Source organism: Anguilla rostrata, chromosome 14 (assembly GCF_018555375.3).
Source record: "Anguilla rostrata isolate EN2019 chromosome 14, ASM1855537v3, whole genome shotgun sequence".
NCBI lineage: Eukaryota > Metazoa > Chordata > Actinopteri > Anguilliformes > Anguillidae > Anguilla > Anguilla rostrata.
The window spans coordinates 8,258,446-8,399,607 of record NC_057946.1 but is presented as its reverse complement, the minus strand read 5'-3'; the positions used below and the strand labels follow the sequence as shown (position 1 = coordinate 8,399,607).

The following is a 141,162-nucleotide window of genomic DNA, read 5'->3' as shown; positions in this document are numbered from 1 at the left end:
AATAATGTATTAGCCTATTACATCAAATTTGAAAATTGGCGATTGGCGTTTTGAACTGTATCCAATATTTTAGAATTAAAACTGTTATTTAGGTTTCCTGGAGAAAACATGTAAATCGACAGAAAAAAAGGACATGGGAGGCATTAACTGTTGTGCATGGCTAGGTCAGCTGTTCCGTAGCTTCACAACCGTCCTCGAGCGAGATGGACAAGAAAACAACTCCCTCCGGGAATCGATGGCCCCTGCACAACCCGAAAAGCGTGGATAATTACATTATCTAAAATTAATAGTTTCTTCGTGTCTGTGTCTGTCCTGAAGGAAAATTGGGATATTGATTGCACCCAGAGCTGGATTTTGCTATTAATACCATGCAACTCGTGTCATGTGACTCATGTCATTGTTTTACACTGCTGTAAGAAATTATTTGTTAGTGACAGAAAGCGAGTTATTGCTTCCTGAAGCGTCTTTACTCGTTCTTCGTCTGCAGTTGTGAAATTACATTGCGAGAAACTGGAAGAGCAGTAGGCCTAACAGAACCCATTTCCGAACTCTGTGTGTGTGTGACCTGGGAATGGGATGGGGTCCATTGTATTCAAGCTTCAAATACTATTCCAATTCAAACTCTCCTGCAAAATATATCAAATTGGACACAAACTGTTGTCAGAAGATAGGCAACCATTAACTTGCTAATAGCGCCACCCAGTGAATTATTTTATATCACATGTATCAGGTAAAGTTGTCAGTTACACAATAGCTCGGCATTGATGTAACTCTAAGCTTCTAAATAAGGCAAGAAAGCATTAAACTATAAGAGGTTCAGATTTGATCTTGGTTATCTACATCACTAAATGTAGCCTAATTACAGCTGAGCTTATGAATGTAGTAATACCTGATTTTATATAAAATATTACAGAATGGATAATGTAGCCTATTCCACATTCAGATAAGCCAAACTAAACATTTGAATAAACACCTTGCATTTCTGACAGTATCAAAATCATTGAACCATTGCACAGTGTTCAGGGAACCATTTCATGTAGTTCATGCAATCAGTTGACTGCATCTTCAAACCACTTTGATTCTGTGGTCAGAGCAGTCGACCAAATGACAGGAGGTTTGGAAAAGAATGTTAAATTCATGCCGCTTTCAGCTGTTACTTTTTGTTTCCACTGAAGCTTGAAGTAATAGAAATGTTGTGTAGTTAATGGAACAACGCTACTAGCCATGAAACCAAAACAGAGTACTCCAGCTCCAGGAGCACAAGTTGAGTAGCCTACTACCTGAAAGAAAAATGTTCCAAGATATTGAATGAAATAACAGTCAATATATCAATAAGTATCTTCACTACTCACCCCCACACTGCCGCAAGAAAAAATTATACATAATAAATGTGCAGTAAAATCTAGAATAATATATGGAATGGAAATTTTAGAAATGTAAAAGTAATCCTATAAACAAGTTACATATTCATCATTTAATATGCTTTGGAATGACTTTTTGAAGTGTACACAACACACAGAAGTGCAGCATGTAGAATGTGCAATTGATTATATAAAAATAAATAAAATAAAACACAAAAACTCAATTAATGTACTTTCTCAAACCTCTTCAACATGAAAATTCCCCCTCCAGACAACTTGAAAGGCGGTGTCTACACAATCAACTAACATTTACAGCTTAACCTGTCTTAACTGACCTAAAGTGACTTTGTGTCAGCTTACTCCTAAAGAGGTTTTCAAAATCAACATCTTTGTCAGTACAACTACTGTACAAGGCTATGGAAGGGAAACAAACTAGGATGACTCATATTTCCCAAGTGTCTTTGTGTTTAGGAGAAATATTCTGAACAGTTTGAACAAATATTCTTGCACATTTCTTTTATTATTGGTATGTTTTCTTTGCTTTGACACAAGCAGAAGATGTGAGGGCTTGTTTCAGGACTTGAAAGTGTTTAAAAATATTTATAATTATGTTGCACAGATAGCTATCTATCGATAAAGGATGTCTTTTCTCTAAAGTAGTTAGCAAACAGATAGGCTATGTGTGTAACTGTTATGCAGATGAAATAATTCTGTGAAAAATGTAATTAAAATTATGCAAATAATTAATTATTTTAATAATAATTAATACAGAGATATTAGGATAAGAAACAGAACATGCTGCAAAAACACAGTATATATCTAACAATAAATATATGACACTTTCATAAAGATGTTTCTAGGAAGTGACCTTACATGTAAATATAAATTATAAAAATGATAGATACACTTCACCTCGTGGAAAAAACAAATGTAGAATATTATGTGCATATACTGCCCCCTGGTGTATAGTCACAGATAAATCAACATCAACATCTCAAAGGCTGGATGGACATGGACAGCATAGTTTATTGATATGAACACCATCTCTGTCTTAGTGTTACATGACAGTATAATAAAGTGAAATGCAACTGGTTGAACATAGTGTAGGCTACATTTTCAGTTGAAATACTCCTAAAATGTACCAGAGAAACCATTAACTGTAAACAAAATAAGAAAAATAGATATGTACTTTAAAACATTCAGCAATCTCAGACTCTGAGGCTCAGAGTTGAATACAATCCTATCTGAATTAAAAATATATATATTTTGAAAACTGAAAACTTCGGAGTAAAGTGTATCGTTGACAAATGACAAGCCTTGCTGCTCATATCCAGTTACGGCACATTGAAACTTACTGAAAAATAAACCATAAAATTATTTATTTATTGCTGGAATATTTGCACCTTGTTTACTGAAAATGTTTAATCACTGCTGCCCTATCTCTCTCATCAGTTGTACCACAAGGTTCAGTCCTTGGCGCTGTGTCATTCTTTCCCTTCTTAAGATCCATGGGCTTCCAAATGACACTGATGTCTTTCACTCTTTTCTACTTTCCAACTTTATTAATGCAGGGAAGATGCATGGTTTTAAAAGCAAAGTGTTCATTGTCATGATCAATATAGTAGCATGGTTCCCTCTTTCAAATTTCTTCTTTTTTTTTAGGATTTGTGAACCCTTAGAATCAATTAAACCTTTTTGTCTGGGATACATATCTTGCTGTTATATTATTCTTGATGAATAAGTACTTTGTTTTCTCCAGATGGCAAATGTTGTGTCCTGGCAAAGGGCAAAAAAATGCTAGGAAAGCATCATGCTATTTCTCCTACACTGGCAAGAACCTGACAACATGCTCCCTTTCTCGCAGGGAATTGTGGCATTGATCTGCCTTAGCGTATTCTCCATCCAAAAACCTCTTGCTCCAAGTGCTACACTTGCACATACAATATATGAAAACTGCAAATATGCCACATGTTAATCTGTGCACTCACATCCTATTTTCATGAAATGCCCCCACAGTGCCCCCTATGGACACGTGAGTCGCCAAACACTATCCAGGGCCTTATGGGCATTGGAGTTAAGAAAGAGCAAAAAGGCAATGTTTTCTTCGTATAACCCTTAATAATCTTTTTTTTTTTTAAATAGAAGAATACATTATCTTAAACTTTAAATGATTCTCAATAACACCTTTCATCTTTACAACACAAACCCAGTAATACAACAAAACGTAGGTCTATTCACAAGAGTTTAATTTGTCCCGGTAAAAAAAACAAAAAAAAAAAAAAAACCGCCCGGCCTGGAATCACGTAATATGAACACGCCTCGTCTTACCCGTGATCCAGGTTTCCGGAGCGCGACTCGTTCATCTTCAGCTCACTTCTCATCAAAAGAGCCTACTTCCTTTCTGGAAACTGATCTTGTGATCAGTCAGCTGACTGTTCAGTTTATAAACGTTCAACAGCGACTTCGCTTCATCCATCATGGTTGCACTACTGGAGATAGGAGCTCTGTTGCTCCTGGTTACTGCTTGCCAGGGGCGATATAAGCAAGAGACGGATCTTCCTAACATTATAAATTCTGAATACGGATCTCTATGGCCTCTTCCACAAAGGGTGCAGATATTCTCCGTGGCATTTAGTCTAAGCAGGAATCGTTTTAAAATAGTCCATTCGCAGGAGTCTTCGGCTGGTCCCAATTGCGACCTTCTGCAAAATGCGTTCCGCAGGTAAGACAAGCGTGCATTTGCGAATTCAGTTTTAATTGTTTATTTAACTGCACGATTGACCTCCACAAAAACTATTGACCAACAAAATGTCTGTTCTACCTAAGATGGTGCAATGCATTAAAAAATAGATTGTATACGATGGCTAACCTTACGACTTGAAATCTAGCCGGCTAGCAGTGGTTAGACTGACATTTTTTCGGAAAACTACTTTACTTGATGTAATTAGCGACACAATGCAATCAGTACAGTAACAATACAATAAAGTAAAATACGGCGTCTAACTGTAAAAGTTTCGTTTCATTTCCGCTTTCTGTGGCTTGTTTACAGTAGCTTGCGAGCCAAAACAAAGACAACGGCTGTTTAGCCTCGTTAGCTGTGTGTTGCAACGGGTATTTTCTCCATGTCTCACAGATATTTTGAGTACATGTTTGGGTTCACTAAGAAACTGGGAGAGTACAGGAGCGGACTGGCATCGGAGGTGACTGAACTACAGGTGTTGATCACATCGGTGGATTCCGAATGTGACACACATCCAAGTGTAACATCTGATGAGTCATGTGAGTTTCTGTATTCAAGCTCGTTCTCATCGTTCTCAGGAGCACCAAGGTCAATATCACCACCACATACAGTTCTGTGGTCACCCCTGATTGCTGACAGCCCAACAGTGAGCAGGAAGTGTAGGAGTGGTTTTCCAGTGGCTGTACATTTATTATGCAATATTAAGTTAGCTGACCCTCACATGGCCCCCTACTTTCAGTACAAACTCTGGTGATTTTGCTTTCACTTAAGAATAGGGTCATTCTGTGTGAATGTGAATGCAAATATACATGATCCTTCAGGATCTTTATATGTGGCACAAAAACTAAAGGGTTGACCTTTTACACTCTGTACAGAATAACGAAATAAATAGATACAAGTTGAATTCGTGATTGTCTTAAGTTGTTATAGAATTGCTGTTGTCATGTCATATTTAACTTCCTTTGCACCAGATGAACTCATGGTAGACCAGCCCACTGCTGTACTGAAGGCCAGAAAGGTGTGGGGAGCCCTCAGAGGTACAAATAACAGCTACATGAATATGTATTACTGTGCAACAAGCCTTCTGAGATATTCTAAGATATATAATAAGAAATATGATAATCAACAATCCCTTTGATTTTCATTACCAGCAATAATGCCCAGTTCAGAACTGTTACTGTCCTGAACAAGGTATTATCTATTTATTTTCTCGTATCTAGGTATTTGTCTAGTTATATTGTTTTTTGTCTCCAACACTTGAATTACATCGTAAACCTCTCTTCTGTAACAAGGACTTGAGACTTTCAGCCAGTTGGTGTATGAAGATGACTATGGAGCTGTAAGTGTTTAGTATCTATGGATAAATTGATGTGTTTAACTAAGCATATGCAGTGTGAATTTGAGGGGCACCAATACTGGCTTTCAGCAATTCATTGCAAACAAGGCAACTGTAAATGTGTAGTCTTCTAGAGCAAGCCTGTTTAAAATTTTGCCCCTCCTAGAAGACAAAAAAGGAAATAGCTAAAATCTGTTTCAGGAAGTATGTAGGTGATTTCCTCTTGTCACCGTCTATTCCACAAAACCGAGCTTATAATAAACAAGTATAGTCATGAAAATTTAGAATTTAATCAGAAATTAAATACTGTTACTTGCACAATATTTTTAGCAATGTATGGTTATTTCCATCAAACTGTTAAGTGAAACTCATGGGGCAAATGTCTGTTGCTACATGTTCTTGGAGGGTTTGCAAAACTTAAAGAAAAACACTCACTCTGCTTTCTGTTTTTTTTTTTAAATACAGAGGAGCATTAACAAGACTGCCATAGTGGACTTCCCCAGGTTTGCCCACAGAGGCATTTTACTGGACACCTCCCGTCACTTTCTGCCCATAAAAGTCATTCTGGCTAATCTGGTGAGTCTGACATGTGTCTGTGAGGGTTCGGGTGCTGGATGGGCACTGGATGTGCGTATAAAGCCTTGACGCAAACGTTTCTAACTAGCACCAAAAGTAAAGCAGTGAAGCTTAATTCATATGAGTTTTTCCTTCGTATCTACTGCTTAAGATGCTTGAAATGTGTGTATAATTTCAAGCACATGCTGTGAACGATCACTTTATTTTACTACAGAGTATTTGTGCTGTTATTTTTCACAACAACACACATACATTTAAACAGTCCTAAATTCACATTGGAAAAATAAAACTTGACATGATTAGGTTTACTTGTATAGATTTCAAATGGCCAAAAGGGAAAATGAAAATGATCATCAGGGAAAATGAGCTTCATGCAAGTAGAATTTTGCTGCAATAAAAAAAGTGAAAGGAGACAGTCAGACAGACTAACCAGGTCTGTACAGTTTTATGTATATGTAACTCTTCTTTCCTTGTAAACTGGTTCCTTATAATTGATTACCCTTGCATCATGTCAACATTATTTTGCTAAGCCCTTAATTATTAATGCATGTGAACTGTAACTTTAACTCCAACTTTTATGTAGATAAATGGAGTACAGTGGAGGCTTTATTTTGAAATAAAAAAAGAAAGTATACATATGACTGTATGCTTTCAGTGCTGTGGCATTTCAGGAAAATGAAATGATGTATTCTATTTAACAGGAAGCCATGGCAATGAACAAGTACAATGTCTTCCATTGGCATATAGTAGATGACCACTCCTTCCCATACCAGAGTCCATCCTTTCCGGACCTCAGTCAAAAGGTAGGAGAAGCTCTATCGGGGACATTTTATTCCTCCGTCAGGACATTTGAGAGCTAGCAGGAGTGACTACATATATAATTATGGAGATCTAAATTTTTTTCTGCTTGCAGCTGTGTGTACTGGAAGGTGCTGCTGTTTGTGAGATAATGGTTTTGCACTACTTATCAAAGGCATATCCACGGCTATGCCTTTGATAAGTAGGAATTCAGCAGGAATATTGCACAAAAAGTACTGGAAAATCATTTTCATCAAATTGTGTCATTTCAGGGGGCCTACCACCCATATACACACATTTACACACCCTCAGATGTGAAGATGGTGATTGAATTTGCGCGGAAAAGAGGGATTCGTGTGGTCTCTGAGTTCGACACTCCCGGGCACACACAGTCATGGGGGAAAGGTGATTGTGATGAAGAGAATGAGTCCAACTTGCCCCAGAGTTTACTTTATAAGAAAAATACTATAGATGTGAATACAGTTAATACAGTTACATCACTGTTTGGCTATAAAGAAATTGTACTAAAGTGGTTCATTGGCACTAGAAATCCCGTAGCATTAGTTATGTTTCCTCCTCAGGCTAAGTCTCATAGAAAGGTCTCAATGTACTGTGTGCACACCAGTGTAATTTTATATGTTTCGTTTTCGTGATGATTCTCTCTTGCCCATGCAGGTCAGATGGGGCTCCTGACTCCATGCTATGCTGGGGACAGTCCCACGGGAACTTTTGGGCCCGTCAACCCCATCCTGAACACGACCTATGAATTCATGAGTCAGTTCTTCAAGGAGGTTAGCGCCGTTTTCCCCGACGCTTATGTTCACTTGGGTGGAGATGAAGTGGACTTCACCTGCTGGTGAGTGGCTTTACGCACAGTGCTGATTTACCAGGAATACAAAGGCCAATGAGATTACATATAATGCATTTCTGCTCTTAACATGTCTTTTCATATGACATAAGGAGTTCTAATGAGAGGTAATAAATGTGAAATACTAAAATGTATATAAACTGTATTTGCATTATTTCATGTAGAGACAGGAGGCAGATATTAATTAATCTGTATAGATTATTGCTTCTTGCCGTTATTACTTTAGAAACAAATTCTGAATGTTTACCAGGAAATCCAACCCTGACATTAAGAAATTCATGGATGAACAAGGGTTTGGTACGGACTACAGCAAGCTTGAATCTTACTACATCCAGAAGTAAGTAGCACTATTGACTGCCATCTTGCATGCATAACGGATATTAACAGCATTATTGAAGTGAACAGTTGCAAGCGTATAAAGTCATTTGTGCACATCATCATCAGTATATATGACTCCATAAAACAACAGAAAATGCAGGGCCACATGTGCCTTATCATTAATACACTGTTTTTCATGGTTTGGGCTGGGCCCTTCGTTCCAGTGTAGGAAAATCTTTATGCAATGACTTTTTGGACAAGTCTGTGCTTCCACCCCTGTGGCAACAGTTTGGGGAAGGCCCTTTCCTGTTTCCAACCCCATGCAACACCTTTGGGTTTCATTGAACAGCCAACTGTGACCCTGCCTAATCGGCCAATCGGTGCCTGACCTCACGAATGCTCTTCTGGCTGAATGGAAGCAAATCCCTGCAGCAGTGATCCAGCATGTAGTATAAAGCCTTTCCAGAAGAGTCTATGTTGTTATAGCAGCAAAGGGTGGACCAAATCTATATCAATGGCATATGCTATATCATCATTTTGGATGTCAGGCGTCCACGTACCTTTGGCCCTGTGGTGTATGAGGCAGACACATGAAATAGGCACAAATGAACTTTTTCCATGTCTGTTTGTGTTTTTGATGTATATGGATGGCATGAAAATGGAATGTGAACATTCTACTTTAATGGTAGGATACTGGATATTGTTGCTGCAACCAGCAAGGGCTACATGGTTTGGCAGGAAGTATTTGACAATAAAGTGAAGGTAAGTGCATTACAGTGGAATAGATCGCATTTTGCTTTACTGCAATCATGGTTGTGATACTCTTGCTGTTTTCTGCCTTGCACACTAACCTGCACCATTTATGCTAAGCATGTAGTTAATATTCTGGCTTGGTTGTGTTCAAGCTTCAAGCTGACATGTATGTATGGAAGGCATGTGCATTTTGGAATGTTATATATAGCATACGCTATGCTTTTGTCCTAATCTTAAATTGAATTTAATATATATAATGGCTCATTAACAAGCTTTTGCCCCGGTGAATGTGAACTCAATGGAATCACACATTTCTGCAGAGGTTTTCTTGCAAATGACTCTATTATGCATGAAATAATCTCCTGTAATTGAGTTTAGGAGGGCTCATTTTTTTACTATTTGCTCACTGCAGCTGAAGCCAGACACAGTAGTGGAGGTATGGATGAGCAATAATGTGGAAGAAGAAATGCAAAAAGTTACCGCGGCTGGGTACACTACCATCCTTTCTTCCCCATGGTACCTAGATTATATTAGCTATGGACAGGACTGGCAGAAGTACTACAAGGTTGAGCCACTCAGCTTCAATGGTTAGTCAAGGTTTTGATTTTATACTTGCCTGAAACCCATTTGTAAAATTATGTTTTATAAAGCTAAAAAAATATACTTTAAGTGAGGAAAAATGACTGAAATATTAGACATTTAGTCTGTGGTGCCAAAACGTGTTTTATTGTTCCTTACCAAGTCGGCGCAAAAGATGGTTGTTATGATTTCCTCAATGGATTTTCTTGGTTTACCTAAAAAAAGAAGGGAAAAAAAAGCAAACATTTGAATACTTGGAACTTCAATTTCAAGCTTCCATTTCAAAATGCAAGTTTAAATAGATGTAAACTTGTTAACTCAAATATTTGGAGTCAGGTGAGAATTAAGTATGGCCTTGCATACATACATTGACAATGCATGCCTCAAACATAATTTAACCACTGTTACAGCAAGGTATACTTCCATTGTTTTAACATGAATCACCTACATAATGGCTGCCCCTTCCCTCTGTTTGGTTGGTTCTGCGCCTGCTAACTTGCTAACCTGCATGGTAAAGTTTCACCAAGCAGAAATCACAAGGACTTTGTCTCGGTGTGATGTTTTCAAGACACAATCTTGTGTCTGCTCTGGATGTAGATCAATCCTGACACACTGGTTCAGGTGTGGAAAGGAAATGCGCAGCAGTACCAGAAGGAGATGGCTGCAGTCACAGCAGCGGGCTTCCAAACCCTACTTTCCAGCCCCTGGTACCTCAACCGCATCTCCTATGGGCAGGACTGGCAGCAGATTTACAAGGCTGACCCCCACAACTTTAATGGTGTGTGAACTTTTGTCACCTCATTAAAATTCACAAAACAATTCAGTCTTCTTATTAAATGAAGGAAAATGGGTTACTATAAAGATTGATTTATTTATATAAAAATATCTTAAATAATCACTCTGGGGTGCTGACAGGCTACCAGTAGTCGTCATTAGGAGACACGCATTCCCTTCATTCAATGCTAGCTCTCCTGTATTACTGTGTAGCCTGCAGTGAGTTAAATTGTCCCTGGCTCTTTTGTAAGGGCATTGGAGGTGTGCACAAAGTTCTGCCTTGTAGAAGTGTTCTTTGTAACTCTACAGGCACAACTAGCAATTCCAAATTAGGGATTGTAAGAAAGCCCTTCAATACAAAAAACAGTGGAAGTACTTGAGCGGCGAAGGAATTTGTGTAGTCTTACCTGATGTTGCTGTTATGGGATTAATTTAGTGATATCTCCAAAATGATGTTTTAACCTTTCCTCTGTGCTAACAGTTATGCAAAGACTGCTTTCCGCCAGCAGTGTGGCTCAATACGGATCGCTGTCTGTCTTGGTAGACATGGACGAGCCTCTGGCTTGTGTACCCTGCATAGATACAATTGTGTATCTATGCAGGTTACACTAGCTACAACACTAGTGTATAGGCGAGTGATTACAGGATGCAGATATCCTGAGTTCTATGTGTGTTAGGACCTTAAAATTGCTAGGTGTGTTGAGGTAAGAGTAAAAGAGGAATGTCAGGTCACACTGAACTTAGTTTATTGTAGTGTGTTGATGGCAATATACAATGGTACAAAATGTGTGCGCAGTTGAACGGCTATACGCATATGACACATTGGAGACCGTGTTGACGAGTCTCCCTGAACCCTTGCACTTATCTCCCTTATGTACCCGAAGGTCAAAGCAAAACCCCAAGTCATGAAATAAAGACACAATCATAACAAAACGGTACATCAGTGATCCTGCTTGTGCTATCTCTGTAAGCATAGCACACCAGGTTAACCTTTGTATCTGGCTGGGCGCTGACCCATAAGTATCGTGATCTTTAGCCAAAGACACCAACTTGTTCCCCATTAACATTGGCTTTCTAACTATACCAAACATGATTACACTATTGTGGAGAACCTAAAGTTTATATAATGCTGATCCAGTAGGATGTTTTGTTACCGAGTCTCTTTATCACACCTGCACACCTGTCAGAACAGTAAACAGTCTGTTTGCCTTTGAGGCACACTTCTGTAAACTGCCCAACAGGATAAAAATGAACAAAATTAAATATTCGGCAGAGCATATGTAAAAACATCAGGTGATTTAAAAAGTTGTTAATGTTCTATCAGTGGCCTACATCGTCTGTTTATTGCCTGTTGTAAAAAGAGTCCTGATTTCTCTGCGTATCTGTATGTGATTCAAACAGCCGTTCGACAGGTCAACTGTATGTGATAGGCCAACACCCCAGCTCAGAATTTACTCTGCAAATAAAGACGTCAGCAGTTCAAAACTATTTTATGCTTTTATGAAATGAAGTGGAAGCTTGTTGATTGAGGTCACCAAATATAGCATCACGTGAAATGAACATCTCAAACATGTGACTTGCTTGTGGCCTCCCAACAATTTATTTTTTTGCTGTGGTAAGAATAATAAATTGATTTGGCACCAAGTATAGTTTCTTCATTCCAACACTTTGTTATAGTTTCTGAATCAGTTGAGATGCAGGTCACTGGACCCTCTCCCCAAATTAACTTGTTTGTTGTGCATTACCCAGGAACCGAGGAACAGAAGAAAAAGGTTGTTGGTGGAGAGGCCTGTTTGTGGGGAGAATTTGTGGATGCCACAAACCTCACACCCAGACTTTGGTATGCAGACAACACCTCTGACAATTAATCTGCAGCCTTCATTATCAGACTGATCTAGTAAATGTGTAGCCTGAATTACTTGAGAAAATGTAACATACATAGGGTAGATTGGCTGGAGTCCATGTAGATTATGGGGAATAAGCACCTCCTTATCTCCGATTGAAAGATAAGCAGTGTAGCGTCCGCGTGACTGACTGTCACTGCGTTGGTCTCCTCCGTGTTCTCGACAGGCCCCGAGCGAGCGCTGTAGCAGAACGGCTGTGGAGTGACCAATCCGTGACCAACATCGGCGACGCCTACAGTCGCCTCATCCAGCACCGCTGCCGGATGGTCCAGTAAGTGCACTGCATCGTCAGAACAGCACACAGGCCTGTAGCGCATTTCTTGGTGTGAATAGAGGTTTAGCCATCTTTACACACCATAAATGAGGTCATATGCATCCTCGTTGTGAGTTCCAGAATATGGGGTCCTTCAGGGTTTGATGAGCACGTGTTAGGATGAATGCAATGGCCTTTTCAGTGATTCTCCAATTTGATCGGCTGAAATAAATGTTGTGCTAGGTTAGGCATAAATAACACTATATTGTATACTGATGTCAAGTGCTATGTAGAATGACTGAAATGGGTGGTATGCATTATTTCCTACCACAACCTGAATCAAAATTGTAATTTTTTTTTTCAATCTTTCCTTTGGTAAAGTTGCAATGAATTTTACTTATTTGCACTCAAAATGCACTGAAACTACCTGCATTGTCAAAAAACCTTTTGTTCACCTGCCATCTGGTTGGTAGGGGAAGTACCAGTAAGTGGGCGAACCGCAAACTAATACATAATGGAGGATTAAGTCAATAGAAGGAATTGCAGCTGTACTTGAGAAACGGTGCTAACAGACGGCCCTCCTCTCCCTTTGTTCCCGTCCTCCAGGCGAGGGATCCCGGCTGAGCCCCTGTACGTAGGGCACTGCGATCACGAGTACAAAGGCCTCTGATGGCCTCTTACCACTGGAGCCCGGGGAACACGGCAGCACTACTGTGAAGACAAAAATCAACTCTGCACTAATGTTTTTAAACCTTTTCTCAACGGGAGATCAGCTGCCTGCATTAAACAAGCTTGCGCATTCGCCGATAAAATGCAAATCATAAAAGGAAATTTTCAGTCATGCGACATACATCCTTCGTGTACACAGATTTATTTTTGAGAAACCTTTTTATAAGCGTTTGATTGATTTTCAAAAAATAAAACTCCTGGAGTGGAATGTATATTCTGTATATCTTTTCTTTATTTGTGTGTTGATACTATTCACTGGTGCAACCCTTTTAAACAGTTCAGGTTGATGGTATGTTTATAGCTTGGAAGTGAGGACAGCAACATGGAAGGTGGCAGTCAGTCCACTATTACAATCAATGTTCTGCACTTGACAAAATGGAAACCATATATGATGCAGCACATTAAAGTATTGCTCCAACCAAACACAATTTAGATTTGAATGATCTACTCATTGTGTTTACAAAGGTAAAACTGGAGGGTCAGAGTCACTGTAAGGTCCTAAGATTCACTGTAAGAATGAGATTGTGTATTTTACTTCAGGTTTATGCACATTTAAGACCTTAAATATGCACTTATCTAAAGCTTTTACTCGCAAACATGCTGAAGCCGATTAGCATGTTTGTAAAGCGCGTCTTCATTGAGAGGTACGTTTTCTGGAATCATCCCTCTCGAGTCAGGTGAAAGGGATCCACACAGAGGATCACGCTTCACCAGTTCCTGTAGTCATGGCATCACCGAATGTTGAGCTCAGGGCTGTCATACCAGTCCTGCCATTTTGTCCAGGAGGACACTCTGGTCCTGGGGGCTCATGGCCTGGTAGCTGGACAGCTGCAGGGAGAAGGTGGCATTCCCTGAGGTCAAAGTGCGTAGGACAGTGGAGTAGCCCTGTGTTGGGAAACAAAACATGTTTTAGCGTAGTACAAATGCAACGCCCTAAAGTCTTCGATTTATGAACCCTTGTTAATATACAAAGAGTTTTTATGATCCACCACCACTATTGTGCTGTTGATGAGTAACTCCAGTGAAAGTGTTTAGCGCATGGAGAGTATGGCTTTGCAGGAGTAGGGTTGTGTAGCTCTGGGTAGAGCATTGTTAGCCACACAGGCTGGCATTATTGCACCCACCATCATTTCGGCCAGTGGCACGGAGGCCAGCACCACCTTGTTGTCATGGCGACTCTGGATGTCGTGGATGGCGCCGCGTCTCTGCGCCAGATCCCCCAGCACGGAGCTCAGGTGCCCCTCCTCCAAGGTGATCTCCAGACTCATCAGGGGCTCCAGGAGCTGCCCACCCGCCTGCCTTAACACCTACGGGCCAGAGAGCACAGTGCCAGTGCCACACCTTAACTGGCACTATACTGAACACAGAACACCCTCACTGGCAATATACTGTACACAGCACACCCTCACAGGTACTATACTGAACACAAAACACCCTCACTGGCATTACACTGTACAGCGCACACCCTCACAGGCAATATACTGTACACAGCACACCCTCACTGGTACTATACTATACACAGCACACCCTCACAGGCAATATACTGTACACAGCACACCCCACACACTGGCTGAATTTGTTGTGATTTTATGATCGTCTAGAAGATTAAAAAAGATAATTCTGACTTTTTATTGTACTTATAACAGTAAAGTAAAATTACTTCAAAACTCATTAGTCTTCAAGTACAATTTACATTCATAAACGTTGCTCGTATCTTGTCCACACACCAGAGCACAGGGGTAATGACACCAGCAGTGCCGGAGCTGGTCCTACCTTGAGCATGCAGCGGGACACACACGCAGACACCATGGCCATGGACGTGCCAGGCTGGATTCTCACAGACTCCACGGTGGTGCTCACTCCCTGCATTGGGTAGCCCAGCAGCGGTCCTGGAGGAGCAGGGGAGGAGATACTGTCCCTGCAGCAGTCTGATCTGTCATATCCAGTACGCTACTTTCCTGTCATATGTGAATGCTAGACAGAAGTGCTTATAAAAAAATGTTGTGTGTTCCAAGACACATATGAAGTATTTATGTATTGTTACATACCTTTGGAACACTGTTGAACACAACGAGGTATGCCACAAAGAAGCATGAAGCATTACGGTATGGGCTGTTTTTTTGTGCAATATTACAAATTAAATGCAGGTGATGCTTAGGTCAACTGTGTTACCTTGGAGATATGAGCTCTGTACCCCGTTCTCCACCGCCATTTTGACATCCGGAGGAAGCTCCACCTTCTCCTTGTAGGTGAGGTCACAGGAAGTGCTGGAAGTGGTTTCCTCCCAGGGCCTCACGGACAGCTCCACCGTCACCACGTGCCTCCTGTCCCCTAGAGTGCGGTCCAGTGTGTCTGCACAGACCCCCCCCCCCGGGTGGGTTAGAGCACTGACTCTACAGACGAACCCCATCAGTCAGGCTGTGCGGTACACATGCGCAGTAAGGTACACACACCTGTGGTAGACGCCGGCTGGAGGATGGTCTCCCTGTAGGCCACCTGCAGAGGGCCCAGGTGAGTCTCGATGCCGTACTCTCTCCGGATTCGATCGTGAATGATCTCAATGTGGAGTTCCCCCATTCCACAAAGAATAGTCTGGGAAAAAGATTTAAACACACTCACGCCTTCCCTTGTAACCATACTCTACTGTAACGATAGTCAGCATAGTTATACCTTTTCTCCAGCATTCACTGTTCTACAACTGAAATGCATTTACATAACCACAACAACCATACTGTCTACATTAGCACCAATCTGCACTTTTTAAATCAAACAGCAATAAAATGTCAAATTAAATCGTGTATGAACTTGCACCTTCTAACTTAGGACCCTATCGCGATTAGACACTTAGACATTCAAAGTTTGCCCGTGGTAAATGATTAAGTACAGCAGAGATTGTGGGTGGATGCTGCAAGATCCTCACCTGTCCTGAGTCTGGGTCTGTTCTTACTTTCAAGCTGGGGTCCTCCCTCTGCAGACACTTCAGAGCGTGCTCCAAGTCTTTACAGTACAGAGGAGAAGATTATTTTACCCAGACCACCCGCCTCTCACTTGCTCATTTATGTGCTCTTCTGAATAGACCTATTAAACTGAAAAGACCTTCACTGATCGTTGGAGTCCTGTTGATACTGAGCACCACTACAGAACTTAGGGGGGTCCCCACCTGTTTGCTTGGCCATGGAGGGGGGCTCAACGGTGCAGAAGAACACGGGTTCGGGGACCTCCACTCCAGCCAGGACCAGACTGCCTGGCCCCTTCTGCGCGCCCCTCCCCCCCTCCCCCTCCTTCAGGGCCCGGCGCTCCGCGGCCGCAGCGGACGCCTTGGAGGAGACAATGGTGTCGCCCGTCACCGTCTGGGACAGAGTTAAAAACGAGGGCCCAGTTTGAGCAAGGGGAGCAGGGAGATGGGTGGAAGCCTAACAGTCCAGGCCCATTGCATGGGTAACATTGGCCACTGATAGAGAAAGGCCTATGTGTTTAGGTCTACTGTAAGGGCTATGCTACGCTCTAGCACAGGGCTGCTCAACCCTGTCCCTGGAGATCTACTGTCAGGTAGGTTTTCACTCCAGCGTTAACAATGGGCATCTCATCGAGCTGCTAATTGGTAGAATCAGGGGTTGAAATGAAAGGCTACATGTTGGTAGGTCTCCAGAAACAGGGTTGGGCAGCCCTGCTCTAGCAGAGAGGACGCACAGACAGGCCTACCTGTTTCAGGCCCACGGTGAGGGCGATGTTGCCCGCGGTCAGAGAGGGAATCTCCACGTGCTGGTCAGCGAAGGGCATGAGCAGGCGGCTCATCCTCTCCCTACAGGGGCCCGGAGACACAGGGCGAGAAGAGCGCAGCCTTGAGACGGGGGTGCTAAGCCGTTAGCATGTTTCTCAGCGGCGTAGCTCACGTACGTGGCGTTCCTGTTTATGTTGTGGACGGCAGACTGGGGCTTCATGGTCCCCGAGTAGATCCGGACGAACACCAGGGGCCCCCGCTGTTTGTCGTGGAGGACTTTGAACGCCAGGGCACACAGGTCATCCTTGTACCATCGCCTGCACGAGACAAAGCACAGAAAAGGTGAGAGCTAGTACCAAGGTGGCACCATAGTGTAGAACTGAGGATGCAGGTTCAAATCCCAGGAGGGGATCTACTTTTGTGTGGATTTGAAAGCTGTGTAAGTAGCTCTGGATAAGGCCATCAGCTAAGGGAATATGTGATGCAGAATAACCTATACACACTATGTGTACATGGCACACGGTGTTGCTGAGCGACCTGCAGTCGACTCACACCAGGTCGAGGTGGCGTTCGTTAGGCGCGGGCAGGTAGGTGGTGACGGCGTCCAGCAAGGGCTGCACCCCTTTGTTCTTCAGAGCGCTCCCACAGAGCACAGGAACGCCTTTCCGGGCCAGAGTCACCCTGCGCACCGCCGCCCGCAGCTGAACACAGAGAGAACACACCGCCCGCTACATTCTGTCCTTCAGCTGAACACAGAGAGAACACACCGCCTGCTACGTTCTGTCCTGGAGCTGAACACAGAGAGAACACACTGCCTGCTACATTCTGTCCTGGAGCTGAACACAGAGAGAACACACCGCCTGCTACGTTCTGTCCTTCAGCTGAACACAGAGAGAACACACCGCCTGCTACATTCTGTCCTGGAGCTGAACACAGAGAGAACACACCGCCTGCTACATTCTGTCCTTCAGCTGAACACAGAAATAACACACTGCCTGCTACATTCTGTCCTTCACCTGAACACAGAGAGGACACACTGCCTGCTACATTCTGTCCTTCAGCTGAACACAGAGAGAACACACTGCCTGCTACATTCTGTCCTTCAGCTGAACACAGAGAGAACACACCGCCCGCTACATTCTGTCCTTCAGCTGAACACAGAGTGAACACACTGCCCGCTACATTCTGTCCTGGAGCTGAACACAGAGAGAACACACCGCCTGCTACATTCTGTCCTTCAGCTGAACACAGAGAGGACACACTGCCTGCTACATTCTGTCCTTCAGCTGAACATAAAGAACACACTGCCTGCTACATTCTGTCCTTCAGCTGAACACAGAGAGAACACACTGCCTGCTACATTCTGTCCTGGAGCTGAACACAGAGAGAGCACACTGCCTGCTACATTCTGTCCAGGAGCTAAACACAGAGAGAACACACTGCCTGCTACATTCTGTCCTTCAGCTGAACATAGAGAACACACCACATGCTACATTCTGTCTTTCAGCTGAACACAGTGTAACAATATAACTATACACAAGACATTTGTGGCCTCTGGCTTCCTGACCATGGGACTGACCGTCTGCTGAGTCACGTTCACCATGAACTTTTTCTGGTCAACTAAGGCATAATTAACTGCCTGTCCCCTTCCTCTTGTGACTCTGAACATGAAAATGTGCAAGACTGTCATTTTCATAACTGAGGTAAAGTCCAGTTAGCACAACCGGAAATGTCTGACGCCACCTTGCTCACCTTCTCAGATGGGACGGCATCAAAATTCTCACTGAACTCTCCGAGCAGCAGTTCTGCAAATTCATCATCCAGATCAGCAACCTGTTAACACATCCATGTGACCAGAACGTCTATCAAACTCCTATCACTCTGTGACACCAACCTAGATCAGGGGCGAGGAATCTTCTAAATCCACACTAAATAGAAACATGGATCCATTTTAGTTTCATTATAATAAAACGCCCTCAATGTAATGCACAGTTCACAGTCCAAAGCACGGAGAATAGAGGTACGAGTCACCTTTCCTTGTGCCAGCATTAAGGAGCAGGAAAGAATACAAATTTTGGATAAACAGTGACAAACCTTAATATGAGAAACATCTAAACTAGAATTGATGCCACAAGACTCGTAATGTCATGGTTGAGTGTTAATAATTATAATTATGAGATATAATATAAAAATAATTGTCAAAATGACCACCAGCTTTGTGACTTTGTACTGTGTACCTGTTCTATCAGGCTACTCCGGGCCTCTTTAGCCTGGCTCAGGAGTTCAGCATTATCAGAGGAGCTGAGGGGAATCTTCTGGAACACTCGACCGTCTTCGCTGGAGGACTTCACATTCCATATCACTTGCTCTTTGGTGATCAAATCGACCAATCCCGTGAAGCCTTTACCGCTGCCAATGGGAATCTGTAGAAGTCATCTCATATTCTTGTATTAAAGCATTTATGAAACAGGTCTTAATAACAAAAATGCTGTTTCATTTATGAAGCACTTTTCATGTGCCCAAAATGCAGAGAAGAGCATTAGGCTGTCACAGTAAGGCTATGACATGTTTGTAAGGATATTTACCTGCAGAAGGACTGGATTTGCTTTCAGTTTCTTCTTTATGCTCTCAATGGAATAATGTAAGCTATGGGACAATGTTAAAAACAGTTAATTGAAATTAAACCACAGGTTTATCACAGCAGATCACTTTGTAATCAGTTTTACTAATGGAAGAGATCCCAAGGTTTAACCTACAAGCTGTCCTACCTGGCTCCAGGTTTGTCCATCTTGTTCAGGAAGCAGACACGAGGCACGCAATGCCTGTCAGCCTGTCGCCAGACTGTCAGAGTCTGAGCCTGCCACCCACAGAACCACGTTACACACACACACACACAAACATGCACACACACGCGCACACACGCACACAAGCACACACACACACACACACATACACACACACACACACAAACAGAGAGAGAGAGAGGAAAAACAGTCATTATTTAGTTCACATGGAGCACTCTAATAACTGCACCTAAGTGGCAGTGACAAAAACCTACATTTTAGCTTGTTGGCTATCTGTGGAATAAGAAGCATCTACCTGGAAAGCTATGAGGGAAAATCAAGTAAATCTGGGGTGTCAGTTATTTATACTACACCACGTTTACTTCCGTCTGAGATTAATTGGAAATGTAGAGCAAATACTAAATATGTTTTTTATGCGTTTCTGAACATGAAGGCCAAACAACTACCCCGGTGAAGTAATTGCAAAAGTCTGAAATATGATTTAAACATTTAGGCAAAACCAGGCATACCTCCACACCAGCTGAAGCATCAAAAACTGCCACAGCCCCATCCAGAACACGTAAGGCCCGCTCCACTTCCACGGTGAAGTCCACATGCCCTGGAAACAAAGCACCTCACAGGAACACAGGAAATACCATACCCCCCATCGCACTGTTCACTCTGCTAAAAACTGCAGGGCCTCAAATCCCCACCAGTGGGCAAAAATTTTTGTTGAGTCAACAGAACACGTTCCTCGTTTATCATTTGAAACATGCATACTTTTCCATCATATAAGAGCACTTATTCTCAAAACAATTACTTGACTATTCCCAAGGGTACCGAGTCCAGAAAAACACTATACTTTTGGATACTTTATATGTTGTAAACATTAAGAGTGGGCAGTTACGTAACAGTTGATCTGCTGTCTGACTTGTATTAAACTGAAACTCCCAATAGTGACCACTTGAGGGCAGCACTATTTCTACTGAGCCGTGAAAGCATGAAACTAACAGTAGATTGGCAATGTTATATAAATTATTATTATAATGAACAATAATGTGATTGTCAGCCACCTAATAGTCAACGTTTTGGAGTTTTCAACAGATAGTATTTCAGTTTTAGTGTATGTTTTCGACTGTTTCAGCCAATTTTGTGTGTGATGAAGGATATTTCAGGTAATTACTGATGATCTGCCAGCTTTAGGATGTGTGATTTAATGCACAAAAATAGGCTTCAGATCAATCCAACATGTGCTTTACAGAAACTAATATAAATATCTAAAATAGTCTTAATCACATTGACAGACTGCCTGGACCAAACACTGAAACTAGAATACTATGAAAACCTACAGAAAATGAGAAATTAGGCCCATACCTGGAGTGTCTATGAGGTTAATTCTGTGCTCCTTCCAATCAAAAGTTACAGCAGCCGATTGTATTGTGATTCCCCTCTCTCTCTCCTGCACCATGAAGTCTGTTACTGTGTCCCCATCATCAACATCTGCAGGAACATGCAAATACTTCAGACTATCAGACAGGTTTGAAAGGATAATTTTGGAATGAAAGGTGTATATTGAGAAGCACTACATTATCTGGATTATTTGATGAATCATTTGTACGGGATAATATAATATATGTCCAGGATAATATAATATAATACATTATTTTACCCGTTGATCTAGATGGCACATTGCTCTAGGGGCAGTGCAACAGGAGTATCTTATAAACATATATGGCACCTTGAAATATACCAGAATTTAGTGTGACTCCCTTAAACTACACTTACAGATTCTGGGTTCAGTTCTGTAGAGATTTATGTGGAATGAAAATCAAATTATTCTGGTCCTTCCGGGTATGAATGTCACTTTCCTGAGGTATGAGACGGACAATAAAAGCAATGACAGCCTCACCCCCCAATGCACGAGTATATCCAGAGTAATACAGCATTCTCTCAGTAGTGGTCGTCTTTCCAGCATCTATGTGGGCCATGATGCCAATGTTACGAATTCTATAACACAAAGCAAGGTCAAAATTCAAAAACATGGCACTACAAAAAATCACCATCAATTCTTGATATATATGGAATAATCTGAGAATATATATATATATATATGTTTTTTTTTTTTTACATGCATAGTATGCTGACAGTCACACAATTGCATTGTTTAAGCCACAGATAATCCAGTGGTGTCTCATGGTTACCTGTAATTTAGCAGTGATATTGATATTACGACATTATACAACTTGCATTGTTCATAAGCCAATTTATGATAACATACATTACTGCGTGATATCAAACAGTATTCAAAAATATTCTTAAACCAAAAAGGAATAGGACAATGAAAACCACAATTCTGTACAGAGCCTTGTATTCATAAAGAAGCATCATATCTATGTTACAAGTACTTACCTAGATATATCTGGATTGACCACTGACCGTACTGATTTGACATCATCTATAAGACATAGAAAAAAACTTAGCACTTAGCTGAAGATATCTCACTCATGGTTTATGTCATTTCACTTCACACAGATTGTGCACCTGGTAGAAACCCGTAGTTCCTTTTCCACTGTAATTTCCACCTGCACCAAGTTTCAGCTCCATTCTTCAAACACTGTGTACACTGGAAAGATATTGAACAGAACGAATGTTATTTCTAACCAAATCCCACGCAAATAGATCTGAGAATATTATGTAGATTTATGTAATGTTCAGTCTTACCCCGACAAGGCTATTGAAACACCCCAAGGTCTTCTCCAATGGCAATCTAGGCAACATCGCTACTTTCTACTCCAACTTCTTGTCTAATAATTAATTATAGCTCACTGTCAAAATAACCTTTAAAATATACCTGGCTGACTATTCTTTACAAAAACGCGGTTTTAACATGATTCGCTGTATAAGAAAGTTAGAAAGGTAACGTAAGAACCTTGCTACTAACCTATGTATGAAAACTGGCTAATTTCCTTGAGTTCTTTTAGTTTTCCCCCCGACGGAGCAAAATACTTCATACACTGATGACGTCATTTTCACACTAATGAATTCCTAAAAAGGCTGTTTCTAAGTTTTAACATCCGAGTCGAAATGTGTTTATTTTAACTGTAAATTAGGACATGAAATGATGGAAGACTGCGGCTACTGCAGATCCACATTTACCGAATGTTTAAATGTCACGTTCAACTATCAGGTGTAACGTCATAATAGATCCTCTGGAAACGGGGGTCCTTGCTTTGCAGTTCTGGTTTCTGACATAGGGCAGAATAATCATAGAGCGAATAATTTGATACAATTACATAATTTATTTATTGTTCCATTATAGATTTACTGTAGTTAAATGATCGCGTTTAAGTGACTACACTTGTATATATACACTTTAATATAGCTCAGTCAGACCCCAGGTGATAGAGATCATAACGCAAGTATTTTGTTGATGACGTTTCTTCCTGTGTCACAGAGTTAACCGGATGATTTTCGTTGTTGTACTTCCTTTCAAGAAGCAGGCTGGGGAAAACAAGATCAAGCAACCCAGGCCCCAAGTTAAAGACCGAAAAACAAGTCTAACGTGAAACGATCATCACTCTGCTGATTACATTTTATTACTGGAACACTTGAACTACAAAAAGAACCATGGTAAGAGTAATACGACAGAATCCACGCGCTGTTGCAAATTAAAACAAACAAGCACGTGGCCGAGAGATTGCTGATCTGCCGTTGCTAGCTAACTAGCATGCCAAAGTTAACCTAGGTTGCAAGTTGTATTAGGTAATAATGGATATTTGCTTACTAGCTGATTAACTTTACATGATTATTAGGCGTGGAATGATACTTGCATGAGCCTGGAGCGGGCGGTCGTATTGTTTGACATAGCTAGCTAACATTAGCTGTTTATGTTATTAGCAATAAAGATTTTGTGAACTCGAGATTGCTTCTTCAGAGAATCCTCAGGGGGCGTGTGCATCACGACTAGATCAACATTACCTGTTGAGTTCGTTATATTGTTGTTAGTAGTTAATTGTTTTTGCTCTCTAGATAATTTCCAAGTGTAGTCTTCTTGCTTGGTACATTCTTGAGAAATAGTTTGTGACGACGCGTGTATGAATGAAATTGCTTGTTGGCGTTACTAGACGAGACAGACGTGATCTTAAGCTTTGATCCCACTTTTCACTCGCAGCCTCAGAACGAACACATTGAGTTGCACCGCAAACGGCACGGTTATCGCCTGGACCACCATGAGAGAAAAAGGAAGAAGGAGAGTCGAGAGGCTCACGAGCGCTCACACAAGGCTAGGAAGATGATCGGATTGAAGGCCAAACTCTACCATAAACAGAGACACTCTGAGAAGATCCAGATGAAGAAGACGTAAGTACTTGCTTCTGCAAATTATCTGCCATCTTCCATGCGAGAGATCTTCGCTGAGATTGATATTGTTCCCTGCAATATGATTGTATGTGTTCAATCTTATTTCAGGCCAGCTAGTGCCAAAACCAGTCAATGTCATGTTGTATTACATACTGTTTAGGGTACTGTGACTTTTAAAGCACTATATATTACTTTGGCCAAAAAATGGTGGAATAAATGCTTGAGGATGGCTTTCTGTTTCCTACTGGAGTCTCACCCTTGAGACTGCATTGAAAATTGTGTACGACAGAACTTTAACTCTCATTCTTCAGTAGATTAGTAGGTATATGTATTAACTTACTGCTAATTATTTGAAATGTCGAATTTCACCACTGTACCTCTCTGTCTTATTGTAGCATTAAAATGCATGAGCAGAGGAAGACAAAGCAGAAGAACGATGAGAAGACCCCACAGGGTGCAGTGCCCGCCTATCTGCTGGACCGTGAGGGCCAGTCCCGGGCCAAAGTCCTCTCTAACATGATCAAGCAGAAGAGGAAGGAGAAAGCTGTGAGTACCCGATAGTGACCAATATGTCATCTCCTGAGTCCATCTAAGGGACTCTCTCTTAGTGCAGCAAAATGACCTTCAATCTGAGTTATTCTGAACCGTAGCATTGCTGGCTGTGGTTGGACACTCATTGACCTCCACATCATTGGCCTCAGCATTGCCCTGGACGGAGGGTTCACTCCCCACCTCATTGTGCAGTAGTTCTGTGGTCGAGTAGGAGTTGCAGTCTGCCCGCACCGAGTGCATGCATGGGGTCGAACTCCGGTACAGTAACTGCGCAGCTCTGCTGATGGATATAGAATGAAGAGAAATGCTGACTGGCTCGCACCTGCCTTGGAGCAGGCTCGTGCTAATGTGTACTCTGCAGAAAGACTCCAAACTAGGGGAGAAAAGAAAAAAAGACATATTACAGAAGAAGAGTAAAACAAGGTTGTTTTTCTCCGCAGGGTAAATGGGAAGTCCCGCTGCCCAAGGTTCGCGCGCAGGGGGAGACGGAGGTCCTCAAAGTCATCCGCACGGGGAAACGACAGAAGAAGGCCTGGAAGAGGATGGTTACCAAGGTCTGCTTCGTTGGCGAAGGATTCACTCGCAAGCCACCCAAATACGAAAGATTCATCAGACCCATGGTAAGACAGCAGCGCCAGACTAATTCGCATTCATTTAGGACAGCGATTTGACTTTTGCAAGCGTTACTTCATAGCTGGGCGTATATGGGAAAATAGTGCACACATCCCAGCTGAGCTGTTGTATATTGGTTTTGTGGGCGCACAACATTTGTGACTTCAGAATAAAATTCTTTGTATCATATTTCACCTTGACTGTGTTTGAAACAACAGTATAAGCATTAAGGCTTATGATGGAAAAAACCTGGGTACTGATGTGCGTTATTTTCTATACACTGAGTGGTGCCGCTCAGCCAAGATGTGTTCTAAAAATTCTTCTCCATGCTAGGAATTGATTTTGAATGGAGCACGTAATGCGATCACTCGATCTGTAAAATAATTGAAAATCACCATCCCTACTTTTAACATAGGAAAGCGTTTATTTTGAGAGTACTTGATTTATCTGGACAACGTATGTTTGCGATTCCAAAATGATTGACGTCTACGTCCTTTGCAGGGTTTGCGTTTCAAGAAGGCTCATGTGACCCACCCGGAGCTGAAGGCTACATTCTGCCTGCCCATCCTGGGGGTGAAGAAGAACCCGTCGTCCCCGCTCTACACCACCCTGGGCGTGATCACGAAGGGCACGGTGCTGGAGGTCAATGTCAGCGAGCTGGGCCTGGTCACACAGGGCGGCAAAGTCATCTGGGGTGAGTTCCTTCATCTGCGGCTGTCACGTGCATTTCCCTCTCTTCATTTATTCCTTGCATTTCTAAGGCTGTGAAATCAACAGAGCCACCAAATTCAGTCCCAGAGAGACAAGCTGCTGCTGATTGTGCAGTGCCGTGAAAAAGTATTTGCCTTTCTGATTTCCTCTGTTGTATATTTGTCTCGCTGAATGGTTTCAGACCTTTAGATAAAATGTAATAATAACAGAGAAAGGGAACCCGAGTAAAGAAAACACAATTTTAAAATTTCATTTATTGAATGGAAAAAAGTTAACTGCCACCTTTAATAACTGGTACATTTTGTCTGAAGGTCTGACACCATTCAGTGTGACAAATATGCAATAATGGCAGAAATCAGGAAGGGGGCAAATACATTTTCATGGCACTGTAGGGACTCCAAAGTGATTTCAGCCCGCAGAATCTGGTGACTTGATCAGTTACAAAATTAAAGAATAAAATAGGAAATAATTAGTAGCGACTGGACAAAAATGACACCTGAAAAAATGCATATTCAAAATAAACATTTTATTAAAGCAATTTCATATGTTTCACATTATATGACTGTCATCCTCAATTAGCAAGGCCCTTTTCTGAAGTTAAAGTATATCAAATTTTGTTTTCTGTTGCAGGTAAATACGCACAAGTGACGAACAACCCAGAAAATGACGGCTGCATTAACGCAGTTTTGCTTGTGTGAAAGGACTCTATGAACTGTGCCAGGAGTGCAGAGACCAGGACTGGGTTTGACAGTGAACAGCAGGACTTCACAATCACAGCCACACTGTGGATCACTGCAGTCAGAACATCTGCAGTTTCACATGCAGAATTTCTGAAGCTTTGCTCCAAACAATAAGGAGTAAATAAAGGGGTTTTTCAAAACATTGTTACTTCATTAAATGTCATACGGTGCATTAAAAGGGCAAAGCCATCTCAGAATTGACAGGTCATTGGGCACTTGTAAATATCCTTCATCACACAAAAACTCAAAAAAAACACTAAAGCTGAATATCAATATACTTCTGAAATTGAGCTATCCACTTCGGGTGGCTACAAGAGGAAATTACTGATCAAAGTATATGTCTTATTTGCTTGTGCTGGCACCCATTTCAGTTCAGATATTACCAGTGACGTGTCAAATGTGCCACCCTTTCCAAGTACATTCTGTAACAAATATGAACACGTTCACACAACGGCCTTACTCGCACACCAGTATGTAATCTCTCTGAATCTCCATTATGTCAAAATGTATTATGGAATACAATGCCTATCATAGTTATGACTGCATACAGTACTTGCACTGTGCATTCTTTTACAAACCATTTGAGGTTCTGCCTCAAAATTCTCCAATTACATAGAGGCACACCATGTACAGACCCGTCAGCGTGAACTGTTAGTTACCTTTTAAAAGGTGGAATCTACTTCGGCCCAAAAATGTTGTCTTTTCTGTTCCAATTAGGAAATCGGTTTAGTAAAAAATATGTATTGCATAAATACATTTGTGGTGTTGAAGAAATGAACACGATATTAAGTTGTTAAACAAGAATGTTTATTCACTGACAGAGAATCACTTGAGAAATGTCCCGTGTTACAGCCTTCACACAGCCAATTGCCTGAAATCTGTCCTTGCGAAAACGTCATAAATTCAAAAATCACTGGTAGCAGACCGTTAAGGCTCAAGTCACTTCTTGACAGATATGTAGCAACACAACATTATGAGGACACCTGCTGAAATAATAATAAAATGGAACACAGCCATATGTACCTTTCGGAATTTTATATTGCATAAATGTGGAAGTCAAATGCAAACCATTTTTTTAAATCAAGAAAGTAAAAGAACAAGTGAATGTGTAAAACCTGAACAGGGGACAGCCTGGTTAAATTTGTGCTTCCACCTACATTTGCATTCCTCTTCAAAATACAAAAAAAAACTTCTATCTTCCATTCTCATGTGACTGTGCTTATGTTATTTATGCAGTCGACTTTTGAAGGCTAGAGCGAAATCGGCACTTTAAAACATGATTAAGTGATGTGATTTATCTTAAATATGTACATTTTCAACTGTCTCTCTGGAGTGAACAAACAGACACAAAGTTATAGGGTTACCAGAGTATAAGAAAACAATGTGAGTCCTTCTATAGAACTAGACAACATTAAATGTGGTATTCTCTTGTATTTTAATAGTACCAAAATATGAGAAAACCTGAACTAACATCACCATACTGTAGATCAATATGGCAGTGTTTTAGTCCATGACCTAAAATCGACAGCTTTGAGTTTCTGGGATGGTGTAATTAACCAGCAACAGGTGATTGGTTACTCTGGGTATCACAGCTTAAGCCTATAGTGAAATATCAGAAGGGTACTTTTCTGAATACTAATATAAGAACTAAAAACATTCATATAAAAAGTTCTACTAAACTTCCAATTATATCAAGATGTAAACACACAAAATGAAAAACAAGGTAGGTAGATAAGCATAATGGCTCAAAAGCTGCTTTGGCTTCACAGACTGAATTAATTTAACTTCCACCAAGGTAATCTTGAGCAGTTTTATAAATCAAATGCTGTATATTTTACAGGGACATATTTTAATGTGTCATTGTGTACTGCACTTAAAAGCTAAAGCAATCACATTATGTAGGATCAACATTTTAAACTGTACTTTTTTAATAAAACCATTAAAAATGTTTAAACTTTGATAGGCAAACAATGACCCCTGACAGCATATTCTTCGGCCATCCAATTTGACAATTTACGTCAATTTTGGAATGCTTCTATTCTTACTTTTGAAGTGCTGACAAACTTGAGCAAGTTTGCAGCACTAAAATAAATTCCTAAGCACAACATTCACTTAAAATCAGTAACGTTCATTTTGAAACACATTTGTGGATAAATTACAATTTCAGAATGTTTTTCAGCTAAGAAATGTGTAAAAAAAAATACTTTTTTTTTATTTTACAGTGAATGTTGCACTGTTTTTTTTCCCCCTTATATTTTTAGAAAATATTTTTGGTATGAATAATAATTTGAGTAACTTTAATAATAGCTTTAAATGTCAAATCTAGCCAAAACATAGGCTTATGTTAATCACTATATTATGACCATGTCATTTTAATAATTTGAATTAATTTACAGAACCCCATAATTTTAATTCTGATTATATTTCCATCTTACTTTTCATTTGAAAACAAGACTGAGAACCCAATCGCCTCTGGCTAGCGTTTTTGTTTCCCCTTTTACAGTCACTAAAACAAGAAAGCCAGTTTCATTCACATATTTATCTAAAGAAAAAGGCAATTACTTATTTTCCAAATACAATTTTCCTCTTACTGTTTAATACCTGTATCCTATTCAATTATGCCCATTCATAAATGTAAATAATTAAAGTGTGTGTGTTAGTCACGTATACAGGTTTTAGCAACTTATGATCTGATAGTTTTCTGAATCAGGCTGTTTTAAGCTTTCCATAGACCATAGTCGCTTGAAAGTTTTATCAAGACATCAGACCTAGTGTGTTTGTGGAATATACATGGAAAACTTAATTCTGAGATTATTTCTTCACTTCTTAACTCCAGCAGCAAAAATATTTAACTCCACACCACCCTCTTTAAATATTCAATACAATGTATTTTTGTGAGTCAAGTAAAAAATTCTAACCAGAATGAAAAGCCTACAATAACTTACAGAAATGTCAATCTACTACAATGTGTATATATAGAGAACATAAAAGGAGGAGACCTGTGAAAATGTTTCAGCACACCTGAAAATGGAAAAAATCAGTCAACAGCAATGCTAAGCAGTATTTAAATGTATTAAAAAAAAGTCTAAAACCTCTCCTTTCTCCCCAAAATTAGCTTTAGAAAAAAAGAAAATGCTTTTTGGTAATCTTACAGCATAAAATCACAACCCTACACCCACAATGAGACCCACCCCCATCCCAAATTTAAAAAGTCATCCTTCTTCCAGCCTGCATACTATGACTTGTTTAGGTCTTACTGCGCCGTTTCCCTCTGGGTTTAGATGGTGACTGAATTACTTTGGTCTTCCGTCTCAGAACTCTCCTGTCCACAACTGGAGGCTCATCTGCCTCATCGGAACTCTTCTCTACTGCTTCTTCCTCTGTTGATGTGGCGTTTTCCTCCTCTTTCTCCATGCTTTCATCTTCTAGCTCCGACACCGCTGTCTGGTCATCCTCCAGCGGTCTCTTGTTGAGCCGTGTGGACTTGCGTTTGGGGGGTGCTTGGATTTCTTTGTTCTTCCTCCTGAGACCTGTCATGTCCACAACTGGAGGCTCACTGTCGTCGTCCGAGCTCAGTTCTAGAGTTTCACCATCATCCACCTCCACCTCCTCCTCCTCCTCAGTAGTTCTGGCTTTCTCTTCCTCAGTCTTTTCCTCCTCAGTGTCCTTCCCTTTTTCTGCTACATCTCCTTTTGGTACCTCCTCCTCCATCTTCTCTACTTCCTGTGCAGTCCGATCATTCTCATTGTCTCCATTTAGGCAATATGTTACCTCCTTCAGACCAACAAGCAGAACAGCATCTTGACTGAGGTTCATTGTGTCCTTGTCTAATGGAGGACTGGGTTCGCTGGGAGAATTTACCCTTTCCAAGGGAGCAGCTTCAGTACTCCGCTTTTCTTCCATCCCTTCCTCCTCATTATCGGGTATTACTTTATCAAGTACAACTATGGCTCCATCAGCTACTTCTGGGGCTGGCTTTTCTAGTTCTGGAGCCTTCTGGTGATCTACAGTATCTTCTACTGGGTCTACTGATGTGTCCTCATTCACTGATGAATCCATTTCTGCTGCCAAGGCTTCCCCTGCTGCTGGCGACTGTTCCTCCACTGCCATGGCTTCTTCTGGAAGATCCTCTTCCTTTGCTGGTTGTGCCTCTTCCTCCTGTTCCACTAGTGGGGTCTCTTCCTTTGTTGGAGCCGCGTGTTCTTCTGATGACAAAGCTTCGTCTGCTGTAGAGGCCTGTTCATCTACATCAACCTCTTCAATGGGGGAGATTTCCCCTTGCTCTGCTGGCAAGGCCTCTTCTCCTAGGGAGGTCTGCTCTTGCTCTGCTGGCAAGGCCTCTTCTACTGGGGATGTCTGCTCCTCCTCTTTTGGCAAGGTCTCTTCTGCTGGGGATGTCTGCTCCTCCTCTGTTGGCAAGGCCTCTTCTACTGGGGATGTCTGCTCCTCCTCTGCTGGCAAGGCCTCTTCTGCTGGGGATGTCTGCTCCTCCTCTGTTGGCAAGGCCTCTTCTACTGGGGATGTCTGCTCCTCCTCAGTTGGCAAGGGCTCTTCTGCAGAAGAAGCCTGCTCAGCATGCAAGGACTCCTCTACTGCTGATGTCTGCTCCTCTGGTCCTTCAGGAACTGCCCCTCCAGTGTCCTGCAAAGCATCAAAGACAATCGTATGTAACAGGAATGACTCAGCCTTACTCAGAGTAAGCAGCAAATATGCAGCTTTCATGATTTTGAAGCCAATTAAATGCATGTACTTTTCATTTTATAACGTTAGTCACACAGTTTCATTATCTGCCATTACATTTTCAGAACAAACTGAAAGTAGTGTGCCAACATCAACATTCCAAAAGCATCCACACCAGACACACCTAGAAGGTGAAGAGTGGAAGCCACCTAATTCAATACCTTATCCTCCACGATATCCTCAATTGCCTCCTCCATGTCCACATCCTTCTGGCCCTCCTCTTCCTCTTGGGTACAGTTCTCTTCCACAGCAGCTGGTTCCTCAGTGATTTCCCCCTCCTCTTTACCAAAGTCTTCTGTCACTTCGCCATTTATTTGCTCCGCCACCACCTTGGCCAACTGCTCCACCTCCTGCAAGATCACCCCGTGCAATGAATGATTTGACTCTCCTCTTGAAACCCCCTTACATTTCTTTTATGTTAAATGAAGCAGGCGTAATGTGTTTAGAATATACAGTATGCTTAGATGCAGGGCATGAAGCATATGTTCACTGTGACCGTACGCTAGGAAAGGACTAATGCTTCATTCTTTGCACAGATGGACATGAACGTTTATGGAGGAAAAAAAAGAGAGTGGGGAAAAATGGTAGAAATTAAGGGGAGTAACTTAAGATCGCAATTCATAATCAAATTTTCATTGAATATTAATCCACCTTTAAGATGGGAAATCCACATGACTAAGTATCTAGGAATTACTATAATTGACCTCTCCAAAACACTGCTCAGAAACTTGGCATTCCTCACCAGGGTCAGATTCTCCTCTTCTTGTGCCGGTGTTTCTTGACCCACAGGCTTCTCCACTTCCTTGTTAACAGGGCTTAGTTCCTCCTTGTCCCCATCTTCCACTTCCTCATCTGGTTGCTCCTCCCCCTCCCCTTCATCATCATCTGGGGCCAGTTGTCCCTCCTCTGCTGGGGTCTCCCCTTCAGAGTTTGCCACCTTTGCTGTTGCAGAATCATCCACCCTGTTCACGCACATTAACACAACATCAGACGAGGATTATGGATTTATCTAAATGGATTCATTCACAAACATGCCCTAACTTTCATTTTTATCCTTATCTAGCATGCACAAGCAGTGGTAAATTTGTTTGCATACAGAAAAAAAAAATTATATACACTACATACATTATAAATGCTCCCTGTGACACTCAATCTATGGAAAAGTTCTGGCTGACTTAAAAAAGTTAAAATATTCATCACCTGGTTATTTTGTCAGGCAGACTTTCTTCAGTAACTTCTACTTCCTCTCTTATCCGTTTGCGTCTATAACCGCTGCCTCTGGTACGAGTTGAGACAGGCATGTCTTCAGTGTCTGAAAAGGGGTGACACGTTTAAGCCAAAACTGAGTATGGTTAAAATGTTACTAAATTCACAAGTGTTTGGCACAAGTTTTTTCTGAGACTCATGCAGCCATGACAATCACCAAGCCATACTTTTCCTAAATAGATAATATTTCTCACACTGACAATTAGATGCCATGTTATTTGGTGCCTTTAAAGGGGAAAACATATTGTGGTAAAGTGAATAGTGAATACTTGCCAGCTCTGAGGTGCTTATTGACCATCGTGACTTCCTAACAATAAAAAACAAAATTTAAGCCAAAGACCTGTAATTTTGTCACTATATCACATACAAAAGTATTTAGCAAATGTATAAAACATTAAAACAGCAGTAAAATGAAAATGACATAATCCTTCCACAAAAACAAAGGCCATATGAAATTACACTGGGAACTGAAAAACAAGTTTAATTGTTTATTTTTTACAGCTTCAGACTGTATTTTGAAGAGAGATAAGATAGAAAGGAAACAGGAGTTAAACTGGCAAAAAATTTAACAAACCGTGACTTCCACAGAGTTTGATAGGGTTTCTTTTTGCACCTCCTCTTCCATGGCTATGTCGTTCTCATGCAAAAGTGCATCTTCCAGACAAAGGCCTTAGGAGAATCAACAGAATGAGAAATCATTTAGAATCATGAGGACAATAAAAAGCTGTTTGTTGTCCACCATGTTGAATTCCATTACCAGGGTAGCCTTACCGCTCACAGCAATTGACTGAAGCTTGCTTGCTATTCTGCATCTCTGGAACGGGCCTCCAACACTTTCCACTTCCCACAGCAACTCCCGGTCGGCTGGATATGTGTTAAGGTATTGTCCACACACTAGGAGAAGACACGGGCAACAAGACTGGCGTCATCTGACTACACTAAATGACAGACATTAATTCAACGTTTGAAACATTACAAAGGACGGTTTTCACAGGTTACACAGAGATTACTGGAGGCAATCTTCTGCACACACTTTTAATTCTATTTTCTCATCCACCACATGTGTCTTTTGCCCATTATCTGCCAATTACCTTTTAACATGGCCTGTGAAAGGGGATACTTCAACCCAAGCGAGTCCTCTTTGAAACAATCCACAAAGTCCTCCAGTATCTGAAGGCCATGCCCATTACCACGGTGAATCTTCCGGACAAATATGGAATCCATGACAGGCAGAAGGTAACGCTGAGTCAAAAAGCTATTGCACAAGCTTCCTGTTAGAGGAATGAAGAAATTAGACACATATGATCAGTAGGGAACAAAACTAGGAGTTTACTGTTTTCAATGTACTGTAGGAGTACTTTGCAGTGGTGGAAGGGCAAGACATCCTTAACTTAAGCAGGCCCTGTTAAAATGATTTTACAGCAACCATCACACATTTCCTTTGATTGTAATTTGCTTTTACTGTTTTCAATGATAAAATATGTTTCTGATTATATACTATTTCATCCATAACATAGAAAAAATACACCATCAGTAAATCTGCATACTGGTATTCAAACTATAGAAACACAGAAATTAAGCTGTTGTAACATTTGTAGTGTGAACAATCTTGAGAGCCATTCCATTTACAGAGATACCGAGGCTTCTTTTCTATGGTACGTTTGATAATTAAAGTCTTCCTTTAAGCCCAACTGAACTTGAGGAGATTTGAAGTAAAACCTTTTCAGGAAAAGAGCTTCTGTCACATTTTTCTGAAGCAGTCAAGAGAGATTTTTTTAAGTGAAGAAGTATACCTAAAATAACATTAAACAAGAAATTGGGGAAGTACCCTCTGGTCTGTAGATTTACCTGTGGGTTTGACCGAGTAGAAGCCAACAGCTTCACCATTTTTCCAGAGAATTTTGGCATAATCACTTGCACTGTGGCAAAGAAAAGGCACTTCATTTTGGCTCATCTCCTTCGATCTGTACACTATGCGGTTGAGCGCGTACAGCGCTATTTTCTCCCCAAGACTCCGCACCTAGAAACAGAACACCAGACTGAGCTCCATTACGGCATCCACAACAGGACATTCCCCCTCTGCCGCGCACGACGTTCAGTTTCTCACAGGATATGAAAGGATATTCTGCTGTTTTCCAGGAAATTAAATGGTATGAAAAGGGCACGAAAACAGGCTTCCAGTCTCCAGATGACAGCTAGTTTTCACCCCAGGGTGAAATGATTTTACTTTTATTTGTCATGAATGAAACCACTGTGAGCATTATATTGGAAGTATTGCTCCTCTACATACTAAAAGAACTTTACTATGTACCAGGTTTGCCAAAGGCTATACTGCAAATAAGTAAAATGGTTTGAAGCTTTATCCAACTGGTACTAGTTTGGGGAAAATATGTATACATTACCGGCATTTACTAGACACTCTTATCCAGAGCGACTTACACAACTTTTGTACAATGCATTTCTTTGACAAGAGAAACTAAATTTGTGTGACTGCCACAGTACAATTCTAGATAACCAACCGCCCATTCTTAAGACTTAAATATACAGAGCACAATGAAAAATGTACTTTATTATGCATGTATATTTCAGAGAAAAATGCAAATGGATATTACCTAAATGTTTTTGCATTCACAACTGCATTCATAACTGCATTACAACGCGTTACATTGCACTGCATTACATTCAGGTGATTGGTTGTTGCATGAACACTACATACATTACAATACATAAGTAATCAGAAAGGCATATTTTCCAAGTGAGTTGACTGGTTGAATGCCAATACTGAAGATGCAAGCAAGTCACAAAAAGAATGCAGTGATTCTTTTCTGCCGTCAGCATGGAGGTGGATTCACAGTAAAGATTGTATCTAATTATAGTGGGATAACAGTGAATGTTCATGTGACATTGACTCAAGGACACATTATTACACATTTGTGCGTGCGCTGTACCTTCAGGAGCCCCTTTCGAGAAGGGTCTGCAGTTTTCAGAATATCCTCCACAGCCCACCATTGATCTCCCAGATACAGAGCCACAGCTGAAAACAAAAAGGCCCAGACAGTGAGGAAAAACAGCAATAAAGCTTCTGTGATACAATGGTGATGTGCAGTGATATGAGAGTGAGGCTTCATGAAACTCTAGCTGGGTGATGCGCTCTTATGCTCATTAACATTAACCAATCATTGTGTTTTACGTGGAGGGAAATTAATTTGATTGGTTCAAGCAAGTCGGTACATTGTAGCTTCGACTGTTATGCCGTTCAGGAAATTGGTAGTGATATGCCTTGAATTAAATGGAATACCTGTGAACTGGTCTTCTGGAGAGAAAAGAGCTAACACTTTGTGTCTGAGGTCAGATCCATAGAGAGGGACAAAGCCTACATTCGAAATGGTCAGAGGGATCTGTTGAAAAGACCAGACAGAGAAATCACATGACAGATTAATCAGATGTGGCTGGTATCAAAGATAGTAACAGCAGATTGTGTTGAAGAGCAGACAAAACCAAAGGACACTGTCACTGCAAAAGGTAAGACAGCACAGAGATACACAGTGAATATTATATATTTACTTACGAGATACCCTCATCCAGGGTGATCCACAGATGTACAGATGTAGTTCAATTATCTAAGGCAAATGTCACGAATAATTTTTCATGGGTAGCTGGCCAGGAATGGCTGAACACATGGTGCAACCTAAGAAGTGTTTTATTTAACCTACAATCTTGCATTATCCAAGCATGCTAAAACTGGTCCATAATTCTGAGAAGTGTCATCCCATTTTGATACCCTTAATAAACGTTCAGGCTAAGACTGTAAACAGAATTAAGAGGACCAGCTACAGTTTCTTTATCCTTGGTGTGAAGCCCCTAAAGATACACGCAGGTTTGTACACTGACACCAGGGAATGCAGATCATAGAGAATAACACTCCTGATAATTAGTTGTCAATCACAAGGACCCTGCAAATTAAGAATCCCTTGAGCACATACTAAATTCCACATTAGTAACTAATTGATTCACTTAGCTTAAGGCAGTCTAAAACAAGAAGCAGGTCAAGGCACACAGGCATGCATGTAGTTATATGTAGGTCCATCTGCTATATGTTGAAGAGTTAGCCTATTTGAAAAGACCTTTACAAAGGTTGAAACAAGAGCCCATTTCTGTGACATTTCATTAATTCACTTTTTCTAAGAAGTATGGATGAGAGATCGGGAAGCCAATCACCAGGCAATGCTGTAGCTAGACTGGCCATTTGTTACTGCACCTAAAAGATCAGTTTAAAAACTTTAATGTGACAATTTGCAAAAATAACCCTTCATGATGACTTCTGGAGAAGATGGTGAGAGAAGACTCAATGTCAGTCTATCCAGAGGTGGCATTTCAGCTTCAGTACCCCACACAGGCAACCAAGGACATCACAAATATAGGCATTATTATGAGTATAACACTACAAACACAAATAAGATGGTCATCACTAATGGGGCTTTCAGTGGAATCCTATGCAGAGCAAAGGAGAGTTGAATTCATCTCTTACCCGTCGGGAGTTTGGAAGTGAGAAGTGCTCAGCGTTGTCAGGGTTACTGTAGAGGAGGTCAGACATATAATCTTCAGCTGAATGCACCAAATCTTCATGGCTCAAGGTGGCCAGGACATCCACAGGGAATTCCATCCCTGAGATTCAAAAGTTACCCAGAGTTAGAACCAAAATATGTTTCTTTAGAAAGATTTACTAAGCACTAAATGAAAATTGTGCACACTGCCACTTGTAAAGGCAAATTCTTTTTCATCTATTCAACCTTATTGAAATTTCACTGGTATTTGTAGCATTTCATTTATTCAAACATGAATACGCTCTGGAAAATGAACTACCAAATTGAACAGAATTCTGTTCTAGGCATTCATTTTTTTATTATAAAAAAAACATCACAGTTCCAATATGCAGTATCTGCACTTGGTCTCTATCAGAGTTTTTTTTTTCCCAACCCTGGTGCAAACTTTAAGGATTTTAAAATCATCTCTGTTGCCTAGTTTTTTATTCTACGGAGGTCAGGCCAATAGGTCATGTAAAACAAAACTAAAGGCATTTTATGAAAGGCTGAAAGGAAATTCAAAAAGGAAATGGGGGGAGGGGACCTTTAAACATTCCAAAGAGGCCATTTTGAAAAAACAGAATATATCCTCGTAAGAACCAAAAGGCAGTGACCATGTATATCAACAGCATGCGGGCACAGGTATTAGCCCTAATGAACACATGCAGCCAATAAACCTCAACTGTGTGAGGCAGTAACTATTACTCTAGTGACAACTGGAAGGATTTATCCACATAAAACCTCTTACACCACTGTGCTAATTAAACCTGCCACTCCCCCTCCTAGTCCCTGTGCAGGTAGCATGGACTTCCCAAAACTAACATAACTAACATTAGACAGACTGTTCTCAACAGCATATCCACGGGAACCTTCTGTATAAATTTTCAAATGGGGGTTAAACGACAAGATGGGAAAAGACTGCATTACTACTAAATAGTGCACCAAAAGTAAACACAGACAACACAGCATGGCCAGTGATGTACATTCGGGGCCACTAAGTACAACTAATTCTGCCAATACAGCCAAAACAAACATTTCAAAATGCTACATCCACAGACCTGAAAACCCACAGCTTCCAAACAGCAACTCTCAGAGTCTACCAAAGAAGACATTGGTTTGGTAGAGAAGAAAGGCATCTATGTGTAAGTGTGTAAGTGGCAAAAGTAATTCAGTTATTCAAACACAAATAAATAAATACGTCATCATTTTTATTCCCATCCCCCCCCCCCCGAACTTTATTCTAGTTGGAACATACACTGAAACATCTGGTATAAAAAGAAAAGTTATCCAGCTTTTCAAACGTTTTGAAACACGTTCACCCATTATGCCCGTGAGCAGATGAGGAATGTGCTGCTAGAGTACAGAACGTACACACACACACACTCCCACAAGACATTAGCCAAGAGAAAGACACAGTGAGCACAAAGTAACAGCAACTAAAGCACTACACGAGATACAATCAGCCAACTATCTTGCATAGCTAGCAAACCAAAGTTTCCCTTCCAAAAAGAAATGAATGACAGCTACAATTGTTGCACTGTGCGTCTCCAGGAGTACATAGCTCAACTGACTTGGGGGGTTGGGCGATCACTCAACAGAAAGTTGCATGGCAAAAGCAGGAAGGAGTAGTGTCAACAGGAGCGACACCAATAAATACCCAGTCAGGAATTCAATTTTATTTTATTTTTTCTTTGCATGAAAAACTTTTCCAATTAGACTGCATAGAGAGGACAACGGATATATTTCACTGGTCTTAGACAAGTAACCCTCTCTATCATGACGCTCATCAAGAGACATACAATATGCTGACTAAAGTTCCTGTGCACATACTGTACTGACATACATGTACCATAATCTCCCTCAGTAGACAACTTTTTTCATCAGTTTGCTCAATTCACCTCAGTATCAGGAAAAAAATGCTCACTGTGTATCCAATTACTGTTAGATCACAAATGTTTGCCTTGTTGAAGACAAACATTTTTAAACCTTTAAATTCTGATTAATAAAAGAGAGTTTAGTTTGAGTCACTACCAAGTAGTTAGCTAGGAGCATTACATTGGAGCAGAAGTACATTTTGCAAGAAAAAACTAGCATGAATAAGCACGTGAGCCTTGAATTTAAGAATGAGATATCAGTAAAGAATGTAGATCTGGGTGCTCTCTTTCTAACAGATGTCTCACGCCTCATTTGACCTGGTTCTCAGTGCTACTCTGGGTGTAATACAGCCCGCAGCCCCCCAACCCCCTCGGACTTCCCTCCCCGCTTCATTCCACATTCCTGTCTGGGGACTCCTGAACATATCAAAAGAAAAGCATTCTGTTAACAGGGTGGGACTTCAACCCCACTGAGCTGAAATACTCTGTTAAGAAGAGTTGTTTGATCCATCCAAGGTAACACTGAGAGCTCTGTATTGTTCAGTCAGTCCGGCCTCTCAGTGCCCCACAGATGTTGAGGCACCAGATGAATATCTTATCTCCTGGGGTTCACTCCCTAGAGCCTGCGTTATGAAATTATGCTAATTACTGATTTTAAGCAAAGCGGGCAATGGGCTGAAATGAATCAACCACAGGAGAGTTCGGACACTGTTTCCCCTTCGCAGGGACAGAGGCCAGACTGAGCTGGAGCAGCCATTTTGTGGAAGCATTATCCAGGGACTCTGGTTTGGTTCAAGGCTAACCTAACCATAGTTGTTGAACCATTGCCCTTTGTATCCTGCAGAGTTGGGGCTCAATCTGAACCCATGTGCATTTTTTTTTTCTTAACCAATTTCCCACTTTTAACTATACAGGACTTGTTATCACCATTCATAAACCTTCGAGCACAATATAACATTTCTGAATCACAAGAAAACAAATAAGGTTCCATCAAGAAATGTGGAATGGTGAGTAAACACCACATACATATAACTTAAAGAACTTTGACCTTCTTTCCATAGTCAAGACCCTGTATAATGCTTTATCTGATGCAATACCTCACAAATCCCTACATTGAACTGCCATCTTGAGGGATGAACCCTCCCCCCTTTACTACTTCTGTTTCCACTACAGATCTGAAACAAGACAAGATGGCAGTGTCACATGAGCTACCAAAGCAGAGAGAGCAGGTCCAAATTCCCTTCCCAATGTTAGTTAAACCCAGTGCAAAGTGCTCTCTCTGCTAAACAATCTAGATACTTCTTAAAGTATCTAGATTGCATTTGTAGGACTGGAATTTTCCACTCCATATCTTGGGTAACTATTTTAAATACCTTGAACACCCGTTCATATGGATCAATGGATTTTCATGTCAACAATTAGTAAATGACTCTATATTTTTAAGCAATTGGACTGTTTGGTCATGTCAGTAAAGTGCATACAATGCACATGTGCAGCTGAACATTCTCTGAAGCACACAGGACACCGCAAGGAGCTGGGCAGGAAACACCCATATAGGGGCCCCTTGTTTGTGCAAGCCGAGTCCATATAGAACTCTGTCAGTGACGTCACTCTGCAGTCAAACAGTGTCCACAGTATGCTGACAAACCCCATTTCCACTGTCACCATTTACATGAGCTTTAACTTTCCCTAAACCAATGTCCCCCACCCCCTGCTAGCTTCCTCAAAACGACACAAAACATGTAGCCCTTGATAACAGAATTATTGCATCCACGCGTTCCTCATAGTCTTACAAAAGCTACGCTGCAGCATGGGCAATAAAAGGAATGCCAACCATACAAAAGAGCTCTTTCACCCCGGAGCCTCGCAAAATGAGCAGGCAAGTCAATTATCTCACATAACACCAGAGTCGCCATGTCATTTCACAGCATGGTAGGAGGGAAAAAACAACAGGCCCAATCATGCTTTAAACTGGCCAGTGATAGAAATGACCACACATACACAAGGCGGACAGAACAGATAGTATCCAAGATGGACAAACCACAGTTTAGGGGTGGGGGGGAAGGTGCAACTATCTTTGGAGGGTTTGGATTATTCCTGTGCCACTCGGGGCTGCTGTTGGTGCTGGTACAGTCCCCTGCCAGGAAAGATTACTGGCCAAGCAGAAACTATGTGCAGTGGAACCAGCTGAACTCCACTCCTTTGTATCTGCCCCTGGGCTGACCGTTTTAAATATTGAAAGGATGTCCTCACATTCCGCCAGTTCAGTGCACATTTAGTGCACAACCTGTACACACCCCCACCCAATACCGCTTTAAAAACCAGGGACTTACAGGCTTTTCACACACATTCTGCACTCTTACAAGCAGCTTAATTCACACAACTTAATTCTTAATACACACACCGAATGGGTATGCATGAGTGTCTTTATCAGTATGGCTATGGGTAATTTCCATATTCCTTTGGTTGATTTGGTTATGCATTTCTCTTCAGATATAGATGAATGTGTTGGTGTTGTATTCTAGATGTTCTGTAAAGAAGTAAGCAATTTTGGGGGGTGGGGGAGGTTCCATATCATCTTCCCCCTACAACATTAAAGCCAGGCATTCTTTACGTTTCCTGTTAAACAGTGACTAATTTCAGTGTGGAGCAGTGGTTACAGCTCTGTGCCTAAGGGTTAAAAGCTAGTGTGCCATTTCTGCAACCTACATCTCAATTTCTAATCAAATGCCTACAATCCAAATATTCACTATATTTGGATTGTAGGCAATATCTCACTTGCCAAAAGAAAAAGTTACACACAGAAATGCAAACTTTACATTAATTTGCAATGCACTGGGTTTGTTTACAGAGCCACACATGATATTCAAGCATTGTTACACACAATGCAAAGTAGACATTGCACAATGCAGGCTTTGTCAAGGCATATTTTGTATTCTATGATCTGATTAGCCAAATTCATAAACTATTTCCTAGGTTTCTAGCATAACCCTACTCAAACGTGTCTTTCGGTGTGGATAAAAAGCTGTGCTGTTTGGTTTTACTTGGTTCTTTTTCCATAAGACAGAAGGACAGAGAAAATGGCGGCAAAATGAAGTCAAATTCAACTAGTTTCAAGTTGTGCCCTTTTCCATTTTTGGTCAGGTCATACATAAATAAAGTCTCAAGCAGAGAAAGGTAATCACAGAAATGTAAAGAAAAGAAAAGAAAAAAAAAAAAACACGAATAAAAGCAGAGGGCCACTAGTGAGTACAAGCGAGGGGGCGTGTTATAGTCTGCAGCCATGATGTAGGAATGGATTCCAAACAGCAGTGGAATGAAAAAGACAAAGAAACAACCCCTGCTGCCCCTCCCCCTCAATTAAAAAAATTAAAAAACATATACAAAATAAAGAAATATTTGCAACTGGGTATTATACATCTTGTATCTCCATACTGTGACCTATGGAATAAATGTTTAAATGTACTTCTGGATATATAAAAAAAAGTTACCACAGTGGGCCCATATAACTATTAACTTAAATTTAAAAGCAAACACTTCGGATTCAATTGAATTTGTGTATCAGCAATTGATAACGCAAGGTGTAATCCTTCAGAAAAAATTTAAGACGGCCCATGCGCTTACTTTATATTTATTTCAGCGGATCACCAGGTGTATTCAAATCCATCCGTACTTCCATCCGTGTATGTTTTACGAAACTGTTCTTCCTACATTTCTGAACATAAACGCCCTCTTTATTGGGGAATACGTACCGGGAAAACTGTATTTAGAAAGCTATCCCTAATCCAATCTGCCATAGATGCTTTCTAAACCAACGCCATAGGGCCATGCCACTGTTCTCAGTTTTGTTGTGCAATATTCACTGATAAATACCCCCATATATTTTAAAATAATGCAACGACCACAACCCCAAGCGATCGAAAACTCACCTCGTATTAATCAGAAGTAGTATTTTGCCTATTATTCTTTTGTAGAACGTATTTCTTTATTTGATTTTTAATTCCGAACGCCTCGGTGATACTAGTGCGTGTCGCCCGTCTGCGCTCTGTGTTTGGCGCACGCTCATTGCGTGGCTCGGGGTAACTTGGAGCAGGGAATGTGCTAAATCATGTTACATAACAAACGCACTCTCTGCTGAAAGTACTTTGAAAATAATTTTCGCCATCAACACATATCGTCAGAAGTGTCTTATTACGCGAAGTAAATATCGTTCTTTCTTATAATCTGGGAGAAGATCATATATATTGTTGGCAATGCCATGCTTTTTCAGGATACTGTTTTGCAATGGTTTGCTCCCATTTAAACCAATCAGCAACTCTGTGACCATTTAAATTGTGACCAGCACATATAGACATATATTTAAGCAGAGGTAGTAGTAGTAATAAGAATAAGACTAATAATAATACTAATAATAAATTATGTTGAAGTTCTGCACAACAATAACTGTCACATTGCAAAAGACCTCAGAAATCTACAGTAAGCCGACTCTTCATCTTTTCATTCTAAATAGCATAGCATTTATCCTATATTCTCTTATGAGTTTTGATTGTATCTCATATTACTTACAAGAACAAGAGAGCTTTCTCTATCAATAGTCAGTATTTCAGAATTATTCTATCATAAACAGTACAGTTCTTTAGCCCACCAGGCCCTTTGTGATTTTTGAGCTGACCAGTGCTCTCTTTCTTCTTGATGATTTTCCAAACAGTTGAGTTTGGTAAGCCTAAGGTTTGGTCTATGTGTCTGACTGTTTTTTTTTCTTCATATTTCTCAGCCTCATAATGGCTTCCTTGACTTTCATTGGCTCAACTCTGGTCCTTATACTGACAAATGCAATAACAAACTCTGAAGGCAATTAAAAGCCTAGAATTAAGACGAGATACTGAAAGCTTTCGAATACTTGCAGTAAAGAAATCCATTATCTAACCCGCTTATTACTTGTCAGGGTCTTGGAGGGTGCTGGAGCCTATCCCAAAATGCATTGGGGAAAAAGGCAGGAATAGACCCTGGATGGGTCACCAGACCTTTCCATACACACACCATTCCCTCACCCACTCACACCTATGGGCAATTTACACTCTCCAGTTAACCTAACCTGCATGTCTTTCAACTGTGAGAGGAAACCCACGTGAACACAAGGAGAACATGCAAACGTCATGCTGTGAGTCAACAATGCAACCCACTGCACCACCATGCTGCCACCCAGTTTCATTGTTTAACTGAAAATCTAAAATTGTGGAGTACAGAGCCAAATTTGTCCCAAACATTATGGAGCTCATTATACATATTTAATTTGTTTTTCGTTAAATTATCTGAGTGGCAACACTGCATAAGGTTTTTAAACAATTAGTTTATAATTCATCCACATCTTACACATTTTTCCATTTTTATTGTGGCAGTAGAGTTTAGGTCTTCAGTGCATTACAAAGGCAGGGACAGTCTGTGTTTACTTACTGGTCCAAACCATTGACAGTTGATAATCGTATGGCTGCTTTGGTATGCAGTGTATAGAAGAGAAAGCTATGCTTGGCATCCCTGGCTAGAAATAGACACACGTGTTTCTACATATACCATTTACTGAACGTGAATATGGCACAGTAGTACAGCACAATCAGTTCAACACTACCTTCAACAAACATTTCCCACAATTCTTGTTATAATATTGGTATATTTTCAGGTTTCTAGATAGCATTCGAACAAGCAGAATGTTCTCATTGCAATCATATAGGTTTTTAACTTAAATGTATGTGTACTTTAAACAATATCCATTGTTTGTTAAAAAATATGTTTTCATCAGCCTACATTAATATTTCTGATTTGAGCTTAAAGATTTAAACTTGATTTTCATCTATTTTATTTTCACAGTGAAGCACTAATAACATATTGCTCAGCAGACTAGATTCTAGCTTTTTTACACTGTTAATGCATCTGTGATAGATCTGCAGTTTCGTATTCATTTTTAAATGGCTAAGAAAGATTCCCTTTATATGAGGATAAACTCTCCAGTCATCTATCAACATGTTTTTTTATTGATTGCTGCTTAAAACATGGCAATGTTAAACTTTTCAAAATGCATAGTCAAACACAGCCACAGCCTGTGTTCTGTACATGAAAGCATTTTTTCTTCACAGATCCCTGGAATGGGCATTCATTTATGTTATGTGCTTTGTTTTTTTTTCCCCTCTTCTTCATTTTTCAGTACTTGTCAGGCCTTGATGATGTCCACAGAGCTGTGTGATATATACTGCCCACCACTGACCCCAAGCTGTTAGGGCTAAGAAAACAGCAGCAGAGTCCCGTGGGAAGAATCCCACATTGCATTGACAGTTGGCTCATTTGTGCAATTTGTATGCTATTTTTCATAAATCCAGTGCATAGAAAGTATGATGAGAAGCATTCAATTTTGTGTAATATACCTGGCTCATGAGGATGAGTTGACTACCAGGGCATTATGGTTTATTTGGATAAATCTATCACTGTAAAAGAAAAAAGAAAAACATTCAGTTGGGGAGTAAGGTACACACATCCATTTTACTGAGCATATTTGTCTTGCAACTCTTGTGTTTAACAATATTGTTTGTGCTGGTTTTTGGTTATGCACACTTCAAACCATCAAACAGGATGGCTGAAGATATCATTCGGTAACATGACAATGCCGTTTCATCGGGCTCCCAGCATAGTGCAATTCCTGTCATAGCCAGCAGGGGATGCACTTTGATAACATTGTGATTTTCTTTCTTGTGACTTAAAAGAACAGTGTCTGCTTTCTTCAATTAAATGACAAACATACAAAAATACCTCCAAAAAGGGTGGAAGACCAAATTTACTTTAAACAAAAAAAAAAACACTATCAAGACTACTGCGTGTCTTCTGCATTTGCGACACACGTCTGGTATTATGTATTATATTCTTACTGATTACTCAAGCTTCCTAGTCCTAAATCTAGGCTGTCAGAAATAAAATAAGTAAATAGTAAAAAAAAGATTCTTAGGCCAGTATGTCTTCACCTTTCCCAAGGTAGCTGATAAAGGATGGCAGTACAACAATATCATGCAGCTGCGTATCACTCATCAGAACAGGGTTCTTGAATAATAAAACTATCGCCTGCCAAACTGCTACTGAATTTTTGCTGCTATTAGATATACAAGAACTAATTCCTAATGCGCGATTATCCTGTAGTATGGGCATGTTTGGCAGGGTGAAATAAGGGGATCACTGTTAAATTGGGGTTGCTGTGTTTGTGACTGGGAGACTGTGATGTGGGAGAGCCACAGGTCAAACTGAACCAGATTGTGCTTTTGAATTTGGGCAAGAAAGGATTGAGTCAGCAAGGGAGGGGTAAAATAAATAAACTGGGATTATGTTGCATTATGCTCTGCTCACTGTATCTATACAGTCTAATGAAAGAAAGTTTTGTTCATTGATTCATACCTGGCAAGTCTGGAAGGTCTGTGTGGAGAGGTAGGGGCCTTTTTTCAGTAACAGTTAGGACAATTTAAATATGTGCTGCCTGCTGACAAAAAAGGAAAAAGTGTAAGGGGTAGCAAGTGAATTAAACTGAAGTTCACAAGCTTTCAGGATGTGCATTTTTCACTGTATCAATCTCCTCCGCAATATAGCTCAGCGACATAGCTCAGGAGGTAAGAGCGGTTGTCTGGCAGTCACAGGGTTGCCGGTTTGAACCCTGGCCAGGGCGTGTCGAAATGTCCCTGAGCAAGACACCTAACCCCTAACTGTTCTGGTGAATGAGAGGCATCAATTGTAAAGCGCTTTGGATAAAAGCGCTATATAAATGCAGTCCATTCCCTTTTTTTTAGCAATAAAAGCTCAGATCTATACCATAGACAACTGCAGTGAGAATCACTACACACATTTCTCTTTATCTCACGTGTATTCAAATTTATTCATCAGGATAATTCATAAACTGACCAGTAGGTGACAGCAACAATCAAATGCATGCCATGGTCAGATTGAAAATGTTGGCCTGTTCTATACTGGGTGTCATGTTTGTACTCATTAATATTTCAGAATCTCAATATAATCTCGGTCTCAAGGGCTAGAAAAAGGGAAAAGTTTTGTCATGCAAAGGGATTTTTGGTTTTCTTGAATATTTTTATTATAATTAAATTAAGTTAATTCCCAATTTTCTCTAAAATACAATTGTCCATGGGGTACTTCATGTGTCACTACAATGTTATTTAAAGAACAGGAAATTTCTGAGTTTTGGTTTACAAATATGGCTTTTATGGTTTTGTTTGATTGTAAAATGTTCCCTATACCTTTCTGCTGCTTAATTTGTCAGCTGTTTTGTATGTTCCATATATGTACCATATTTAATGGTACATTATGTCAGCTTACTGGAAACAAAACTATTAATAGGAATGACTAAGGAATCTATATAGGTTATGCTACAGTATCTAGTCAACATCCAGTCCAATAATGTTAACACTCTCCCTAGTTGTTGCATGGCAACTGTTTGTTTGTCTTTCTGCATAGATGCGTATCATATTGTATTTAGTTTATAATTATTGATCTATTTAGCTTGTAATTATTGAACTATTGCATTTTACAATTTTGCTTTTATGAATGGAGGCTAAACATTTAATGGGTGTAGAATGGATATTCCTCCAACACCCTCTGTGAAATAGTTAAAGGCAACTCTAAAATGATCTACCAAACAGACTAATTCTGTTGTAGTATTTATTCCTTAAAGTTCAGAACAAAATTGCTATCAAAAATCTTATTGAATCGCCTGAAAAATGAAAACAAATTCATTTTAATTTGGTATGAAGTCCTGAAACATACATAACAAACGTCAAGGAAATAATGGAGGTCACTTGTTATGAACATTACACAAAATGCCTATGCAATGGAACATTTTCATTTATGACAAGAAGCCCAGATAATGGACACTGCATAATGTTGTTTTCAGTGTATTTTCTCATAGCATAGTTCAAAACAATGACTGTTGTAAAACAGCAAATATAAATCACAGACTGACACCACACGCACATCATGCCCTCATCTATAGACTAGCAAGAAGGGGCAATTCCTGGATGCATCCCACATGCAGAGAGTCAGGGAGAACAAACTTATCAGGAAGCGGTAAAGCTGCACATTCTGGCTAAAAAAGTTTTTGTCACAAATGTTCCATGTCTCACAAGGTGCTAGGGGTTTGAGGCATAATTGACCCCAGCCTCACTCAGAAAGGGAGGGTTTTAAATTGTACGTTTTTTCTGTGAATTCCCCCTCTTGGCACACTGTAGCGACTCCCGTTGATTGGCTGGCAAAGGCAGTCTAGCTGTGCAAATGTCGCGGCTCAGCTGGTGGATTGCAGAGTCAAAGCTGACTAAAAATAATTTGGAGAACATGTGAACGAGAGTGGGCCCTCTTGATTCAGGACTACATTGGAGCAATGGGACAGGCAAACAATTATGGGTGTGCATTTCAAATTAGGGACAGATATAGGGTGATATCTCTTAGCTGGTGTCAAATTGAACTCCATTAAAGTAACTTCAGCAGTGGTGTTTTTGCTGTGTAAATGTCTTTTTATGTGTAACTTATCCAATAAAACACATTTCCATCAGTTCATTTTCAAGTACTTGCTCACCGTCCCAGAAAACAGTGATTTAATTTTGATCTCCTATTAGATATGTATCTTTACTGTTTATTGAATGCTGAAACTCTGATCTCTTCCCAGAGTGAAGACCTTGAGGTCACTTGAATGTAATTGCAATGCACTGCATGTGTCCTTTCTCTTGCCTAGTGGCTTTTTTAGGGGCCATGTTGCTGGAGGGGAGATGGTGAGATGACCCGACATTTCGCGTCAGCCCAACCCTTCCACTTCCTCTTGAGATTTGGGTCTGTGCACGCTGGCCCCCGCAGAGCACGCCAGGCACACGGGGATCTCTCCCATCAATTATTAAGTGAAACCCTATCTCACCAGGGTGATTCATTAATGAGCCCCACATGCAATGTGCCTTAATTACTTCAACCGCTTACAAGTCCGAGTGGAGAGAAGAGTCACAATAAAAAAACACAGAGCGTTAACAGAGTGGCAGTGTGCGGCTAAGGGGCAGGCAGGATATTGTGTTCCCTCAGAGGGGTCTGGTGGTAACGTAGAGGTTTACTGCTAGCAAGTAATACATTAGAATTATAGCTCCTTCCGCCAGGCTAAAGCATTCTCAGACATGCAGGGGGATTAGATTATAACTGAGTGCTGGTGATGTCAGCTGCTTAATGGCAGCTCTTTCTGTGGTGTAGAAGAGACTTGTATGTGTTTACAGAGAAGTTTAGTGTGTGTGTGAGTGTTTGTGTGTGTGTACGTGTGAGGGTGTGTACGCATGAGGGTGGGTATGTGTATGTGTTTATGTGCATTCAAAACAGGAACTGCAAGGTGTGATTAAATGATTAAACTTGATTAAATCTTCCACAACTACCCCCTATGAATAGACATGCTGCATGCTTGTGCTGCAGTCATGGCTACAAGGGTACAATTATCTGGGATTTTTGGAAAAATGACATTGAAGCAGATGTTTCCATCATTGCAACATTCATCTTGGATTGCCAACTGATTTTGTTTTTTGTTTTTTTTTGTTTTTTTGGGGGGGCGGAGTAGGGTCGAGCGTATTTTAAGAAATTTTTATTAAAACTTTAAACTAAACAAATTACAAGTATAGATGCATTTTTGTGTAGGTTGTGACACTGAATGTAGCTCCCACTTTAGCCCATATGCTTGACCATCCTCTTGCTTTTTTAACGTCGGTGTACCTATTTGATTATGCTTGTTTTGGTTTTAAATAACTTGCACAAATAAAGTGAACATCTGGGTATGTAAAGTAAATGACAACAGGATAGGACACAGACACGTCCTTTGACAGAAATACAAGCAAAAGCATTCATCGACACATTTTGGAAAGGTAATTAAAGCACACATTTTGTTCATGAGAATAACTGGTTTCCTGAACAATCTTGTCTGTGGTCTCCGTCTGTGTAATTGTACTTTTAGAAGCTGAGCTGGAGACATCCTCACATTCAGGATGTGTGTGTTCGGACAAAAGAAGTGAAAGAAAACGGGATGTATTTTATTGGAAATCATCATGATAAGCAGCAAGAACCAGTTTTACTTTTTGTTCATACATTAAACATTAAAACGTTTACACTTTAAGACATTAAAACATTTACAACTTTATCCTCTATTTGTAATTCAAAAGTTTTTCATTGTGAATTGCGTGCTGTTTGTGAAATCCAGTACAGTTGCGTCAACAGCCTAGGGATATAACTGACTTGAATAAGTAAAACAGACATGAACCCACATTAGGGCACTGGGAAAAAAAACTGCAGATACATAGAGACAGGAAACCACAAGTTCAGCTGACACTTGTAAACAGAACACTATTCATTCGCACATTCAATGAGGTCCTCAGTATTCAACAAAACGTAGAAAAATTGCAAGCACTCATGAGTGGTGCAGTCTGTAAAGGTGCTCAGTGTATGTACCTATATATCAGAAATCACAGACTTGAGGCTCAGCCTTAGTCAGCAGCAAACTGAACACAACTGGCTTGTCTGTAGTGCATTTTCCCTGGACAGTACTGTCTGCGCAGTTGCATGGGCGGAGTGCAGAGGCTCCAGATGCAGTGATGTGGGTGTGGGTGGAACACTGGTGATCTCAGTGGCAAAACAGACTGTTCCAAACTGGGGGATTAAAAAGGGATAGAAAGAATGCTAATAAAAAATGCAACTATAAGAAAAACAATTAGTCACTTGTTGGACGTTATTGGAAAAAGCAGTTCTTACATTGCCGGTAGCCAGGTGTGTAGTACTACCTAGTACTACTAAACTAGAACTACCTCTTACAGGACGATGAACACAAAAATCCTAAATAAATAAATAAGTAAATAAATAAATAAATACATATATAAATAAATAAATCTGCAAACGATAATACAAACACCCGCAGTATGAAACATGTAGTGTATCCAGAATTTCAGCCCATTTTAAAGGAGATACTGTTCGTTTAGACAGGGATAGTGGTATTCTTTGCTAGAGCAGAAAAGTTCTGACTGTGCATGAACTTCCAAGTTAAAGCACTGAACTATCCTGAAGTATGAAATTTTCAATTGAAATTGCACGCACTAAATTTAAGCTTTCATTGAATGTTTTGCTAGGCTAAGGATTTATGGATTACCAAATTTGGGAGGTTAAGACATGGCACTCGCTTCAGAAAGGAAAAGAGGGTGAATTGAAGTTATCAAATAAAAGCAATAAATACTGTCTGAATTTTGACAATGCTCCTACAAGCTCTGTCTATGACTAATAATGAAAACTATGCTCGGGTTGCCGTCCCTTCTTCCACAGCATGGTGAGAGTATAGTGTGGGTGTTCACTTCCCCCCACCTCCTCTGTGTCCACCAGGCTCAGGCATTTCCTCCCTCCCACAATATGCATCCTGTTCTGTCGCCAGGAAACAGGCCCGACATGTGGCTCCGCCCAGGAACACCTGTTGGGGCCAGCAAAAAAAAAAAAAAAAAAACAGGATTAGCTCTCAAGAAAAGGTGCAGGTGTCCCATTACCACCAGCGTACCTGCTCTCCTTCCTAGGCCATCCCAAAAACTTCTGGAATGTGTGGTGGTGCGCGGATGGAAAAAGAGCAATGTCTCTCATCTTGGGTGTCCCCACCACCCCAAGTGAACCAAACAGCATCCTGTAATATGAGGCTCCAGAAGATCCAAGAAGGAGATCCCTGGAAATGATCAATCTAAAGCCTGCATTAGCCCCGTCGCCTTTTCCCTGTTGAGTTAAATGGTGTTAAGTTGACTTCATCCCGTCGTGTTGGTTTGTGGTCACAGGCTTGTACACATGGCCAAGATGAAAATATATTAGCATTATCTTGCTTACGGTAAGGCCAGTCGCTGTGAAATATAATACTCCACTCAATACTCAAACAATTAGATTATATTAAGTTGCTTTTTGAAAAAATCCAATTTGACATTTCATAATCCAATTGGAGTCCATACACTTAGCGACTTACCTGTTCTGCTCAACAGTGAAGTGCACCTATGATATGCCTCACTTCCTGAAAGCCTGTCCACATTTACTTAGTTGGTTCAATCAGCTATGAATCATGGGTACTGCCTTTAATTAAATTCCCACTTATAATAGCTCCATTTGGCCGGTAGAAAGTTTTTGAAGTTTTGCACTTTTGAAAGATGAGACTGTACTTTACCACTTAACAGCTACAGTGTGAAATGGAAATGAAGTCGTACCTGGGGATGAAAGATGTCTGGCTGTTCCCCCTGTAGAGTCAGGGGTATGTACTGTATCCCCACACTCTAGCCCTTCCTCCCTTGCTGTGCCAGTCTCTCGGCTACTCGGCCTTCTGCACACCCTCTGCAGAGAGTGGGAGTCATGTAGCCCACACAGCCAGAGGAGAAGAAAGAGTCTTTGTCACCCTGCTGGGTCCATACACTCCGGCAGCTCCAGGGGGCGACGCTGAGCAATGGGGGCGTGTGTCTCGCTGCGCTCTCCGTCGCCCCAGCGTTCCAGACCCCCCGCCAGGGACCCAGAGGCCCATGGCCCTCATATGAAATGCAGGCAGGAATAGATGGCGAAATTTTGAAGCCACTCTGAAGAGGTTATTGATTAGCCTCAGTTTGAAGGGCTGTTTCATCAAGCTTCTTGATGTTCTGACCACAAAGTACACACTTTCCACAATGCTGAGCTTTATGTTGTGTTTTTGAGACCAGTGCAGCAGTTTGCAAATTTAGGCCTGAATTTAGCGTAGCAGTGTGCAAATTTGTGGGTTATCCTTGAGGCACGGCATGAAGGTTACTTTACTTTACTTCACCGCCATTTAGCTGATTCTCCTATCCAGTGTTACTTACCATGCAAACACAAGTGCAAAAATCAGGGATCTCTGTGCAGTAATTCCCTAGAGAGGAAATGTCTAGTCCTCTATATTGTCAGATTATGATCTAGTTTATTGAAAACTAAATTTAATTAAGATAGTAAAACAAAAACAAAAGTATCCTATTGAGTATTAAACAGTTACTTGAAACAATTTAGGAAACGTTGGGTTGCAATGCTTTGGAATACACCTTGTTTAATTTCTGTGAGCTAAGATAGAAAATATTGTTTAATGTAACTCGGTGCAATTTTCATATCAATACTTTTAATGGCAAGCCTAGATCTGAATGAATGACTTATAGAGTTTATAGTGCTTTGTAGGCTATATGTGCATAACTTGGCATTTTTGTATGTTTTAAATGTGTTTTTTTTTAAATCAAATATCATTTCATTGTGTACTGTGTTTTATTATGAGTAAGTGATTACAGTAATTCATATATAAATGTAGGCTATGCCAAACATGCAAAAACATAAATGCAAGCAAATATACATAGCCTGCATTCTGTAAGAAACACACAGGCATGGATTCAATTATTTTTCCTTTACCAAAAATAAATGAAAGTATATGTCATGATTTTAAATGTAAGTGTTTTTAATTATTGTACTAGACAGACCTACTAATCATTTGTATGTCGGTAGAGGATCTATAGGGCTAGCTAACATTAATTTAGAAATGAGGCACCAAGTCGTAACTCTGCAGAATGGCATACCTGCCATCGCAATCCTAATTATATAAACAAGAGCAAGGAACCGCAGGGTGTGAACCAAAAATGGCTGACAGCAAATGCTCGGGTTTGTTGTTAAGGCTAGGTTAAAATGCTAGAGAAGGCTTGCAGGAGGAGCTGAGGTGCAGTCCAAAGAGGCAGGTCTTCATTCTGAGTTGGGAGATGGCCAATGTCTCTGCAGTTCTGATTGCCCCGTGTGGTGCACTTTACCACAGAGAGGTCACAACACTTAACAGACGTGACCAGGAACCGCAAGCTCAGACACAACATCATCATAGGCTCACATGACAACACACAGTATGAGATCTCTGCCATCCATCAGATTACCAGGAAATAAATGAATAAAACAAGAAACTACTGTATCTGTCACAGAGGTACATGCATGAAGTGTTTTTCATTCACACAGGGCACACCCATCTACATTGCCAGTAGAGTCAGCATATGTGAGAAGATGCCATCACTGAAAGACGATGTCTGTGCAGGTGTTCTGATCAACACATTTGACTGTAACTTCTGCTTCATTACCCCAGACTGTGAACCACTGAATGACACATTACACTTTTATATATTTTTAATCTCAGATTCAAGTTGGAAATTCATCATACCAATCAGTGGGTTCATGCAACTTTACTGCAAACCTCTTTAATCTTGTTAGCTAACCATTTCAAGCCATAAATATTGCTATTATTGTCATTGTAGTTATTTATTTATTGTCATCTCTTCATTTTCAGTCTGACACAAAAACAAAAGTAGAAAAAGCCTGGAACTAAAAAACAGAAATAAACGTTTACCATGACAGAAACAAACAGGAAGTTTGGAAATCTAACGGTTTTTTTCTACACTGTGCTTGTATAATTCTACACATTAAAAGGCTTGAAACTTGATTTTCCAGATTTCACTGGTTATGCTGTCCCAAATATAGTAAGAGATCATCATTTATTAGGGGTTATCTAAACATTTTGTGCTATACTATACTATACTATACTATACTATATAATCTGATATTCTAGTCTTTGTATCTTGACTTTCACTTTCACTCATATTGGGAAATTCCATTTCTTGTATTTTTTCAAGGACAGGACACAGCTGCAAGGCCAGTTAAGGTTTCAGATGAGCGGTAAGGATTCAAAATGAAACTAATGTACGACTTTGCCCAGATATGTGCTCTTTACAAACACTGACGTAGAGCTAAATACATCACACTGATTTTTGTAAGTACAAAAGCAAGTGGACCAGAAAAATATGTGATGGAGTATAATTTGTGGGACCTGTAATGAAAAATATCAGGAAGCCTTGGAATTAGTGGCAGTTTGAGAGTTTCACATCAAAACATTAAAAGCTGGCTTCCATAATATAAAACTTTTTCCAACTGTTATACTTTTATAAATCCTTCAATTAATACATAATCCACAATAATGCTACTAAACCAACGTAGGTCATACCGTTTGTAAAGACTGACTCATTTCTTTCCTGAATAGAACATCAGAGTTGAGCATCAGAGTTTCAAAGAAGGCCTTAAAAAATTATGGAGGTTAAACAATGGACAATATGACTAAAAGCTACAATGGTAATTATTCTTTCCAATTTATATTTCTACAGTAAACCCCTAATGTATGAATTATCCAACTAAAATATGATTGCAATGAACTGCTGCATGAAATTAACTGCAATGAAACATGGCTTAGCATCAGCACACCATAAAAGTCATCAAGCTTTCTTTGGCAATGCATGTTGAAATCCTAAAAGCATTATGTTTATTTTTTGTATTTAAAAAGTGTTTATGATTAGCTAAGTGGCTACAAATAACTCACAAAGAACCACAGAGAGCTCCTGAAAAAACCTTTTGCTCTTAGTGTCCACAAAATTTATTCCGGTTAGACTTGCACATCTCTTTTTCACCACTACATCACCAATTCCAACAATACAATCAATAGCCTTGGCCATAATTCAGTTAAAAACCATTGAGGGCATTTCTATCAGGCTGACATTTTAAACACCCACATTTTATGCCTTCCCTGTGACCTCTCCTCAGTCATTCGCTAACCACCACAAACCAAGAACAGGCAGGGTGCCCCCACCACAGGAAACCTGAGCTGGCCTGTCTTAACACAAGCAGTAACTGTGATCAGTGAGCCCACTACCCAGGATTCCTTAAAACAAACTCTGAAGGAAAATATCCCTGCTCTGCAGTGCAACTAACTCTGTGCCATGTAGACTGTGCCTGCCTACACATATCTTTTGTCCTCAACTAGAAAAAACTACTAATTACTGGCACAAAGACAGCCTGTCAATGTTTATGTGCTCATAGCAACCTCCATTGGTTTAAACCGGGTTTTTAAATGTGTTGTAGTACATTTAAGTGGATAAAATTACAGCAATTCTGCTGTGAACAGCTCAAGAATATTTGAGAAAGCCAAGTGAATCTTATTTTGGTCAAGTGAAAGTGAAAACTGTTTTTTTTTTCTTCTATTGTACATGGCTTCTGGTAAGTAAACAAATGATTTAATAAAAATTAATTTATGTGTTTATTTGTGTTACGTGAGAAGAATGAGGCTATACAGGTCCTTAAATGCTGGATTTAATTTACTTGAGACACTAAAAATATAATCCACCACATTTGCATTGCAAACCTTACAGGATGTGCCTGGTTAACATGATGAGAGAAATGTTTACTAAACATCTTCAGTTCACATGAAGCTAATATACGCCAGAAAACATTGGAAGGAAACAAATATTGATAAAAACATATTGTTACTGATTTTTCCTCAAAATCAACATTATCTCACCATATATACACAGTGATCACCTCAGGAAATACATAAGTTGATGAAGACTGTTTCATTCCCTGTCTAAAACCTCCTCAATGCATGGCCTCTGAAACATAAGGCGTTATATTCAGGTAATCTCTAGCATTCTCATTCAGAAATCTCCCTTCGGTATCAGTTCATTTACTGTTAAGTCAGTGACTGTATAAACATTTTTGCAATGTAATAATACCGCATTTTGTACAAACTGTAGATATCATGTAATGTGTTAGTCTGATACAGCAGTATAACTCACAACTGCAACTGCCAAGTTGAAGTCTTTTCTGTGAGAAAGCAGAAGAACCTGTATTTTCCTGTGAAGGCCCATGTCCTCTGTCCACTCTCAGTCACCACCTGTAGGTGGATAGGCCAAGTTACCACGGCTTGAACCTCGAACAGAGTCGTCAGCCTCCGAAAACCAGCCTGAACGTGCCAGGAAATAAAGCAAGCTCTAAAAATTGCTTACGCAGGGATAAGCTCTCCCCTGCGGTCTGAATGGTATGGGAGCGCTGCAGCTCCACCGCAAACCAGCCACGAAGAACGAAACACCCAGCTGCTGCAAACTAGCAAAAATAACTCAATGTCACAACAAATGGGGAAGGTACAAAAGCTGGGACCTTCGGAGTCATGACCTAATGAGAAAACTTTGCTAAGATACGCCAAATGCTTTTTTGACACTGCCATTATACATACTGCATGATGTAGAATAGTGTAAATGAGGATGAATTATTAACAGACTGCTGTTAACATTATCAGTTCACTGCTTCTAAGCATTCAGTGAGGGTGAAATGGTTTCAAAGGGGAACTAAAGGAACATAGAGTGTAACATCCGATGATGAGGTCAAGACCACAGGATAAGTGTACACGGACTGGGTCACAGAATAAAAACACTGCTAGAAAAAAGTCTTGTCTCACTACTACACCAAAGCAGTATGTGACACTTAAATTTAGCAAGGTTTTTACCACAAGGGACAATACAGTAGAAAGCACATCCCAATACTTTAGAAAGCTTACAGTCAGGGGCGCAGGAGATATTTTTGAAGTGGGGGGGACCAAACTGTGAGCAAAAGAATGGTCTCAACTTTTATGCTTATACAACTACCCCAATCTGGGGGGACGGATAGGGGTCCCTATGAAACTGGGGGGGACATACCCCCCCGTCCCCCCCGCCATCTGCGCCCCTGGTTACAGTCATAGTGTAACTGAAAAGGCTACTATATGGCTACTTGGGAACATATGAATATAGAATAGAAAAATGCAATGTTGTGCTCAAGTTGTAGCAGAAATGATCATTATGCTTCCTAGTAAGAATATTCAAAAGACACAGCTGTGTTAGTTTTAAAACTCATCAAACTTTATCATTCAGTTGTGATAATAACATAACAAACAAGTTGAACATTTAATCTTATTTTATTCTTTAATTCCTCAAATAATCATATTGTTTGTCTTACTATGTCTCCATATCTCCCTATTCAGCGTGACAGAGAAGGAAGAAGTTTTTGTGAACTACATAACCGAGGCAGACATCACACTTGTAGCTATTGTTTGTATATCCAGTACTGCAGTGTTTGTCCTCACTGGACAGTGCCCGACCTGTTGCTGGATGTTCTATACTGGCTTGCATGCATGCGTGCACATGGCCACACATGTGAAATGATTGTTTTCAACATTGAGTGGTGACATGATCCGAAGACATTCATTGGAGTGAATGGGAAATGTAGGGCTACAGGGCAGCAAAAGGAGGTGTTGGTCATCCTCCAACTACTTAACACAACAATGACACAAGCAAAACAATCACTACAACTGATGAAACATTGCCAGACATAATTTATTGCATACTGTTACAGTGAGCCTATTGTCTGCTAATAAAGTCCCGATGTTGTACTTTTGCAACATGGTCAAAATGACCTCAAAGTAAGACATACATTGTTCTGTTGAAAATAAATTGGTTACCCACATGTACAACATACATTTGGCATCCCAATAAAAACATATTGGAGGCAATTAACTTTCTACAAGAGGTGGAAAATGCAGATGTAATGAGATACAAAAGGGATCTGCTTGAGGAGCCTATGCCATGTGTGCTCTAGACACTCTCTGTGGAACAGCTGAAAACGTTTCACTCCGAATATGAAGCTGAAATACAGAACAGGGCCTAAGGAACCAGGAAATATTGTTATAAAGTGAAATTTGCAATAACAACAAAAAAAATCTCTTTGGTGCCCGAAAAGAAAAGTTGCATTTGTCTAATACTTTGTCTCACAGGGTTAAACCAACCATCATAAATGCCTTAATGTGTTTGTTATACAAACACAGCTCATATCTGAACATAAAGGCCATCAGTGAAACCAAGTAAAATATCAAGGAGTGTCCCTGTACACAAACAAACTTTACACCTACTTGATAAACATTTCTCAGAAATATGGTTGTGCAACTGTCAACAATAAATTACATTCCACAAAACAATTTTCTGAGTACAATACCAGGAATACTTGAAACATAGCACAATGTAAATTATAAACCATTCAGCTTGTAAGTGCCATCTGAATACTATCCTGAAGTTTGACTCCATTGTCAGCTGTGTTGGACATTGCTCTTGGTTTATGGTTAACTCTGTGAACAATTTATTTGAGGATTTCTTATGGGTGTTACAGTCTCAGGCCAAAAATGAAGGATACGTGTTGTTATTTAATTCCAGTTGTTTTTTGTTTTTTTGCTGCAAAATAGTTCACAGAATCGGTCCTACAATATTTTCATGAAAGTAAATTCATTTATACATATGAATAAAATTTGAATTGCCCACAAACATAAATTTCAAACTTTAGATAATTTATTATGAAATGACATCCAGTGAGAAATCCTCTTCATGCTGTATTTTATATTCAATAACAGTCACTCTTGGAGGAACTGCAGACTTGTGCTCAAAACAACTTTCAGTACAGTTTACACATTTGCAAAAAAACAACTCCAATACAAAAAAAAGTAAAATAAGATCATGAAAAACAAGACACCATCCCTGTAAATATGTATTCAAAGGCACATTTTCCATGTTCAACCAAAACAGTTTCTCATTAAGAGGAGTGTCTTTATGATAATTTCAAAATACAACATATGTGGGCAAAATAAGTAATAAGCTTGACACAATTCATGTTTCCAACGTACACAACCAAAATTCAATCATTCTGTACTATGGCTGAAAAACCTGAGCAGCTACCTCCCTGTTATTAAAACAAACCCAGCATTCATTTAAAAACACACCCCAGCCAGCCGCAACATGCACATGCGTAAGAGACCGCACACCATGAGGCTTCTCACCTGCTTTTACACACTTTTCATCCCCTTTCATAATCTCCATCCCAGGAGACTCTGCCCGGAGCCAGCCGACCAGTAGCAAAGGGGTCATCATTTTCCCATATCAATTTTTGTCAAAGGCAGGTCAGAGTGTTCTCAATTTGGAATTCAATCTCGGCCTGGAATTCAATTCTGGACTTTAAAAAACTGGGGTTCATCTTGATGCCAATTTTACCAAGATCCTTTGCTTCTCAAGAAGTTTTTCCTCCAAACATCGAATAAGGACAGGATCCACCTTAGGATCCACCTTGTTGGCAAACCAATGGCCATAATTAAGGAGCCAGCGCAGCTCGGCGGCCCCGTAAATGCAGACGCTTCGCAGGTGTTTGCCGGTGCAGGGAGGGTACAGGGACCCTTCCAGGTAATTCCACTTGACCAGCCGTGTCCTGCTCATTAGGTCAGTGACGTCAGGCTGGGACTGCTGGATGGCCCCCGGGGCCCCGGGCACTCGCACTAAGGTGGCCCAGAAGTGCTCGTCGGGAGAGTACGTGTCCGCCGACCACACAAGGAAATCCTTCACCAGCGGGTTCCCATCGACATAACTGACGAACTCACGCGACAGCACGAAATAGGCGCTCCCCATAAAGATCTTGATGTTGTGAGGGGGCGGGGCTTTGGTGCGAGCGGTCCTGACCGGCAGTTTCTGGTACTCGAAAGGCACGTCCTTGAGCATGTACTGGAACTTAAAGCGCTGCTTCTTGAGCTCGCTGGGCCGGCTCGACTCCAGCATGTTGGCGCCCTGCAGCTTCTTCAGCTCGGCCACCAGCTCATAGTTGGACTTGAGGGGGAAGTCCTGGCCACACAGATTGATGACGTACTTCCACTTGACCTTGGAGCCGAGGAGGTCCGATAAGCAGTTAAGATCAGCATTGAGCCTGGTGATGTTGGCATACTGTACAGATTCCAGCTTGGAGGCAATGAAGACATTGGGGAAACAGCTGGCAAGGTTCTCCATAGCGGCTATGAACCTTCTGGATGATTTTCGATCATAATGGATGCAGTAAATATTATGAGGCATATACACTGCATGCAAGATCCTCTCCACCATGGAAGCATGCTTGTGCACTACCAAAGAATATGCCAGTGGAAACTGGTGCTCCTCATTGGAGAGGGGCAGGTTTACATAGCCCCTTGACTGGATATATCCCAGACAGTCTGAGGTCAAAGACACAATGTTATCATCGTCCACATCCACAATGTGTTTCCGTCTAATTTCTAAAGACTTCCCGACCTCCACTGGGTCCATTTGATAAACAGCAGAGCAATTAATATCATATTTTTGGGGCTGAACCCTGTAAACATTTGTTGTAACTCCATAAGGCTCAATGAAAAAACTGTTTTTTACAGTGACTTTTATATGAACAAGCTTCAGGAGACATACCACGAGCAGCGACAAAGAAAAAATGAAGCACTTGTATTGTTGTCTGCGTAGAAAGACACATCTTATTCTCATTCTGTAAAAAAATAGAAACAAAAAATATAATTAAAAGGGAAGATGTAGGACATTACTGCTAGCACTATAATTAACAACAGCTCAGTTTAAGGGTAGTCTTCCCAGATGTCTACATGATTTAATCCTGTTTCAACAGGATATTCCCTAAAATAGTAGGATATTTATTTATTTATTTAGCTAATTTGCTTTTATTATTATTTATTTCTGCTGGGGGGAAGGGGGGGGGGGGGGGCTCAGGGCTTACCTTGCTCATTAAGGAACACGTTTGGAGGTTCCTGCAGATCCCATTCAGACAGCTGGTCTTCACATGACGGCCTGTAGTAAAATAAATAAGACGACCATAACCGTAATTCTAAAAGTACCCTACGGCTGTAGACTAAACAGTTACAGGTTTTAAAAGGTGTGACCTGCAGTATGTTACAGTTTCATATCAATATATTTTTTAACCAAATATATGTGAAAAGGAAAGCAAGCGTCTTCAAAATATTAAAACCTTTATTCAATACAAACTCGTAACCTCAGTTTGATAAGTAAAGAGTTGTTCCTCGCTTACAGATCTACAACGCACAGCGGATGTTAGAGTAGCAATAGAGAGAACTAACACTAAAAACATAACTTCGGACGATTTTAGGCAGCATGTGCCGAAAACGTGGCCACATTGCACGGTTAAAAAAAAAATCTGGCACACACACCATGCATTGTATACATCAGGTAGTCTGATCTTCGTCGGATATAATTCTGGATATCATTTTTCCTTTCAACTAGTTAACAAACACCGTAAGCCGATTTTATGAAAAACGATCTGTGAACAGAATTTTAGTATTATCTAAATGATTTAATCTGGTAAAATATTTAAACTCCGTATATAAAAAAGGCATTTTAAGAGAAACGCGGAGCTTTTGCAAACTTACATTCATGAAGATGAAGACTGCTCCCGCACATCTGAAAAGTGAGAAAGCAGTGAGCGGTCTGGTCGTTTAATAGGAGTGCGAGAGTAGTAGGTGTGGCAACGAGAAGAACTGCAGGCAGAATAAGCAAGCGCTGAAAGAAGCGCTGTGTAATAGCACTGGATAAAAGACTATATGGCATTAAGTAAAACGCATTTGACGAAACCGTGCACATAAAGTGAGGAATATTATAAACACCTCAAAAAAAAGTTCGAATTATGCATATTTGGCCTAGCAGAAAGCAAAAAATTCGTTCTGGCACCCAAAACACTGTCCCCTGATGACCAATAAGTGTGATAAGTGACACCTCCAGCAATGTAAGGATTGGCGAATCATAATACTGTGTAACTGTATGTGAAGAGAGAGCGAGAGAGAGAAAGAAAAAACCAACCCTGACATGTCAATCATCTCTGAGTTAGTTTCAAAGTGATTCACTGTCAAAGATTAACAGATGGCTCCCTTTATATACAATTAGATACTGTGCTTACTGTAACTGCTGTACAAGAATACAAGATTCAACTACAAAAGCATCATTTGCAATGTATTATTAAAATTTTAAGACAAAAGTTTAATCCAGTGTGAAATATGAATCATGTCTACACACTACTTTCATTTAAATTCTGTTTTCAGTGTTTTTGTTAACTGGTTGTATTTAGTAGTTGTTGCAGTATGACATAGAAAGGGTGACAATTACATCAAGAATTTAAGCAGACTGTCTGTGCATGACCTTAATAACTACCAAAGATAGTAAAATATATTTATTTTAGATCATATTCGAAGAGACTGAAATAGGCTACCGATAGCGAGTGGCTTGAACCCTAACCCTAACCCTAATCCTAGCTCTAACCCTAACCTTATCCTTAACCCTACCTGTAACCCTAAACCTAACCCTAACTGTATCCCTAACCCTAACCCTAACTGTAACCTAATCCTAACCCTAGCTGTAACCCTAACCCTAACCCTAGCTGTGACCTTAACCCTAACCTTAACACTAGCTGTATCCCTAACCCTAACCCTAATCCTAGCTGTAAATCTAACCCTAGCAACCCCCTAGATCAACTGCCTAGATCTCCATAGCAGCCTCCTAGTAACACCCTAACAACCAGCTAGAACACCTTAGCAACTGCCTAGAACACCATAGCAACTACCTAGTAACACCCTAGCAACCGCCTAGAACTCCACAGCAACCACCTAGCAACATCCTAGCAACTGCCTAGAACTCCATAGCATCCACCTAGTTACACCCTAGCAACCACCTAGAACTCCATAGAAACTGCCTAGATGTCCATTGCAACCATCTAGCAACACCCTAGCAATCACCTAGAACACCCTAGCAACCACCTACAACTATATAGCAACCACCTAGCAACACCCTAGCAACCACCTAGAACACCCTTGCAATCACGTAAAACATTATTATTATTATTATTATTATTATTATGGCACTTGAAATAGTATATAAAAATGACCAAGGAATGTCAATTATATGTTTCTTCAAATTCACCTTTGTACATCCATCAAATGAAATGAAAGTGGGGACAAATAAGGTTTGTTCCTCACTGGGCCTCCAGTGAGGCAATATTGTTGGATCTGTGCTTATTGGATGCAATAATGACTTCATGTGGCAGTGAAAGCTTTAATTTAATTACTTAATTTAATTAATTACTTTTTCAGCCGAAAAAACACCTGATACAGTGTCACCCTCATAATCTTTCTCTCTAATATTATTCCATGTGGGAATAAATAATGGTAACTTTTCAAGCCAGGCAAGGATTTATCCCCAAGTACCACAGTAATGTCCAGAAAACTGGGACACCTTCATGACCTGAATGCACCAGCTCAATCCCTGACTGCTCAGTTTTAAGAGTAGTATGATGTTTATTTTTTTATTTTATTTTATTGTTTGTTTGGTTTTTTTTTACAGTTATGAATGCATTTTTATTAGTGTATTGGCAGCATTCATCGGGGTATACAGGAGATGTGTTGATATTGAGCACCATGGGCCAAGCAGCATTGAACTGATGGAAAAAATTTTGCCCATTCATGACATTTTCAGAACTTCATCTATTTTCTGTTTGTGTGCAGAATGTGAGACACTGAGCAAGAGAATGTTTTGGTTTCTTCTTAACATGGTTGAGACAAACTGCTCTGAAAGTCTTGCCTTTTTGTGCTTGCTTGGAGTCTATTCCACATTTCACATTATATCACATTACATTGCACACAAAAAGCTAGAGATTGTTCATAATTTTGGTGCAAACACACTCCACACAGTTTATTGGCAATACTATATAAAACCAGTCTCAAATTGTCCAATGATATTGTTTTGGCAATATTTCTGCAAGCCCTCAGATTTGACCCTTCACTGGAACAATAACTTTGTGTACTTTAGGTCACATGACACTGCTTAAGCCTGGAACACACCCTAAATACACCCTCCTTAAATCTATCTTCTCTACAGTGAGAAGCTACAGTAGCTACGACAGTGCGTCTTATCTGGATTTAACACTAAGATGCATGATGAGGAAAAATCCTTATTCAGCACAAAACCCACAGCCCACGCACAAATTTTCCCCTGGGGGCTGCCAAGCCAAGGGATAAGTGTACAGAGAAAAACAGACAGACAACATGGCTGGGCAACATCACAATGTTTTTCTTGAGGATCAACTCAATCCCAACATGCCTGCACTGACCATGGAAACTGCTGGCTGAACAGCTACAGTCATTATTAGGATGTGAAATAATTGTCTAGCCACCACCCACATGAAACGCCCAGATGTCAGCGGTCTCAGCTGGGACTATTGCAGTTTCATTAGCTCCCAGGATAGTTTACCTATTGCGGTGGTGCTTGACCTATCACGCGTGAAGCTGCAACGCTGGCTCCTCCCTGTATTGCATGTTCATGGAATCTGCAGCTCAGTTCCAGTGTGCTGCTTGTACACAACTTGTCTTTCTTTCATTATTTTATTTCAGTCGTCGTTTATCCTGAGAACTCAATAAATGACTTGGGGTGGCTTGCTGCTGTTGCTGCTTACTGCTAGCACTGGGATGCACCAGCCATTTTCTGCGCCCGAGGGAACGTAACTGGTCACCAGGGCATACACAATGACTGAGAGGAGAGCGTTAATGGTGAAGGCACTGTGGCAGACCATCAGCGAACATAGGCTGGTAAATATGGCAGTTCACCCAGCACTGCACCTGATTACTCATCGCATTCACCCTTACGTCTTTCCCTTAATTTTAACCATACTATAGGGCAGACTCATATCATTCAACAAAGACCGTTTATCTGGGACATCTTTCAGGAGTCTCAGTTGCTTTGTCACTGTTTGTTTTTCATGTCATTGAAGCCATTCTTCTTTAAATAATTTATTTTGCCAGTTACATTAGGGCCCTTTTTCCATTTTGGAAGTGCTCTCCTGGCTGGCTAGTGGTATGATGTGATGATACCATGTGCCCCGTATGAAGAGAATTTTTCAACCTAGAAAGGGGAGGATAGTTTCCAATGCAACAGTGAGGCCTTTTTTGTAGGCACTCATAAGGACCATTGAAATATGTATTCATAACAAGCTTTTGCTACCTTCTCACATTTCTTTCAGCTGTACTTCAGATGAAACTTGGATCAAGCCTGCCCATTCAACTCCATGTGGGTTGAATGAACTTTTCCTTTTTCTTTTTGAAAAGTCCTACCCCCTACATATTTTTATGCTGACACTACTAAGCTTTCCAATCATATACATAGCTTACTCATCAAAACATGGAAGAAAACATTCAATTATGTTGGTGCTTTGTTTATAATGTCAGTGATAGATGCAGAACAATAAGATTTATTATGTACTATAAATGACGAGGAGCATAAACAGGAAATGGGCTGCAATTGTAGTACAAGGGTGTGTTGCTCAAAAAACATTCCCTGCTTTGCTCCTTTCCCAGAAGGAGCAAAGCCTTCAGTTGGAAAGCAAATGTATTGGCAGTAGGATCTCCCCTGCTTTGTATTTGGCCTTTTGTTAGAAAGTCAAGGCACCATGAGAAACCTGAAAAGTCAGATTCTGTTTTTTAGCAACACGATTCAATGCTGCCAGGACTTCTTTTATCAAGAGTGTCAGTAAACTGTAGGTTTCCATTTCTTCTAATAACATTCGTAGTACATACACATACCTGATCAGCTTCTAGTGGCACACATATTTCTACTTCATTAGACACACAAGCCAATGTTACTTCATTTACTGTATGTTCATGTATGTCAACAGGCCTGATGAATCATGGTGCTTGGAAACAATTGTTCCAGTGACCATTTATTTTGTTATGTTTCTACGGATGTAGCAGCATAACAGTCCTCCATTGTCAGGACTGTTCTTTAATGTAGAGCAATCTTTCTTAAACTATGTGCCGGGACCCAAAATGGATCATGGAAGTGTATGAAGTGGGCCCTGGAGTGAGTCTGTAGTTCACTAAGCTATGCTAGTATGTGTATTTGATGCGTCCCTGAAAAGTACAACATTTTTAAGTTGGTCCCAATATTAGAGAGTATTTCTAATTTGGGTCCTGTTATTAAAAAGGTTAAGAACCGGTGGTGTACAGATTATAATACAGCTGAAAAGCCTAAGGGTGCCTGTTACGACCATTAGCGTAGATCCTGAGATGTGTGCAATTCAGATTTGGCAAAAAAAACAGAAAAGTCTAACATATATTTGGGTACTATTACGTTGATGAATAATGGTAAAAGTGTGCAATTAGTTACACAATAAGTGCATGTTAGGTGTTTCTCTACAGCAGAGTGTTGGTACTTTTGACGTTTGTAACACAGACAAGAACTCGTACAACTTAGGTCTATGTTGAGGAAGTTCTGGGCGTAAAGCATATCAAAGAAAAAAATATGCACAATATGCTCAGTCATCAAACCAAGTGATTCTCCCATGGTCACATATGCAATGTCCACTGAATGCTGCTCTCACGTACACATGCTGCAAAATAAAACCACTTGTACTGCTGAATTTGGTTGTACTGACTCTGCTGTCTGACTGAGATCATCTGGGACCCAACAGAATTAAAATACGATTAAGACTGTTTTCACAATACACTTTCACATCTAAACCATGAAACAGGTGAACACCCAGGAAGTGGTTTGTCTGCCCACGCCAGCACTTCAGGCCATTGGACACAGCCTGGGGCCTCTTCTGTTTTCTACATTTGATTTGTGAGAGTTTTGTTTCATTTTTACAGGACAACAAACAAAAATAAAAAACTCAAAAGATTTGCAGTCATGCTGGCATTATGACAGACCATGAAAAAGAAAAACAAGTTTAAAATTGGTGATTATCATGTTTCAAGGTATGTGGCTTCATTAACCCTTTAAGGCTCAATCACCACTGGTAACTGAAAGCAATGGAGTTTGAGAATACTGGCATAGAATTTTCAAAAAAATATTCCAAAAAACCTACTCTTTAAAAAGTTAAACATTTTAGACTCCAACAGCTTCACATTTTAAAAGACAAAAAAGCAATGTGGATACAGTGAAGCAGCACCTATGCTGAATGGGTGAAATGACATCACCCAAGAAAACCACAGCACAGAGTTCAGCACAATGCCTGTTAACGTGCAAACCAAAAATATCCAAAACACTCATTCAGCCAAGACCTCTGACATTCCCACACCATGACACAGCACTCCTCTCTCTCGCCAGCTACCACTATCCACAACTCCTCCTCTTCCTCGGAGTGAGGTCACACCGGCTTTACCCCCTCCGGAAGGGAAGTGGCTGCACGTTCTGTCGTGACTTGCAACAAAAAGCACGTGTGTTTTGTATGAGAGACTGTCATAACTGTCACAGTGCCATTAGTGAATCATCATAGTTATCATCGTAGTCTTCAGTTAGCGATGGACATTCCTCTACTGTATGGCCTGAGGTTACATCACCATCTGTGACCAGGTCTAATTTTCAGATTCAGCTAAAGATGCAGGTCTTCAGAAAGAACAAGGAATCTTCTGTCCTTTAAGTTGAATAAATTAAAACATAATAATAATAATAATAATAAAAATAATAATAATAATAATAATCATCATCATCATCATCATCATCATCAGCATCATCAACAATGATAATGCCTACAATAATAATCAACAATTCATCAATCAACAAACCTATTTTGATGAATTGGATACTCTGTAGTATAAAAATACCTGTTTCAAGCATTTGATATCTAGAGCCTGATGGTGGAAGTTTGTACTCCAGCCATAACAGAAGGGAAGGTTTGGCATGCATCTTGTGAGCAAGGTTAGCGATGCACCGCTATTCTCACTAGCAAATTACTGAGATCATATTGTCAGAGGGGTTTAGGCAGACAGGATACCAGGCCCTCACTTTTTTCCCTGGTCTGAATACAATCGCCCCTGTCATTGCTGTTTGGAAAAGCATTGCTTAATGGATTCTTGCTTCCTCCAAGAAAGACGTCAGAACGCAGCAGCACGGGTACAGCCGTCCTGTTCTATATCCACATCTCACTGCCTGCCTGTATCCCATCACTGATTCACACAAAATCCTTGCTGTACCATTACAAGATGACTTATTTTCGCCATTCTGAACAGCTACATGAATGGTGTATGGCTTAATGGCACAATACTGTAGTTGACTGCAGTCGTGCACAGCTTATTTAACAAACAACACCGCTTTTTTGTGCTGATTGTGGGAGAAAACAATATCCCTTATTGGATACGCAATTGCATTGTGGCAATACCATTAATCCCATGGCCCACAGTGCAATGCTAACTTTATTTGCTGAACATCCCACTGCACCTGAAAAAGATATTTGGCACAGTTACCTGAGAGCTGGTGTGACTGTCTTCTGTATTGCAGTATCAGTCCCCGATAAAAGACCATGATAAAGGTAAGCAAAGTCATACAGACCCAGTGATCCTCTTTATAAAACACAACATAAGTAACTCTATAAACACAATCACAACGCTCCATTGTGTTTACGTCATCCCTGTTGCCAACGTATCCCAGCAGATGTGCTGTTCGTGAATAAATTCATTGTGTTCCTCATTTGCAATGAAAGTGTACTTAGAGGTTTCTATGGTGTTTGCATTTCTAAAGCTATTGAAACATACTGCACAAACATAACGTAGCTATGCCATTCTTATGTTACAATAGATTGTTGTTTGTTGGGTTAATATTACACTTCGTGATTATAAAGGCTTCTGTGCCTGCTGGGTGATACTGCGTTTTTGTATTCCTGAGAGTACCGCTGACGTTTTCCACTACTGTATGTCGTTCTAGATAAGAACCTCTTAATCTGAAAAAATAACATTCAAATAAATAATAATTATTTACCTTTCCTCTCTTCTTGTTGAGCATTAGCAGGCTCTTTAGTTTATATTCTAACATTTTGTATAACAGAATAATAAAAATATAACCTTGGTTTATGAAAGCAACTAGACCTTTCTTTTGCTGGATCTATAGGCAACATTTGTTCAAACCACATTTCATGCTTCCTGTAAAATTTTCCCACCCCAAATATTAGAGACATGGGACCTTACTGCGGCCAAACAGAAACAGACATTTTTGTCATAACTGACATTATTTCAACCGAATGTATTTCACTGACGGACCCTAAAGATTTGGGGTACAGTAAAATATTATACCTGCACTGTCGGCTGTATTTACAGTACGGCAGAGCTGATCCAGTGCTCGCCCTCAGTAGCTTTGTGTCCACATCCATCATGGAAAAGTCTTACGGATCTAAACAGTCATTGCTTTTTCAGTCACAGTTCTGTTCCTCCTCTACCAGAGCCTCTGCTGTTTTGATTTCTAGCAGAGCTTTCAACACTGAGTAATAAATCTATCAGTCAAACTGTATTTCATACTATGTCTACACATACTTCATAAGCAAGTTATCACAGAGCACCGAATGGTAAACCAACAAACTACCAGTTTCAAAACTTTATACTTATATATGAAAGATATAACAGAATAATTGGTTCTTAGCAAATCAAATTATTTCATTGTTAAATTGCCAGAGATATTCAGTTGTTACAAAGAACACAGAGCTACATTATAATGAATCTATTTTAGTTTCTAATCACTTGTAACAGAAACCAGCTGGCTTGTGAGTAGTGATTTAGCCCATTTAAGAGTGCGGCTGCATTGATTTTTTTTTATTTAGTTCTGGGCTTTGCCCGATAACCATCTCGTACCTTCCGAAATACAGATGGAAGGCAAAGAGCCAATGCAATTTTCAACAGTAGCTGTGCTTATTCAGATGGGATGAACTAGGCCTCCTTTCAGAATAAAAAGGGAAATTCATTTTAGTGTTCTGCCTTGAAGTGCATACTGACATTCCTGGCCAGTTCTGCATGGATGTCTTCAACTTCTAGAAGGGAATCCACTAAGGAGCATTATTTCCCTTATGTCACTGCTGAACATTTTTAAATGGAAACAATTAAACGTTCGGCATTAGTTCAGCTCTAAAAGTTTATATGAATCCAAAAGGTACTCCATAGCGTAAAACTATTTAGCACTGAAAGTTTTTGCTGTAGTCTATGTAAAAAGTACACGACTGCAGAAGAATCACAGTTATCACTGGAGATGTAATAAGTACTACAGAACTTCAGTAATCCACAGGTCAGAAGGCATGAGAGAACTGAAATACCCTTGTGTTCAAACATACATTAGCAGGTCTGGTTAGACTTCTCTGCAACAGGTCTTCTTTCATAAAACCCAGGTATATGCTTTCTGAAGGCATGCAAAAATAGGAGAGATCTGAGAGATGTACTATTGCTTATTTCAATCTCCCACAGTAATGGTATTAATCCCAGGACAGCAAATGCATGATTCACGTACTGTACGTGCATACTTCCCCTACTTTATATGGATTATTGAGTTATGCAGACACCATGACATGCGTAGAATTGTTCTGATGTGTGTGCTGCCATTGAGAACTCAAAATAAACAGTGACACACCGAATCAGACCTCTCTAAGATATCATACACAACAAAAACATACATGGGTGCCAGAGTTAACAGTATTAATGAAAGGCCATTTTCAGAATAACTGACACGCAACAAAGGATCTCAGTGTCCTCGGAAACTGTTTCAGCACACGGCAATGGTTTCGCTATAATAAGGCCAGTGTTTCTCCATTGAGTACCAGGGGAATTGGTTTCAGGCTGCCTCCTGTCCAATTACACACAGTGAGTGTGTAAAGTCAAAATGGATTATTTATTCAAAGAAGTCCTGCTCGTGAGACAGACTTATTCAAGCTGTCGGACTTACTAGCTGCTAAGATGATGTTGCATAATTTTTAAGCGAGGATGATTATTTATTCAAGGATTCCAAGACAGACAGACAGTTGTCTAAAGCTTTTCTCTTGCATTCCCATAAATAACAAGAACCCTCCAAGCAGCATTAAAAGGGACAGTGTGACATAATTCCTGAAGTATTACTAAAATGGAAAAAACATAACAACATAACCAGACGTATGCTAGCCTTATTCATCTCCCACTTGTGTGCCAGTGCCTATTAGTAGATGTCAGTGAGAGATACACCTTTTCTATACTGAATACTAACTCTGTAATCAAGTTGAGGGTATACAATAGGGACTCATTATGGGAAAAGAGTTATCAAAGGAGTGCAAATATTTCAGCTGCAGTGCCCCTTTCACAGAAATTGGGAGTAAAGTGGTGGCACAAGAGGCAATTCCAACAATTGGCTATTTCAAATCTGGGTACAAACAACAGGGGGTGGGTGTTAATTAAAAAAAGCTCTGTACTGTGATTTCCTGGTATCCCCTGCTGTTGCCATAAGTGCCTCCATTGAGAAACGCCACGGCCACACCACAGGAACCCAGTGCACAAGCCTGGTGCTACGGGGTCCATGCCCTCTACATATCACCAGAGAATTTCTGCTATTTTTCTTTGAAGAAAAACATGCATTGGCTTAAATATCAGTATACCACAATTCACATTCAATACGTTTGCTCTATTTGTGCAGTAATTTCCAATACTTTCAAAATGTTCTAAACCCAGATGACTGCTGTATTTGATCGATTCACTGATTATAGCACATGTACCATCACTATGGTGATTGCCATGTCCTTAATACCTCTTTGACCATATTACAAAGGGTTACAAAGATGAGATATGTATTAGGCTGCAATTAATCGTAATCTTGTTCCAGATTTAGGGAAACAAGCAATTATGGCAACTCAAGTTGTATTATAGTACGTAATAACACGACAAGACGTATTACAGTAAGTTCAAATGTGAAACAGATTTCCCGTGCTGTTAGCCCCGGCTGATCACAGATTGAATGAATAAAACAGCTCAGTCATTCAGGCCAAGTAATAATGATCTTTAACCAGAGGAAATGGACTCTTGGCTCTTCCGCTATGGGCTGATAACCATAGAACTTAATCACAGCTGATGGACTGAGGGGGTGACTGACAGGATACACTGGGACTGAGAGTCCACAGATGCCTTCTTCGGGCATTGGCAGTACTGTGCAGATGTGCCTGTGGAATACGCACGTAGGCATTGACACTTTTAGTTTAGTCTAAATTCAAAATGGATTTATGCAATAAAGAAATATTATTTAATGTAAGTATATATAAAAATAATGAAATATGACTCATTTCTGTTCTATCAGGATTTCATGTATTGCTACAAAGTAGTTTATTTATTCATTTTTACATACAATTCAAATTTGTTAGTTAATTGTAAGTCTGGTGCTTTAAAGTGCCTATCTGTATAAACAGTAATACTGATGAAAACATAGTAGTGAATGTAATTTCTGCTGCCACCTGCTGGCTTATACTATAACTCCTCTGGCCTCCCTATGAGTAATACCACACACATCTTGAAAAAGACCTTCAGTCAGAAAATATATTGTCTTTTGTCTTTATACTGAAAGGCTGTACTGGTCCTGAGTCAGGCTGTCCACTAGTGGAAGATTACATCATGTGTAGATGAAAGCCGCCTATTTGTCCCATATTAGCTGGAATATAGCATACACAAAATGATGCACAGATCCAGTTGTTATGGGACATAATTCATCTAGTAACTCTGAAAACTCTGAAAAAAGTTTTGCTTTTTTCCGGTTGTATTGTTTCTGGTCGCATTTAAAGTTTTGTAAAAAACTTAAAATTACCTCAAACATTACCTACATTACCTCCAATATTTTCATTCTCCCAAGAAAATGACCACCGCATATGTGCGTGCACAAATGCATTTTTATCTATGCATGATACCACAGGATGCAAAAAAGCAGACCATAATGAATAAATCTGAATAAGTTGATACACCATTCAGATGCATAACTGAATATCATTTATTACTCTGATTTTTTTACACGAATATTTCCAACCCTGACTTTAAGCCGCCGACCGGAAAAAAATGCAGCCGGCTAACGCTTTCAAAGTTCAATAGCTCCCAGACAATAGGGCCAAGGACCATCAAACCACTGCTAGAGTGTTCACAGACAGCGGCCCCGATAAGCAGAGCCTATGCTTCGGCGCTACACCCGGCGATTTTACACGAATATTTCCAACCCTGACTTTAAGCCGCCGACCGGAAAAAAATGCAGCCGGCTAACGCTTTCAATGTTCAATAGCTCCCAGACAATAGGGCCTAGGACCATCAAACCACTGCTAGAGTGTTCACAGACAGCAGCCCCGAGAAGCAGAGCCAATGTTTCGGGCGCTACCACCCCGCGCGATTTTACACGAATATTTCCAACCTGACTTTAAGCCGCACGGAAAAAATGCAGCCGGCTAACGCTTTCAAGTTCAATAGCTCCCAGACAAAGGCCTAGGACCATCAAACCACTGCTAGAGTGTTCACGACAGCGCCCCGAAAGCAGAGCCAATGTTTGGGCGCTACCACCCCGCGCGATTTTACACGAATATTCCAACTGACTTAAGCCGCCGATCGGAAAAAAATGCAGCCGGCTAACGCTTTCAAGTTCAATAGCTCCCAGATAATAGGGCCTAGGACCATCAACACTGCTAGAGTGTTCACAGACAGCGCCCCGAGAAGCAGAGCCTATGTTCGGGCGCTACCACCCCGCGATTTTACACGAATATTTCCAACCCTGACTTTAAGCCGCCGACCGGAAAAAATGCAGCCGGCTAACGCTTTCATGTTCAATAGCTCCAGACAATAGGGCCTAGGACATCAACACTGCTAGAGTGTTCACAGACAGCGGCCCGAGAAGCAGAGCCTATGTTCGGGCCTACCACCCGCGCGATTTACAGAATATTTCCAACCCTGACTTAAGCCGCCGACGGAAAAAAATGCAGCGCTAACGCTTTCAAGTTCAATAGCTCCCAACAATAGGGCTAGGATCATCAAACCACTGCTAGAGTGTTCACAGACAGCGGCCCCGATAAGCAGAGCCTATGCTTCGGGCGCTACCACCCCGCGCGATTTTACACGAATATTTCCAACCCTGACTTTAAGCCGCCGACCGGAAAAAAGCACCGGCTAACGCTTTCAAGTTCAATAGCTCCCAGACAATAGGCTAGGACCATCAAACATGCTAGAGTTCACAGACAGCGGCCCCGAGAAGCAGAGCAATGTTTCGGCCTACCACCCGCGCGATTTTACAGATATTTCAACCTGACTTTAGCCGCCGACGGAACAAATGCAGCCGCTACGCTTTCAAGTTCAATAGCTCCAGACATAGGCCTAGGACCATCAAACCACTGCTAGAGTGTTCACAGACAGCGGCCCGAGTAAGCAGAGCCTATGCTTCGGGCGCTCCACCCCGCGCATTTTACACGAATATTTCCAACCCTGACTTTAAGCCGCCGACCGGAAAAAATGCAGCCGGCTAACGCTTTCAAAGTTCAATAGCTCCCAGACAATAGGGCCTAGGACCATCAAACCACTGCTAGAGTGTTCACAGACAGCGGCCCCGAGAAGCAGAGCCTATGCTTCGGGCGCTACCACCCCGCGCAATTTTACACGAATATTTCCAACCCTGACTTTAAGCCGCCGACCGGAAAAAAATGCAGCCGGCTAACGCTTTCAAAGTTCAATAGCTCCCAGACAATAGGGCCTAGGACCATCAAACCACTGCTAGAGTGTTCACAGACAGCGGCCCGAGAAGCAGAGCCCATGCTTCGGGCGCTACCACGCCGCACGATTTTACACGAATATTTCCAACCCTGACTTTAAGCCGCCGACCGGAAAAAAATGCAGCCGGCTAACGCTTTCAATGTTCAATAGCTCCCAGACAATAGGGCCTAGGACCATCAAACCACTGCTAGAGTGTTCACAGACAGCGGCCCCGATAAGCAGAGCCTATGCTTCGGGCGCTACCACCCCGCGCGATTTTACACGAATATTCCAACCCTGACTTTAAGCCGCCGACCGGAAAAAAATGCAGCCGGCTAACGCTTTCAATGTTCAATAGCTCCCAGACAATAGGGCCTAGGACCATCAAACCACTGCTAGAGTGTTCACAGACAGCGGCCCCGAGAAGCAGAGCCATGTTTCGGGCGCTACCACCCCGCGCGATTTTACACGAATATTTCCAAACCTGACTTAAGCCGCCGACGGAAAAAATGCAGCCGGCTAACGCTTTCAAAGTTCAATAGCTCCCAGATAATAGGGCCTAGACCATCAAACACTGCTAGAGTGTTCACAGACAGCGCCCCGAGAAGCAGAGCTATGTTTCGGCGCTACCACCCGCGCGATTTACACGAATATTTCCAACCCTGACTTTAAGCCGCCGACCGGAAAAAAATGCAGCCGGCTAACGCTTTCAATGTTCAATAGCTCCCAGACAATAGGGCCTAGGACCATCAAACCACTGCTAGAGTGTTCACAGACAGCGCCCCGAGAAGCAGAGCCAATGTTTCGGGCCTACCACCCGCGCGATTTTACACGAATATTTCCAACCCTGACTTTAAGCCGCCGACCGGAAAAAATGCAGCCGGCTAACGCTTTCAATGTTCAATAGCTCCAGACAATAGGGCCTAGGACCATCAAACCACTGCTAGAGTGTTCACAGACAGCGGCCCCGTAAGCAGAGCCTATGCTTCGGGCGCTACCACCCGCGCGATTTTACACGAATATTTCCAACCTGACTTTAAGCCGCGACCGGAAAAAATGCAGCCGGCTAACGCTTTCAATGTTCAATAGCTCCAGACAATAGGGCCTAGGACCATCAAACCACTGCTAGAGTGTTCAGAGACAGCGGCCCGAGAAGCAGAGCCATGTTTCGGGCGCTACCACCCCGCGCGATATTACACGAATATTTCCAACCCTGACTTTAAGCCGCCGATCGGAAAAAAATGCAGCCGGCTAACGCTTTCAAAGTTCAATAGCTCCCAGACAATAGGGCCTAGGACCATCAAACCACTGCTAGAGTGTTCACAGACAGCGGCCCCGATAAGCAGAGCTATGCTTCGGGCGCTACCACCCCGCGCGATTTTACACGAATATTTCCAACCCTGACTTTAAGCCGCCGACCGGAAAAAATTCAGCCGGCTAACGCTTTCAATGTTCAATAGCTCCCAGACAATAGGGCCTAGGACCATCAAACCACTGCTAGAGTGTTCACAAACAGCGGCCCCAAGAAGCAGAGCCTATGCTTTGGGCGCTACCACCCCGCGCGATTTTACACGAATATTTCCAACCCTGACTTTAAGCCGCCGACCGGAAAAAAATGCAGCCGGCTAACGCTTTCAATGTTCAATAGCTCCCAGACAATAGGGCCTAGGACCATCAAACCACTGCTAGAGTGTTCACAGACAGCGGCCCCGAGAAGCAGAGCCTATGCTTCGGGCGCTACCACCCCGCACGATTTTACACGAATATTTCCAACCCTGACTTTAAGCCGCCGACCGGAAAAAAATGCAGCCGGCTAACGCTTTCAATGTTCAATAGCTCCCAGACAATAGGGCCTAGGACCATCAAACCACTGCTAGAGTGTTCACAGACAGCGGCCCCGAGAAGCAGAGCCAATGTTTCGGGCGCTACCACCCCGCGCGATTTTACCGAATATTTCCAAACCTGACTTTAAGCCGCCGATCGGAAAAAAATGCAGCCGGCTAACGCTTTCAAAGTTCAATAGCTCCCAGACAATAGGGCCTAGGACCATCAAACCACTGCTAGAGTGTTCACAGACAGCGGCTCCGAGAAGCAGAGCCTATGCTTCGGGCGCTACCACCCCGCGCGATTTTACACGAATATTTCCAAACCTGACTTTAAGCCGCCGATCGGAAAAAAATGCAGCCGGCTAACGCTTTCAAAGTTCAATAGCTCCCAGACAATAGGGCCTAGGACCATCAAACCACTGCTAGAGTGTTCACAGACAGCGGCCCCGAGAAGCAGAGCCTATGTTTCGGGCGCTACCACCCCGCGCGATTTTACACGAATATTTCCAACCTGACTTTAAGCCGCAGATCGGAAAAAATGCAGCCGGCTAACGCTTTCAATGTTCAATAGCTCCCAGAAATAGGGCCTAGGACCATCAAACCCACTGCTAGAGTGTTCACAGACAGCGGCCCCTGAAAGCAGAGCCTATGTTTCGGGCGCTACCACCCCGCGCGATTTTACACGAATATTTCCAACCCTGACTTTAAGCCGCCGACAGGAAAAAAATGCAGCCGGCTAACGCTTTCAATGTTCAATAGCTCCCAGACAATAGGGCCTAGGACCATCAAACCACTGCTAGAGTGTTCACAGACAGCGGCCCCGATAAGCAGAGCCTATGCTTCGGGCGCTACCACCCCGCGCGATTTTACACGAATATTTCCAACCCTGACTTTAAGCCGCCGACCGGAAAAAAATGCAGCCGGCTAACGCTTTCAAAGTTCAATAGCTCCCAGACAATAGGGCCTAGGACCATCAAACCACTGCTAGAGTGTTCACAGACAGCGCCCCGATAAGCAGAGCCTCTGCTTCGGGCGCTACCACCCCGCGCGATTTTACACGAATATTTCCAAACCTGACTTTAAGCCGCCGATCGGAAAAAAATGCAGCCGGCTAACGCTTTCAAAGTTCAATAGCTCCCAGACAATAGGGCCTAGGACCATCAAACCACTGCTAGAGTGTTCACAGACAGCGGCCCCGAGAAGCAGAGCCTATGTTCGGGCGCTACCACCCCGCGCGATTTTACACGAATTCCAACCCTGACTTTAAGCCGCCGACCGGAAAAAAATGCAGCCGGCTAACGCTTTCAATGTTCAATAGCTCCCAGACAATAGGGCCTAGGACCATCAAACCACTGCTAGATGTTCACAGACAGCGGCCCCGAGAAGCAGAGCCTATGCTTCGGGCGCTACGATCCCGAGCGATTTTACACGAATATTTCCAACCTGACTTTAAGCCGCCGACCGGAAAAAAATGCAGCCGGCTAACGCTTTCAATGTTCAATAGCTCCCAGACAATAGGGCCTAGGACCATCAAACCACTGCTAGAGTGTTCACAGACAGCGGCCCCGAGAAGCAGAGCCTATGCTTCGGGCGTTTCAATATCAAGCACCAATTTCCTAAATACTTTATTTCAGATGGCATTCAGCACAGTTAATTAAAGAGATGGTGATGTTGAGCTGCAAAAAAATCTCTTTATTTTGAAGCAAATTCTACATTAGCTAAACAATTCATTTGGGGGAATGAATGAAAACTTTGCAAAATCATCATGAAGGTAAACGTTTTTATGAGTTAAACAAAAATAAATCGACAATAGAAAGTTCTCCCAAGAACCAGCATTATTGTACAATGGCTTCATTGTACTAGGCATGCTGGGAAACATGGGCGCCAAGTGCAGTTTACCCTCTGCGGTGTCTCCTCTTGTAGTGGGTCAATTGCTGATAACCTTGTTTACCAACTAACCTGTTATAACCTGTCAACGTCTTGGAATTATAACGTGTGCTCTTCTGTTCTTTTCTTGCTTTAGTATTCGTTTTATAAAATGCTAAGCATTCGTGCTGGGACAGCATATTATGTAGGCTACCAAAACATTCAAACGGATTAATTCGGTTGCTGAATATTTTCTTCCGGATTTTCTTTGTTAGCCCGTTGTAATTGACTCAAAACGTTTGATACAGTTATGTGAGGTATGCGGTAGTTCTGCATAATTAACATTGGTGATACAGTACAAGCAAACTGGAAATCACCTTCCGCACTTTTTATCCGGGTAAAATAGGTTAATTCTAGTAATCTTCGCTTTAGCTTTTTCAGACTGCCGTAATTTTACTCAATTTTACTGCCATTTTTCAATTCCACGAAAAGACCAGGAAGACTATGGACTCATTTATGGTGCATGGTTCGCATCTGGAGGGCACACTTCGCTGCTTGGCTAGCAGTAACTTCGAAGGAAAGCAAACGGTGGCTGTACCACTACTAATTTACATTTTCACGCAAGTCCGAGTTTTCGTTCTATTCTTGTCATTTTGCGATTAGCCTATATGGAATTGACGACGAGAAAGTAATAAAACAGCAAATTGTTTACAACGTGTGCATGTTTTCTGCTGTTAATGAATGTGTTTGAGAGGATATATGAAAATCAATAAATACAAAAGTAACCATATATAGTCATTGTTGGTAACCCGTTGTATATAAGTGGAATAAACCCCTCCGGGCTGTCCCGGTTATTAGAAAATAATGTAGTCTACTTCGGTGGTAGTATGGGGTTACAGAAGAAATCATATGACCGACGACAACGTCAGTGGGCTAATTTGCCTAATCTTCGCGGTACTTTAGACCCCGGTGGAAACGCAGACAACCATTGGCTGAAGGAACCTTTTAGTTCCTGGTAAAGTAGTTCCTGGGACTGAAAGTTCCGGGTAATTTTGGTGGAAACGCGGCTTTTGTGTGATGTCTTCCACCCCTACCTCAGGCCAATTCCACAATCCCACACCTTGTTTCTTTTCCCCCCACGTCTAATTACCTGCCCCCCTTCTCCTGTGATGTGTGTTCATGCGAGGCAATGACTATTTGGCCCTTTGTTTTTTTTTTTGCGGGACAGGTCAAGTACTGACATTCTCCCTCATTTGTTTGTTTGTTCATCCGTACTTATTTTTCTACATAAAAAAGGACGGAAGAATAAATTGAACTCTTAAAAATTTCACAAGTCATATAAACTTTGTCTGACCATAAGGTATAAGCAACACAATTAAGGCCCATTCATATTTCAGGATGTTCACTAGTATTGGACTTCATACATATTCTACCCTTCAGTTTTGGAGTATTCGCTCACTAGAATGGATACATCCAATTCTGCTAAGGTGTAAGATTAGTGAGAGTACACGCCACAAGGTGGCAGTGCCTGATTAAAAACCTTCAGCTGTTGCAGACATTGACTTTCACATTTTGAGACCCTATTTTAGCAAATGGCTGTTCATTCAGTGCAATGGTGGGAATTGTCATAGACATTCTGTCCAGGCTTATTGGTTTAAGCGAGCGCCTGCAGGATGTTTTGGAAGCAGACAGTTACGATGCCATTTCGGATGGTCCAACTGGACTAAAGGTGGAGAAACAGGCAACACAAATATTTCAGATACAACACTTTTCTTTACAAAATGTTGAACATATTGTTATCTAAAAATGAACTTAGTTAGTGAACCAGCAGACAAGATTGATTCTGGTTTTTTTATTTACCTCAGAACTGATATGACTTGATAGAAGCAGAAATTATTATTCAGTCAATTAGGTCAATTATCCTGGGAATTACAATACCAACCGAATGTACCAACCCAGCAGCAAGGTGTATGCTCTTGTAATCTGCCAATTAACTGCGATGGAGTGGGTAGTTTGGAATTTGAGAGAGTATATTTATCAAAGTTGTCAGTAATTTATACAAGCTGCATGCCTGGTTACTTTTTCAGTAAGTTCTCTATCTGAGGGCCAAGTCTTGGGAGCAAGCCTTGTGACTGACTTGTACCAAATGGAAACCGTAAATACTAGTATGCCAACCAGAAGTACGGTAGCCTACTCTACATTGCATACAGTATGTGTGTCTTCTGGTTCTAGGTTCTAATACAAACACAGGAGCAAGCTATAGCCCCCCAGTCCTATGCCACACACGCTCGCACACATACGTGTTATTTGCATATCTGAATTAAAAATCGAACACTGAACAACATACGCATGAAATTCTCAGGAATGGCTTTGTCAGTGGACAACACCAGAAAATCCATGAGCTGTTATATTAATATTTAAATTGTTACTAGAATCCGTTTTGAATGCATTGATAAGTTACTGCGCTTCATCAAAAATAATAGTTTAGGAAATATTAAAATATACCGTTAGCACGTGACGCTTAACCTCAGCAACGCGTTCGGGTTTGGCCCGGCAAATTTACAAACAGGTTACTACTCCTAGTCTCCCTCATGACCACGCCTCTACGAACGTCACGTCGTTCAGACTGCCACTGAGGTCAAAACGGACTCAAGATGCTATTGGCTTTCATATCTGTGACGGAACCGTTACAATGTTTTCATCCGGATTATATAGCGAGCTAATAAGTAGCTAAGAATCAGAGCTTCGATGGGTCGGATTTTGAGAAACGACTTTAAAAAGAACGGTATGTAAAAATAATGATGTACCCGTCTATTCAGCTTTAGACCTTTAAGAAATATTTATTTAGTAGACTACATAAATACCAGTGTCTTGCTTGCTAACGACGTGACCTTGTTATTAACTAGCAAATTACCCGCTATGCAAACCATGCTTGAATTATGGACATCATAGTAACGACAGGCTCACATTAACTGACGAGACACTATCAAAACGAACTTTGTAAATGTGTCGTATCATTTGGAAGCAAAAACCTTGCATTATCTTTAGTTAGCTACTTAGTCAGATAGCTAACTAGAGTTAACGCCAGCTAAATTAAGTAATACAGCCTACTACTAGTGAGTGGAGGGCTCCATGGCTAGCTAACAGTAACAAGCTAGCCAGCTAAAACATGAGTTGTTCTAGTCTGGATTTCTACATTTCTTAGCTGTAGTCATTTTTTCCTACTTCCAGATCTGAGCTAGTTTAACAACTTCCTGTGGTAGTTCGTGGTTAAGTTTACATAGTCTAAATAACGCGCATGACCCATTGATCGGTCAACAGCGAAATGACTGGCAGGTTTGCCAGCTAGTGTGTAATGTGGTTGTGGCTCAGATGGCTGCAGTACAAATTAACTTGCAAGGTACTTTTCTTGATTACCCAAACATTGTGGATATGTAACGTGTGGTTTGGTCCAGGCAAGTAAAAGGTTTGGCCGTGCGTTACCATTGTTCCAAACACGAAGAAGCGTGATTGCATGATAGCTAGATTGGTGCGTCTGCATATCCTGTGACAAGGATACAGGAGTTGATCTTTAACGGTAGAAACCAAGCCCTCGTAGGGTTCAAATGTATTTAACGCAAGCTCATGTCTGTGGCTGGAGCAGGACTGAACTGGAGTTTTAAACATTCCCCGCCAAGGGGCGTAGAAAGCAGATAAAGGTTATAGCCTCGAACAGGGGTCCTCAATCTTATCCACAAAGGGCTGGTATAGGTGCAGGCTTTTGTTCCAACCGAGCAGTAACACACATGCTTCTACTAATCAACCACTAGAGTCTTTGCCAAGGACCTCAATTAGTAGAATCAGGGTACTGCCTGGTTTAAACACAAGACAAAAGCCTGCACCCACACCGGCCCTGGCCTAGAATATTCAAAATAGTTTATGCGTAATGTTATAGACTAGAAAAGAGTAACATAATTCAGGGTAAACTACTAGCAACACATTGTTGATTATTTGCTTATTTATTTAACAGTTAAAAAATATACACAGCTAAGTTACTGGTGCATGCATTAAACTTGTGAGGATAATACGAAGTATAAAATGTATTTCTCTTGCGGTTCTCTTATACTGTTTGTTGGCGTCATGCTCTGGATGCATTGTACATTGAATTTGATGAAAAGAATACTTCAGTCATCTACTTTAAATAAAACCATATATCTGCATAAATCTATTTCTTGATCAATCGGTGTTTTTACTTCTCTGTTCTGTAAGTTGTGCATTGATGTATAGGTCCTTTATTCCTCCGTGCAAAGCCTTGATTAAAGCGAATGACCGTCGCGCTGCTTTTCCTGGTGTTCCAGGGGACTCCGTGACATAGCCGCATCATGCTGGGCTTGCTGTTCCGCATCCACGGCCTGTTCGTGGCCTCCCACCCCTGGGAGGTGATCGTGGGGACCGTGACTGTGACCGTCTGTCTGATGTCCATGAACATGTTCACGGCCAGCGACCAGCTCTGTGGCTGGAACTATGACTGCCCCAAGACAGAGGAGGTAAGAACGCCACTTCAGGAAGGATTAAAGGGGACAAAAATAAATTATAATGACATATTCATAAAGGACCAACGGTCATTTTTATTGAACTGTTTTCACATAGATTATTTTGGAGCTTTAAGACTTTAACTGAGATGCAGACACCACTGTCTCAGTTTTGAAATGCTTAAACTGATTTGTTTTAAATTAGGCCTTTGTGTGTTACAGAAAATCCTGAGCAGTGACATCATCATCTTAACAATCACAAGATGCATAGCCATTCTGTATATTTATTTTCAATTCCAAAATCTGCGACAGCTTGGTTCGAAATATATATTGGGTAAGCATTTTAGTATAATTATTTAATGTAGGCTACTCATTCAATTTCTGTGCCTCCATGCATAGAAGCATGCATATATAACGGTGGTTTATCATGTAATATTAATGCGCTTTGTTTTTTCATCAGGGATTGCTGGTCTTTTCACAATATTTTCCAGTTTCGTGTTTAGCACTGTCGTTATTCATTTCTTGGACAAAGAGCTCACAGGCCTTAAGTAAGTACATTTCTGGGCTATTCTATCTAGTATTTTTCAGTATCCTGTAATTAGATAGCAACGAAGTGTGTTCCATGTCACAGTGAACTCACAGAACTGGCCCATTCACGTTGGCACATGCCTTTTGTACAGAATATAAAGCTGTCCATTATTTTTTTCAGCGAAGCATTGCCTTTCTTCCTGCTACTGATTGACCTCTCCAAAGCATGCGCCCTGGCCAAGTTTGCCCTAAGCTCCAACTCTCAGGTACCCTCAAAAAATCCAGCCATTCTGTCTCCTTTGGAATTGAAAATGCCTAATCGGTGAGATGTTGTTTCTCGTGTTGTGTGAGAATAAATGCATTGTCTCCTAGGATGAAGTGCGGGACAACATTGCCCATGGAATGGCCATCCTGGGTCCTACGTTCACTCTGGATGCCCTGGTGGAGTGTCTGGTGATTGGGGTGGGCACCATGTCTGGTGAGTTTTATGTCTGATTTGTGGAAGCTTTAAGAAAAATGCGCACATTCGGAAGCCTTGATTAAGAGTTGGTTGAAATCCCAGTGAAACCCTACTTGTGGGATTAGTAATCTAGTTCATTGTTTAGGTTATTGTAGCCACAGATGGTTTCATTTATGCTCAAATCTTATGTTACAAAGTGTTTCCTTTTTGTGTGCACGCTGCACCTCACTTCCTGTTTTCCCTTCCCCGTGTTGTCCCAGGTGTACGGCAGCTGGAGATCATGTGCTGCTTTGGCTGCATGTCCGTCCTGGCCAACTACTTTGTGTTCCTGACCTTCTTCCCTGCCTGTGTCTCGCTGGTGCTGGAGGTGGGCTTGCTCTGGTAGACTCTTGGGGAAGGGGGGTAGTTAGCGGCCATGTTTTCTGCAGGTTAGTTTTTTTACTCTTCCTTTTGGGTCCCCCCCCCCCCGTGCAGCTGTCCCGGGAGAGCCGTGAGGGGCACCCCATCTGGAAGCTCAGCCACTTCGCCCGTGTGATGGAAGAGGAGGAGGACAACAAGCCCAACCCTGTCACCCAGAGAGTGAAGATGATCATGGTGAGGGTCTCAAACGCTGCTTCAGACTTCTGGTAGGGCACTGTCTGGTGAAGAGTGGGGTTATTTGTGTCTTTACATACTGAGAATACAATTGTCACATTCAGCAGTACAACAAAGTACAATAAATCCATACAGAATATATGTAGTTATTCTTAGGAAGAAATTATAGACATAGGGGTAGATGTAGCTCCCTGAGTCTCAGTGATTCTGGTCTATGGCAGGACAGCTTTGGAGGTAAATCCATCTTACTTTTTATGGGGATCTTTCAAACGATGCTATGCTCTGAAGATGATGAAAGTGGGCTTATTTAACCTAGAGAAGGCTTTGCTGTTACAAGAACCTTGCTGTGTTCGGAAGAGGTGACTATGGAGGTAGAATTTGAAGATTGGGTTGTGAGTTTCATTCCGCCTTCCAGTCCCTAGGCCTGGTCCTGGTCCACGCTCACAGTCGCTGGATGACAGAACCGTCCTCCCAGAACCACACGATCGAGGGGCCCTGTGTGGCTCTGAGCCTGAAGGACAACGTGCCCAAGAGGATCGACCCAGAGAGGCCCCTGTGGCAGCTCCATCTATTCAGGTACCCGCGACAGAGAAACATCCAGTCTGTCTATTAGGCTAGGGATGGGTGGACCGATACTGCTGATTCTGACGTTTCATTTTTGAGAATGGAGTCCTCACATAAAATATCGATACCAGTGTGGAATTTTTACGAGTTCAGTTTATTCTGCCGTACTTTTGTAAGTTGAAAAATAAATGCAGGCACGTCTTCGTTTAAAAATAGGTAGTTTAATGTAGCAAAGGAACTAGTGGGTCTGTTACCCAAGTACAGATAAACAAAGAGCCAACCAATGACAGAGACAGTGAATACTTATACCCTGTTCCTAAGGAAACAAAGGGCCAAACGATTACCTTAAATGAATACACTTCACAGGGAAGGGGGGGGGGGGGGGATCAGACATTGGGGGGATAGGATAGGAACTTCTTATCCTCCACCCTCTTACTATCTTTTTTTTCCTGTTTTCTTCACGGTTTGTGTGTCTTCAGCCACTTGATGAACAGCCTATGGCTGTCGGCTATGTTGAATGTACTATGGAATGCCTGTAATTTCCCTGGATATGTGGCGGGGTACTGGAACCGGGTGTCTTCTCCACACAGGGCGGTGAGCATGGACATCGAGCAGGTCATCACTCTGGGGCTGGCTCTCCTCCTGGCCATAAAGTACATCTTCTTCGAGCAGGTGGAGGCGGAGTCTACGCTGTCCCTAAGCAACCCCATGACCGGACCCCCGCCGGCCCCAAGGAGGGGCGGGGATGAGTGCTGCAGGGCGGAGCCGGCTCTGCCCTGCTCCCAGCAGGGTAACGCCCAGCAGCCCAGCCACCTCGCCAAGGAGCACAAGGGTGGGTTTAGCAAAGGTCTCTTATACAATAAAAATGTCATTTTTCAATTTAAGTAATGCAATTAGCATAAGAAATAAAATCGGTTGCGGAACTAGTACAACAAAGAAACAAAATGAATACTAATAGTTTCTATACTAAATACTAAATACTAAAACTAAAAGAGTAGCTGTTTCTTTCTCATGCTGTGTACAGGCTAACTGTATTGTATACAACTTGTGTTGCTACAATCTGTGTTATAGCCATGTCTTTTCCTGTCATTGCAGCTGAGGGGGTCTGCCCTCTGCCTGCCGCAGGGGAGCCAAAGAGCCCCTTACTTTTGGGAAGAATGGCCACAGTGTCGGAGTGCTGTGTGGACGCGGCGCCAGAAGTGGCTCCAAAGCCCCGCCCTGTCGATGAGTGTGTGTCCGTACTGAGGAACCCCGAGGTATGTTTGGCCCCCAGGCTCCCGTTGCTCTCTGTGTAACGGCTGCTCTTGGTCACATGCAGCAAATGCTTTGAGGGTTGTTCAGGAAGTCATTGGCGCGTTTGACATGTTCCAGATGGGTGCCGGTTGCCTAAGCGACGCAGAGGTGATCTCCCTGGTGAAATCCAAGCACATTCCTGGGTGCAAGCTGGAGTCCCTGATGGAGACGCCCGAGCGTGGAGTGGTCATTCGCCGGAAGATAATCTCCTCCCAGCTGCCCAGTCCCTCTGCCCTCACTGGCCTGCCCTACAAGGACTATGACTACTCCAAGGTACAGTCACGGGACCATTAGGGCTCAACCTTAGCATTCCTTCATGTCTGGTGGAATGCATCACCTTCAAACCAAATGGGCTTGTGAGGTGTGTTCTTGTTTTCTCAAAAAAAAGTACATTTAGGGGATACAGAGCAAACCTTTAGCTTGCAGTGTAAGAATGTCGTTGAGTCCCTTCAGCTTGTCATTAGTCCAAGTGTGCAGTTAAATATAATGTAAATGGACGGTTCAGCTGTTGGGTTGATTGGGTTCTCTTGGTGAAGTGACATTGTTGACCTCTTGCCGGGACAGGTGGTGGGGACGTGCTGCGAGAACGTGATTGGCTACGTCCCCGTGCCGGTGGGAGTGGCCGGGCCGCTGCTCTTGGATGGGAAGCAGTTTCAGGTCCCCATGGCAACGACCGAGGGCTGCTTGGTGGCTAGCACCAACCGAGGGTGCAGAGCCATCGCTGTGAGTGAAGGCCTGAGCCCGACTAATTAGGGACGCACTTCTCTGTTAGCATAATCCACATTATAATAATGGATGCATTTTATACCATCAGTCAATTAGTGTTTTATGTACCATCAATCGATCGGTATTTTTGTACAGCACCATTTACAGTCAGTTTGTCACTCAGCAGCACTTCCCAGAAGAGATTTTTAAAAAAGAAAAAAAATACAATTGCGCTTGTCTAAAAAAAACTGGAAAATGATTGTCGGACTCCACTACAGGCAGTAGCTAACGCAACAGACGAATGTGGTGTTAGCCTTCAGAAGGCTGTGTAAATAGCCATCAGGTAAATGCTTATGTGCGTCTCCCCTCAGCTGAGCGGGGGCGTCAGCAGCCGGATCCTAGCGGACGGGATGACCCGCGGGCCGGTGGTGCAGCTGCCTTCTGCTTGTCAGGCTGCCGAGGTCAAGGCCTGGCTGGAGAACGCAGAAGGATTTGCGCACATCAAGGAGGCCTTCGACCACACCAGCAGGTAGGGCTTCCCCTGTGTCAGACGGGCCGCTGTGAGGACATGCATTGTGAGGACATGCTGTGAGGGTGCATTGTGAGGACGTGCTGTGAGGATGGTTTGTGGGGACGTGCTGTGAGGACGTGCTGTGAGGGTGCATTGTGAGGACGTGCTGTGAGGGTGCATTGTGAGGACATGCTGTGAGGAGGAACTGGCTGCTTCTGCTTCCACAGGTTTGCACGGCTGGAGAGGCTGATGGTCACCCTGGCCGGGCGGAACCTGTACATCCGCTTTCATTCCACCACTGGGGACGCCATGGGCATGAACATGATCTCCAAGGTCAGTGCTGGGTTCTGCTTTTCGGGAGTGGGCTGGTTATAAATTAACTCGTAACTGGTTGTGCAGTATGTCGGTGTACAACACTGAACTGACTAATCTGTGCTGGTGGGGATGTGGATAATCTCATTGTAAAACCTCATTTACACTTGAATGTTGCAGACACAGTAGTAAACACAGTATTGTGTGTGTGTGTGACACAGGGCACTGAACAGGCACTCTCCAGGCTCCAGAAGGAGTTTCCCGAGCTGCGCGTCCTGGCCGTGAGCGGGAACTTCTGCACCGACAAGAAGCCAGCCGCCATTAACTGGATCGAGGGCCGGGGAAAGTCTGCGGTGTGCGAGGCCACCATCCCAGGCAGAGTGGTCCGGGAGGTAACCAGAGCGCCCCCTCCGCGTTCTGTCTGCCGGCGCGCCGCCCCTGCGTGGGACCTGCTCTCCTTGAGCTGAAGCACACCTCCTCTGAAAGCTTGTTTTTCTTCCTCCAGGTTCTGAAGACCACCACAGAAGCCCTCGTCAGCCTGAACATTAACAAGAACCTGGTGGGCTCCGCAATGGCGGCCAGCATCGGGGGCTTCAACGCGCACGCGGCCAACATCGTGACCGCCATTTACATCGCCTGCGGGCAGGTGATAAAACCCGTTTTCCGTCCCCCGTTTTAAGCAAGTGCATAAAAAACTTGGGAGTTCTCCTTAAAGTGCACTGAGGTGCTTGGATGGGCGTCTCAGGATAATGGGTGTTATTTTTTGGCTTGTGGCAGGACCCAGCGCAGACGGTGGGCAGCTCAAACTGCATCACGCTGATGGAGGCCGCGGGCCCCGCCGGGGACGACCTGTACATCAGCTGCACCATGCCCTCCATAGAGCTGGGCACCGTCGGGGGGGGCACCGGCCTGGGCCCCCAGCAGTCCTGTCTGCAGGTAAAGGAGCACCGACAGCCTTCTGTCCTGGGGGCCGGGGGCCGGGGGCTGAGGCTGAGGGGCTGGGGGCTGGGGGGCTGAGGGGCTGGGGGCTGGGGGCTGGGGCTGGCGATTCCACCCAGCCCAAACCTGTGGAACGCTGCGTTTCAGATGCTGGGCGTGCAGGGGTCGAGCCGCGGCTGGCCCGGGGAGAACGCCCGGCAGCTGGCCCGCGTGGTGTGTGCCGCCGTCCTGGCCGGGGAGCTGTCCCTCATGGCCGCCCTCGCCGCCGGTCACCTGGTCCGAAGTCACATGATACACAACAGGTATGGGCCCCGCGGTGCGCTGGGTCACTCATCCCATTACTCAGGAGTAACTCACTAAGGCCTGATAATCAGAGATTAAGCTTAGAAGGCTATCCCCACCACGTCAGAGTTAAATGCCTGCTCTCTATTTTTAGATCGTCTGTAAGCGAGTTCATAATGCTGTGCGAGATTGTAGCATGGTAGTATATTCCTAAACAAGTAACCAATAATATGTCAGGTTGCTCTCCAGGGAATTAAGTGTGCACTATGGATTTTTTCTGTTTAAACAGGTCTACAGAAAGCTTGCAATAAACTCCAGGCGCATGTACCAACAAAGCAGCCCGAACACGGAATGTACACTAGTTAGGATCCTTCAGACGGGGGTAGAACAATCCCACAATGCCAAGCCTGCTGAAGTCTAACCTCTACGTGACATTCCAGTATACACCACCAAGAGGGAAACTCCCTGCCTGGACAGCAAGTTTAAACTACAGATAAAAGCTGGATCACTTCATGGCGATTTTGACCGATTGGAAGGCAGTGTAAACTGTAATCTGTAAACACGGCTGAAACTCATGCCACAGGAATCGATCCCTTCTCCAGTTGGTGGTTTGACAGTCTGCACTATGTCAACAGGGTCCAAAGGCCATGGGTGTGAATGCTTGTTTGTTTTTGAGTGAAGCCACGTACAACTGACAAACGTGTCATGTACTTTAAGTCCTAAATTGAAATAGGACCGCCCAAGTCAATTTTATGACTTAAATCGTAATATTCTGCAGTTCTGCTCAGCTTACTTGGAGCAGGCTCTCTCTGCTGGAAATTGTTAATTTAAATAAGTTATGGTGCTATAGTATTATAAGAGAATATAATGTATTCTGGTATGAAAGAACATGAATATGGATTTAATAGAATGTGTCCATTACTATTTATCTTTTTAGTGGATTTGGCTTTTTAGTCAAGGGTCAGTTAACATGGTCATGAAGAATATGGTTTTTAGCACGTACCAAATACAGCGTATGGTTTTACTTTGCACTACAGTAGTAAATATGAAGTGATTCCTTGAACTATAATTGTAGTTATTTTACTTGAATGTGTGGTTCCTGTGAACAGATTAAAAAACTGCTGGACAGTCATGTTGTACATTTTGAAAAAGGAGAGATTAAGCACTACTAATTCAGGTATTCTGCACAATTGTAAGACGGTTTTTTGCTGTCTATAAATTGCTTACTTTCAAGTGTCTGCATGCTATTTTGTATTCAGCAGCTAGTCAGGCTGTCCTGAATGTGATCTTCAGTTCAGTGGAGATAACTGCGTGCGTGTGTGCGTATTTAAATTCAAGATATGACAGCTGTCATCACAAGATATGTGCTGAGACTGGAAAGTACATTTAATCCAGCTGCAAAGCAAGACTATCATTTACCGTCAACAACTATGTCTTTTGTACGTCTTCAGTTGTTTGAAATAAAAAGATGACATTTCTTATTGTGGTCTGTTTCATGAAATTTAAAGCCGAATTGTTTTGCAGTTTGATTGAATTGCCCAAAATAAGGTCTTGTCAGATTAATTTTTTAATTCGTTTGTATTTTTGTGACAAAGTACAATAATAATAAAACCGACCTAGTAGTTGTTATTTCTGAAATGCACAAGTGCGATGACATGGTTGTGGACTATGCCTGGGCACAGCATCACATTACAATCAGTGTTCAGTAGAGATCAGCACTGTACAACTGCAGAATTGAAATTTTCTTAATACACTATATCTCTCGATGACAGTACACTATAAAAGTACAGCATATTTCTATGTACTATTGCACTTTATAGAGCAAATCTAAAACATAATTTTATACATGCACTTCTATAAACAGTAAAAGTGCAGAGAAGCTGGTTAAGATGCATTTGTGGCCCGTGTATACGCTAAGTGACTTTGGACGGTATATTGTGGACAGTGAGTTGGGCGTGGCCGAACAGAAAGTCCCTTGAGACGGCTTAGTGAGGTAACAGCACTCTAGTCACCAGAGGCAGAGCCAGCCAATCGGCTGTCTCTGCATCAACCTGCCAGTGCAGAGGCAGCAGGTCTGTTTAACACCAATCATCTCATTCCTTGAACCTCTTTAGAACTCGGTGGTTAACCTCAGCAAGGTTAAATGTCAGTCCAGTGCAATTGGCTCTAATTTACTAAGACAAGAGAACCAACATCAGGAGCTCTGTCCCCATTCTGCCAACACTTTACATTGCCACATAAAACTTTAATTGAGATGAATCCATTTATACTGCTAACCAGGCAAATATGCCAGAAGGCAAATTAAGTTTAATCTAACTTTACGTTACATTCAAAATAAGTACAGCCAAGTATCCATGTTCATTTTCAATACCTTTATACCTTCAATACTGTATTCAAATAGGACGTTATCATAACAAGACTTGGTTTTCCGTTTTCCTTTTACAGAACAGAATCGAGAATTTAATAAAGCTCCTATAAAAACATCTATACACTGCCAAAAGCATCGTAAGACAGACGGGGTCACCAGAAACAAAGACAGGAGCGTCCTGGCAGAGAATGAACTGCGCTGCCGAGTTTAAGGAGCTGGGCGTGTCCCCTCCCAGAAACCCCTTCCACACATTTCATATTATAGCTGAGAGGACGCAGATAGCTGGATACACACGGAATGAAAGAGAACTCCGATCCTTCTTGTCCTTTATCACAGGAACGCGAGCGCACGGACACTGCAACACCAGCCACCGCACACAGCCTTTAGTGTAATCATTTTATTTACAGAACATTTCCCCCAATGCAGTACATTCAGTGCCAATGCAACTAATGAGAACCCAAAACAGATAAACTCCCAACCCCCCCCCACCACAGCTCGTCCAGTCTTCTGAAAGGACCCAAGTCAGAAACGCATCCTTTCGCGATGGAATCGCGGGAATCCTTCCCCTGCCCGAAGGGTGAGAGGTCAGCGATGGGCTCCTCTCCTTTTTTTTGGACTAAAAAGCGCAAAGCTCTAGGCAGGACTCTCCACAACGACAGACTGTCCCCATTGATTGCAAAATCACAATGCTCCTTAAAAAGAGATAAGAAATTGAAGTGAAATGTTAACCCCGCTCCCCTTCAAATTTCTATATAAATGTGCTTTTCGAATAAAGAAATAAAAGCTAAAAAGTATGTCTTCTCTTGTTGACATCATCTTGCTGGAAGTACCCAGTGATAGATCATATGCCCTGCTACAGTGGGATAAGACTGAGGCACTTTCTCTAGTGATTTTATTGGGTTTACACCCCACGTATCTCCTTTTCTCTAAGGCATATGAAGACTCAACAGTCACCGAGAACATAAACACATTTTTACAGACACATTAGATGTGCATTGTTGATAAAATGATATGTGAATCTAACGGACAATACTTGAAATGTTCGTTACCTGCACCAACCACACTCCCCCCTCCCCCCCGTCCCCCCCAAAAAAACCAAAGAAAGTCACTGAATGGAACAGAAAACGTTCTTCTCATCCTCTACGGTTCAGCGTAGAACGCGTGAGCCAGGGCAGTTAACGTCATGGCCTGCTTGGACATTCCGCTGTTGATGAAGAACACAACTTGGTCGAAGCCCAGCGGCTCGCTGTTAGCCAGCCCTGGACTGGCGTTGTGTTTGGAAAAGGCCAAACAATTTATTGCTTGACTGGTAATGCCTTCACTGCAGTTCTCTGCTATCCGGCTGGTAACGGTTCTAAACTCCAGACTCAAAGCCTGTACTGTAGCAACGTGGCCTTCTTACCTCTTCGTGAATCACACCATCTGTCGCGCTCGTACAACGAAAAACATGGTAGAAATATAGATTTATGACCAAAAAAAAAACCTGACAAAAGAAACGAGTATCAACTTTTCGAACTCTTCCTCCATCGGACACGGCATGCGGTCTTCACCAGAGAGACGAGTGAAAAGACAAAGGTCATAGGTCATAGGTCACAGGTCAGTAACAGCCCTCAGGTTTCACAAACAAGACAATTGTTTAAGAAAAAAGGCGACCTATCGTTTGTCATTTTAGAAAAATTAGCAGCATGAAATTAAGCCTTGAGACCAGCGATTATACAAAGCAAATCCAAACAATCCAAAACAAATCACAATAATATATATATATAAAAAGACATTTACAATTAGCAGGACCAAAATAGACTCGGTTTATACTCAACCTTCAAAATTGCCATATAAACAAATTACATATTTACCAATATTTAATGTTTTGACAGGAAAAAAGCAAAAGAAAAAGAAAAAAAATACACATTTGGCTATTCACTAGCAGTTCTACAGTAAGACGTCAGCGCTAATGATCATTAAAGCCTTAGAACCCCACTTTGCAGAGAATGGCGGTGATGTAGTTGGTGGGACCACACAGGTAGGGAGTTCTGGAACAGTCTGCGGAAGGTTGGGGGGGGGGAATCGTGGCGAGGGTCCATGCTGCCGGCCGGTCCTCCAGCACCTGGGGCGTCTGGTAAAGTGTGCTGGGTGTGGCCTCCGCCAGCAGGGGGCAGTGCAGGGCAGGGCAGGGCAGAGCGGGCAGGCCGCAGTACCAGGGCTCTGTGCAGACACAGGTTCAGCGTTAATAGCGTTAGCTTTCCTTGCCAGGTCTTGCACCAGCACAGCTGGCTGCCATCACACACATGTGGGTCTCATCTGGTTTCAGCCGAGAAGTCAGCACAGGGGTTTGGAGAGGCTTGTGCCTTGACCACAGTAGCATTCCCCTCCATCATCCACTTATGACAGCATGCTGTCCTTTAGCCAACAACACAACTCATCCACAGAAACCAGGCTATGGCACACTACCACAGAGGAATATTCTATTCCAATAGAGACGCAGGTGGATGAAACAAATTAATCAATCCAGCGAATCTTGCCGACAGAATTCAACACGGCCACAAGAGGGCTACTACAAAAGACAAATGAAACGCCTACAATCGCTGCGACACTAAGCATGAGTGGGTGCTGGCCATTTTTGCATTTCTGCTGCCCTACCTGGAGGTTTTAGAAAAGAATGGGCTTGTCGGCAGTCTTCTCCTGGACGTAGGAGGTGAAGCGCTTCAGGAATTTGGGGTACTCCCTCTTGGCCACTGCCCTGAGGACGGAGGCGGGAGCCCAGCCCCCAGGGTTCACTGTAGACAGCAGGACAGGGACCACGTTAAATAACGACACACTGCGGTTAAATGGCACCCGTCCTTTCAGGACCTCAGAGGCCTGCACCGAACATCCACCCTCCGCACAGGGAATCCCACCAGTCACCCCGCGGCGATAGCGGCGCTCACCGTTAGCGACGTAGGTGATTTTACACAGGATGTTGTCTCTGCTGATCTCTTTGTCGCCCTCTGGTGGGCTGACCAGGGTCTGGCAGATCATGGCGATGCTGATTTTGGCACGGACGCACCTGTTGCTGGGCTGCGGGGAGAAAGGGCACACAGAAAGGCAGTGTGACGGTCTGCTCTCAGGAACCGGTCTACACCACCGCCACGTTCTGTCATTCGCTGCCCCGCCTGTCCATCAGGAGGCCTGGGAGACAGACGGGAGAGCTCAGGCTTACGGGGGCGTTGTTGTGGTCCACGGAGAAGTTGCAGACCAGCCAGGTGTCGGGATCGTTCTCGTTGTTGGCCAAGATTTTTCGGATTGCGGACAGGTACAGGACGTCCCTCTGGGAGGCAGGCCACACCCTCTGCAAGACAAACGCAAAGCTGTCAATCGAAGGCTGAACCTGCTCTTCAGGACCTCCGTCCTGACTCAAGGGTGTGGAGCTTCATCACTGCTAGGTGCACTTTACATCACAAATACGCTTAGGGTTGGATGAGGGTAGGGGTTAGGGTTAGGGTTAGTCTTCAACACCCAATTATCACATCATTTCTTCATTTTGTACACACATTCCAAGCAGCATGCAAATAATAAAATAAGCACACTTATAATTTAATGGTCTTCATTAAATAAAATTAAGGTCCACATAAAAATCCCTTCACTAAAATATTTTCATATTTTCAAATGTTGCAGCACACACACACAGACTGAAGGGAGTACGTAAGCGTGTTTACCTTGTGCGTCTGATACACGATAATAGCATTGTCCGATAGGGTTTCCACAACGTTGAAATTTTCGATGGTCGCTGAAAAGCAAGGTCAAAGCGATGTCACGTTTTCGTCTGGGTTTTTTCTTCCACAAACTCAGCGCAAACGAGACGACAGCAGCCCGAGGAGGCTGCGGAGCAGAGGGGCGGGACTCACTCTCCCAGTCGTTACGGACGTCCGTGTCCCAGAAGTAGTGGCAGACCTCGTGCCCGGTCACCCCTTTGACCGAGTGGGTGGCCTTGAGCGGGTCCAGGACTATCCCGTTCTCTTCCACCTCTCTCCTGTACACCTGCAAAACACCAACAGCTTCACACCTGCCATCCCACACACATTAATAATGCACTGGATGATCTGAATTTCCTTACAGCTGTTACGCTGGAAAAAGCTAAGGCCACTTGGACAAAGAACAGCCAAGAGCGCCATCTAGTGGAATACAAAGCAACACACTTTCCGACGTCTGCAAGAACAGCAGGCTATCAGTGAGCTAGTTCCACTGTAGCATCACAGCCATGTTGCCCAGCATAGGCTTGTCGTGGAGAGGACAGATGGCTGCTTTAAGCTGCTGCACTGAGAGATTTCCACAGCTGAGAGTGAAGACGCAGCGCAGCTGTACACGAACGGCTGCAGTGACGCTGGGGACAAATTAGTGCTCCCACAGCCTAATGGGAAGGACTACACAAGCAGCCATTATCCTCAGTTTCTCATTCTCCAGCTCCCATTTGCCCAACGCGCTGGTCTCAAGCCGCGCACGTGAGACTGCAGGACATCCCAGGGGGTCCGTGAGGGGTGGTCACGTGACCAGAGAGCCTGGCGTCCTCACCTTCATCTCCCCCTCCTCCACCACCAGCTGCCAGTTGGCGTCGCCCCCCACGTCCTGCAGGGAGTAGGTCATGTGATTCTGCACCATCTCCTCCACCTGCAAGGCAAAGGGCACCGGTCACACCGCCTCCATGCAAACGAGGCACGGCTTCGGGTTCGACTTCCTCCTGACGGGCACTTTGCATCCAAACGGCAAATGCAAAGGTAAAGGGAGAAAGGTACAGGCTGACGAACGGCACTCTGTGTGAACAAGACTCACTCGCACTGCAGGTAACAGAACTCCATATGAAGTCTGAAAGCTCTCTCACACTCTACAAGTAACAGAACTCCATATGAAGTCTGAAAGCTCTCTCACACTCTACAAGTAACAGAACTCCATATGAAGTCTGAAAGCTCTCTCACACTGCAGGTAACAGAACTCCATATGAAGTCTGAAAGCTCTCTCACACTGCAGGTAACAGAACTCCATATGAAGTCTGAAAGCTCTCTCACACTGCAGGTAACAGAACTCCATATGAAGTCTGAAAGCTCTCACACACTCTACAGGTAACAGAACTCCATATGAAGTCTGAAAGCTCTCTCACACTCTACAGGTAACAGAACTCCATATGAAGTCTGAAAGCTCTCACACTCTACAGGTAACAGAACTCCATATGAAGTCTGAAAGCTCTCACACACACTCTACAGGTAACAGTACTACATATGAAGTCTGAAAGCTCTCACACACTCTACAGATAACAGTACTACATATGAAGTCTGAAAGCTCTCACACTCTACAGGTAACAGAACTCCCTATGAAGTCTGAAAGCTCTCTCACACTGCAGGTAAACGAACGTCCATAGAAGTCTGAACTCTCTACCACTGCAGGTAAACCAAACTCCATATGAAGTCGAAAGCTCTACACACGCAGAAACAGAACTCATATGAAGTCTGAAAGCTCTCTCACACTGCAGATAACAGAACTCCATATGAAGTCTGAAAGCTCTCTCACACACTGCAGATAACAGAACTCCATATGAAGTCTGAAAGCTCTCTCACACACTGCAGATAACAGAACTCCATATGAAGTCTGAAAGCTCTCTCACACTCTACAGGTAACAGAACTCCATATGAAGTCTGAAAGCTCTCACACACTCTACAGGTAACAGTACTCCATATGAAGTCTGAAAGCTCTCACACACTCTACAGGTAACAGAACTCCATATGAAGTCTGAAAGCTCTCTCACACACTGCAGGTAACAGAACTCCATATGAAGTCTGAAAGCTCTCTCACACACTGCAGATAACAGAACTCCATATGAAGTCTGAAAGCTCTCTCACACTCTGCAGGTAACAGAACTCCATATGAAGTCTGAAAGCTCTCTCACACTCTACAGATAACAGAACTCCATATGAAGTCTGAAAGCTCTCTCACACTGCAGACAACAGAACTCCATATGAAGTCTGAAAGCTCTCTCACACACTCTACAGGTAACAGTACTCCATATGAAGTTCATGCAGTCCAGACTGCCCTTCATAAGAAGATTCAGGGTGGAGACGGCATTCTGCGGGGCTTCTGTTTACACATTCCCCATCGACCGTTGGACACGCCCGATTTCCTTCTTTCAGCAGGCAGATGATGCACAGACAGCCTCCTCAGACATACCGGTGAGCCATGCCTCTCACACACTCCATAGTAACTTAAGCTTTAATTACCTTTTAAACAACCCATCCAAAATAACAACCTGCACCAGTCAGACACGCACAGGCACTGACAGTAATGACCCTGAAGACAAATCTGTGTCCTGCCACGTTGGCATTGATTAGTACTGGAGGACTGGACAATAGCACAAGCGATGAAGCTCCAGTTTCATCCTGATGAGATTAAATATGGACCTTTACAAGAAACACATTCAATCTTATCCCAGCACAACATTCACATGAAACCATTTCTCCTCTTTACAAGCTGTATTAGAGAGTTCCCTTATCCATAGACTGTCTTGATAAAAAAGACAAAATCTTGATAGATCACAAGCAAAACGAGCAGGGCAGTTAACTGGAAGAGGTTAATACCTAAAGGAGCACGCTTGCGTGTGGTAGTTGACTGTCGGTGTGCATTCTCAGAAGGGTCAAATGGAGAGGGGACACACACCGCAAGCACAGGGGCACAGGTGCAGCGCAGGGGCGCTCCGCGTGGATACCATACCTGCGCGCCGAATCTGTGAGCATCGTCAGGGGCAACGGCTACGTCAGCGGAAGCCACGGAGGGAGCGCAACTATAGGGCTACAGCGAGGGGACGGGACAGAAGAGACGGCGAGCTCAGTGACCGCGTCGTCCCTCACCACCCCCCTCAGGACCCCCATCACACCGACAGCACCTTTCAACACCAGCACGGCCACCGATCCCAGCCCCGCCTCCCGGGGCCCTGCATTATAACGCATTATAACACATTATAACGCAGAAATGCTGGGACTGGGCAGAGACGCACACTCGTGGATACGGGTCATTTCTGAACTGCAGCACAGGGAGGCAAACGCCTGTTAGAGTGACGAGGGAGGGGGGGGAAGGTGGGGGGCTCACCTTCTGGGCGAACCTGTGGGTGCCGATGATGGAGTAGGCGTCTCCAGAGGGCGGGGGGGTGCTCCGGTGGAGCCGGGACTTCTCGGCGTGGGACTGCGGGGACATGGGGACAGAGGCGTTACACCAACGCTGCTCCACAAAAACAAGGCGTGGCTTTGTGTGCATGAATACAGCACAAAGGGCCAGGTCAAAGGACAGGATGTTCAGCAGGGTACTCGGACTCATTCCATTTCTTTACAAAATCCTCTAAATTAAATGCAAACAACAACAATATAATTAGCTTTATTGATTTTACGAATAGGTAAAGAGCCAGAGAAACTGAAACCTCTCACTCTCGCCTGATTGGTGGCTCCAGGGAGCAGGTGCAAACCCTCCGCCCATGGCCCTGCCATACTGCAGGGATGAACCAAGCCTCCACTTGTATGTTTGTAGTTCAGTCACACACAGAAGGCAGTGGAAAGCCAAAGGAACTACAACCTCCAGGTTGCAGTCCAATGCTCATATTTATTTTTTATTCTTACTGTCAGTTTCTTAGGGTAGTACTAAATGTAGAATTCAACCATTCCACTCCAAGGTTTACTCTTTGAACAACACATTAGTCAGACTGAATAAAAACTGAAGAAAATGACAGGACCCTTAACGAATAGACACATTTATTTAGAGAAGAAGAAAAAGTTGATTTACCGTTACCTGTTCTTCTATCTTGTCTTGCCTGTCGAGGGCAGCTTCAACAGCATCGAAAAACTCCTCTTCATTAATTAGGCTGTTCGGCCCTTCCTGCGACAGGAGGATTAAATTACATGTAAACAAGCAGCGGTTCAGGAAACAAGAGACCCAATCAAGATGCTCTGAAGCAGGGGGGGTCTCAACGTTGCAGCGGCATTTCGTGCTGATGGAGGGCCTCAGATAAGGGCCGTGAACCCCCGGGGGAGACCAGCGAGGCGAGCGAGGCGGATCCCGTACCTCATAATCAGGGCCTCCGAAATGAGACTTCTTCTTTAGCTCCGTCATGGCAGACTTGCAGGCCTCCTCCACGCGCCTCCTCTTCTCCATTTCCTGCGCACACGCACACACGCACACACGCACACACGCACACACACAGCAGAGAGGATTCATCAGACACACCGCATCACTCAGCGCAAACATTACAAAACGAACAGCACAACGCACTCTCAGACCCTCGTACCCGTAGTACTGTGCGCATTGGGGAGGGACGGTCAAATGCGAATGATCTAAAATACGCACCTCCTTAAGATGTTCTCAAGATGCAGGATCAAACGAGCACAGGACATACAGGACTGTCTTAGGAATGGCAGATCAGAAAAGGGAGCACATCTAGAGGCATCCCCAAGAGCTATGTGCACAAGCACAACTGGATGAGCCGAGCCTGTTCTGGGTCTAGACCTGTCGGGAGTTTTCCGCACGGTGGATCTGGAGGTCCAAAGTTCGGAAACCCCGCCTTTGGCCAAACACAGACCCCGACACAAAAGGGAACCTGAAACTGACACCCCTTTCCCCCTCAAAGCAGAGAGAGCTGGAAGAACCAGATAGGGGAGTAGAAGTAGTGAGAGGAGGGTCATGCCTGAAAGGCCTTTCACACCTGCAAATACCAGCTGATCTGAGCTGCTCCAGCTCCCAGAAACACTTGACCTGCGATATCACTGGCTGCATGATGATGAAAAATAGAAGCATTTTGCTAAATTGGCACCGCAATTAAAAACGAACCACTTCAGCTTCAGTGTCCCGGTAAGCTAACCGCCCCACCACTGCTGAACTCTCACTGCTGACGACAATCCACAAGCTTTTCTTTCACTGTACGTCTCAGGACATGCAGTCAGACGACGCACACGGCCTCGCGTATGGAAATAAGACGGCCTCAGACGTAACAAACTGCAGCCTGACAGAGAGGCCCCAAAGAAAGCCGTGTGATACACCCGCACACGTCCACCGCTTGCTCTCCCCCTGCCGCTGGTGTCCACTCCCTGCAGGACAGATCCAATGTGAGAGCCCTTCTCTTATCTCATTACCCACTTGTGAAATCCACAGATGAGCAATCTTCCAAGAATAATGGAGCTGTGAGCAATCTGATAAGACCAATTTTGCATCGCCATGGAAACCACTAATCACGATTTCAAATTATTGAACTGAAGTCTGAACTCCGAAGGCAGTCCTGTTGGCAGTCAGGTTTATACCAAGTCTCATTTCATACTGCATGTAAAGAACAGCGCCAGAACAATTAATTAAGGCTGGGTGTTTGTCACGAAAAATATTGGCTGAAGTCACAGAGCAGTCACAGCAAACTACTTAAAATTCATGGAAACTGGAAAAAAAAAACCCAGAAGAAATCAGTTTTACAGAATGTTTACTGTTTAATCAATGATCCCAGCGCGTTCTAGAAACCATATACATCGTCGTACTTTATTTCTACCATTATCGTTAACGGCTGTGCTGTACTGATACAGGGGCACATTCAGTGTTACTGATGCAGTGGCACATTTACAGAATGAATGGTGAGCTACAGGGCTGTGCTGTACTGATGCAGTGGCACATTTACAGTGTTACTGGTGAGCTACAGGACTGTGCTGTACTGATGCAGTGGCACATTTACAGTGTTAATGGTGAGGTGCAGGACTGTGCTGTACTGATGCAGTGGCACATTTACAGTGTTAATGGTGAGGTGCAGGACTGTGCTGTACTGATGCAGTGGCACATTTACAGTGTTACTGATGCAGTGGCACATTCACAGTGTTACTGATGCAGTGGCACATTTACAGTGTTACTGATGCAGTGGCACATTTACAGTGTTACTGATGCAGTGGCACATTTACAGTGTTACTGATGCAGTGGCACATTCACAGTGTTACTGATGCAGTGGCTTCACATGTTACTGATGCGTCACATCAGTGTTACTGATGCAGTGTTCGGACGTCCTTTCAGTACAGCTGATCACAGTCTGTGTACTGCTGTCAGTGCATTACATTTGACAGTGTTAATGTATGATGAGTCGGGCATGTGGCTGAGATAGGGCTTCCTCAGACTCTACCTTATCCACTCTCTTCTGCCAGCTGTCCTCCCGCTTCACCATGAGGTCGATGCAGTGAGAGAGAGTGGCCAGTATCCCAGCAGTGGTGGCCTTGAACGTGATCGCCTCCCCTTTAAAGTCAATCCCATTCATTCCTTTGGGGCTCAGAGACTGAAACACTGGAACAAAGCAACATGTGGGTCAGATCCTTACCCTGGGCAGTCACTAAGATTCAGCTTCTTTCAGTTAAAAAGTGAGAAGAGCAGAGAGAAGAATTACATAAAAGCAACGGCAGGAAACAGAACTCTCTCTGCCGGGATACAGGTCTACAGTGCCTGAGCAAAACAACGTTTAAACAAGACCATTATTCTCCCGAAAACACAAACACAGGCCAGAGCACACTACACAGCCAAATACCCTCCAGAAGCAATTTGTCAGTAAGGTTAATGTGAAGTTACATACACATTTTTCTGCCCTCAATATCTGTCATTTCCGTACGCGTGTTAAAGCCTAAGATAATCAAGCCGCTTGTTTCCGAGCGCAGACGCGCGGTAAAATAAACGCGTCAGGCACGCCACAGCTGAAAAGCCCGCGGCTCACACTCACATTTCTCCTTGCTGCCGTTGTTGTTGTGCACGAACTCTCCGTCGGGGCGAGTGGTGGGGAAGTCGTCTTCATCGTCCTCCACGACTGAAAAGAGAGAGAGAGAGAGAGAGAGAGAGAGCACACGCTAGTGAGCGAGTCCTCTCTCGCCCACGGGGTCACCGGCGGCGACGCGGCGGGCGGGTCGGGCACCGCCCGGCCCGCTCACGCACCGGGTCCGTTACCGTGCCGACCGGGCGCCTCGGTACGGCCGCTGCACATAAAAGCGCTGCTTCTGCCGAAGGCCGGGGGGGGGAGAGACGGAAAAAAAAACCTGACTCTCCAAAGCCAAAAAGAAGCGGGCGACTCTTCCTGCTGCTGAACAGCCCCGGTCTGTGCTGCACAGAGCAGCCCGCTGCCAGGAGCGGACGCCGCGCCCGGCGATGACTGGCCGCATTCTGCGCGACCGCGGGCGGCGGAGTGGGCAGACGCGTGCCCCTTCTCGCATTCCCCGAACGCGCGCGCGCTGCGCCGCGTCGACGCATTCCCCCTCCGAGCTGCAGACCGCGCGCTGCAGGTGCTTTTTTTCCCCCTGCTTCCGCTTCCAGGAGAGATACTCCAAACCTCACGTGGAGCCAACCTCCCTCCGGCAACCTCTCTCCCCTCCCTGGCCCGGGTTCACGCGGTGTTTTTATCATCGCCGTGCGTTTCACTTAACGCTCGCTGGAGCTCTGAAAGCCCCGAAAAATGTGCTCCAATAGATTTAGCAAAAAAAAAAAAAAAAAAAACATGAAAAACGAAAGAAGGAAAAATCGATACTGGATATGTCTTTAGCCGTGACAAGACCCCCGGAGTGATAACGGTTCAGAAACCCCTGGAGGGCATTCTGAATAACTAGCAGCGATAATAACAGGCAGCAACAGGCTTTTTTCCCCTCATAGCATCTTAGTGGAATATCAATTTTCTTGATATGTAGTGAAAGTAAAAATGAACCCAAGCCCACCTTTGTCCCTCTGGAACTCGTCTTTAGACACGTCGGCGCAGGCGTCGAAGTATTTCTGCAGCGTGTCCACCTGTCGGCACAGAATGTCCCGGAACGTCTCCATCTCGGCCAGCTTCTCGCGCAAGCTGTGTCCTTTCTGGCAAAACACAAACAGAGCGAGTTCGCTCACCGTTTTACTGGTTACTAGTTTGAATATGCACCGTACGCACAGTCTGTCCTGTCATTTAAATGGGAAACAAGCTTAAAGAAGTTAAAGTATATTGTGCACGTGTGGGAAGCCTGGCTCAGTAAAACAGGAGGCGCCCACGCGCACAGTGAGCACGCTCAGCAGGTGGAGCCGGGCCCTCACCTTGAAGGATGACGTGGAGGTGGCGGAGTAGCCGCTGGCCGCGGACGTGAGGGACAGCATGGAGCCATGGCGACGGAGGCTGGACTCGGAACCGTAGCCGGACTCCGCCTGCGGGTGCACAGAACGCAGTCGTGAGCGGAGAAAGGGCACGCTCACACACACACACGGACACACACACGCACACGAGATTACAACCTGGGCGGGAGACAACAGGGCGTGTGATCTTAGGTACGCTAGGACACATGCTATAACAGTAGGGGAGCCATTAAAATCGCCATGAGCCGGGCCTCAGCTGGCCTCGCTCACAGGCACCTGCTGCGGGGGCTAAGGGCCCTTCAGAAAGGTTGCCTGGTTACCGAATGTGCGCAGCTGCGGCTGACCCGGGGTCAGTTTGACAGCCGAGGAGCCCCTCGGCGCCCCTCCCTCTGCTGCTGCCGCAGGACAGTGAGCCTGTGCATGTGTCTGTGTGTGCCTGCTCACCATTTAAAGCTGCAGGCAGCGTGAAAAAAGTAAGGAAAAGCGTGCAAGTAGACCCCCTGAGCACAGCTCTGATGGGCCTTCTGTCTTCACGCATTACTCAGATCCTGGGTAAACGAGTGCAGGCAGACCAGGGTTAGAATTAGCTAAATGCAATAAAACCATCGCGGAGTGGGAAAATGTTACCAGGGGTTGAAATGTCAACACAGTTGATGACCGGTCGCGACACAATGTCATTTCACATAACAGGTACACACAATATCAACACAGGAATTTCAGATAACAATAAGGAGCAGTTGAACCATAGTCCATCACTGCCCAATATGACCAATCGCTCAAAAGGCCACAAAGAGCTCCTGTACCCACAATGCCAGTGCCTACTTCCTTAAGGAATTCAACAATGACACACAGTTCTACAGAAGGGTAATAAAATGCCACTGAACATACGTCATTTTGGAAAATGACCAACACCAGGCTTCCACATTTAGTAGTTATAAACACTGATCTCACTTTGGGTGAAGCAATGTAGCCTATAATTTAGAGGTTTACAATAATTCACGAGGTTTTACAACTGTATAATTGTAAATACTTTTACTAGCTGTGGTAGTGTACTATGCTAGTAAAAGTATTTACAATTATACAGTTGTAAAACCTCATGAATTATTGTAAAGCTATGGTAGGTGAATGCGATCTCAGAACCTATTCAGGTTATGTAACTCACCTTTCGAGTCTTTCCTTCGCTGCGAGCGTAACAACAGAGCACCGCAGCAGTGAAACATTCACATGTTTCCTAAAAACGTGAAGGGCTCTTCTGGGCTCTTACGCTTATGTAACAGCTCTCAAAAAGCAGCAGCGCGCAGCTCCGTACAGAAGAATACTCTGTTCGTGCGTGAGGGGAAAAACAACACAATGCCGATCATGAGACCCGGGAATGACACATTCCTGATCAATCCGAGGGGTCCAGCTCACGGGCCACACGCTCACATGGAGGGTCTCCTCATTTCTGATTAGCCAGCCAGGTGAGAAAAGTAGCCAGCTAGCAACCGGGGTTTGAGGCAGGGAGACGGATTGTTCCGATACCATCATTGTTGCTAAATTAATTAGCCTTTACTCTGCTCTATCTGAAGTCTAAACTAGCCGGCCAAACACAGGTGTGTAGCAGGACATTTAGCCACCAGCTGGCGCTTGGGGAACTCCTCACACTCAGTAATGGGTGGGAGTGAAAAAACGTCTGACCCGTGCTGGGGACACGCCCGACCGATACGTTGCCATGGCTGAGACAAGTCTGTCTTTCTGTCTGTCTGTCTGTCTGTGCCTGTCTGTCCAGACAAACAGACTCCCTGAGGAACTGCTGCCACCAGCTCTCAGGTGTAAAACAGCCGACGCACCCTTCAGCAAAGCTCCAGACCTCTACTGCTCCAGCTTCACACCCTTCACAGGAACACAGAACAGACGCGCGCGGAAGACACGCACGCCACCCTGCGCATCACATCACACTCAGGCATTCAGCAGGGTGGAGGGCCTTTCACAGCTTACCGTTAGCGCCATGGCGACACGCTTCTTTAACCAGAACCAGCGCGAGACAATCAACGGGGCGACATAGCTCAGGAGGTAAGACCGACTGTCTGGCAGTCGGAGGGTTGCCGGTTCAAACCCCACCCTGGGCATGTCGAAGTGTCCTTGAGCAAGACACCTAACTCCTAACCCCTAACTGCTCTGGCAAATGAGAGGCATCAATTGTAAAGCGCTTTGGATAAAAGCGCTACATAAATGCAGTCCATTTACCATTTACCAATCAAGCAGCTCTTTAACCACTCAAACACTCAAACAACCCGGCAAACGAATGAGTAATACGGTCCTAATGACCGGCACTGTTTTATTGGATAGATATATGGATAAGATTACGGTCTAAATAAGGGCGTCTGCTCAGGAATACTGTTAAAATGTCTGTAATATAACAAAACCAGACATTAACCACAGGAAGGAGGGAAGGAATGGTCTTGTGAGACGGATGGAAAACACTGAGAGGCTCCACGGGTCCATCTCCTCAGCCTGTGAGGCAGACTGCAGTCAGCAGCAGTGGCTGCAGGCCAGCACCGGCATATCGCAGGTATTACAATGGGACCGATTCGATAAGAGCTCAAATGGTCTGACCTGCCTGAACTAACAACAGGAGAGCCCCACAATCCCCAGAGGCCGCTGAGCGTGGATACGCGGTCGATATGAGAGGCGCGAAGTAAGGAGGAAAATCAAAGTGTTTATGAAAACCACTGATCGCGGCTGGTCTTATTTCCATGTTACACCTCTGCTCAATGAAAAGACTGACAACTGCAGTGGGACCTCCCCCCACACGTGGAACTACAGAATATTAAAATCTAAGATCCCAGTCCCTCATGTTTTCCATTAGGTAATGGCAGAGAAGGAAATGATCTTGATGCCATTAAACCGCAATTAAACTTCATGTGACAAAGTGACAAATCGGGGACGATCCTAAATGCATTAGCTGTGACCTTTTTTCAAGTTTTCAGAACCTAGAGTCAACAATTTCCTAAACTACTACTTGTGATGATCAACCACAGAGATGGACGACTTCTCTCCCTTATGCTGATGAAATCAGAGACACTAACAGAATCAGGGAAGTTACACTAACGGAATCAGGGCAGTTACACTAACAGAATCAGTGCAGTTACACTAACGGAATCAGAGAAGTTACACTGACAGAATCAGGGAAGTTACACTGACAGAATCAGGGAAGTTACACTGACAGAATCAGGGCAGTTACACTAACAGAATCAGTGCAGTTACACTAACGGAATCAGAGAAGTTACACTGACAGAATCAGGGAAGTTACACTGACAGAATCAGGGCAGTTACACTGACAGAATCAGGGCAGTTACACTAACAGAATCAGGGCAGTTACACTAACAGAATCAGGGCAGTTACACTAACACAATCAGGGCAGTTACACTAACACAATCAGGGCAGTTACACTAACAGAATCAGTGCAGTTACACTAACAGAATCAGGGAAGTTACACTGACAGAATCAGTGCAGTTACACGAACGGAATCAGGGCGGTCACACTGACGGAATTAGGACAGTAATGACAGCTGCACACAGCTCACTCTTACACAGACCAGGCACCAGTGAAGCAGGTGGAATGAGCTGATACAGATGACTGGCCCATCTCCACAGGGAAAAAAGTAAACAAACAGGAAAAGAAACACTGACAAATTCAGACTATTAAGGAAAAAAGCTTACCATTCCATACGCTGAAATAACAACATGCAATAACTGGATTTCCGTACCATTAAAAAACCGTTACTAAACTCCTATTGAGGTCAATCAGGTTAGAATTCTAATTACCCTGCTGTTAATGCCGAGACTTCTGCCAGCTGAACCGAACTTATTAAAGCCAGAAAGTTTGGTAACCAAATACTCAACAGCGGGGAGATATAATTACACATTTCAGACCCGACAGCAATGAGGTGGAAAAGCTTCATTCATCAAACGTAGCTCCGTCTGAGAGGCTCGCAGATGGCAAATGGCTCTGTTCACAGCCAAACGAACAAATATAGAGGGTGGCATTTTTACGGCTTAAATTTGTAACGCAGTCATTAAATTCCTGAGGAGCTGCGGCTATAATCCAAATAGAGCATTTCAGCATAAAAACTGCATTTCCGAATCCCATTTACACTACACTGCGATACAGACACAGCAGAGCAGGAGCTAGGCCAGCGCACAGCCAGAGACTAAGCGCATGAAGAGAGAGCAGAGCAGAGCAGAGCAGATGCTGCAGGGCTGAGCACACAACTGGGATGCAGCCAGTGCCACAGGAGAGCAGCAGGGTGGGCCTCAGCGGCTGCAGCGAAGACGAGCTCCGGCCTTGAGCCCAGCCCGAGGCGGGAGCCCGGGGCGGGGGAGCGAGATCGGGGGGCGGGGGCGGAGGAGCGGAGGGAAGCAGGTGAGCAGAGGCTGGGGGGACGGGAGAGCGGAGGCGGCGGCGGGGGGATCGAGAGCGGAGGCGGGGGTGGGGGAGCGGGGTGGGAGAGCGGAGGGAAGCGGGTGCGCGGAGGCGGGAGAGCGTGCTGCTCTGTCGGGGTTCCTCTGCAGTCCCGTGCGTGTGCCGCATCGCGCACTTACGTTGCTACGCCGCGGGGCCCGTTCCGCCTCGCTGCATTCCTGCACCGGGTCCATCGCACCGCCGAGCATGTGTGTGTGTGTGCGTGTGCAGGCGCGTATGTGTGTGAGTGCACGTGTGTGTGTGTGCGCAGGCGTGTGTGTGTGCGTGTGGTGTGCGTGAGTGGTGGTAAGTGTGTGCGCAGGCAGCGTAGTGTTGTGGTGAGTGTGTGGTGTTGTGAGGTGAGTAGTGAGTGGTGGTGGAGGGGATGAGGAGTGAGTGAGGAGGAGGAGTGTGTAGCCGGGCGGCTGTGTGATGAATGGCAAGCGGATCAGGGGGGTTTGCGGCGAGGAGATGGATGAGGTCTATCAGCAGGCGCCCTGCTCCCTCTCGTCCTCTTCCTCTCTCTCTCTCCTTCTCTCCCTCCTCTTCCTCTCTCCCTCCTTCTCTCCTTCTCTCTCTCCCTCCCTACTTCTAGCTCTGGAGGCTGGCAAAGCACATGCCAAACAGCATCTTCTCTCTCCCTGGACAGACCTACCGGAGTACTCCTCTGCTGGCACTGCCCCCTCCGCCCCACAGACGCTCATGAATAATTCAGCAGGGGGCGTGAGCTTTCATCTCCCGTCCTCAGCCAGACGCAGTGCCAGAGATTCACTGACCCGCTGCAGGCTAACTCAGGTCACAGCGGTGCGAAACCAAGCCCTCGTAGAGGGACGCATCTGCGAAGATCACGAGAACACATCGCCCACCTAAACGGGCTCTCTGCCCACCTAGGAGCCAGGTCATGTGATCCGTGGTATCATCGAGGGGTGTTTCCCACAGCCCTAGGTTACCTTAGGTCAAACAGCTCATCTTTAGCGCCAATCCGAGAGCAGTGGCTGATCTGAGAACAGTCCGATAAGCATGCGGACGGGTTGGCTGTAATTACGCAGGCCTTTTCAGACTGGTCCCAGGTCAGTCGTCCCAGAGGTCACTACTGGGAGGAGGTAAAGTGAAAACAGGCCTAATGGCTCTTGGGGGAGGTGAGTGACTCAGCTGAGTTCCCAGCAGAGTAAGGGCAGAGACTGCAGAGTACCCTCCCGGGACCTCGCCCTGCCGCTGCAGTCTCCCCAGCTACTTTCCAAAATGCCTAAGGGCGCGGAGTAGCTACTTCAAATAAACTCCCAATTCCTTAAGGCCCTGAGTGGTGCTTCTAGGAACATGAATCACCGCTGGGTGCATTAACCTGGTTTGAGCGGTACAGACTCCGCAATCAAGGCGCGTTTACTCAGCCGCTCCCGTGATATTGATCTGGCGCTCCTGGGTTAGAGGAGCGCACCCCAGCTCGGCCATTTCCTCTGCTGATAAGGGCTCACGCGCTCAGGCAAACGCCATCTGAACATGCGCCAACAACGCTTCTCCAGCCACAAATGAAACGCATTTAAAAGAACAGGTTAGCAGTTTTCATTCCGGGCTGCGCTTCTCAAAAATGCCAACAATTCCCATGGGCGAAATGCCAAGTTTCGCCACTAGGGGTCAGCGATTTGTTTTTATCCTCAAAGCTGTTCGGTCATTTGTCTCGTTTCTGGATTCGCCTGTGTGGAGCTGCAGGTTAACACATCTTAAGACAGCCAGCAGAGGGTTAATAAAAACCCTTCAGGGGACAAAGCGCCTTTTCTGCTCCCTCACCCGTCTCCTTTACTCTGGCGAGTCTGAGGGATTATAATACTGTCGATGTCATGCTGCGGCTAGGCTACATCATTCCAGTGCGCGCCGGGACAATATGGCCGAACGCCACCTTCAGCGAGCTGCGTTTCACACACTGAACCTGCCCCTCAGCGTGAAAACAAGCAACCAAACAGGCTCCACGCGAGCATTTCCATTTGATTAACAAAGCACTTGAGTAACCGCTATTTGCATCCCTGAACTGCAGCCTCCACAACGAGTTTGGCCTGGTAGCGAGGCTTCTAAGTCTAGTCACATGACCTACCCCCACTTTATTTGGCTAGTGCCCCAACATCAGGCCTTCAATGACAGTTTCCTGGTTTGAGAAATATTGCATGAACTGAATGAAACAAAGAGGACCCCTCTCATATAAAACAAGACCAGGTTAAAACCTAGTATATGGCTGGACCTAACACACGTGATCCGGCCGACCAATGGTGTGACTTCATTACTCAGTCACAGACATTCGCGTTTGTAGGGCTGGTCCCGCTGTTGCTGTCCAGCCAAAAAGTTTGAGTATGTGAGTGGCCATTCTTCCCCCACACCGGCTCCCCTCTGTTCAGCAGGGCGGTTTCACCCAGACTGAAATCAGAGCAGCATAGCAAGCTGAAGACTGCAGCGCTTATCCTAAAAGAACCAGCAAGAAAATAACCACTGACGCCTTCCGTAACAATGCAACATTTCAGCCCGGCTGACAGGCAGCTGGTAACCTGACGCTCGGAGAATGAGCCGCTTCATTTACATTTTCACTCGCATCACACCGTTTCGATTACTCACCTCTGCCACTCAACGGCAGGAAATATATTTATCTCACAACTTTGTTTCTTTAGCCATTTTAAATCCACATCTCACCAAAATGGCCCTAGAGAAATTCAGATGATCAAAACTAACTGAGTATTGGCTTTTTAAGAAGAAGCACAATGCATTAAATGTAGCACATAACTGCATGTTAGCATCCAGCCCCTAGGTGGCACCAGATATACATTCTTACCCTCAACTCCAGCAGAAACTCATGGTAGCTCTGCAAGTAACATGCCAGCACCTTCGCCTTGTTGAGTACAGCCAAGCCTCCTGTTGGCCAATAACATTCATTCTTCGCAAGAGGTGTGCGCATACAAAGTGCTGAGCGGTTCACCAGATAAAGCAGCGTACCACAGACAGTGCTGCTGAACACTGGTGCTGACCCGCCCAGTCAGCTGGGGAGATTCACAGGCCTGCAATACACAGCTCAACCAGGCCTACATACTGTGTAACAGGCCACAGCCTTTTTTTTCTGCTAATGTTTTTACTGAAGCACAAATCATTTGTCTTCCAGAGCAGTCTGATCAATACACCAGCTGCGTAACACAGTCACTGCCTCCGAATGCGTTTTCATGCGTCTGCTGCACTTACATTTTCCGCAGACGGCTGACGGCATCGCACGTGGACGGAGACGCAATGATTCGGCACATTTAGACACACTGGCATCAGCAGTGATCAGGGGATTGGCGTCTCCCTGGCGACAGCACGAACCAATCGATTGATCAATACCCCTTATACCGATATAGCTGGACGGAAATAGAAAATGGACAACACAAGAGCAAAACACAAGCAAACGCAGCGTGTCCAGGTGCAACCAGCAGCATAATCCGCTCATTTAAAAAGCACGCTACCAAACACGGGATCAACAACACCGGATCTGCATCACAATTAGTGGCTCATCCCAAAACAGACCGGATGGAATAAAGATCAAACCACAGAAAACGAGCAGCAGCAGTACTAGTGAGGGTAACAGGACACGAGGTCATTTTAATTGCACATTGACGCTCGCTGTCTAAATGAATTCAGTAAATCTGCATGTCCAATGACAGCAGCTGCTTTGTGCCATCGCTATGAAAGAGAGGCCTTCCGTCCCAGGCATTGTGTGGCCCATTACCGCAGCACCTTCCCCAGGAAGCGCTGCGCACGCTCTGCCTTTGATGAGGGGGAGTTCAGTCGGAAAGGCCGACGGCGCAAGCATCTCAGCGTTAAGCGCGAACGCAAAATGCTGAAAGCAGTGAATCCGGGGGCGTGGAGCCAGGTCAGGGGCTCGGGACGGGGCTTTGATCCGCCCCCCGCTCGTTACGGACGGGAGGACGACAGCTGGGCGGGCGGGCGTTCCGGCAGCGCTGTCTGCCGTCCCACATCTCCCCCGCGCCGTCAGGAGGAGACAGACCCCCGGAGCGCGTTCTGCGGGTCTGCTCCGGTCTGCTCCAGTTACGCTCAACGGCATCAGGGCAGCCTTCACCAGGCTACACGAGCTGCAGGAGCAATGCTCACAGGCCTTCAGGGGCAGGGGGAGGAGATGAGGGCTCCGGGGGAGGACAGCAGTTCTGGGGAAGAACAGGGGGATTTTGTGGGAGGAGATGGGGATTTGGGGGAGGAGATGGGGATTTGTGGGAGGAGGGGGTTTGGGGAAGAGAGGGGGATCTGGGGTAGGAGATGGGGATTTGGGGGAGGAGAGGGGATTTGGGAGAGGAGAGGGGGATTTCGGGGGGAGAGGGGGTTTGGGGGAGGAGGGGGGGTTTGGGGGAGGTGGGGGCATTTCGGGGAGGAGAGGGGGATTTTGGAGAGGAGAGGGGGATTTCAGGGAAGAGAGGGGGTTTGGGGAAGAGGGGGATTTCGGGGATTTTGTGGGAGGAGAGGGGGATTTGGGGGAGGAGAGAGGGAATTTGGGGTAGGAGAGGGGGCTCTGGGGGAGAAGAGGGGATTTGGGGGAGGAGAGAGGGGGATTTTGGGGGAGAAGAGGGGGATTTTGGAGAGGAGAGGGGGATTTTGGGGAGGAGAGGGGGTTTGGGGGAGGAGGGGGATTTTGGAGGAGGAGAGGGGGATTTGGGGGAGGAGAAGGGGATTTTGTGGGAGAAGAGGGGGCTCTGGGGGAGGAGAGGGGGATTTGGGGTAGGAGAGGGGGCTCTGGGGGAGGAGAAGGGGATTTTGGGGAGGAGAGGGGGATTTGGGGGAGGAGAGGGGGGTTTTGGGAGAGTAGAGGGGAATTTGGGGTAGGAGAGGGGGCTCTGGGGGAGGAGAGGGGGATTTGGGGGAGGAGAGGGGGATTTGGGGTAGGAGAGGGGGCTCTGGGGAGGAGAGGGGGATTTTGGGGAGGAGAGGGGGATTTGTGGCAGCTGCTGGAGCAGAGCTCTGTTCTCATCGGCGCGGCTGTAATCTGGAATAAGCGCAGCGAGCGCTAACGCTCGGCAGTTACCCCCGTGACGCACGAGCAGGGACAACCATGCTGGCCGCGGGACGCGCCCTCGGCAAGATAACTGCGGGCCGGCCTGACGGGGGGGGACGGGAGGGAGGGAGCGGTGAGTCAGGCAGGCGGAAGGACACACCGCCTGCCTGGTGGGGTGGGGGGGGAGGGGGGGGGTCTGTGACTCAGCATTTCCAGCCTCTCTCCGTGAGCAGGGAAAGGGATTTCCCAGCGCCCCTGCAGCGCTGCACTTCCCCCCCCCCCCCGCCACAAAAAAGCACATGACAGCTATTGCCTTCACGCGCCTGAGTCACCACACGTACGCCCCAGCCCACCCCACCCCACACAGGGGCGGTAATGTGAGGAATGCACATGAGCCACACTGGAGCAGGGACACCAGGGCAGGACAGAGGAGTGCCAGAGTAAACATCCTCCTCCTCCTCCCCCTCCTCCTCCTCCTCCTCCTGCTACACAACACGCTCAGATGACAGCATGGGGGGGGCTCTTTAAGGAATACCCTACGCACACTTCAGCATGTAGCAAAAAACTCCACACCTTCCACTCACGTACAAAACCCTAACCCTAACCCTACACACCTTTTCTGTCATATTTTCCAAAGTTCTCCGGTGTTTGTCGAGGTGGGAAAGAGTAGAGGCGAGGTGAGGTCTGGCAGCTTTTGGCAGGCTGTGGACGGTAGAGCCTGACACTGTAAGTGAGCAGCAGCAGCAGCAGCAGCAGCAGGTGCTAAGAGCAGGGGGCTCACAGCTCAGTTATCACCTCCACACAGGCTCGTACCAGGCCCCACCCGGCCCCCCCCACTGCAGGGCCCACAGGGCCCGGCTCCTGGCGCCGAGCTCGCTGTCTCTCCCTCCGTCTCTCTGTCCGTCTGTGTTCATCCAGCGATAATAGCCACTTCCGAACGTGCGTTTATGGAGAGAGCAGAACTGGATGAGAGACCCTAATGCAGTACTGCAGGCTCCAGGCCCGAGGCTCACACAGTGACGGACGGTACTGCAGGCTCCAGTCCTAAGGCTCACACAGTGACGGACGGTACTGCAGGCTCCAGTCCTAAGGCTCACACAGTGACGGACGGTACTGCAGGCTCCAGTCCTGAGGCTCACACAGTGACGGACGGTACTGCAGGCTCCAGTCCTAAGGCTCACACAGTGACGGACGGTACTGCAGGCTCCAGTCCTAAGGCTCACACAGTGACGGACGGTACTGCAGGCTCCAGTCCTAAGGCTCACACAGTGACGGACGGTACTGCAGGCTCCAGTCCTAAGGCTCACACAGTGACGGACGGTACTGCAGGCTCCAGTCCTAAGGCTCACACAGTGACGGACGGTACTGCAGGCTCCAGTCCTAAGGCTCACACAGTGACGGACGGTACTGCAGGCTCCAGTCCTAAGGCTCACACAGTGACGGACGGTACTGCAGGCTCCAGTCCTAAGGCTCACACAGTGACGGACGGTACTGCAGGCTCCAGTCCTAAGGCTCACACAGTGACGGACGGTACTGCAGGCTCCAGTCCTAAGGCTCACACAGTGACGGACGGTACTGCAGACTCCAGTCCTAAGGCTCACACAGTGACGGACGGTACTGCAGACTCCAGTCCTGAGGCTCACACACTGACGGACGGTACTGCAGGCTCCAGTCCTAAGGCTCACACAGTGACGGACGGTACTGCAGGCTCCAGTCCTAAGGCTCACACAGTGACGGACGGTACTGCAGGCTCCAGTCCTAAGGCTCACACAGTGACGGACGGTACTGCAGACTCCAGTCCTAAGGCTCACACAGTGACGGACGGTACTGCAGGCTCCAGTCCTAAGGCTCACACAGTGACGGACGGTACTGCAGGCTCCAGTCCTAAGGCTCACACAGTGACGGACGGTACTGCAGGCTCCAGTCCTAAGGCTCACACAGTGACGGACGGTACTGCAGGCTCCAGTCCTAAGGCTCACACAGTGACGGACGGTACTGCAGACTCCAGTCCTAAGGCTCACACAGTGACGGACGGTACTGCAGGCTCCAGTCCTAAGGCTCACACAGTGACGGACGGTACTGCAGGCTCCAGTCCTGAGGCTCACACAGTGACGGACGGTACTGCAGGCTCCAGTCCTGAGGCTCACACAGTGACGGACGGTACTGCAGACTGCAGTCCTAAGGCTCACACAGTGACGGACGGTACTGCAGGCTCCAGTCCTGAGGCTCACACAGTGACGGACGGTACTGCAGGCTCCAGTCCTAAGGCTCACACAGTGACGGACGGTACTGCAGGCTCCAGTCCTAAGGCTCACACAGTGACGGACGGCACTGCAGGCTCCAGTCCTAAGGCTCACACAGTGACGGACGGTACTGCAGGCTCCAGTCCTAAGGCTCACACAGTGAAGGACGGTACTGCAGGCTCCAGTCCTAAGGCTCACACAGTGACGGACGGTACTGCAGGGTCCAGTCCTAAGGCTCACACAGTGACGGACGGTACTGCAGGCTCCAGTCCTAAGGCTCACACAGTGACGGACGGTACTGCAGGCTCCAGTCCTAAGGCTCACACAGTGACGGACGGCACTGTTCGGTCCGGAGCGGAGGGAAGTGCGCTGGCTATGGAAAGTGCGAGGTCAGAGCTGACATATTTACAGCGCTGGGGCGGCGCCCGCGTTCCCCGTCCCGCTCGGCCGCCGCAAACAATGGGCGCCGCTCACGCCCCCTTATGGGCCCCTCAAGGTCTCCCGCGCTACATTGTGAGCGCTACAATACCGCGAGTGTGGGAATTAAGGAAACAAGCTCCACGCCCGCACCCATAACGCACTGCAGGAACGCTCCCAGACGCACGCACGCACGCACGCAGGAGAGGTGTGTGCGGAGTGTTTCTGGGACATGCCCAACGCACGTCCGCCAGACGAGGGAGGGGATGAGTTAAGTAGGCCTGGGGCGGCTCTGGGGAGCTTAAGCAAATGGGCTGGGCCTGCTCTAAAAATAGAGCGTGTGTCAGCCGCTCCGCATCAGGCCTAACGGGGCGAGCGAGCAGCGGGGCGAGGGCCGGCGGCGGGACGGGGCCACGGGCCGCGCGGGACGGCCGCCGGGCTGAGGATCAAAGCCAGCGGCTCCTCCGAAACGGGGTCACAGCCTCGCGCTCTCACCCTGCTCTACATGAACTGGGACAAAGACTGAGCTGCCCGTCAGCACTGCCCCACCCACCAGCCCTGATCTCTCCCCCCGTCAGCACTGTCCCACCAGTCAGCACTGTCCCCTCCCCCAGTCAGTACTGTCCCGCCAGTCAAAACTGCCCTGCCCACCAGCCCTGCTCCGCCCACCAGCACTGACCCCTCCCCCAGTCAGGACTGCCCCACCTGTCAGCAATGCTCCACCCATCAGCCCTGACCCCTCCCCCCGTCAGCAGTGCCCAGCCTGTCAGCTCTGCCCCGCCCCCCGAGCACAGCCCCGCCCCTGGCACAGGTGAGCACAGAGGAATGCAGCTGGCTCACGTCAAATTCAGGATACCGCCACGCAAGAAACCGCCGCGTTTTAATAGGCTTCCACCTCTTGCCTCGCTTACAGCCTCAGAAGGGACTGAAATAACAGAGTAAACGCACCGCTGACTGCAGGCGGCTTTCAGCCTGGCGCCTGCTTCAGAACCGCGTGCTGCTTGCCCCCACGGCTCCGCGCTGGAGCAGAAACGCAACGGAGGTCAGGAGCAAACCCGCTGTTCCACTGCAGAGAGAGAGACAGCTGCAGCCTGCCCACTGCTTCATCTGCCCGGGGCAACCCTTCGAAGAGCAGGTTTCTTTTTTTTTTGGAATGTTTCTTCAAAATTCGAAGTTGGGTGTTCTAGAACTTTCAGTTACCAGTAGTGATCGTTACATTGGCATTGGAACATTAAGGGTTAATGAACATAACGAGTGGGAGAGACAGACACGGCCCTGTCACTCCCCACACTTCCCACGGTGTGGAGATCGGGTTTAACGCCTCACCCAAAGTGTAGTTCCCCACCCGCACGTTCACGCTTCACAGCGCAGTGCCTTACCGCACTGAGACACAGCGCTTTAGACGGTATCGCCCCCGCCAGCCCCTCCCCCAGTCACATTCACACACTCTTAGAAGCTGTGCACTCTCACACACCGGCCGTACACTGAGGGACTGCCCATTAGCACAGCGATCGCCATTCACTTTCATTACAGTAAGGGAAGAGAACTGTTTTTAAACAGGCATTCACTGCTGTAGCTGAGAGTGCTGCCATCTTTAGAGCACCCAGCATCCACAGTTTCCTCTCCTTTATTCTTAATCTAAAGCCCCTAAAGCAACTGAGCTGGCAGGTTGTTCAGCTGTACTCAAATCTGATGTTATCAGAAAAACCTGAATCCCTGTGTGTGTACCGGGGGTCATGGAGTCAGACCTGCTGGTTTCAGAGAGATCCGGAACCTTCCTTCATGCATAACAGCAGAACGGGGGAGCTGGCACAGCTCTGCACGCACGCCAAAATAAAACTGAAGCAAGAGAAAGTGCAACAGTGCGGTACTAAACAGAAAAGAGGACACCCACACACCGCCGACACCGCTCCAAAACCCCTTTTCCTGTCTGCACCCAAAAGAGTCCTCCGCGGGCATGCTTCCTGCAGACCAGTTTAACTGCAGCTAATGACATCCACAGGCACCGCTTTCCTCACTGCAAACTTGGTAATGCCTTTCACAACTGTGATTCACCTGAGGGGTGAGGCGGCACACAACTCCACTGCACTTTCCGCTTCCGCACGTCTAGTTCAACTGCCGGAAAGCCCCAGCCACTCTTCTGAAACACGCGTATCCATCGGAGTCTTACCGTGACTTGGCTAGCACGACGCGTCAAACCACAGCCTAAAACACACGCAACCGCGAAACCGTTTGGACACACCGAGCACCAGCCACAGCGAAGGAGCCGCTACAAAAGTGCCATCCGTGAGTGCCGCGGCCCCAGCGTCCAAACTGGAGCCGACAAGCCACAACGTCGGCACGGCGAACACGAGAAAAGCTCACATTCACCACGGACTTCATTCAGACGCTCGTTGTGTCGGTGAACGTTACGCTAAGCGCGTTTTAACGGTCACGCGATCCCGCGATCCCGCTGGTCCGTCCGGAGCCCCCGTCGGGGGAGCGTCCGCACGCGGCGCGGCGCGGCGCCTCACCCTGTGCAGCTCGATGGAGTCGATCCACTGGTGCCGGTGCTCGGGGTCCTGGGCCCGCAGGTACCACACGCTGTCGTTCACGCTGATGTCCAGTCGGCACTCGTCAAACTCGTGGGGCTGAGGAGAGGAGGGAGGGGGGGGGGGGGGAGAGAGAGAGAGAGAGAGAGAGAGAGAGACGCCTGTTAGCCAGTGCTCTGGGGCCGGGGCATGCAGACCGAGCGCGTGGACGCACCTTAACACTCAGTAGTCACATCTGAGCACAGGAGAGCCGCCGCCTGGCTCGCCCTGTCACACTGCAGCAAAGCAGAGCTATGCAAACGACACTAGCGCTAATGCTAATGAGACTGGACCGGCAGCCCTTTGAACTCAGGGAGTGGCCTTCGTTCAGCTTGTGTTTCTCAGCACTCCTGGAGGCCGTCAGGGCCGCGCTCGTGACCGCCGCTCCCGTCCGCAGGCGGCGGGCGCGGCGCGGCGGGCGGGGCTAATCCCGCCTCAGGAGGAACGTGCGGAATGGCGCTGGCGCGTGCGGCGGCTCAGGGGCCCAGGCACCGGTTTAAAGCCCAGGCTGAGGAATGCGCCAAACACAGCGGAGGGGGGGGCCCCGGCAGCTCCTCTGAACGGGGCCCGGGGGGACGAGGGTCTCCCCTGACCGCAGCGCTCGGGAGGCCCCGCCCCTGCCGGATAAACCCCGCCCCTAATGTTTACATTCCACGCAAGACTGCCTGTTTCACACCACAGAAATACTTACAGGTTCTGACACCGTTAGCATGTAGCGCACTGATAGCAGCAACAAAGCCTGGAGTGTCACAGTCATCACACAGGAGACCTTTGCTGTGAGCAATGTCCATATTTTTAAATGGTTATAGCCACAAATGAGTGTCATCATCGTGGCCTACCAGGCTTCCTGTAGGGCCATATTTGACAATTTCACAAAGAACTGCTCACAGTCAATGCTGAGCTTCCGCAACTTGAAAGCAGTACTATGAGAAGCAAATAATTAGAAATGGGCGTGCATGCTTTCGAACAGCTTTTCGGCAGCAATGCATTAAAACTACATTAATGTCGGTCTGACTACGGAGACAAAAACAGGGAGATCTTAACTAAACAAATGGCAGTACCCCTCATCATTTCCTGAAGTTCTGTTTCCTGCCACCCTATGCAGTTTCCGAGCACATCTAAAGACAAATCCAGCCCAAAGGCTTTACGGGTCCCAGTATCCTGTTAAAGAAAACATGCATGCGCGCACACACACACACACGTGATCACATTAACTCCGTTCCATGTAGCTTTGCACCATGAGGTTAAACACGTAGCGCGGGTCTAACGCGTGACACTTTCGATGACTGCTGCGTTTGTTCTGTGCTTCAGAGCCCCCCTGCATGCAGTCAAGGCCGGTAATTATATCCGGGGTAAAACCCTGCGGTATTAACAACTCAGCCGGCATTCTTCAGGACCAGGTGACACGTTCCAGGGCCGGCAAGCAATCCCTTTTCGCGCAAAGACAACACGGAAACAAAAGGTTCATTGTGGCCGTGGGAGGTTGAACAATTTGAACACTTTGATTAAAACCAATTTTCTCAGCAGATCCACAGAGCGTTTAATTAAAGGAGAGTGCATTTAGCACCAGCTGCTACTAGTCCCCGCGGGTTACCTGTCATTTGGGCAAAAGAGTTCTCCAGTATACGTACATCCCATTTAAAGTTACCTGTACAACACTGCTAGCCCTGAAATAGAGTCATGTATAGTATGAGGCATATGTTTGAGGGCTGCAGCTCCCAGCCCGAGGTTTTTGGTGGCGGTCACACTTCCATCCGACCCCCCCGCCCAATCCGACCGCAGGATAAAGCGGAGATAACACCGCAATCTGACTGCTGAAGGATGCAGCGCAGACCAGCAGAACTCCACTTCCTGAGCCTTATCTGCTGGTCTGTACCTGAGCCTGAGAGTTCCACAGACCTCCCCCTCCCCTGCCCCAACATCCCCTCCAGGGTCGAGCTTCCTGCCTGGCTCCCCGCCCCCCCACCCCCCGGGGAGCATTCCTTTTCCTAAATCATAAACAGAGGATCACGTTTGCATTCCTGCCGGGGAAAGAAAATGTTTGACAGCGGCTGCTGCAGCTCCGCGGACACAATGGCGCTTTTGTGCGCGGCCGATCAGGAGACCGCTAACGCTACGCTAACGTAGCGTGCTTTTAAACGAACCGGAGAAAGACGCTAACGAACTTCAGGGCAAATGTGACAACACCTGTGCGCCCGGCAAACCCACAGGTCTTATCTTACATAAACAGAGACATTCAGGTGGACAGACATGTTGAGAATCAGGTGCTTGTTGTGAAGCAAGCCCCCCTCTCCCTTCGCTCGGGAAGAATCGACGGTCTCTGTAGAAAGAGCGCTTGTGGGAATGTGCAGTGGACCGGCGGTTTAGCTGCGGGGCTGTGTGACTTGATGGGATCTTGGTTATGCTGAGTAAACAAACACAAGGAGGCCCCTTTGAGACCAACAGCGAGCTGCAGCAAATGCTCCGATCGCATGCTTTTTGTGCAAGTATTCATCATTCTGAACCATGAAATGGTTGAGACCAAAAAAAGGACATTACTGCAAGAATAGTGTAGATAAAATTCAGAATCCGTGATTTTTATTTTTCACTGGAGTCAGATTTATGCACGGTTCTTTTTTAAAAAAAAAATGTGAACGTGAATATGGAACGAGTGCTCTGGGGGCAAGACCGCTTTCGTTTCCTAAGAATCGGTCTGTTTTGAATTTTTTCGGCGCTGGGGTTATATTGGGCGAGGATCAACATGCGGCGAGCTCTGTCGTCCCTTCTCTAGGACATTCCACCCCGTGGAAAAACTAACTGTGGCCACGAGGGAGTCAGACGGGGTCACTGAGGTACTGGGAACAGAGATTAAATAAGCAGCGGGGGGGGGCTGGACGCAGCTCGGACCGTTAAAAGAAATGGCCGCCAGAGAGACTGATTGAGAGAGCAGAGCCGGTCCGGATTTAAAACGGGCGAAGGCCTAAACTGCCTCAGGTTACAGTGAAGAGGACCAAATGGCTACGACACGTCTGACACGTCGTACAATACACCTTCAGCCCGATGCACTGTTGGTCTGTGCCGACGCGGGGGCTTGACTCTTAATCGCAGTGATATCAGTGATACCCCACAGGCTGAACACTGCTCTGGCTTTGATAGATCTAGGCAGTTGTCCACCTCAGTCCTTGAGCAGAGAATCATGCAGCAGCATGAGTGAATGTGCTAGCGTAAATGTAGGCTACCATTAATGGTTATTTTATAACATTTTCGCTAGTATCTGGCTCTTCATTAGGCAGCAGCCTCAATTAATCCGAACTGATTACTCACACTTCTAAACAAAAAAATAATTTAAAAAAACATACACCAACTGTGATATGAACAAATACAGCCATTGCAATGACTACTAAAACGTAATTAATGCATTAATCCTAACAAATATTACTAATTTAAGGGGTATAATGCCCAGAAATAGACCAGGAAGAAATCTAAGGATGCACAATATGGAAATTCAGTGCTGACACCAAGCAGATTTAAATGTCAGCACAAATGCAAACTGCATACTTCAGGGAAGAAGAAGTAGATGAGCACAAACATCTGCAACAAATATGATTTGTAGAACAAATGATCTAATCTCGCTTACTTTATTAAGAAGGTAGAATGTGCTTAGACAGGTACCAACGCTCTGTATATATTTACTGGTGAGTTTGGCTGAAAAATGATCAATTAAAAAAAAAAAAAAAAACAATAATAAATTAAGATTCACATGACTACGACTATGTTACTTTTGAGCGTGTCATTTTCACGTGATGTACAGCATCGGCAGCGTAGAGAATGCATCGCCTCCAGTGCATGTATGCTGGGTCAGCATATCAGGACATTGCATCGCCAATAATCACAGCACAAGGCCGAGACAAATGGGCTTGTTTTAACCGCTGAAACCCCAAAGTTAAAGCGAGGCCAGCCCAACCCTGTTCCTGAAGACCTACCGTCCTGTAGATTTCCACTGAAGCACAATTCGGCACACCTCATTTTATTAATGAGGTGTGCCAAGCAGCTATACACACAGCTCAACAAGATCTCCGGGTGTTATATGAGAGGTGCTTTGTTAGGGTTGGAGTGAAACCGACAGGACGGCAGATCTCCAGGACCAGGGTTGAGCAGCCCCGGTTAAAGCTGCGCTATGGACAGAGGGAAGCACCCGAATAAGGCTCCAGAAACACGGAGCCTGAATGCTCAAAACTGCCGTGACAAAAGCTCCATTGTATTAGTGAAGTCATCGGGAAGGGTTTGCCAGCTCTCGTCTTGTGTTCTGGGCTTGTGACACTTTGTATAATATTTGGAGAGGCCTGACTTGAAAGAGCAGCGCGCTTTCATGTCTTTCCCAAGACGCCGCTCCCTCCCAGTGGGCTCTGAAGGGGCCCCCCCGCCCTGGGCGTACGTGTCAAGTCGCAATCCACGCGGCGATGCACGACTCCTGACCCCGTTCCGTTTCAAACAAGGTAACTCAATCGCACAACATCCAAAACGGAGAAGCAAATCGACACATCAACTCCCAAATCAGCACTGGCCATTCTTGGGAGAATAACTACCAAACTGTTCTTTACTCGCCACTTCTCAAAGAGTGCAAAACGTGCTAGGCTGACACAGGGCCTGAACACTCACTCTGCACTTGCTGAGAACAACAAATAAACACTCCGGAAGGCAGCGAAGAGCATTTATTTCACTTTCACCATCACGACCGAAGGGAAATTAACAAGTTCTGGTCACACTTCAGCCACACTTCACTTGCTGCAAAGAGATTCACTGCCAGCAGTAGTGAAGCCATGCTGCTAGACGTCTTCAAGCTTATTACAGAAAATACCATCCTAAACATGATCCTTTGTCCAATCAGTGTACTACAGGGCCCTCAAAAAGTATGGGAACAGCAGAGTGACATTTGTTATTTTTGCTGTATAGTTAAGGCATTTGGATTTGAGACCGAAAGGTGAATATGAGACAAAAGTCCAATCAGCTTCTATTTCACCATATTTACACGCGCATGCGTTTCACCATTTTACAGAAGCAGCCGTGTCTGTGGCGAGTTCCCCGATTTTTGGGTGTGGTGTGAAACAGGGCATTACTGTTGCGTGTCAAAATTAGAAATTCGAAGTGTATATAATAATGTTGCAGGGTTGTTCTGAAACACGATATCACAGCGCCTGAAACAATCTGATCTGCCTGTAATCACTGAAAGGGAACATATTTCATTATGTCTCCTCAGACGGAACGAGGTGATCCTGGATAAGGTTACCCGGTGACCGGCTTGCTTTCGGCTGCCGTTTGCGCATGTGGGCGTTGTGGAAGAGGAACTAAGAAGAGAACCCGTGTCATTAATGACTAACCAGATTCCCTGGTGCACTTCCTCTCTCGGACACTGCCCACAGGAAGTAGTGAGGATGTACGGAAAAGCACATGCCCTGCTCTACACGTCACGTATCTCCTATCTGACCTCTTTCCTTCCCTTCCTCTCAGCTTGCGATGTGTAAGTGTCCAAGCATTCTGGAAATAGAATTAGACTAGATATGGAGCCAGGATTTTCCAAATGAAGCCCACTGCTCACAGTACCTCATCAAAAGAAAACATCAAGAGTTGTATGTTGACATCAAACAAGCACATAAATAAATGAATAAAAACGTACAAGAACTTATGCTTTCTGCATGGTATAGATACATCTTTAATAACACTGTTGTCCTCCAAATGTCCACAAACATGATCCTTTGTCCAATCAGTGTACTACAGGGCCCTCAAAAAGTATGGGAACAGCAGAGTGACATTTGTTATTTTTGCTGTATATTTTGCTGACACCGCCAACGATGTCAGTTTCTATTTTTCATTAAAAATATAGAGAGCTACTTTTAATATCATATCCAATTCTCACCGAGCAGTGAACAGCCTATATAAATCACAATAAATAATCAGCTCTGGATTTCAAAGAATACTTTTTAGAAAATAAAAAAAATTAAAAAAAACTTTGCTACTCCACCATACCAAATAAATGTAATTAAATGAACAAGACGTTTTCAGGTTTCATGACCAGATTTTGATATCTGTGGTCTTCACAATTTTACCCTTATATCTCAATCACTTATCTACAGACAAGGTATTTATGTATTATACTGTATATATACACTTACCGGACACTTCATTAGGAACGCCCGTTCAACTGCAAACTGCACCCGTTAACGCAAATATCTAATCAGCCAATCACGTGGCAGCAACTCAATGCATTTAGGCATGTAGACATGGTCAAGACGATCTGCTGAAGTTCAAACCAAGCATCAGAATGGGGAAGAAAGGTGATTTAAGAGACTTTGAACGCAGCATGGTTGTTGGTGCCAGACGGGCTGGTTTGAGTATTTCAGAAACTGCTGATCTACTGGGATTTTCACACACAACCATCTCTAGGGTTTACAGAGAATGGTCCGAAAAAGAGAAAATATCCAGCGAGCGGCAGTTCTCTGGGCGAAAATGACTTGTTTGACTTGACAGAGGTCAGAGGAGAATGGCCAGACTGGTTCGAGCTGATAGAAAGGCAACAGTAACTCAAATAACCACTCGTTACGACCGAGGTATGCAGAAGAGCATCTCTGAACACACACCACGTCAAACCTTGAAGCAGATGGGCTACAGCAGCAGAAGACCACACCGGGTGCCACTCATGTCACCTAATGAAGTGGCCGGTGAGTGTGTATATATATATATATATAACCGAAGGCTGGAACTGAATCTGATGGCAAAAAAATCACTCAAACTTAAACTGGAGGCCTCACACAGTGACAGCAGTATTTCCACTGGTCCCGTGTACAGTAGCAACGTACCAGGCCTTGGGGAGTACGAGGAGTCAGTGAAGGCATGCAGCCAACTCATCCCTAGGGATAAAATGCTAAAATACCAAGCACAAACAGCAATGTTAAATGGGCACGGCAGCGCGGCTGTTTACGGAAAAGGCTACAAGCATTAAAAATACTTTGACAGGTTGGAAAATGAAATATCTGAGCGTGTGCTATTTTCTTGTAGGAATCCATTTACCACTACCTTTTTTTTTTATTACCTTACAGGCCACTTAATTTTTTGCTGAAAACACATTATAGCAATATTCTTACACTGAATCAAAATATGCTGTGCTGAGTGTGAAATTAAGATTGGACACAAAATTAAACTTCTTGACTGTATACATCAACGAGTTTAAATTTGAAGGCACTGATTACATTTTGAAACCTGATGACATTAGGCCTGCATTCTATTCTTGTGCTCCACACAGCTACAAGGACCCTTAGTCATAGGGCCCTTAGTCATAGAGTATCTACAGTGCATTAGTAATACAAAATCCCAAGCGTTAGCCTACTTTTCAAAAAACAGGATGAAAACAAAAACAGAAAAGGGGCTACAGAGCATAATTGGCCTTTGAATGCGGCTGACCCCCATCGACAGTAACACTTCAAACAGCCTTGCCTTTATCAAATATTCACAACGTCAATAAACAAATGCTTCTGTGGAGCTGCCTGACCCCTGAGGAACAGCAATCAGCAGCAGTGATAATGTGCACTGGCATTTTTCAATGCCCTTGTGTCGAATCGAAATGCCCGTTCTGGAAAAGAAACCCTCTAAATTTATGAATTGCTGACATTCTTTTTTTTTTTTTTAGATTCGACAAAAAAAAAAAAAAAAAAACGAACATAAAAATCTGTACACAAACAGAATGCAATCTCACAAAATACAACAAAGCCTTTTGAGCATGGAGCTTATTACTATTTTCCACAGATGGGCTATCCGGAACACTACGTTTGACTACTGACCCCTATGTGACTTATAGGAGCCTGCCAAGAGCCTTCATTCACACATGCAATGTTTGCCTAACCCATCTCCAAGTCCCCCTGCAAAGGTCAGGCTTCTACAGGCCCACAACACACAAGAAATGTGTTGCAGGAAGTTGCAGCTAATGATAAACAGGCCGCCACATGCATCAGTGAATAACATTTTTTTTTTTTTTTTAATCACCAAACTGAAATATATAAGCAAATTAATTTAAACAACAAAGTTGAAAACCCTGTAAAGAAAGAATTACAGAGCTCTGTAGTGAATATTCACAGAAGCAGACTGATCCCCAAGACAACTTTGAGCTTCTTCAAGAATTACACTTGTACAACTGTTCAGGAAACTGATCATATTTCCACGTCATACCCAATTCTTACGCTACTTGAATGTTAAACAGGTCACATTAAATCACATCCACATTAAGCGGAGTGGTAAAAATAATCAACCATTATAGCTAGAAATCAAAGGTATATGATTATCATTACCACTTGTGAGTTTCAGTGAAGCCTTAATTAAGCTTACCATCAGACAGCGATAGAGTGCATTGAGTGCTACTTATTTCAATAGCTCAATAAGGGCAGCAATTCAATATGGACAGATAGTTCAGAAATGTAGCTAATCTACATCTACAGGGAAACCCCTAAGTGTACAAAGCATAATTAACAACCATGACAACACTAATCCTTAACTAAACATACCTATTAGGAATACTTCTGTAGTTTACAAGGCTTTTGAACTGAAGCTGACTGTAATATTTCTAACCACACCCACTGCGACAGATTATTATTTTTCCAATAAGCAAGGCAGATAAAACATAACGGGGATTCGAGGCTTTTAATCGATAGGTCTTTGGTCGTATACTATGCGGACTGTGTTCTGTGTAAAGCGTCTCATCAGTGGCTTCCTATAAGACTCCCACAGGAAAGACAGACCCCGGGCCTGTTCAGACCTGACTGTCATTACTGGTCACACGTTCAGCATAGACTAATTTCTTCTGGTTCTTCAATATCAACTTACACTGTCAGGATGACAAGCATTTCCTGAATATTGTCAGTTTCCCCATTTTAAAAATTACTGCAAACGTTACATCAAGTATCACTGACTGGGGAATGCAGTGCACTCCAGTAGAAAACGTCAAAGTGAAATGACATTTTAACAATGTTCTCAAGTTAATACAAAAAAAAAATTGGTTAAGTGCAGGAAAGCTGGATAGGAAATGGTGTGCTTTTCACCCCAAACACAGCTCATGAGTGATTCTGTAGAGTAAACTGAGGTTCTGACCAAATGAAACCAGCTGCATGTTTGCAATTTGAGGAGGCCAATTCAAATAAATATAAAAACTGCTGTGAATCACAAGTGTCAAATGGTGATATCTAACATATTAAATAATCGGATAAATTTTCTTATTATCTAACAGAAGATAAACTTGCAAATCCAATGGTTTTGCCAGAGACTCAGTGGCTTAAAAAAAATCCCCCTTCATCAAATTCCATTGATCGCTGCAAGACTCAGAAAAATTGCTCCTTTCAGATAGAAGCCCAATACAGACCTCTCATTCGGAAGAAGACTGAACCACTGAATCTAAATACTTAGCCTAGTTCCGCAATGTGTGGCCTGTGAATGCATGAAAAAAAATCACCACTGTTTGAAGACAACTGATGTTAAAAGAAATTTCAATATCAACCTTGCCATGTAACGTATAGCTACCATTTTTCACAGCAATTATTCAGTACATTTGTAAAGATAAGTAGATAGTTCATAAACTTTGAAATTTCTGAACTGATTGATGCTCAGGGCTCATAATTGCCAGGTGGCATTAGAACTAACATTACAGCAAAAAGCCATGAAACACTCCTCTTAGACATGCATACCACATGCAAGAGGCATACAGACTGCTGAAATAGGGCAGCTAACCACTCAGTCAGAAAGGAAAACTAGCATGTCCTGCTATCAATTCCATACATACAAGCAGGGTCTGAAATTGACACCCACCAAGTGCCAAACGAAGGTAAAAATGGTCTTCAGCTGGCCGGTAACTTTTTCTGAACCCGTAACTTAATGTTTTGCTTAAAACACTAGACAACACAGGAATGATGATGATATGGCCCTCACTGGCCACTGTACCCACTGGCAGTTATAACACACTTCATGGCAGTGCTGTTTCTCTCTTTTCTATAGTGCAGTCTCTCTTGTTATGTGAAGAACTTGCTTTATTTTTTGTGTCTGGTCTTGCACATGTGGCGACACATGGAAGGAGGTAGGCCTCCAAAAAGAAAAAAATAAAGAAAGTGAAAAAGAAAAAACTGAAGATGACAGTTTTGCGAAAGATGCCATTACAATAGCATATCAGATTGAGAGAGACAGTGATTTCAAAGTAGGAAGGTGGAGATTGCGATGGCGGACCAGGGAGGGGGAGATTATCTCAAATGATGATCAAAAAGTTTAAGAAAAAAGTTCCCTTTTGCTGACCAGTCGAAGCAGTGGATTTCTGTGGTTGCTCATCTGTAATGACATCTCCAAAAACGCCTCTCCTAAATAAACCCCATTATTGCCCGTCTATTTATTTCATGGTGGCCGTGCTGATATTGTGCCAGATTAATCAATGCAGGGGAAACGCTGAGATGTTTCAAAGTAGGGTCTTGAGAACAGAGATGCTACCACAGACGTGTCTAAGGATGAGGTGTATGGGCACAGAAGAGGGTGATTTCTCTGCAGAAACACGTTAATTTTGCGTAATGCAGATTAGTTCCCGTCAGATGATTTTCCTGACACAGGCCGTGTGTGTGCATGTGTTTAAGACACATTGTTTGTTTTGAAGCTCCAAAAGCCTTAAATTCTTTTGCACCAAAAATAGTTAACAGAATGTTAATTGCTCAAAGGGCAAGAAAGTTCAAAGGCAACGCTGCAAATCTGATCTTCTTCCTTTATAATAGTCTCTTTAAAATTTAATATAAACATGAAATAGCATACTAATGAAAAAATTCTGCCTGATAAATTTTACGTTTACCGTAAGATTTTTGGCAGGTGAGCCAAAAATTAATTTTGGACTCTGTGTACAATGGGTCATATATTTACCGTAAATCTAAAATTACTTTCAAGCAACTCTACTTTCATGAGCATTACTTGTATTCAGAAATGGTATTCCAATACGTTAATAAATGAAGGACATTCAGTGCACAGAAATATTCCAAAACCAGAAAAGCCTACATGTCTGAGCTGGTAAGGAGACGACAACTATAACTTGGCTAAACCTAGCCTACATAAATTCTTGTGACTTTCAAAAATCTGTCCCCAGCTTTGAGGGTATTTACTTTCACAGGATTATGAAAGAAACATCGGCTTAAGACGCTAACAGGACAAGATTAAAATTTCAGGCCCAATTTCACCCCTCTGTAAACTGCATGCTGTGGGCCTCTGAATTTCACTTTAGCCTACCTTCTCAAGCACGTTTAGCTACTTCCTACAGTTTGTGTCCTAAAACATCCCAATGGACAAAATAGACAAATTAATCCTTCATTTCAGCTCAGTGGTGATTACTTATGCTATTAGCAGATGCCTGCTCATCCACTGAGTGTCTTAAGTTGCATTCTGAACCAATTCAATGCAGCCCTTCAGCACAATAATGACTGACAACATTGTTGTTGTTTGCTTCCAGGCTGCAGGCCATTCCTGGTGCCTTTTTTACGGGAACTGAGACAAACAGTTTGTGGTTTAATCAGATTCTGAGGTATTTTAATCATGTTGTGTCCAAGGGCATAAGAACATACATTATTGTTTCTTTTTTTTCCCTGTTCTGAATGTGGCTGTGCAGCTTGCACTGTGCAAACAAATGGTTCCACTCTGCAGTGCAGATTTAATTTCAGAAAACCCAACCTTAATTTTCATATAGACTGTTCAGACTGATTGTATCATGAACATGGAATGCCGTTTTAAGTTCATACATTTTCAAACAAAAGCAACAGAAACTTCAAAATGCATATAATATACTTACAGGAGTGGTTGCATGCTCTATGTGGGTTACTTGAAACCCTAAGAATTGTACAGACACTAACAATTCAGCCATTGATGAGCACAGTAAAGTGACCACACAAATTTGCAGATGTGTGAACATTTAAAAGATCAAAAAGTGTGAAAATGCAGCTATGAGGCCAATTATCATTCCCCACTATTAACAACTTGGGCAAATTGCTGGTTTAAGAAGCACCAAGCTACGGGATTCATTTTGTTAAATTACATAATCTTAGACATGCAACTATGTCAAAGCAATTGGTACACTATTAGAGCTTACTTTGGCTCTCTCACTACTGTGTACCCATGGTGCCTGAAATCTGCACAAGAGGTTAATGTGTACAAAACCAGGAGCTGGGTAAATGTAGACTTGAGCTGATACAATCTCACATAATCAAGGAACAATAAGGCATTTATTTCTTTTCAGGAATGTGGCAAGGAAATAACTGAACAGGTCATGCTCATGCAAATATGTTTTCATATGGACTGTTCTTAACAGAGAAACAAATCTAAAGCCTGACCTATAGCATGTATAAAATGTATTTTATTTCAATGTTTTGAAGCAAGTCAGAAAGCACTTTCAACTTTATACACTTTCAAAAATATTTTAAAAAACACAAGAAAATTGACCCTGAACCTCAGAAATGTACCTTCACGGGTTTGTCAGTGAGTGTAACCTTAGCTTTCCCCTCTATGCCCACTTTGACCAGTGACACTAAACTGCCAAAGTCCGTGCTGAAAATACCTCAAGTCATTTGACAAGTTAACACTCACAGTTTAATCACTTTCAGCAGATACAGATTCCATGTGGAACATCTGTTATAGTGTTACCTTTAGAAACCTCAGTTGACCCACGTGGCTCAGCTTTTAATCAATGGGGTGTGAATGAGGTAAGGTTATCAGGAAGGAATTTGTTCAGGGAAGGCGAACAAAGTGGAGCATGAAAAGAACGCAACTTGGCTAAATGCAGAAGAGGAGAACTTGAGGCCAGTTCATTTTAGAAGATAAATAGTGTATGCTTAAAGTAAGCACAAGCTATCCCATCACAATCTGGACATAGACGTTTTTGTAAGTTAAATGACTAATAACCAGTTGTAAACAAATAAATAGCACAACTACGAAATACACAGTAACCAATAAAGCAGGCAACAAAATGGCGCAGATATTTAAGTTTGACAAAACATTTATCATAAAAAGTGTGATATGCCTATGTTCCACGCACGCCCTTACCGTGATAACAGCCTTGCTGAGACATAGGGATCCCCTGCAGCCGTATTCTCTTTCATCCTGGGATTTATAGTAGCTTAAAGTGTTGTTCTTCAACACGACCCAGCGGTCCTGCCATCCATGGATGTAATTGGTCCACTGCAGTATAAGCACAAACAAAACAATGAAGACGGTCTGTCTTGGCGAGTCTACGTTTATTTTATTTTTCTAGAGAAAGATCCCCAGAATTAGTACAATCATATTCGATGTGCCCATGGTTGACATTGCCTCAAGTCAGAACGTGGTGGGATGGATTAATTTAGGTAGCCAGCGATTATAAAATATTAAGCGTTACAGTTCTGTGCAGAGTCAAAATGAATTAAAAACGTAACTAAACTAGCTACAGCTATTCCAATGCGTCTGTATGCGATTGTAATTTTGACAAATTGACACATAGAAAACACACTGAAATTAGTGATGGTATTGGGACATTGGTGATATCCATCTGTCGTTGTGGCTATACCTTGCGCACACCTTGCGCGTGGCTATGATGACGGAGAAAATATCAAGATGGCTTTATCTAGCAAACTAACGTTAGACAGAAGCTGCTGATTATTGCGCAGCTCGCTTGCTACGAGCCTAGTATTAGGAATGAATCACACAGAAGTTTCTAGCTGGCTAACGTTAGCTCGAAAGCTGACCTGAAGAACGCTAATGTGATTAGGCGAGAAATGAGATGACCAGGCAATAGGCTAATTTACCCGAAAATATTATCTTTTACTGCAAATAACGATGTAGCGTTGATAGATTATATCCCTAACGTCTGCTAATTGTTGGCTAACTAGTTAGCTAACACTGCCCATCTAGCTAGTTATAGGTCGCTGTACTTGCGAATTTGGATGTCTGGGCGTTGTTGAGACTTTCACTAGCACAACGTTAGCTTGTTCATATGTTACTACACGTGACAACCCTGAAATACAAGCAACTTCGTGTGCTAGAGCTAGTAGTATATTGCCTTAGCTAACATTACCGTTAACCATATATTTAACGCATTCGAATTGACCAACCTAGCCAGCGATATTGAACGGTGGCTATCGATAACTAGGTCTAACTTATAGACTAAAACACTAATATTTGGAATCACGAAACTAAGTTAGCGGTACTTATCTGACGGGCTTTAGCTAACTAGCTGCGTAATGTATGCGGATCAACGAGCTAGCTCGGCATGTCAGCATTTAGCTTAGTTACATAGCCAGTAGTAATAGTTAAACTGACAGTGACAGCATAACATGCCTGGCAGTCTCGCATATCAACGAGCTCAAACGGAGCCGTATCCTAAAGGCAAAAGGAGTGCCTCCCCCACCCATGATTTCACGTTAACGTTAAGTTACCTTACTGAGGACTCCACCGAGCTCAACAACAGGCTGTCCGGACTCAGTTTCCAAATCCTCCTCGGATCCTGAAGAATTCCAGCTCTGATTATCCGACATTTGTTAGATAACCACCCTCGCCAAAAACGAAAAAAAAAGAAAATAAAAAAAGAAAAATAACAGACGGGGAATGCGGTTGTTATTCGCAAGGTAGCTAGCTTCTAAAATTCATACTGACAGTTCGCCAACGGGAAAATGTAATCAGTAATCAGCTAGCAATAACAAGATACTGAATAAATGTTGACTGCATTAAAATGCACCTGACTGGCAACGCCAAAAGAAAAAGTAGCCAGCTAGCCACCTTTGAAGATAGCAAGCTAACGATCAAAACCCGCCCCCTTTGGTTGCTTCAAAAGCGGCAAAACGATTGCAATGTGGCAGTAATCAATAGGACAACTTCGTAAGATGAAAACAACACATATCCCATTATTTTTCCTAGAAAAATATAACGTTTGGTGGCTAGTGCTGGTTAGAAAAATTAAAGTATGGAACCCACTGTTATTCTCGAGCGTCTAGTTCATTCAGCTGCTCGATACCGAAGCACAGGCTGACTAACCTAAACAACCGCCATCTTCCCTGACGTCTGAAGAGCTTGTGAGTGTGTGTAGCGCGTGTCACTGGTAGTTGAGGGGCGCTGGCTCCTTCAGTACGTCACGAGAACCTTCCCAGAGAGGTGGTAAGTCCCACCTACATCGACTGTTTTCCGAGCATGGCTGACTCTGTGGCTGAATTGCACTGTTATCAACCAGAGAACAGTTTACAGCTGCTGCGGTGATCGGTTCATTTTCATTTTGCGCCAGAAATGCAGAAAACTAGGAATATATATATATATATATATATATATATATATATATATAATGGAGTGGAGTATGGAGCTATTCCTAAAGGAGCAGACACCAAACATTTGTACGAGGTATAAATGCTAATTTTGAAATGTATGCATCACTACTGGAAGTAGGCTATAATGAATGTTTTTTCCCTTGTAGTATACAATTGCGTATTGCAGAAGTGGTACATGATATACCATCCACACCATATGGGTTCATTGAAATGCAGCAATAAGATGCTTGAAAATGAGTGGTGTGATATGTTGTTGCTGTTATGTGTGTGTGTGTGTGTGTGTGCGCGCGCGCGTGTGTGGTCGGCGCGCAGTGTGTGTACGCATGTGTGTGTGTGATCGGCGCGCAGTGTGTGTGCGCGCATGTGTGTGTGTTGGGGGATTGAGGGTGGCAGTCACAATATCAAAATACATATATCTTGTAGCTCGAATGGTAAACCACACATTTAGACTGGAAGTGCAAAGTGCAATGAAATATCGCCAATACCATTTCACTGGATACTGCCCAATGGTCCTTCCACAGCCCTGGAAGAAAATTTCAGTGAAAGCCATATCAAATGACAGGATTGCTTATGCTATGTTTTTTTTTTTTTTTTTTTTTTTGAGGGTGGGGGGAGGGGGCTTACAGAAGCTACAGTACATGTGAAGGAGTTGCCAACATATGTCATTTTAAAAGGTACCTGAAGTTTGTAGTGTAGTTGTAATCTTAACTCCATTTGAAAATTATCTCAGTGGAAGTGTAAGTGGTGTTTACCAGAGGAACCGTGAATGTCACCCATGATTACGCATGGAGAGGAGGGATACTTTCTCCATGCATTCACTGCCATTTCCACCATAATAGAGGACATTGCAAAAAAAAAAAAAAAAAAATTTTTAAATCATGGTAGGTATCTTTCCCTCCTGTGTATTCAAAGGGTAGCCTGCATTATTTCTTTAAAGAACCTGAGGTAAAACAGCCACAAGAGTTTCAAGTTCATGGTTAATTAATTTCAAGGCTAACTGATGGTTCAGTACATTTATTACAGTAAATTTGTCCACATCTGGGGTAGTCTTTTCATTACCTGTCTTTGGTGATCTGCTCTGTGAACCTATGCCACTGTTTTGGCTATCATTGTTTTTATGTATGAAAACCAAACAGCAGCACAGCCATATGGAAATTTGTGAGGCTGCACGCTCCTGTAATTAAAAAAAGGAGGGAAAAAAGGACAGCAGTGGCAGGGTTTTTTTCACAGGCTTTGAAGTTCCATCAGGAGAAGAGCAGTTGATGAATTGAGGCATCCAGAAATAGTTCCAGCATCCGACAACTGTTGTCATCACAGAGCTGCCACTGCAGAAAGCACAGCCACAAGCAAACATATATAGTACCTAACCCTAACCCGAACCCTAGCCGTCAACATGTTTTTACTCATCATCAACGACCTGGACACGTCATTTCCTCAAAGTCCAGGTTTCCCCTGTTCAGTTCGTCACTCAATGTCCTTACAAGTTTAATAGGTTTTTCAGACTGTTGATCCCTTCAGCCAGTCACATGGACAGTCAGTTTGTCCATGCTTATGCTGCCTTTTTCTTAATATTAATCCTCAGATTGCATACGCAGAGATTTCCGCAGCAGCTTACATCCTGATCTGAGCTCGTGCTTGCCTGGTAAGGCCTAGATCTCAGAATTGATCCACTTCCTTTTAGACTGTGGTTTGTTTTCTCATGGGCACGACCTACCCCACCAGTCAGTCATGAGTTCCACAGTCTGTGTGATCATAAGACTATAAGAAACCACAAGTCCCCTGTTAACGAAACAATGTACTCCTCTTCTTTTTATTCAATAAGATTACCACTGTTTCTGGAACCCTGTGCATATTTCAACTGAAAAAAAAATAATGCCACAGTTTGGACTTTCAGCACTGGGTGGAAACCTTTCTGAACCATGTTTTTAGTCTTCCCATGGACAAAAGATAATGTAGTACTTGTTATTTTAGTTACATCTACTGCCAGCTTCATTCAATTCGTTTTCTCGTTTTGACAGGCAGTATCATATCTTACACCACTCTAAATATACCAGGTTACCGTGCATGGTTCATGAGACATGCAGTTTCATTAACTCCACTATTAGCATCTATCCCCTAAGAGGAAGGACTGGTCAGAGGGGTTCTGACCCCTTCAGCTGGAGAGCATTAGATCTATCTGAAGCACAGAGAGGAGACAGCACAGGTCATTGGGTGCACATGTCCTCTGGACTGCAGTACTGATTAGGTACTGTCCCAAGCAGAAGGACAAACTGTTGGAGTGCAGCTTACAGGAAAGGCCCTGTAGTAGTATGCAGAAGCCGAGAGACCTTTCCAAGTGGTTCCTATTGACTATGAGCAATGTCTATATAATAGTGGTCACATATGGACAGCCTACGGAGTGATGACTAATGAGGAGACCCATCGGAACAGACAGCAGACTGGAGTCATGAAGAGAGACATAAAGGTAGTGGGATAAATGGGCAGTAATATGCTGAGAACAGTCTCTTTAGATGTACTCATTTATGAGTGACCACTGCTGCTGTTCAAGCAGACAAGACCAATTTGTTTTGACCCTAGCACACTCTAGCACCCACATAGTAAGACCCTAGCATGGGCCTTACCATGTAGGTGCTTAGGAGTGCTAAGTTCTTACTATGTTGATACTTAGCAGTGCTAGGGTGAGAGTCTTTACTCTGTGGATGCTAGGGTTGTGCTGCAGTGTTACTCGGGTTTTATGTGGTTGCAATGGTCTGCTAGGGTGTGTTAGCCTGTGCTTAGGTCTCTGTGTGGGTGGGCTAGGGTGTGATTTGGTGTGCTAGGGTCTTACTATTAGGGTGCTAAGGTGTTGCTAGGGTCATGCTACAGTATGCAGGTGCTCGGGTATATAAGGGTCATACTATGTGGGCGCTATGATGTGCTAACACAGTGGATCCCAAACTGGGTCCTGGGGCACCCCGGTGTATGCTGGCTTTTGTTCCTTGTAGAATTTCAATCTCAGAATTTTAACAGTTACTTTTTCTTAATGAGGTGTTTTTCATATTTAGAGGGATTATTTACCCTCTTAAGCCACCTTATCCCAGAAATAGCGTTGTGTTCATATTGTGCTTACTGTGCTATATTGTAAACAGTTAATATTTTTGGCAGGTCTACCTACAAAACATACATAAATTTTGAAAGCTAGTTGAGTGTATTGTGATGTTTGTTCATGGCGTGTCTATTCTGGTCAGCAAATAGGTATGTATGTTTACAAATGCTTCCCACATTGAGACACTGTGAGATGGTGTAGACATACCAGTTTTACATGTCCTCACTGCTCTCCCTTGTTTAACCACCTTTGCTTTAGAACACTGTATGGCAGTTTGCAGAAGTCTGCTTTTTATCAAACCCTCAAAGTAAAACAGACTGTTTACTGTGATGAAGAGACAGTGATCAGTTGCAAAACACCTGATTGGATCAGCATTATGTGAACTTCAGGTTCTCCATAATGCAATGTCATGGGGAACAAGTTGATGTCTTTAGTGCTGGGGTGTTGACTAAAGATCTTGATCTTTATGCCCGTGGCATAAACGGTCTATGCGGTTGTTTAGGGCCACAAACACTGGGGGGGCTACACGACCACGAGGGGGGACCACACGATCCAATGTTTACCTAAGGTAAATAACGTTATTTTCGCAATTACGTTTTTCATCTCCTATCGCGGAACTAGCGGTATAAATTTTAAACGGAACCAAACATTTCATAACGATGTAATGTAAGAAGGATTTTACCAAGCGATGATTGTGTCGCGATTGTGTCTTATCTGATGACTTGGTGTTTTGCTTTTATCGTTGTGCAGTGTTTTTGGGAGACTCGTCAGCACGGTCTCCTGCGCGTATAAGTCATTTACGCATAGAGCCATTTCACCTCTCACATTTTGCACCATTGTATACTGTCATTATTACTAGACAAACTTAACAATAAACTGCATTAATTTTAACCTGGCATTCCTCTTTGACTCTTACAACTGCACATCTTTGCTGGCTACACAAGACATGGCTGCATCTACCAAACTAGTTTGCAATTTGTGTGATGCCACACTACTGGCGGACAGCAGTGTCCTCCGTCTATGCATAACTGTTAGCACATGAGCGGTTAAAACATTATTTTTGAAGTCAGATAACTGAGATAACATTAAATTAATCCCATTCCAGAGGCACTGGTTTCTTGCTGCTGGTGACCTCGACGTGCTGTTTGGTGTATCTGAGGGGTTTCTTACAACACACATATAATTGTATTTTTCACTAAGTTTCCACAGAAACATCTCACTTCCTCACTGACTGTAATATGAGGCAGATATATTAATTCTAAAATAGCACTCTCTTCTTAGATCTGTAGAGTTGGTTTTCATCACAGTGTAATAAACTTTCTCCTAATGAGGACAGCACAGAGGGCAGGACAGTGTGTACATGTCCCCACTGTTTGCCAGTGCTGGATGAAACTGGACATCTCCCAACATGAATACACAGAGAACAGCATTGCACATTGGAGGTGGATGTCATGTGAGCTTCAGGAATGCGTTATGAAGTTGCCCTTAACTCTGCCTCGTGTCATTCACTGTTAAAATATAAACCAAACACGCTCTATGCCAGTAGCTTTTCATAATTACTGAGTTGATAGCTTTGCTGAAGCAGCACTCCATGCTGAAAAGCTCCATCATTACTTGTTCTGCAAGGGGTGAGGTATATGCATATTCAGTTGTTTATGTGGCCTTTTGAGGACTGAATTCCTGATGGAACATCTTTTCAGCAAAGCTATCAATGTTTTGTTTACTTCGCCTGTGAATGTGGAATGTTTATTTTTCATGGCATACATAGATATTGCTGAAATAATGTAACCTATGAGAGAGTAAATCTTCGTTCACTTAGCATTAAGTGTCATATTAAGAACAATTAGCATCTAATTACTATTCAGAGGCTGCAATTATGGTATGAATGAAAACCAGCATGCACAGTGGGCCCCCAGGATAGAATCTGAAAACCTCTGCTCTAGTACATGCAGACATGCTCACATATACAGGAATTCCCTGACACCCATGCACACATACATACACGCACACACAAACACACACACACACACACACACACACACACACACACACACACACACACACACACACACACACACACACACACGGGTCTAATAGTAATAGCTGTAGAGGGTTGACACAGCTGTTTCCCAGAGAAAGTGAGTCTCTCACATTAATGAATGGAAGTTCTAACTCTTTTGAGTTTCTTGGACTGTATTAAAAACTCCACACCTGTATAGTACTGGCTTCACATGTATGGTGCTTTAAACTCCGTCGACACAGTTTCCCCATGCAGATGCAGTTGGTACGCTCTCAGTTTCTTTCTGTAACTGTCATAGTGCAATCAGGATGTATGGGGTACAATACTAAGCAAATGTGTTCCTATGCCTTTAAAGTTGTGTTCTAAATGTATTTAGAAAATAATTACTTCCCTCCTTCAATCCTCAAATTAAAAGAGATTAAACCTTACGATAGGCTGAATGTAATTATATAATCCTTTATTTCATAAGATTACTGTCTACATAATAATTTTTATAATACTTGACATAATATGCACCTTGCACACCAGCAATATTTAATGAAGCAGTTATATGCATTTGGTCTTTTTATTTTGACATAGCAAGCACCGTCTCTGCCCTTACTGTTATTTTAATTATTTTTAGCTCTGATTATAAGCTTCCAATGTGTAACGCAACATACTACACGTATGATACACTCCACTTATCTAAAATAAGTAAAACTGTTGCTCCATTTCATCCTGTCTCCTCTGTCTGAACTCTAGTACAGTTTGGTACTATGATCCATGCAAGCTGACACACATCACAAGCTGTAAATGTCTTCTGGCCGCTTCTACAGTACATTGCTGTGCAGTACATGGTACAATTGTATAAATATGCTTATTGTATAAAACTGTGCAATATACTGTAGACTTGTGAAGCAATATGATTTGCTTATGTGATTCAGATTAAATATTATGACAAAGGGTGAAGGCTTAGGCTTTTGTTCTCTTAATTTCCTTTTGGAATGCTCTGTGTAATTCAAAGCAAATTATGAGTCATGGCATCTAAAGATTCATCTGTTTATATGAATTTTTGCATTTGTGCCTGCTGCATTGTATGACTGCTACATGGGTTTGTACATGGGAGGTTTTTTAGTGAGTGTACTGAATTTTGTGTTTTAATTTTCTGTGAGTGACTGTCTTTTTTATAAGTTCAGTGTGAATACAGCTGTGTCTGTACATATGTACCATCACCATGATGGCTGCTGGCTGCTGTACTGGGTCTTGGGAATCAGGGAAAGTGCAGATGTAGCGCATATCCAGAACAAGTGAATTGGCATCACTGGTTTATGATTGAGTTGACAGGGCTGAAAGGGAAGCATTGAAAAACTTAAAAATGCCCCCATTCCCTTGTCATATTTCCAGGGTTTCCAAATCTAGAAAACTTTTTTTTTTTTGCATTTACTCCAACATCTGGACGAAAGAAAACAATTAATTGTGTGCTGTACTCTGGCCTGCTTATTTTACAGGCTCTGCAACAATATTATATTTTTGATTAGTCATTAATTATTGGTTCACCAAACTCTCACATCTAGGGCAGTATTATTTACTTTGTCTCTCATGCAATAATTATGTTTTCTAAACATCTGCTACAACTTATTTGTTTTGTTGTTTGCTGTAGAAATTTAGCTGATAAAATGATTTCAATTCTGCAATGGCAGCATCCCAGCAGTCTGCAACACCCAGGCCCAGTAGCACATGTTAGCACTCTTTACCAACACTAATATCCTGTCTCTTCTCAAGTTGTATTATAAGTGAATATAAGAGTTTTGACTGGTAAGCCATTCTTAATCTCAGGGTGATTCCATTTACTTCCATAACCCTTGTAGAATTGTTTGTTTTTGTGTCTTATAGTTTAACAGTTTAACTGTTTTCATTTAATAGTTTCATACTATTTAAAATGATGAGCCTATTTGTTATGGAGACCCAACTGAGGAACTGAAGGAGAAAAATGAAAGGAAATTAGACTTTGGGAACATTTGGAAAGTCTCACCAGCACAGGTTTGCAAATATGTGCA

General features: G+C 43.8%; 7 protein-coding genes across 19 annotated transcripts; 3 read left to right on the top strand and 4 right to left on the bottom strand.

The window, feature by feature from the left end:
• Nucleotides 1-3,745: 3,745 nt before the first annotated feature.
• hexb (hexosaminidase B (beta polypeptide)) lies at nt 3,746-13,201 on the top strand. 3 transcript variants are annotated; one of them, XM_064308427.1, is made up of 14 exons: nt 3,748-4,083; nt 4,495-4,640; nt 5,073-5,138; nt 5,394-5,440; nt 5,903-6,013; nt 6,715-6,816; nt 7,084-7,216; nt 7,487-7,667; nt 7,930-8,016; nt 8,687-8,759; nt 9,927-10,107; nt 11,853-11,943; nt 12,174-12,278; nt 12,867-13,201. In XM_064308427.1, the coding sequence occupies exons 1-14, from the start codon at nt 3,839-3,841 to the stop codon at nt 12,928-12,930; spliced, it is 1,632 nt and encodes a 543-aa protein (XP_064164497.1). In that variant the 5' UTR covers nt 3,748-3,838; the 3' UTR covers nt 12,931-13,201. The 3 variants fall into 3 exon arrangements, with proteins under 3 accessions (XP_064164500.1, XP_064164497.1, XP_064164498.1); XM_064308428.1 differs by lacking the exon at nt 9,927-10,107 and adding an exon at nt 9,163-9,337 and having other exon boundaries at nt 3,752-4,083; XM_064308430.1 differs by lacking the exons at nt 11,853-11,943; nt 12,174-12,278; nt 12,867-13,201 and adding an exon at nt 9,163-9,337 and having other exon boundaries at nt 3,746-4,083; nt 9,927-10,050.
• On the bottom strand, nt 13,200-22,740 carry gfm2 (GTP dependent ribosome recycling factor mitochondrial 2). 3 transcript variants are annotated; one of them, XM_064308424.1, is made up of 20 exons: nt 22,215-22,740; nt 22,035-22,116; nt 21,903-21,948; nt 21,403-21,500; nt 20,868-20,993; nt 20,024-20,112; nt 19,479-19,567; nt 19,296-19,356; nt 18,948-19,133; nt 18,463-18,543; nt 17,263-17,411; nt 16,887-17,027; nt 16,692-16,791; nt 16,150-16,339; nt 15,910-15,986; nt 15,443-15,581; nt 15,162-15,341; nt 14,763-14,878; nt 14,114-14,296; nt 13,200-13,874 (listed from the first exon to the last, which is right to left on the bottom strand). In XM_064308424.1, the coding sequence occupies exons 1-20, from the start codon at nt 22,269-22,271 to the stop codon at nt 13,746-13,748; spliced, it is 2,319 nt and encodes a 772-aa protein (XP_064164494.1). In that variant the 5' UTR covers nt 22,272-22,740; the 3' UTR covers nt 13,200-13,745. The 3 variants fall into 3 exon arrangements, with proteins under 3 accessions (XP_064164494.1, XP_064164495.1, XP_064164496.1); XM_064308425.1 differs by having other exon boundaries at nt 22,435-22,740; XM_064308426.1 differs by lacking the exons at nt 21,903-21,948; nt 22,035-22,116; nt 22,215-22,740 and having other exon boundaries at nt 21,279-21,403.
• A 221-nt stretch (nt 22,741-22,961) lies between these two features.
• On the top strand, nt 22,962-26,607 carry nsa2 (NSA2 ribosome biogenesis homolog (S. cerevisiae)). Its single transcript, XM_064308431.1, has 6 exons — nt 22,962-23,123; nt 23,665-23,852; nt 24,248-24,398; nt 24,845-25,024; nt 25,518-25,710; nt 26,358-26,607. The coding sequence occupies exons 1-6, from the start codon at nt 23,121-23,123 to the stop codon at nt 26,423-26,425; spliced, it is 783 nt and encodes a 260-aa protein (XP_064164501.1). The 5' UTR covers nt 22,962-23,120; the 3' UTR covers nt 26,426-26,607.
• A 645-nt stretch (nt 26,608-27,252) lies between these two features.
• On the bottom strand, nt 27,253-43,126 carry LOC135239619 (soluble lamin-associated protein of 75 kDa-like). 3 transcript variants are annotated; one of them, XM_064308423.1, is made up of 13 exons: nt 42,860-43,126; nt 37,002-37,138; nt 35,772-35,871; nt 35,422-35,507; nt 34,322-34,493; nt 33,565-33,744; nt 33,245-33,367; nt 33,048-33,142; nt 32,747-32,780; nt 32,408-32,519; nt 31,950-32,169; nt 31,369-31,554; nt 27,253-31,108 (listed from the first exon to the last, which is right to left on the bottom strand). In XM_064308423.1, the coding sequence occupies exons 2-13, from the start codon at nt 37,134-37,136 to the stop codon at nt 29,714-29,716; spliced, it is 2,838 nt and encodes a 945-aa protein (XP_064164493.1). In that variant the 5' UTR covers nt 37,137-37,138; nt 42,860-43,126; the 3' UTR covers nt 27,253-29,713. The 3 variants fall into 3 exon arrangements, with proteins under 3 accessions (XP_064164493.1, XP_064164491.1, XP_064164492.1); XM_064308421.1 differs by having other exon boundaries at nt 31,369-31,557; nt 42,860-43,120; XM_064308422.1 differs by lacking the exon at nt 42,860-43,126 and adding an exon at nt 42,555-42,687 and having other exon boundaries at nt 31,369-31,557.
• A 15,048-nt stretch (nt 43,127-58,174) lies between these two features.
• LOC135239357 (beta-1,3-galactosyl-O-glycosyl-glycoprotein beta-1,6-N-acetylglucosaminyltransferase 4-like) lies at nt 58,175-62,194 on the bottom strand. Of its 2 annotated transcripts, XM_064307959.1 has the most exons (4): nt 62,083-62,194; nt 61,416-61,486; nt 61,100-61,172; nt 58,175-60,547 (listed from the first exon to the last, which is right to left on the bottom strand). In XM_064307959.1, exons 3-4 carry the CDS (start codon nt 61,169-61,171, stop codon nt 59,873-59,875), a joined length of 747 nt encoding a protein of 248 aa, XP_064164029.1. In that variant the 5' UTR covers nt 61,172; nt 61,416-61,486; nt 62,083-62,194; the 3' UTR covers nt 58,175-59,872. The 2 variants fall into 2 exon arrangements, with proteins under 2 accessions (XP_064164029.1, XP_064164028.1); XM_064307958.1 differs by having other exon boundaries at nt 58,175-61,172; nt 62,083-62,193.
• Nucleotides 62,195-81,490: 19,296 nt separating this feature from the next.
• On the top strand, nt 81,491-91,036 carry LOC135240136 (3-hydroxy-3-methylglutaryl-coenzyme A reductase-like). 4 transcript variants are annotated; one of them, XM_064309436.1, is made up of 20 exons: nt 81,491-81,645; nt 83,198-83,386; nt 83,594-83,705; nt 83,832-83,919; nt 84,081-84,165; nt 84,272-84,377; nt 84,620-84,726; nt 84,834-84,953; nt 85,369-85,529; nt 86,108-86,349; nt 86,613-86,773; nt 86,889-87,083; nt 87,375-87,533; nt 87,887-88,044; nt 88,254-88,359; nt 88,560-88,730; nt 88,844-88,984; nt 89,116-89,274; nt 89,425-89,579; nt 89,849-91,036. In XM_064309436.1, the coding sequence occupies exons 2-20, from the start codon at nt 83,222-83,224 to the stop codon at nt 89,868-89,870; spliced, it is 2,613 nt and encodes an 870-aa protein (XP_064165506.1). In that variant the 5' UTR covers nt 81,491-81,645; nt 83,198-83,221; the 3' UTR covers nt 89,871-91,036. The 4 variants fall into 4 exon arrangements, with proteins under 4 accessions (XP_064165506.1, XP_064165507.1, XP_064165509.1 ...); XM_064309437.1 differs by lacking the exon at nt 81,491-81,645 and adding an exon at nt 82,124-82,260; XM_064309439.1 differs by lacking the exon at nt 81,491-81,645 and adding an exon at nt 82,926-82,939.
• A 1,273-nt stretch (nt 91,037-92,309) lies between these two features.
• Nucleotides 92,310-133,797, bottom strand: LOC135240137 (ceramide transfer protein). 3 transcript variants are annotated; one of them, XM_064309442.1, is made up of 18 exons: nt 133,143-133,797; nt 131,776-131,910; nt 118,651-118,767; nt 103,988-104,095; nt 103,639-103,774; nt 102,660-102,743; nt 102,075-102,232; nt 99,995-100,087; nt 99,722-99,808; nt 99,032-99,124; nt 98,657-98,734; nt 96,473-96,568; nt 95,809-95,941; nt 95,620-95,690; nt 95,124-95,252; nt 94,852-94,981; nt 94,565-94,701; nt 92,310-94,129 (listed from the first exon to the last, which is right to left on the bottom strand). In XM_064309442.1, exons 1-17 carry the CDS (start codon nt 133,239-133,241, stop codon nt 94,574-94,576), a joined length of 1,875 nt encoding a protein of 624 aa, XP_064165512.1. In that variant the 5' UTR covers nt 133,242-133,797; the 3' UTR covers nt 92,310-94,129; nt 94,565-94,573. The 3 variants fall into 3 exon arrangements, with proteins under 3 accessions (XP_064165512.1, XP_064165510.1, XP_064165511.1); XM_064309440.1 differs by lacking the exon at nt 98,657-98,734 and having other exon boundaries at nt 99,716-99,808; nt 133,143-133,794; XM_064309441.1 differs by lacking the exon at nt 98,657-98,734 and having other exon boundaries at nt 133,143-133,794.
• Nucleotides 133,798-141,162: the final 7,365 nt, after the last annotated feature.

Bases quoted from the DNA above. Each gene is read 5' to 3' on its own strand.
- hexb (XM_064308427.1), top strand. From the start codon at position 3,839: ATGGTTGCACTACTGGAGATAGGAGCTCTGTTGCTCCTGGTTACTGCT. The intron at 4,641-5,072 runs GTGAGTTTCTGT...CCTTTGCACCAG, and splicing joins TGTAACATCTGATGAGTCAT to ATGAACTCATGGTAGACCAG. The intron at 8,760-9,926 runs GTAAGTGCATTA...CTCTGGATGTAG, and splicing joins TATTTGACAATAAAGTGAAG to ATCAATCCTGACACACTGGT.
- gfm2 (XM_064308424.1), bottom strand. From the start codon at position 22,271: ATGTTGCCTAGATTGCCATTGGAGAAGACCTTGGGGTGTTTCAATAGC. The intron at 20,113-20,867 runs GTATGGGCCTAA...CTTTGTTTCCAG, and splicing joins TAACCTCATAGACACTCCAG to GGCATGTGGACTTCACCGTG. The intron at 14,879-15,161 runs GTAACACAGTTG...CTGCTCCTCCAG, and splicing joins ACAGAGCTCATATCTCCAAG to GACCGCTGCTGGGCTACCCA.
- nsa2 (XM_064308431.1), top strand. The intron at 24,399-24,844 runs GTGAGTACCCGA...TTTTCTCCGCAG, and splicing joins AGAAGAGGAAGGAGAAAGCT to GGTAAATGGGAAGTCCCGCT. The intron at 25,025-25,517 runs GTAAGACAGCAG...CGTCCTTTGCAG, and splicing joins AAAGATTCATCAGACCCATG to GGTTTGCGTTTCAAGAAGGC.
- LOC135239619 (XM_064308421.1), bottom strand. From the start codon at position 37,136: ATGGAATTCCCTGTGGATGTCCTGGCCACCTTGAGCCATGAAGATTTG. The intron at 33,143-33,244 runs GTAAGGCTACCC...GATTCTCCTAAG, and splicing joins TCAGTCAATTGCTGTGAGCG to GCCTTTGTCTGGAAGATGCA. The intron at 32,170-32,407 runs GTGATGAATATT...GTGCGTGAACAG, and splicing joins CTGCCTGACAAAATAACCAG to GGTGGATGATTCTGCAACAG.
- LOC135239357 (XM_064307958.1), bottom strand. From the start codon at position 61,171: ATGAGAATAAGATGTGTCTTTCTACGCAGACAACAATACAAGTGCTTC.
- LOC135240136 (XM_064309436.1), top strand. From the start codon at position 83,222: ATGCTGGGCTTGCTGTTCCGCATCCACGGCCTGTTCGTGGCCTCCCAC. The intron at 83,706-83,831 runs GTAAGCATTTTA...TTTTTTCATCAG, and splicing joins TGGTTCGAAATATATATTGG to GGATTGCTGGTCTTTTCACA. The intron at 83,920-84,080 runs GTAAGTACATTT...TATTTTTTTCAG, and splicing joins AAAGAGCTCACAGGCCTTAA to CGAAGCATTGCCTTTCTTCC.
- LOC135240137 (XM_064309442.1), bottom strand. From the start codon at position 133,241: ATGTCGGATAATCAGAGCTGGAATTCTTCAGGATCCGAGGAGGATTTG. The intron at 100,088-102,074 runs GTAGAGTCTGAG...GCGTGTGCGCAG, and splicing joins GGCAGAAGAGAGTGGATAAG to GAAATGGAGAAGAGGAGGCG. The intron at 94,702-94,851 runs GTGAGCGCCGCT...TGCTGTCTACAG, and splicing joins AATCACCTACGTCGCTAACG to TGAACCCTGGGGGCTGGGCT.